The sequence below is a fragment of the Callorhinchus milii genome, unplaced genomic scaffold (genome assembly GCF_018977255.1).
Source record: "Callorhinchus milii isolate IMCB2004 unplaced genomic scaffold, IMCB_Cmil_1.0 Scaffold13, whole genome shotgun sequence".
Lineage (NCBI taxonomy): Eukaryota > Metazoa > Chordata > Chondrichthyes > Chimaeriformes > Callorhinchidae > Callorhinchus > Callorhinchus milii.
The window spans coordinates 7,245,313-7,385,531 of record NW_024704754.1 but is presented as its reverse complement, the minus strand read 5'-3'; the positions used below and the strand labels follow the sequence as shown (position 1 = coordinate 7,385,531).

Sequence of the window (140,219 nt, the reverse complement as noted above, 5' to 3'; positions counted from 1 at the left end):
TTGAGAGGGCGTCTCAAAGCGCTTCATACAGCTGGCTGGGCACTCGAGTTGTAGAAGTGGGGGATGGGAAGGGAAAGGTGACTGAAAGCTCAGTCAAAGAGATAAGTTGTCACAAGCTCTGTCTCCTGAGTCCGGGTAAGTTCTACCTGACTTAAAAACAGAAGTCGTTGGGAACACGCAGCAGGTCAGGCAGCATCTATAGAGAGAGGAAAAGGAGTTAACGTTTCAGCTCAAGCACCTGCTTGGTCGATATTAATGCTACAGGTTTAAGTACTTTCTCACAGAGAAGTTACAATTCCGGTCTAATTCCAAGGCTGTTGTTATTATGAAGACAGAATCAGTATTTTTTCCTGGATTCTAATTAACAGAGTCCACAGAGATGGTAGGTTTTACAGTGCATCTTTGATATAAGTCTTTAATATTAATGCAGTGTTTCTCTGTGAAGCTCTTACAACTAAACTCGGTTACAGAGTGCTGCTTGCGAAGCCTATTTGTGCCTGGCTGCCCTCGTGTGGAGAGCAAGGAAGCACCAAGATGAGCCCGATATTATCAGGGCATAGCATATGTTCAGAGGCTATACTATACTGGTCTTACTCTGCGACATGACTGACCTTGTATAAATGATAATAATCTTTGCATTTGATATAGTGCCTCATTGGGTCTTCTAGAAGTTTCAAAGCGCTTCACAGAATATACTATAAAGTGAATTGACTGTATATTTGTTGGCGAAACTAAGAAGCCAATTGCGCACAGCAGTGTCCCATAAACAGTCGTGGATTGAGTGATCAAATTATTATTTTTTCTAAAAAGCATTTTTGAGGGTTTATAAAAGCCACCTGTCAATCGACTAACAACCGGGTACCTACTTACTGCTATGTAAACAGAGGTATATGGAGTAAGGAAACTTGCCCAACATTTTGCCTTGCCGGGAATAGAACCCAGATCTCTTGCTTGTGAGGCGAGTGCTCTAACCACTGAGCTACAGGACTACAGGATATTACACCTATCACATCATTGAGACATCTCTTTTGAGAATATACTATAAAGTGTATAGTTTGTGGGTGAAATGCACACAGTAAAAGATAGTGTGCATATAGTGGACCCACGTACCTCTTTGTCACTCTGGACATCACTGAACATTGCTTACATTGGGAAATTCCTGCATTGCAAGGCAAAAAACAGCTAAAATAAAACAACCTCCCTTGAAATAATAGAATCGGTCACAAATCATCCCAACAGTAGCCAGTCCACAAGGTTGGCATAACATGTATGCATGGTGTGTTGTACTGCTCAGGTAGCAAAAAGGGAATAATCCCGGTCAGTGCTGATCACAAAAATGTTTTGTTTGCTGCCTTCCTGAAGGACACATGGCAATTTTGAGGATCATAAACTCAGTAAACAAGGCCCTTTGGCACTCATGAAACCAGGTGTTCTTCTGGCATAATCGAGGGGACGGTGAGGGCCTGCCTCAGGCTCGTGCACGCTAGGATCAGGGATTATATACTGAGGGTCAAGCTGACCTCGGCTCAACCGCGGCAAAGGCCCAATGGGGCCTGACCCCGGCAGAGCTGCTCCTGCGCAAAATGCTCAGGGTGCACTCACCGGGTAATACACAACGTACCCAAAACTAAGACTAAAATAAACGTGAGAGTAAGCATATATATGTAAAGGAGGCGGCTCGAAATGTAAACAAAGCGCGCCCTGAAGATGTATGTACAGTGCACATAGAGGCGACTCCCGACTGTTTTAAAGGGAGCATCCCAAAAAACATAACCTGTGTGCGGTGAAGGAATGTACTGTAAACAACAGAATGTTTTTATAGCGGGAGAAAGGGGAAAAATTGTAACAGAAGATGTTGTGTTTGTTTTGGATTTCAGTTGTACCAAATATTTTATTTATAAATAAATATATATTTAAAAAATACATTGCAATTTTACATGGGAATAATTCACACCCGTTGATCTGTACGTTTGCCGAGTATTCTCCTCTCTTGCATTGCGTTCCTATCTGAAGGAGTTTCGGGAGGTGTCTTTCTTTGTCCTCTTATGCTATCTTCTGAGTAATGGAGTTGCCCAAAAAACTCCCCTTACCTAAAGCCCACAATAAACTGCCAAGGTTCTGGCCCTGATGTTCACACTTGCCAGTGAAATCCATTCTGCTGTAAAATAAGAAGCAGGGTTTTAGTAAGAGCAATGTCAAGACTGATAAGCACATTTTGGTGGATCCTTTGTGTATGTGACACAAAGCATGCGACTTCTCTGTAAAAATCATTAACCAGACTGTAAAGTCAATTTCTTCATAAATCATTTTGAGCACAGACCATATTCACAACTGTACAACCCCTTAGATATGTACAGTGTTTCATTAACTTGCATTAGCACTTATGAAACCCAGAGGTTAATGATGGATCTCTAACAGTTGATGGCAAAGTAATGACTGAATCAGTAGCGGTTCCATTGCCCAGCTCTGCCTCTGTCCATGAGGAGTTCAATAGTTTTATGAAAGGGAAGGAAACGTTATATTTGTTAAGATGTCATCTCCCTTTCACCATTCACTACACTTTACTGTGTTTCCCTTCCATTCAAAATTCTTGTGTTGAAACACGGAGAAAGATTTTAACCGTCACCAAATCCATTTAATAATAATTGTGGCATTTGATATAATGCTTTTTCACGTGGCCAGACATCTCAAAACATTCAACACGATTTTACTGTGAAGTGGAGTAATTGTATTTTGTAGACAAAGTCAGCAGCCAATTTGCATGTCGCAATGTCCCACAAACAGACCAACCAAAGTGTATGACCAATTCTTCATTCGTTGGTCAGGACACAAGGAGAGAGAAACTCTTTTCTCTTTTCGAATAGCGCCACAGGATGTTTGACATTCATCTGAACAGGCAGACAGAACTTCAGTCTAATGTTTCATTTGACAGATGCCACTTCTGACAATTCAGCACTCCCCCAGGCACTGAATTTAAGCATCAATATAGACTAAATGGGTTTGCCCTCTGTGGGGTTTGAACCCACAACCTTCTGACTCAGAGGTGAGAGTGATAATTACCACAAGGAATGGGTACTAATGGTGCACCATTAGTCAGTGTGTTCCCTCCCTCCCTTCGTTCAAGGCCCATCTGAAAATATAATAATAATAATAATAATAATCCTTGCATTTGATATAGCGCTTTTCACATCTTCTCAACATCTGAAAGCGCTTCACAGCATAGACTATAAAGTGAATTGACTGTATCTTTGTGGGCGAAACGCGGCAGCCAGTTGCGCACAGCAGTGTCCCACAAACAGTCGTGGATTCAAAATGACCAATTTATTATTGTTTTTTGTTTTGGAGGGATCATTATATGTTGAAAGAAACGAGGTGTGTGTGCACATCATAATAAAAAGGAAATTCCCACTGAAGTCATACTTTAAATTGTTGTGGTAGTATGATTTATGTACGTATAACCTTGCTAGCATTTAGTTAAATTGAAATTATTAAATATAATTAATGTAATATTAAATATTAAATAATATTATTAATGATGATTTGCTGTTGCTATCATTGTTGGATCAAGAAACCTGATATGAAGTAATAATAATAATCCTTGCATTTGATATAGCGCTTTTCACGTCGGGAGGACGTCCCAAAGCGCTTCACAGAACACACTGTAATTGACTGTATATTTGTGGGCGAACGCGGCAGCCAATTGCGCACAGCAATTTCCCACAAACAATCGTAGATTCAAAATGACCAATTTATTATTGTTTTTTGTTTTGGAGGGATCATTATATGTTGAAAGAAACGAGGTGTGTGTGCACATCATAATAAAAAGGAAATTCCCACTGAAGTCATACTTTAAATTGTTGTGGTAGTATGATTTATGTACGTATAACCTTGCTAGCATTTAGTTAAATTGAAATTATTAAATATAATTAATGTAATATTAAATATTAAATAATATTATTAATGATGATTTGCTGTTGCTATCATTGTTGGATCAAGAAACCTGATATGAAGTATGAACATTTCTACAATGTTTAAACAGAATGCTAAAATGAATCGAAAAGATTAATGTGGGGGCTGAAGTGAAAGGGAGTGGTGAAGATCTTGATGGTGATAGTGGGCCGATGCTGTTAGCTTGTCCTACTAGAGGACAATTCTGGATTGCTCGAATTGACTAAAGAGAAATCTCGAAGACTCATCGACTTGTTTTACTTCTGGAAAGTGACATTAAAGCCACTATACTGACCCGATCAACCCATTGCATATACCTGTTTGTCCCTCTTTGGAGGGATTATTAAGTGATCCGCCAACTGACTAACAACAGGGTTCCTACTTACTGCTAGGTAAACAGAGGCATGTGGAGTAAGGAAATTTGCCTAAGGTTTCGCCTCACCCCGGGTTGTGTCGCTTGTGAGGCGAGCACGCTAACCAATACACTGCACGACTCCACTCGTGAACACATCACTTTCTCAGCTAGATATACAGTTCGATTGAGGGTTTGTTCCAAAGTAAGACAAGGCTTCCAAGGAACTTTTCCATGAAAAATTCTTAAATGTCCACTGAGAATGATAAATTTCACGAACTACTGTAACAAATGTTTCGTAATTTAACTTGTGCTGCAGTAATGGTTGCCTGTAAGGCTCTACATGAAGTCTGTCTCTGCAACTACAGGGAGCATATGAATTGTTCTGTATAGAAGATTCTGGAACTGCAAAAGCTGTGAGACACAGAGCTTTGTGACAGACCATATAATAATAATAATCCTTGCATTTGATATAGCGCTTTTCACGTCTTCTCGACGTCTTAAAGCGCTTCACAGAATATGCTGTAAAGTGTATTGACTGTATATTTGTGGGCGAAGGCGGCAGCCAATTGCGCACAGCAGTGTCCCACAAACAGTCGTGGATTGAAAATGACCAATTTATTATTATTTTTGGTTTTGGAGGGATTATTATTAGGATGTGGAGTAAGAAAACTTGCCCAAGGTTTCGTCCTGCCTGGAATTGAAACCAGGTGTCTTCCTTGCAAAGCGAGTGCTCTAACCACTAAGCTACAGGACTCCAGCAATCTGACTGCGTATTTCTCTGTGTTTCCGTCTGTGAATCATTTACTAATCTGGCCTTGAGGCCTCCCGTTTACAAACCTTATGATGGATCAGTCAGCAGAACTGTAAGGTTTATATACATATATACAGTATATATCCATACTAATAAAACAACAGTCTGTCTGTCTGTGTATCAGCGAATCTGACAATCACCGACAACCGATAAACGTAGAGACATGATTTGTACCTCATCGGAAAGATCTTGCATCTGGCAGTGTCATGGGCATATTTTTTGGGGGGATCTCCTATCGTTGATGAGCTATATTAAAAAATGCTTTAATCAAGCCCCAAAATATGAGGTATGCATCATACTTCTGCAACTACGTAGTAACAGAGAAAAGCACACAGCGTTCAGAGAGATACATCTATATCCTGCAACAAATGTATGGCACTTTTTTCTGGTTGTCATGGGAGTTAGTCCTCCCATGTGGGACAGACAGAGAGAGAGACTGAAGGAGACAATGAGAGCAACTGAGAGCGACTGAGATAGTGAGAGAGACTGAGAGTCTGAGAGAGAGACTGAGATAGTGAGAGAGACAGAGAAAGGGAGACTGGGAGAGAGACTGAGAGAATCTGTGAGAGAATATATTAAACAGTGTAGAGACTGTGTGTTTTGTGGGAGAGACAGAGAAAGACTGAGAGGGAGAAAGAGCCTGAGAGAGGGAGAGACTGGGAGAGAGAGATTGAGATATTGAGAGAAAGGGAGACCGAGAGAGAGAAAGAGATTGAGAGAGAGACTGAGAGAGAGAGAGAGAGAGACACACACACTGAGTGAAATAGAGAGAGAGAGAGAGACACTGAGGGAGAGAGACAGAGAGAATGACAGAGAGAGAGAGAGACTGATAGAGAGACTAGGAGAGAGGTACTGAGAGAGAGAGCGAGATTGAGAGAGAGAGACTGAGAGAAAATATATTAAAGGAGTCCTCCCACAGGTGTCCTCCCAGCTGATTATAGATAAAGACGAAAAGTCTGTCTGTGTGTCAATCTACATTCCATATTGGATCTTTTGGTTGCAAGCGAAGCTACAACAGGTACAGCTAGTATTATATGTGCCAGGTTTTCTTACTCCGCACGCCCCTGTTTGCCTAGCAGTAAGTAGGAACCCAGTTGTTAGTTGATTGGCAAATCAGGTAATAATCCCTCAAAAACAATTTGATTACTCAATCCAAGACTGTTTGCAGGACACTGCTGTGCTCAATTGGTTGCTGCGTTTCGCCCCAAAATACACAATCAATGCACTTTACAATATATTCTGTGAAGCGCTTTGAGACAACTTAATGCAAAGATTATTATTTATAGAAAATTAATAATTTTGTCCATTCAAGCTCACAATCTAGGCTGACACTCCAATACACAGCTGAGAGAGAGAGAGAGAACCTTTAAATAAATTGCCAACACTCAAGACTTAACAAGGGAAACATAAATGTCATGGTAACCTAGGCTTACAGCAGATGGGATTCATCTGTCAGGAGATTTATGAACGGCTGTTTTTTACAGAAGTTACGCGCTTCCTTCGAGATCAAACCGTTTGAAAAACTACAAATAGCCATGAAATGAATGCGTTTGGAGGATTGTCGATCAGGACATTGTGAGAGAGAAACTCGCTTCTCTGTTCAGATGGCACTGTAGGATCTTTAACTTTCCCCATGCAACTCGAACATTTTTAGTCGTTTGCCTGTGATAGACAGCTTACTTTAAATTGACTCTATAACTATGAGAATTATGAGCAATTTACTATTTCTGGGTCCAAGGTCAGTCAGTAAATTATTACTTTACGTGGCTGCCGTGTTTCGCCCACAAAATGCACAATCAATCCAGTTTACAATATATTCAGTGAAGCCCTTTGAGACATCTCAACAACGTGATAAGGCGCTGTATCAGATACAAGGATTATTATTATAATATTAAGCATCAAACTTTTTTTTAAAAAAGGAGCAATTTGTTAACCTTGAACAGTTCTGAGGTGTGAGCATCCCACGGAGGGACACCAGAATGATGGAACAACTTGAATCTTCAAATATCACCCAGCAAGCGAGTGATTCAAAACCTTGGTACTTTGTAGTGAAGCCATTACATTCTATTGCTTTATTGCCATCCAATCCAGTGGGCGATAAAACTCACTTGGCAATTAAACCTAAGTTCATTGCAGACCTGCTGAGAAACCCAGCCAACCTCTTCCAAAACCGGCTCATCATCCTTTTTTTAAACCCTTTTTACATGCGAGGCAAGTGCTCCAACCAATACATTACAGGACCGTACAATAATATGCAGTCAATTTCACAACATCGTCCAGCTCTGCCACTGTCTCACACTGCAGGCCACCAGACCCTCATACATGCCTTCATGACAACCAGGCTCGATTACGCAAACTCCCTGCTTGTCCGCCTCCCAACTCCTCCCTCCATAAAATGGATCCCAAGCTTTCATGAACTCACAGACCTGGCTTTTTTTAAATATCACCCAGAGCTGAGTCAGTAGAGAGAGCGAGAGGGAGAGAGTGAGGGAAATGGAGAGAAAAAAAATAAAAGAGAAAAAACAAGCGATCGAAAGAGAGCAAGAGAAAACTCTGAAACACTCTTCCTATATCCCTCCGCATTGCCCCTTCCTTCCCCATCTTCAGGTTGCACATGAAGACCTTCCTCTTTGACTGTGCCTACGGTCACCTCTGCCACTGTCAAGTGCTCTGTGACGGTACCCTCTGTGAGGGGCATTGTATAAATCCAAGTTGTTGTTTTTGTTGTTGAGAAAGAGAGAAAAAAATGCACCAGAATTTTAGTGACCTGGCATATTCACACAATGAATAGAACTTCATACATTGACATAACATTGACAGGCTGCACATTTCCAAATGGGAAGTTGATAAGAGAGCCTTGCCTCTGAGCTGTTACTGAAATGCTCTCACTCATTCCCAACCACCGTCTCCAAGGATCAGTGCTTGTTGCTTTGTGATGGCAGCAACAGAATGAACTGCAGGGAAGTGAAGTATGTGCCCTGTTCTGGCTGCTGCAGAAAGAAGAACTTTTCCCTTGAGCATTGATGCTTGCAATGGCATTGGCTGAAACTGGAAGCTAGCTGTGTAGTAGACAAGACTGATGATGTGTATATGTATATATATCAGGAGGCAGCGTTTGGTTTCAAATTTCAGTTAAAAGAGCAGCTATGCTTTCATTTCATTTTGCTGCTTAGTTATCATTTCCTCTCCTTGCTCCTCCCTCCCACCTCCTCTCCAATTTTCTCTCCTCCCCCTTCCCCCAGCTCTATACACCCAGGTGGTGGACCAATCTGCTCCTAGATTTCTGTTAAGGTGAATTAGAAGATAGGTTCAGATGAAGAATCCCCTTCAGACTATTTGATCTTCACTGATTCAGAATGTTCATCCCACCGTCTTCCCATTCACAGTATCAAATCTGTTTCTTAAATCATTTTGAATGTGAATGCTGTGTTTAGAGTACATCTTAGAAGAGGACCACAAGTTAAATCAATCGCGATCAAAGTAGTGTCTTAGCTAAACTGTATCTAAACCTAAATCTTCTCCTGTCCCTCCCCCCACCTGACAGCCTCCCACTCGGGCCTTGTAAAGCATTTTGAACTGTTCCCTAGTATAGAAGTGCAAATTGATGCTGCACTGTAGCCTGTTATATTCAGTGTATTGTTTCATCACACGTCAGGTGCAATACCCTGACCTTACCATATCACCCTTAGCTGTAAATAAGGAGGGGTTTCTGCTGGATTGGTTTCTGTCGAAGATGGAAATGGTTTCTGTCGAAGTCAGGCCTAATGGAATTTACTATGTACTTGTGTGCCCTCTACAGCTTCAATAGGAGCCCAACAGTTCATGAGTTCAGTCTGAAGACTATGAGGTGCAAGGAGCATTGTTATCAAACGTATAGGTACTCTAGTACAAAAATAGACAAAGAGGCTTTGCAAAAATGAATAGGTAGCTGGCCAGATTACAACAAATATATATAAAAAAACTAATAGGAATATAATAATTATCTTTGCATTTGATATAGTGCCTTATCATGTCTTTGAGATGTCTTGAAGCTCTTTCACAGAATATATTGTAAAGTGTAGGAAAAACATGGCAGTTAATTGCATACATCAATGTTCTACAAATAGTCATTAATTGACTCACCAAATTTTTTTACCCTGGAAAGAGATCAATAAATTGACTAACAACCAAGTTCCTTTACTGCTAGGTGATTAAATTAAAATAACTGAATAAACAATTTTAAAATACCAGGAGAATATTAGCCTCTTACACTAGAGGTGTAACTTAGTGCTGGAATAGAGAGGCTAGTCATGAAGACACAGTTTAACGAGTATCTTACATGATAGGAATAGCGTTAGTGACATCACAGTCTGCAGTTCATGGCCATCACTTCAGTGGAAGATATTTCTGTTCATGTGCACTATTTTTAATTTTTCAAACAATCCTAAATAAAACAGGCGCGGTTCCACATGGTGTGAACCTGGGCTGGAGTTTCACAACCACTTATTTTTTGCAGTGGAGTGTACTGGGGACCTCTGCAGAGACTAGGATTAACTGTGCGGCTGAGCAAGGCAGGCTGTAATCAAATGGTGCATTTCCATTGATCGCCATTGGAGGACAGAGAGCTGTTGTCAAACTTCGTTGAAGCTAGGAGTTGAAATGCTAATCATGATAATCAATAATTATTATAATAATACCAGTAAAAATTTGGTGATGTGCTATTATTGAAACGTCCCAAAGTAAATCACAGGTTGTTGTTGGAAAGTGTAGCGAATATTTTTAGGTGCACAGAGCCAATCTCCGCAAATTGCTTGAGGCAAAGGGCTGTTGCCCAGGTCATTGTCATGGTTCCTCATGGTGTTGTGGTCAGTAACAACATTAATAATAATATCATTGCATTTGATATAGTGCCTCACCACGTTGAGAGGACATCTCAAAACACGGGATTCACTGTATTTCAAAGACAAATGTTAACATTGAGACAAAAGGGACAAGAGAAGACGACAACAACAACAACAACAACATTACATTTGTAAAGCGCCTTTCACATCGGGAAGGCGTCCCAAGGCACTGGACAAACAGAGTTACGGATCCAAGACAAGATATATCTCGCTCACTCGCTGTTTTAAACTTCCAGAGAATCGAGAAATGAAAGCTTTTTGCGTGTCTGCCAGGGTGTTAACTATAAAAGATATCATTTCATTTCATGTTAAGATCTTTATCAGACACCTGCATTCAGGAAATATTTACATGTGGTATGAATTTGCTTCAGATTTCAGACTTTGGTGCTGTGTAGTTATTGAGTGTCTTTGTTACAGAACACCAAAGGGCCTGGGTTTGACCCCACATCACTGGATGTCAACCCATCAGCTTAAAGTTACCCATAACTCAATACTAATTGGGCAATTTTCACCCAGAGAGCTCATAAAGAGAGTGGAGAAGACATGGAGATGTGATGGTGGTGTGATAAAAACAGGATAGGAAGAAGGAGAGAGAGGGGGGAGGAGAGAAAGAGAGAGACAGTGAGAAGGAGAGAGAGCAATTGGCTGTTGTGTTTTGCCCACAAAATATACAGCCAATTCATTTAATAGTATATTCTGTGAAGCGCTCTGAGATATCTCAAACAAGTGATAAGGCGCTATATCAAATGCAAGGATTATTATTATAGAGAGAGTGGAGAAGAAAGAAATGGGAGAAAAGAGAAAGAAAGAGAAGGGGAGTGGTGAGTGTGTTGAGAAGAGGGGGAGGGGAGAATGGAAGAAGGAGGCGGAGGGGAGAGGGGGAAAGAATCTGAAAGGAAAAAAGGGAAGAAGTAATGGTAGCAAAAGGGGAGGGGAAGAGGGAGAGAGAGGGAGGGAGAACAAGAGAAAGAGAGAGAAGGGGGAGAAGGAGAGGAGAGTTTGAAGTTTTAGTGAGAGAATGGTCAGGGGGGCGTTCTGGAGGGATAAGATTGGATGGGTCGAACACCTTGTGATATTCTGGGTGGGATGAAGAGTCTTCACAGTTCATATTTTAGGGCATATTAAAGTCTTTCTCAGTGAAGTGCTGAACTGCCTCTATCGTAATCCGTGCTGTGTTTCCTGTGTTTAATGCTTTCCTCATTATTGTTCCACTTTCTCACCCAATCTCTGAAGCATTTCTGTTAGGTTTATGCGTGTGAGTGTGTGTGTGAGAGTGTGTCTGTGTGTGTGTGGGGTGGGGGAGGAGGGAATAGGATGAACAGAGGTGTCAGGGTCACTGATATCAAAGATCAGGAAGCCAGGAATCCTGATTGCCTGGAAAGGATCGGTTTATAGTTTTCCCCTATTCTGTTGGAAGCAAACTGTTTTGAGAGATAGCTGAGCACCACCCCCTGACAAAGGAAACGTTCCTGCAGTAACACAGTGAGGATTCATATTGCATCCTTAAAGCTGCCTTCAACACCAGCCTGGGGAGGTGGGGGGAATGCAAACGGGACAGGACCTCGGCTTAACATCTCATCTGAAGGACAGCACCATCGACAATGCAATACACTACCCCCAGCACTGCATTGGGGTATCTTCTTACATTACAATTATAATTGTAATTCCAAGTCCTGACGCAAAGCTTGAACCCACAGCCTTCTGACTCAATGGCGAGAGTGCTACCACTGCTCCAGGCTGACACACAGGACTCACGTAAAATATTCAAATGTGCAGGAGATAAAGGAAATCTTTACTCTGTGACACACACGGCTCATGAGAGCTGAGATGCATTTCTTTCCTCTCATCATTGAGGACATTCCTCAGGGACGAGCTGTCCATGTGCAGACAGTTAACTCTTTGCCACGGTTTCTTTTTCAGACACAGTTTTTGGATTCTGTGCTGCACAGTAATGAGCACGAGTACTGAGCGTCACGTGGATTAAAGTCTTTACTGAAAAAGTAGCCAACATTTTTTATTATAATAATATTTGCATTTGATATAGCGCCTTAACATGTCGTGAGGACATCTCAAAGTGCTTCACAGAGTCTCCAAACTAAACTGAGAATTCCACACATCCCACTGGCACATGGAAATCCCAGAGATAGATTGTGGAATGGAATGCACACGTTCTCTTACTGGATGGACACATTCTGCTCACCTAATTCCAGAAAGTATTAGGCGTAGGTTGACAAGAGCCAAGGCTTGAGGACCCCACAGTGTGTGTTGGGATAACTCCTGGATTCTAACCAACTAGAAACGCATAGTTTGCCATTGATATTTTACTGTAAAGTATGCATTTTGCAGGAAAATGCCGATTTGCACACAGCAGTCTCCCACCAACAGCCGTGAAGTAAATAATTTTATTTGGGGGATTGATGGCCAGGACATTGGGAGAGAGAAACTCTTTTCTTTTTCAACAGTGCGATGTCACCTCCAATAATTCAGCACTCCTCCCAGTACTGTAATGATAATAATAATCTTTGCTTTTGATATAGAGACTTAACACATCTCAAAGAGCTTCACAGAATTATACTGTTAAGTGAATTGACTATATATTTTGTGGACGAAACTCGGCAGCCAATTGCGCACAGCAGTGTCCCACAAACAGTCATGGATTGAAGTGACCGATTTATTATTATCTTTTTTAAGGTATTATTACCCCAAGAAAAATGATCTGCCAATTGACTAACAACTGGTTTCATACTTACAGCTAAACAGAGGCGCGTGGAGTAAGGAAACTTGCCCAACGTTTTGCCCTGCCGGGAATCGAACCCAGGTCTCTCGATTGCGAGGCAAGTGCTCTAACTACTGAGTGTTGGTACTGTATTGGAGTGTTATCACTTAGTTGTGACATATTCACAAACAACACAGCCTCTGCTGCCCTCCAGACACCAAATGTTAAAAAAAAAGCATTTGCCAAACACTTTTACATGAAGGCATCTGAGTTTAAGGACGGATATCGTCATTTTTCGATTATTCTATCGTTTCAAGGTTAACTGAAAGATAGGAGGGAACATAAACTGTGCATGTGTCTGCCCACAAAAATTGGAATAAATTTCACATTTGTACATAGAGTATCTTAGATCAGCTTCTAGAGCTAAAGGTTTAATGTCATAACAAACAAAAAAAGCCTCCAACAGCTCGTAGGAGTCAGATACCAAACTTTAAACAAAGTCATAATCCTTAACAGCCACATGGACGGGCCTTCCACAATGCAGTGCTTCCTCTGCACTGCACCACTAGAGGTGGAGTTAGTGAAAAAACACATTCACACACGTAATGCACACACACGTGTGCGTGAGCACACACATGCACGCACACATAGTTTCAAAGTAGGCTTTGCCTTTTAGCACTCTGGGGCGCTACCTTGCGTGCGGGGCGTTTTATAAATGCAAGTTGTTGTTGTTTAACAGATGAACCATCCGCACACCTCCTTTTCCAGTCCCAATCTATGCCAGGAAAACGTAACAGAACAATCACTGCTTTATCGATGGGTACCTTATAGACTGCATGACCTAGACCTACATGTGAACTCTGGTATTATCTGGCACAGAGCGGTGCAGTGCAGTTGGATCCTGTGATTATGTGTCAGCCTGGCGCAGTGCCTCAGACACAGAGGCACTCAGTGGCACTTCTGACTCAGAGGCACTCTTGCCTCTGAGTTAGAAGGTTGTGGATTCAAGCCTCATGTCGGGACCTTACATAGTCTGCGCTGATAATCCATTGCATTACCTCAAGGCTGGACTATGGGAACTCTCTCCTCGCCGGCCTTCCCGGCACCTCCCTCCACAAGCTGCTGGTCATTCAGAACTCTGCAGCTCGTGTACTGTCCCGCACCAGGCTTCGCGACCACATCACTCCCACCCTCGCTCGCCTCCACTGGCTCCCCATCCCCCAGAGGATTGATTTCAAGATCCTCACCCTCACCTACAAGGCCATTCACGGCCTTGCTCCCTCCTACCTCTCCGACCTACTATCCCCCTACCTACCTGCCCGTACCCTCCGTTCCTCTGGCTCCGGTCTGCTCCACATCCCCCGCCCTACCATCGGTGGCCGGGCCTTCAGTCTCTCAGCCCCGAAGCTCTGGAACTCCATCCCCCAGTGCCTTCGCCGCTTCCTCCCTTTCCTCCTTCAAGGCTGGTCTCAAGACCTTTCTCTTCGACCGTGTCTTCAGCTCCCCTCTCGACTCTCTACCCCCTCCTCGCTCCCTCCCTTCCCTCCCCTCACCCTGACCATTTCCTCCCGGCTCGGGTCCCGACCCAACTGTCCAGCGCCTTGGGATGTCCTCCTGACGTGAAAGGCGCTCTATAAATGAAATCTTGTTGTTGTTGTTGTTGCATTGCTGGGAGGACTGTTGCTTTGTGAGAGGTGCTGTCTTTCAGATGAGATGTTAAACTGAGATCCCCTCTGTCTGTTCAGGTAGACTTTAAAGATCCCATTGCACTATTTGAACAGAGAAGCAGGTTTTTCTCTCTTTCAGTGTCCTGTCCAACAACCCCCCAAATAAAATTGGTCACTCATTTCATGGTGATTTGTGGGACATTGCTGTACCCAACTGGCTGACATGTTTTGCCCACAAAATATAATCAATCCACTTTACAGTATATCCTGTGAAGCACTTTGAGACGTCTCAACAATGTGATAAGGCGCTATATCAAACGCAAGGATTACTATTATTATTATTACCAGTGATCTTTGTGGTAGGACACTTGGAGCTTTGGCTAATGACAAGATCCATTTGGAATTGACCCCAAATGACATGCCCCTTACTCCTGGCACTCACCTGATCCTGACAGGAGAGAATGTTTGCCTCTTTCTTGACCGGAATAATCTACTTACAGCGTTCATGCCTGACCAGTTTTCAAGAGGAATTTGCAATAATTCATCGACCCACAGGAAGTGTACTTCTTGTGTGTATAGTTTCTCAGAATTCAGTGCAGAGTTACTGGGCTTTGTAACTTCTGACCCTTGCTGTTCTCTCTTTCTCTTTTCAACCAGCGCCGTGGGATCTTTAACATTCACCCAAACAGACAGACTGGGACCTTGGTTTAATGTCTCATCTGAAAGAACGGCATCTCCAACAATGTGATGCTTCCCCTCCAACCCCCCTCCCCCAAGGCGAAACCTTTGTTCCTTTACTCCACTAGCAGTAAGTAGGAACCCGGATGCTGGTCGATTGGTGAATCGCTCATTTTTTTAAAAAAATGGTCACTCAATCCATGACTGTTTGTGGGACACTACTGTGTTCAATTGGCTGCTGTGTTGTGCCCACAAAATACACAGTCAATTCACTTTACAATATACTCTGTGAAGTGCTTTGAGACATCTCAACGACGTGATAAGGTGCTGCATCAAATGCAAGGATTGTTATTACTACTATAGGAGGTGAGAGTGCTATGGCTGGACTGAGCTAGATGGACACTTGTTACAGTTGATACACTGAGATGAATATAAATCGGAATCGAACAGCAAAGTGTTTGGGTTTGGCTCAGACGCTTCCTGTTCTCTTGTCTTACTGCTCTCTTGCCTTCTCTTCTAATGTCAATAAATTGACTAGTCTTGCACAGCATCTCTGTTCCGATGGGCTATTGATTGATAACGTGGTTTGTGAGCTAACGTCAGTGACAATGCCAGTGATTCCTGCGGAAGGCAATCATTGATTTTCCTGTGTAACAGTTGATGGATTTATGCCTCAGTAAAAGCAACAGACGGCTATTGTTGTATTGTGCAAAGTGGTTGCGGCTGCATCTGTCCAATTGGACAGGCGCAGCACTGTCAGCAAAAGCCCTTATCTCTTCTCTTTTACAAGATTTAATAAAAAGATTAGATTTTACACAAAATATATATAGAAATTACTGGTTTTATGGTTCTCCTACAACGTACACAGTCACTGCACTTCATAGTAAATCCCTTTGAAGCGCTTTGAGCCATCACCCAGCTCCGCCACTGTCTCACACCGCAGGCTGCCAAGACCCTCATACATGCATTCATAACATTCAGTCTTGACTGCGCAAACTCCCTGTTTGTCGGTCTCCCCAACTCGTCCCTCCATAAGCTGCAGATCATCCAGAACTCTGCAGCCCATGTCCTCTCCCGTACCAGGCTCCGTGACCCTATCACCCCCATCCTCGCCTGAATTCACTGGTTGCCCATCACACAGAGGATACAGTTCAAGATCATGGTCCTCACCTTCAATGCCCTCCATGGTCTTGCTCCCCCCTACCTCTCCGACATCCTAACCCTCCTACCAACCTGCCTGCTCCATCCGCTCAGCAGGCTCTGGCCTGCTTCATGTCCCCCGCCTCACCCGCCCCACCATTAGTGGGTTGGAGTCCTGCCACTCTGCCCCCACCCTCTGGAACTCCATCCCACAGTTCCTCCGCCTCGCCCCCTCCCTTGCCTCCTTCAAGACCCAGCTCGACTCCGAAACATTGATTGTCTCGTGCCTTGGGACATCCTCCCAACATGAAAGATGCTATACAAATGTAATTTTGTTGTTGTTGAGACATCTCGGCAATTTGTATCAAATGCAAGCGTTATTATTAGTCATGCAAATTGTGCCTGTGTGGAAGGGGCTATATAAGCGCAAATTGTTGTTGCTGTTGGTGGTGTTGTATGTCAACAACCCAAGTTACGCTCAATCAAGTGCAAGGATTATTTTATACACCAAGCAAGACACGGTACTACAATATAATAATAATAATAAACCTTGTATTGATATAGTGCCTTATCACATCTTTGAGACTTTTCAAAGCGCTTCAGAGAATATACTGTAAGGTGAATTGACTGAATATTTTGTGGGCAAAATAAACAAAAAACTTGCATATAGATCAGGTAATTTTCAAACCCCTACATTTATTTTATGCCTCTTGGAGAGGGGATATATAAAAATTGCTAGTTTTATGGTTCACCTACAACATACAGTCTATGAATTAATTGCTTCTGGTTCATTTTCTTCTGGTAAAATCCAGGGAAATATTAAGTTGAGGAATAGGAGACTGTGCTAGTTTACGACATGCTGTGAGATGTGGATCTATATCGAGTTGGAATCTTAAGCACTGCTCTTTATGTATTATAATTATTTTAAAAATAGACAGTTTATATGCTTCAGACTTCCTTGCAGGCAACCTCAGAAAATATTTGAAAATCATTGTTTCTTTTTCAATTACAGCTTCTGAATCTGAAAGGGCAACTGTTTCCAATGCACTGGGGGGTATTTTACGATGAATTCATTTTTAAATGGGTGGAGTCCTGTCGCTCAGTAGTTAGAGCACTCGCTTTGCAAGTGAGAGACTTGAGTTCAATTCCAGGCAGAGGGCGAAACCTTGGGCAAGTTTCCTTACTCCACACAGAGCCTAATAATAATCCCTCCAAAAAAACAAAACAATAATAAAATTGGTCATTTTCAATCCACGACTGTTTGTGGGACATTGCTGTGCGCAATTGGCTGCCGCGTTCGCCCACAAATATACAGTAAATTCACTTTACAGTCTATTCTGTGAAGCGCTTTGGGACATCTAGAAGATGTGAAAAGCGCTATATCAAATGCAAAGATTATTATTAAATAAAGTAATAATAATGCATTTGATAATCCCTTCAAAAATAAATAAATTAATTAAAATATAATAATTTGGTCACTTGATCTTCAAGCACTCTGGGATGCTACCCTGCATGAGGGGCACTAAATAAATGCAAATTGTTGTTGCTGACTGTTTGTGGGACAGTGCTGTGCGCAATTGGCGTGCGAAGTAAGGAAGCTTGCCTAAGTATTCACCCCACCTGGGAATCAAACCTGGATCCTCTTGCTTGAGAGGTGAGCGCTCCAACCAATACGCTATATCACTTGGAGCTGCTACTCTCGAGCACACCAGAGAAAACATGTAAAGCGCCAGAGCAAGTCGAGTGGTTACGCAAATGAAATTAATAAAAGAATGTTCCGAAACGTCCCAATTGGCAGTCCCCATTGAAAGGAAATGTCTTCAGTATTCACATCCATGCTAATGTACTGAACTGCTATCTAGTCTTTATCCTTTTAGGCTCTGTATCTACTGAATGCATTCCAGGTCATTGGATTCTCGAGAGTATTTTTTTCTCCAGTTTCAGTGTCATTACTGCAAGGCATCACCAAAGCCAGGCTCCATAGTGAATCACTTTGCAATCGTGCAACAACAACAACAACAACTTGCATTTATACAGCATCACTCACGAAGGACAATGCTTCACAATGGCGGAGTTGTTGGACAAGGTTTCTCATAGCGGTGAGTGATCATGGACAAAATCAAAGAAGAAGGTTTTCAGGTGGGATTTAAAGATAATATATAATAATAATAATAATCCTTGCATTTGATATAGCGCTTTTCACGTCTTCTCGACGTCTCAAAGCGCTTCACAGAATAGACTGTAAAGTGAATTGACCATATATTTATGGGCGAAATAAATAAATAAATAAAAGTAGTCACTCACTCCATGACTGTTTGTGTGACACTGCTGTGTGCAATTGGCTGCGCGTTTCACTCACAAAAGACATAGTCGGTGTACTTTACAGTATATCCTATGAAAAGCTTTGAGACATCTCAACATTGTGATTAGGCGCTATATCAAATGCAAGAATTATTATAAAGAGATTCCAGAGATTAGCGGCACAGTGTTTGAGGACACGACTATCGATAGTTGCCTGGAGGGGTCAGGGATGCTGTGTTGAGGGTGGGTGAGCAGACGAGTGGGGTCCGAGCAGACCAGAGGGGTGAGAACCTAAGCTCGATAACAAAATTATTATTTTTTGCAGTGGAAAGCAGTGTGAGTTGGGCATAAGTTGACCTAGTTCTGTGTTCACTGCTGTCAAACACAGCTTCCTGCTAAATCATGGGGAAGGAGGGAATTCCTACTGTGATTCTGCTAAGCCAACTCTGACTACATGTAAAGTGATTGTATAACTGAAATCACATGTTGCAATGTCCATTAAAAATGAGGAGATAACTATTTGATTTGAGGTCAGTAGCCCAGCCTCAACTAGTCACTTCCCAGCAGGGTGAAATGTTGAGCAACTTGAGCAAGTTTCCTTACTCCACACGCCTCCATTTACCTAGCAGTAAGTAGGAACCCAGTTGTTAGTCGATTGGTGGATCGCTTTTCCGGGGTTAATAATTCCTTCAAAAAATATAATAACAAATTGGTCACTCAATCCATGACTGTTTGTGGGACACTATTGTGTTCAATTGGCTGCTGTGTTGTGCCCACAAGGATATACAGTCAATTCACTTTACAGTATATTCTGTGAAGCGCTTTGAGACGTCTCAAAGACGTGATAAAGTGCTATATCAAATGCAAGGATTATTATTATTATTATCATTTTGAGGGGACATCTCAAAGTACTTCACAAGAATTACTATAAAATGACGGTGTGCTTTGTAGGCCAAAGTGGCAGCCAATTTACAGTGAAGTGAATGACCGATTTTATCTGTCGGCCAGCAGACTGGGAGATTAACTCCCTTCTCTTTTCAAATAAGTGGCGCGTGATTTTTAACATCCACCTGAACAGACATTTCATCCGAAGGATAGCACCTCAGACAATGCAGCACTCCCCCCAGCACTGCACTGGAGCATTAGCCTAGACTGTGAGCTCAATGCTCCCGACCTGGATGGACAAGACACGAAGCAATCATAACATGAAAACACATAGCACTTCTTGTTAGATGTTTAATGTTTACATTGGGCTGCAGAAAGTCACCAAACATATTCTGATTCATTTCAGGGGGATGTATTCTATTTATAAGCATACTGATTTTTTTTATGGAAAAAAGATCTCTGTTTCTCTCTCGCATGCTATCGTTCAACAAGGGTTGCCATGGAGACAAATTCTCTCTGGTTGTGAGCGAATGTATGTTCCAGGCATTTCTCTTTCCTTGAGAGGGGTTTTGGAGGTCAGGATACAAAGTTCTCCATTGATCGAAAGTGATGATTTATAAAGTTTGCAATCATCACTTGCCTGTCCTCTACACCCCATCCCTTTGTCCGGTCTTTGGAACTCTCTTCCAAATTTCCTCCGCCTCACTTCCCACTTCTCTGCTTTTAAAATCCATCACAAAACCTATCTCCTTGAATGCATCTTCAACCCTCTCCACCCAAGCCCCTTATATCCTTTCTCTCTCCCAAGTCCCAGCATGTTTAGGCTCCCTTTCGATCTCTATGAAGTTTTGAGATGTTCTCCGATGTGAAAGGCGATATGTTTGAGTGCAAGGTTTTGCTACTCTGCAGCTTTTGGAGAGTGATCAGAAAAGGTAATAACATTCCTTGCATTTGATATAGCACCTTATCACGTTGTTGAGACATCTCAAAGTGCCTGTCAGGATAAACTGTAAAGTGAATTGACTGTATATTTTGGGTGCAAAATGCAACAGCCAATTGTGCACAGCAGTTTCACCAACAACAGCAATTTGCATTTATATAGCGCCCTTCATGCAGAGTAGTGTCCCAGAGCACTTGAGGATTGAAAGACCAAATTATTATATTTTTATTTACTTATTTTTGAAGGGATTATTACCCCCGGAAATGCGAGTCGCTAATCGACTATCACCTGGGTTCCTACTTGTAAGACAAAATAATATCTTGAGATACGATATATAGTTTGGGTCATGTGACTGCCAGGATGGTGGATGGCGAATTGGATGGAACTTGGTCTTCATTCGCCTCACAAATTCTTATGTTTTTAAGTGGACCTCTGCCAATGCAGCTGTCTGATGCTTGAATCTCGGTGTGATCCAGGGCACACATTATTAGAAGTGCAAGTCTCAGCACTGAGAATGGAATCGGAAATTGAAACATTGGTTGCGGTTGTTTCCTTTCCGATACTGACACATCAGTTCAGAAAGCCTTTTGTTCTCATTGGCTTCTTTCAGAGCAGTGAGTGGCACAGTTGAAATTGAAGAATCATAATATCATAGAATTATACTGTAAAGTGAATTGGCTGTATATTTTGTGGGCGAAACACGGCAGCCAATTGTGCTCAGCAGTGTCCCACAAACTGTCGTAGATTGAGTGACCAAGTTATTATTTTTTAAAAGGAATAATTACCCCTGGAAAAGCAATCCCCAATCGACTAACAACCCGGTTTCTACTTACTGCTAGGTAAACAGAGGAGTGGGGAGTAAGGAAATTTGCCTAAGGTTTTGCCCTGCCAGGAATCACCTTATTATGTTGTTGAAATGCTTTGACGCTTCACAGTATTTTGATGCAAAGTGTAGTGACTATGTAATTTTGTGGGCAAACGTGGCAGCCAGGTTGCACTCAGCAATGTCTCACAAACAGCCGTGAAATGAATGACCGATTTTATCTGGGGAGAGAAACTCCCTTTCAAATATCTCTGCACTTTATCTTCTCTGTAATCTAACAAACTGAATTATTCTGCACCTTTTAACCCTAATTTTTGGTTCCATCTTTTGTCTACCCTCGCGATCTCACAGATGTGGGGCTTGAAATTCCACACTCTATGTTTTTGGGATCATTTTGTCAGGTCACGTAGAATTGTGGACAATTTTTTGATGCAGCGATCATTTGGGAGCTGGGATCCTTTAAGAACTGCCGAAAACTGGCTTCCAAATGCAGACTTTTTCACACGAAGGCTCATGGAAATCTGGAAATCTCTCCAAAAGGCTGTGGATGCTGGATCAATTAAAATTTTCAAGACTGAGGTTGATAGATTTTTGTTAGGTCAGGGTATCAGGGTCATGGAGCAAAGGCGGATAAATGAAGTAGAGGTAACAGACTAGTAGGTATCAGGTACATGATCTACTAGAATGGTGGAACAGGCTAGAGGGGATGAATGGCCTACTCCTGTTCCTATGTAGACTGAATTTAAGAATTTTCTGCAATTCTGCACAATGTTGTATTTTGTATTCTATATTCAATCTCAAAGTGAAATTCTGGGTCTTCCATCTTTTCTATTAGTTTGTTTATGTATTGGATTGCGATGCTGTGTCCCTTTCATTCCAGGCTCGGTTGATCTCTTTCTCTCCAGGCTCGGTTGTCATAGCCTCTGAGTCAGCTGCTGAGCAGACACGTGGAATCTCTGCTACTTAACATCACAGGAATAGATTAAAGCAGCATCGATTTTAAACTCGCTTACTTTTAACCATAACTGTATGCCATCGGGTTGATATCTCCTAGTCCTTTTTTGACGATCACCACTGTGTTTGAGTCAATTCTTTGCTTCATCCGCTAGTTATTTAACATCTTTGCATGGCCAAGGTTGTAGGTTAAGACTCAGATCCTTTAGTTAGATACTCATTGAAAAACAGGATGCATTGGCTTTCAGGTTTTTTTTCCCCATTAATCTTTACAGGAAACCAATAACTCTATCATTGACCACCAGTCTTCGGCAAAAGAAGCCAGAGTGTACTGTGCTGTTACTTTCCTTGACAGGGTCCCAAAACAGACAGTAATATCTCACAACTTCCAAATAGCAGGTCTATTGCACCGACAAGAATATAGCTGGCAAAAATACATTGGGGGAATTAAAATCTAATTTTCGTGTGCGTAACCTTAGGAACACAGGAACAAGAGTAGGCCATTCAGCCCCTCGAGCCTGTTCCCCTATTCTATTAGATCATGGCTGATCTGTATCTCAACTCCAATTACCTGCCTTTGCCCCATATCCCCTGATACCCTGACCTAACAAAAATCTAACCACCTCAATCTTGAAAATGTGAATACCATTTGGGGGAGAGAGTTCCAGATTTCCACTACGACAACAACAATAAAATTACATTTGTATAGCGCCTTTCAAATCGGGACGATGTCCCAAGGTGCTGGACAGACAGAGTTATGGACCCGAGCTGAGGATCGGGGTGGGGGAGGGGTGAGGGCAGGGGACGGAAGCAGGGAGATCGAAAGCACGGTCGAAGAGGAGGGTCTTGAGGTGGATCTTTAAGATGGCGAAGGAGGGGGGGAGACGGAGTGACTGCCGGATGGAGTTTCAGAGGGTGGGTGCAGAGTGGCGGAAGGCCCGCCCACTGATAGTGGGGTGAGCAAGGCAGGGGATGTGAAGCAGGCTGAAGCCCGCTGAGCAGAGGGAGCGAACAGGATAGTAGGGGATTAGGAGGTAGGAAAGGTAGGGGGGAGCAAGACCCTTTGGGTGAAAAAATGCCTTAAGATTTCACTCCTAGGTTTAATTTTAAGATTATGCCCTCTTGTTCTGGATTTCCCCACCAGAGGAAATAGTTTATCTGTAGCTACCCAATCAAATCCCTTTATTGTTTTAAACATTTCAATCAAATCACCCCTCAACCTTCTAAACTCAAGGGAACCTTCAATGCTTTAAAATGATTTTGATGATTAAAAAATAATTTCTAAATCCTTAAAAGACAACTAAAAGTTGGGCCGGTTGAGAACGGGCAAACTGCATTCATATCAACCTCAGAAATGTACAACTTCAATGAAACTCAGACACCAATTTATTCTTTTGGTCGGGCGAGTGTCTCAGACTTCCAGAAACCCATCACCGTGCTGAACAACAACAAGATTACATTTGTATAGTGCCGTAAGAACCAAACCAGACTGAAAGTTACACATATGGAGGAAATTTATAATAATAATCCTTGCATTTGATAAAGCACTATTACATCATTGAGATGTCTCAAAGCGCTTCACAGAATATGTTATAAAGTGGATTCACTGTGTATTCTGTGGGTGAATTTTCTTGTGTTTGGAATAGAATTGCACACTGGAGGAACAGACTCTTCCTTACCTAATCCAGGAGAACAGATTGGAGGGAGCCAACGTTTGGGGGTGCTCAGGTGTGTGATCTGGGATAACTGCTGGAATATAACCAGTTAAAACTGCACAGCTTGCTAAATACTACAGTAAACTTCACATAAATCATATCAGTTGGGACCATACATTTAATATGATGTACGCAAAGTATGAGTTATGCCAAGCTTGCATAGAATATAAACTCTTAAACTGGATTTGGGCATATGTATGACTTAGGCGGTTATACGATTTATACTTATGTGAATTTTACTGTACCAGTAGCTGTTTTAAATTCAGAAAACTGGAGTGAGGAGATCTGTCAGGGAGTATTTACTGGTGCATGCTGCTGACAACATTACTGAGGCAGCAATAGTTCCACAGCTAAACTGTGCTGGCAGCCCAGAAAAGAACTGGCAGAAATGAGTCAACTAAAGAGTCCTGGTTAGATTCTGCTGACAGACGAGTAAAGGCCGTGAATATAGTCATGTGGTGGGCAAGTGAGGAATGACGGCTTGCTCCCAGGAATAAAATTAAGCAACAAAAGTTAATTAAAGGTAAACCCACAAAATTTCAGTGGAGTTAAGTCCCTCGACTTTCATCTTTACACCGCTCTAGGTTTGTACCTGATATCAATGGCTAGCTATACGGTTTTAGCTGGTTAGACTCCAACAATCTATCTCTTGAATTTCCATGTGTAGAATGTGTAGAATTCCAAAATTCTCAGTTTGTTTGGATACTCTTAAACACAATTGGAAACGAAAAGGGTGTTTCCCCCAGTGTCATAAGAACATAAGAAATGCTAGACGGTAAAAGAACAAGGTTCATCTAGTTCACCTTCCACCTTCCTGGCGGTCGCATGTCCCTAACTACCTATGTCCTGGCCAACAATCCCCCAGATTAAATTGCTTCACGGCTATTTGTGGGACATCATCCGCTGCCTCCTTCCGGGAATCCTTCGCCGGGCTCATTGTGGCACTCGGCGTTGGCTGTCCAGCAGCAGCCACATCGACTGCCCCATTGCCTACTACCGCCGCAAGCCATCCCAGACCCTGACCCCGGGGCTAACCTCTCCTCCCTCATCCGCATCCCCACCCTCCCTGCCAACCAATCCTCCCATCCCCACATTCCCCTGCTAACTGTCCACTCCGCATTGGCCTTCGAAACATCTGATCCATCTGCAACAAGACCCTGGCCGTCAACGATCTCATCCTCGATGAGAACATTGACATTATGGCCCTCACTGAAACCTGGATCACCCCAGGTGACACCTTCCCCCTCACTGAGGCCACACCACCTGGCTACATCTATCACCATGCCCCACACCCCAACCGCCATGGCGGCGGGGTGGCCCTCATATCTATCCCCCTACTCCACCGGCTCATTCCCCTCTTTCGAACACCTTACCCTCTTCCATGCCTCCCACCTCTCTCTAAAAATCCTCCTACTTTACCGCCTCACAAAATCCTCCCCCATCTTCATCTCTGACATCTCCACCCTCCTAGCTTGCCTCTGCTCTGACCGTCTCATCATCCTAGGCGACTTCAACCTCCACTTCACCCCCTCCTGCTCCACCTCCTCAGACTTCTCCTTTCTCCTCTGTTCTCTCAACCTCTCCCTCCACATCCATTCTGTTACCCACATTCACAGTCACCCGTTCGACCTGGTGATCACCCAGGGCCTCAGCGTCTCGGATGTCACCATTACTGACAAGATCATCTCTGAACACCATTTCATTTCCCTCAACTCCCCACTGCCTCCAAACCTACCACCATCTTCTACCGCCCGTGGAAGAAGATCTCCCCCCAATCCCTCTCCGCTGACCTGGAGTCCTCTGAACTCCTCCAAACTCCTCCCTTTCTGGCCCACCTCTCGCACCAATCCACTCACTGCACTCACTCTTCTCCACAGCACCCTCTCCACCACACTCGACATCCTTGCCCCTCTCACCTCCCGAACTGCCTCCTATTCCCGATCCTCACCCTGGTTCACCAGCCACCTCGGCTCGCTTAAGTGCCAGGTGCGGGTTGCCGGACGCACTTCGCTCAAATCCGGGCTAACGGTCCATCGCCACATCTGGCTGGACCTCAGCAAAACCTGCCACTCCACTCTCGCCTTAGCCAAATCATCCATCTATTCCAGGTTAATCCTGGAGGCGAAGGGAAATCCCAGGCTTCTATTTTCCATGACCAACCGGCTCCTCCGCCCTCCATGCCACGCCTCGCAGATTCTTTCCTCTGACTCCCACTGCGAGAAAATGCTGAAGTTCGAGTCCAAAATCGAGGGAATCCGCTCAGCTGCCACTGCCCTCCCAACTTTCACCCCCTCCCTACTCCCCCGCCCCCTCACACTCCGACTACTACCCATCCCTCCTTCCACACCTTTGAACCTGTCAGCACCTCCTCTGTCTTCACCACCATATCCTCCATGAAGCCCAGAGGGACAACTTTCTCCAACTCAACGTCAGCAAGACCGAGGCCCTCCTGATTGGCTCGCTGCAGCGCCTCCGCACCTCGGGCACTGGCAACATCAGCCTCCACGGCTGCACAATCAACCTCACAAGCCAGTCAGGAACCTGGGTTTCTTATTTGACCCTGAACTGTCCTTTCTCCCCCACATCTACTCCATGACCGGCACTGCCTAACGCCACCTCCGCAACATTGCCAGACTCCGCCACTGCCTCACCCCTCAGGCTGCCGAGACCCTCACCCACACATTCGTTACATCAAGGCTCGATTACGGAAACTCCCTCCTCATCGGCTTTCCCAACTCTTCCCTTCACAAGCTGCAGATCATCCAAAACTCCGCAGCTCGTGTACTCTCGCCCACCAGGCTCCAGAACCCCATCACTCCCGCCTTCGCCCAACTCCACTGGCTCCCCATCCCCCAGATTCTTGTCCTCACTTCCAAGGCTATCCATGGCCTTGCCCCCTCCTACTTCTCTGACCTGCTGACTCCCTACCAACCTACCTGCTCCCATCGTTCAGCGGGCTCCGGTCTGCTCCATGTCTCCCGCCCGACCATCGGTGGCTAGGGTTTCAGCCTCTCTGCCCCCACACTTTGGAACTCTATCCCAAGATCCCTTTGCCTCTCTTCCTCCCTTGCCTCCTTCAAGGCCGGTCTCAAGACCCTTCTCTTCGATCGTGCCTTTGGTTGCCCTCCCACCTCTTTGTCTTCCCTCATCTCTTCACCACCCCTCCCCCATGCTCGCGTCCCGACCCCTGACTGTTCAGCACTTTGGGACGTCCTCCTGACATGAAAGGCGCTCTATAAATGTAATTTTGTTGTTGTTGTTGTCACCCTGCCTACAAAAACACACAGTCACTGCACTTCACAGTAAATCCTGTAGGCGCTTTGCGATGCCCTCCTGACGTCAACTACAAAGATAATAATAATCTTCAATGTTTGAGTCTCATAAATTAGTTGACTTCCCACTTAATTATGGAGAAACTCCAAAGCAGTGAGGTACCATGTGGATGTGAATAATTCATCCCAGTACTGTACCAGCAGTCATTTTGTATCAAAATAGATTGCAAGAGACAAGTGATGGTTATCAGAAATTCTCAATTATTTTTGGGGCCATTATGTGGATATTTGCAACCAAATTTTAAAAAATTGCAAATTTCTTGCTTGCAAGCCAATATCACCTGAACGTTTATCTTAGTTCCCAAACTCCATGGACGACTAAGGTTTTTTGCAAGATAAATAATTTAACCACTTAGCAAGTGATAATGTTACCAGGGACAAGAGCAGTGTGCTGTCTGTCACAAACACTGTAATGCTGGCAATATGATTCGATCTTTACCCTCAAAACCAGTGTGCACAGCAGATTCCTGCACTGTGGGGAGAAATTGAAGCCAGTCTTTCCGCCTAGAACAGAAAGTACTTCAGAATTAGATAATATCATACTCGCAGCAGTAGCATTTTCAAAAAATGTGACTTAGAGGACCAATGTCTTACATTATTCAGTCTGTTAACCTCTGGTGTGTCATATCTAGCTTTTTTCAAAAAGTGGTCCTTGATGCTATAGAATCCAACAAGCTTGACATTTAATAGGCTGAGATGTAATCTCTCTCACAGGTTGCATACCTACACTGTGCTGAGTTAGCCAATTGACTAACAACCACGTTCCTACCTACTGCTGGATAAACAGAGGCGTGTGAGGTAAGTAAACTTGCCTGCCGTGGAATGAAACCCGGCTCCTCTCGCTTACGCAGCGAGTGCGGTAACCACTATGGTGCGGGACTACGCTCTCTTGCCCCTTGCTGCCTATTGAATGGTCAAATAGTACATCACCAATTACTGCTTAGACAAACACTCTTAGCTGCCACTTGGTATTGATGACTGGACGAGTTATTGATGGACAGAGAAGCGCATTAATCACTTATCACCCACATCACAAGGTGAATGAGTTCTTTGAGGAGAAGAGGGAATAGAATTGGATGGGGAAAATAATTCCTGGGTGTAATTATTGGACCTAAACGATTGGACCTGAACCTTCATCTCCTTTAATGGATCAATTCAACTTAAACGAATATTAATCTTTTGTATGCATTTTTGTACGAGAGCTATTGGCTTTAAGCATCCTGCATGAATCAACCATGAAACTGAAATTATAATGAAGGACAGTGGTAATAACAATATAAGAATTTAGAATGGAGAACTGATTAACACGAACTTGCTGTCTCCCAAGCACTGAACAAGCTGTACTGGATGTTCGCAACTGTATAAATAACTAACGCTCATGCTACTGGATGCACGTCACTTTGCCTTATTATAAATTAAAACAAATCAAAACAATAAGAGTCCTTCATGTGAGACATTTAAACCAAGTTCCCGTCTGTCTGTTCAGGTAGATGTTAAAGAACCCATGGCACAATTCGAAAAGAAAAGGGAGTTTCTCTCTCCCGATGTCCTGGCCAACAAATCCCTCAAATAAAATCAGTCACTCGGTCCTTGGCTGTTTATGGGACAATGCTGCGTGCAAATTGGCTGGTGCGTTTGCCTATAAAACACAGTCATTACACTTTACAGTGTAACTTTTGAAGCACTTTGAAATGTCTCGATAACATGATAAGGCATCAAATGCAAGGATTATTATTATTATTATTGTATTTGTGGTGATTTTCCTATGGAGGCAGCGAGAGTCCTCAACTATTCTGATGTTATATCAACTATTCTAATTAGCAGACCAATGACACAGAAAATAAACAGTTAAGGTTTCTTAAAATAACTTCAGCAATTTGCTCCAGTTTAATTCTACCAAGCATTACTCTAACATATACACCATAATCACTGGTAAGGGAATTAGTGCTGATTTATTTGATGATTAACTATTAAGAAAATGATTATAAGAGCATTTTGACTATCCATTTTACAGGTATAATAAGTGGGATATAATTCATGGCTACACATTACAGAAATCAATGGAATATGAAAATTGTAATGGATACATATCAGAGAATATTTTGTCAATAAATGGCAACAGAAGACATATATTGCTTGACAAACAGAGCTTAAATTATATAGAATTACATAGAATATACAGCACAGAAACAGGCCATTTGGCCCAACTGGTCTATGCTGTTGTTTATGCTCCAAATGAGCCTCCTCCTGCCCTTCGTCAACTCAGCCTTCAAGCATAACCTTCTATTCCTTTCTCTCTCATGTACTTATCTAGCTTTGTTTAAATGCATCTATGCTATTTGCCTCATCTATCCTTGTGGTAGCAAGTTCCACATTCCCACCACTCTCTGGGTAAAGAAGTTTCTTCTGACTTTCCTATTTGATCTATTTATGACTATTGCATAATGATGGCCCCTGGTTTTGGTCTCCCCCACAAGTGGAAACATCTTCTCTATGTCTACCCTATCAAAACCTTTCATAATTTTAAAGACCTCTATTAGGTCACCCCTCATTCTTCTCTTTTCAAGAGAAAAGAGTCATAACATAACATAATATGTAAGAGCAGGAGTAGGCCATTTGGCCCTTCGAGCCTGCCCCGCCATTTAATCATGGCTGATCTTCTAATCTAACTTCAAGCTTGTTCAGCCTTTCCTGATATATATACTTAAATAATAATAATAATAATCCTTGCATTTGATATAGCGCTTTTCACGTCGGGAGGACATCCCAAAGCGCTTCACAGAATATACTGTAAAGTGAATTGACTGTATATTTGTGGGCGAACGCGGCAGCCAATTGCGCATAGCAATGTCCCACAAACAGTCGTAGATTGAAAATGACAAATTTATTATTGTTTGGGGTTTTGGAGGGATTATTATTAGGCTCTGTGTGGAGTAAGGAAACTTGCCCAAGGTTTCGCCCTCTGCCTGGAATTGAACTCAGGTCTCCCACTTGCAAAGCGAGTGCTCTAACCACTGAGCTACAGGACTCACATGTTCACATTTGGAGTGTTCATTCAGCAGATAACCAGGAATTGGACATCTAACAAGTTATTTTATGAATGAAGCAAAGAGTAGGGTACTGCCTTTTGTCTTGCTCAGCTTGTAACCGAATATTCACTGAATTAATATCTTTTGGAATTTAACTCATAATAATAATAATCTCTGCATTTGATATGGAGACTCATCACGTCTTTGAGACGTCTCAAGCACTTCACAAGATATACTATAAAGTTAATTGACATTATATTTTGTGGGTGAAACACAGCAGTGTCCCACAAACAGTCGTGGATTGAATGACTAAATTATTATTATTATTTATAAATTTATTTTGGAGGGATTATTACCCCCAGAAAAACGTTTCGCCAATCGACTAACAACCAGGTTCCTACTTACTGCTAGGTAAACCAAGGCATGTCTGTGGAGTAAGGAAACTTTCCCAGTGCCTTCGCCTTGCTTCCTCCCTCTCCTCCTTCAAGGCCGGTCTCAAAACCTTTCTCTTTGACCGAGCCTTCAGCTCCCTTCTCGACTCTCTTCCCCCTCCTCGCTCCCTCCCTTCCCTCCCCTCACCCTGACCATTTCCCCCCTCCTCGCTCCCTCCCTTCCCTTCCCTCACCCTGACCATTTCCCCCCTCCTCGCTCCCTCCCTTCCCTCCCCTCACCCTGACCATTTCCCCCCTGCTCGGGTCCTGACCCAACTGTGCAGCGCCTTGGGACGTCCTCCTGACGTGAAAGGCGCTTTATAAATGGAATCTTGTTGTTGTTGTTGGGAATCAAACCCAGGTCCTCTTGCTTGCGAGGCAAGTGCTCTAACCATTAAGCTATATAACTCCACGCCTCCCTGGGACACTCATAACTAAATAGTTCCATGAATGTTATTCTTGTTTTACAGTGGATCTATACAATTGGTAGTAAGAAATACAACAACAATAATAACAACAACAGAGATATTTGACTTGAACAGCATTAGTTGCAAAAACTTTTGAATTCCTAGGATACCCAATGTTCGGAGTCAAAGACTTAATTTTCACGCTGCTGGAATGCATATTTTCTCCCACCTTGCTATCAGACCGAATAACATTTCCTTTTGTTACTCGTCTGACAATAACTGAGCTGGCATCATGAACCTATGCATCAGCTTGTGACTCAGCCGGGCTCAGTTGTTAACACTCTTTTCTCTGAGTCAGAAGGTTGTTAGTTCAAGCCCCATGCCAGAACTTTGGACTTGCATGCTCTAGGCCAGGGTGGTCCAGGAATTTGGCTGCTGGGGGCCAAATTCCTTATTTAAGAAAGCAATATTTTGGGTTTCCCTTCCAGAAACATAACAACATATACACGGTACCTTTTTCATGTTGGAAGGACATTTTGGCACTGTTGGCTGGACACCTAAGCTGGGCGCCGAGAGAGGTGGGATGGGGAGGGAAAAAGATGACCAAAAGCATTGAAAGAGGTGAGGGAGGGAGTGCGTCAGAGGGATCCAGGAATGGAACTCCAGAGAGCAGGGTCAAAATAGGATGGCAAATGGATTGGGGGGGATATGAAGCAAGCTGCTGTTTGCTGGGCAAAGGGAACGGCCAGGTTGGGAGGTTGCAGAGATAGGGTGTGGAGAGAGATGGAATGAAGGACATAGAGGAGGTTTTCACTATGGAAAGAGGGAGCTTTCTGTGAGGAAACTGCACGTCACTCAGTGTCTGTCCTCGGTCCCCACCACAGTGGTTGAGGGAATCTCCAATCATCTGTCTTGACAGTGAACCATGAAACACTGCCCTCAATTCTCCTCTCTCTCTCTCTGCTCTCTCACTCTTTTTGTTTCTCTCTCCCTCAATCACTCTCTCTCTACCCCCTCTCCTCTCACACACTGTCTCTCAATTACTCTTTCACTTCCCTTCTCACACCATCTCACTTCCCTCTCACACTCCACCCCCACTCTTAATCATTCTCTTCACCCTCTCCTCCTCTCTTCCAGACACTCTCTCTATCCGCTCTCAAACTATCTGTCAATCACTCTGTGTCAATCACTCTCTCTCAAGTTCCCCCCCTCTCTCTGTTTCTTTCTTTTCCTCTCTCCCTCACATTCACTCCCTCCACCCTCACTCTCTCTCACACTGTCCCCCTCTCACACGCACTCTCTGCTCTCTCACAGTCTCTTTCTCACTCCCCTTTCTTACACCTCACCCCCTCTCAATCCCTCTCTCTCCCAATCAGCCACACAGCAATCACTATCTGCAGTGGCAGGGGCCGGCGGTTGCCAAAGACATGGTTGGTAAGAGATGTGCTTGCCTTCCTGACAGACTGAGGTAACGACTGATATTAATTCCACTCGCCGCGCTGCGTCCTCCCAACCACCGGCTCCTGCTGCTGCCCTGGGAAGACGTTCACCAGGGAAGGAGGGAGAGGAAGTTGGGATGTTGGAAATGGTCTCGGGGATAAAATCACCCGCTGGGCCAGATGCGGCCCATGGGCCGCCTGTTGGACAACGCTGGTCTAGGCTGACACTCCCAATACAGTGCTGGGGAGAGCTGCATAGTCTGATGGTGCCATCCTTTAGATGAGATTTTAAACTGTCAGCCTGTTCGGGTGGATGTTAACTGTCTCATGGCACAATTTTAAAAGAGAAGGCAATAAGTCACAGACACACACTTCGTCAATAATTCCTCAAGCTGTTTGTGGGATATTGCTGTGTGCAAATAAGCTGCTGCATTTGCCTACACAATACAGAGTTAGTGCACTTTACTGTACAACTTTGAGATTGTGAAAGGTGTTGTACTAAATGTAAGATATTATCATAGAATTATACAGCACAGAAAGAGGCCATTTGGACAGAGCTATCCAGAACAATCCCACTCCCCCAGCTTTATTCAACCACGTGGACAAGTAACTTAATAACCAGTTTGCAGTATTGCTATAACTATTAGCAGAAATCTCTGTATAGATTGTGTTTTTGAAACAATGCGTCTTGCAATGATTTATGCTGCACCTTCTAATTGCAAGATGCACTCAATCTCCAGTCAACTTGCAAAGCAGCCCACCCACTGATCCATGAGCAGCGAACATCTAGTGATGGACAGCTCGGCGGGTCCTCTGAGCTGCGGCCTGGATATGGATGATTGACAGCTCAGGGTCCAATCAGAACCCGGCGCAGGGGGGAGTAATAATAACAACGATCCCGCCCCTATGGCGTGACAGACAGCTATTCTGACAAATCGAGCGGCGCAGCCGTCCGCGCGTCATGTGATCGACACCCGGCTCGGCCAATCATGGGGCGCGGAAGCGGGGTTGCGCGCCTGCGCCAATAAGGCGGCGGAAGGGGATTGAGCGATAGGTAGAGCCGGCGAATGAAGAGTGTGTGAACGCCCCTTTTTTCTCCCCTCCCCCAAACCAGGGCCAGGCCGGAGAGCGGCGGCGCGGAGCGTGGCGGCTCTCGGGCGGGGAGAGGGAGAGAGAAGGAGGCAAAATGGCGGCGGCGGCGGTTGACGTCGCCGCGGTGAAACTGCGAGTGGGCTCCGAAGTGAGGGTCACAGTGGATCACATCATCGAGGACGCGCTGGTGGTCTCCCTGCGCTTCGAGGAGAAACTCTTCTCAGGGGTTTTAATGGACGTTTCTAGAAGGTAACGAGCGGGCGATAGAGGGAGAGAAGGAGGAAAAAAAATAGGTTTAAAATATATATTTCCGCGCGTTAAAAAAGGGGCGCTATATATATATATATATATATATATATGGAGGAGGGTGTGAGATCGCTGTTGGGACGCTGGGTGGTTGCGCAGAGGGCGAGGCAGGACAGGGCGCCTTGACGGCCCACGGGAAGACAGCAGGCAGACAGGCTCGGCGCCCTGCCTGCCTGCCTGCCTGCCTGCCTCTCACTGCCTCCCTCCCTCCTCCCTCCCTCCCTCCCTGCCGCCTCCCCCCACCCCCACCCCAGCCTCCAACATCGCCCAGAACATCGCCGGGCTGCTGTTAGACAAGTTTTTCTGTTTAGAGAGAGACACAGACACACACTCACAGAGGGGAAAGCGAATGGAACACTGATTTTCTAAAAAAAAATTAAAATATTCAATTTATTTGTTTTTTTGGGGGGGACATAAATTTCTATTCTTGTTGCTTGTTGGCTGGTGCTTCACTTTATCTCTTCCACCCCCCACCACCACAAAAAAAATTGGATCCAGTAAAAGTAACTACAGTGCTTTTTCTTCCACCCCACCCACCTTCCTTCCCTAAAAATCTTTTATTCGCAGGCACTACTAAAATTTTTGAACATTTTTGTTGCTCACTGTTGCTAACTTTTATATTGGGTGTCATATGTATATTTGTATAACTTATTTTAAATTTAAAAGTATTTTGTGTTCTGAAATGCTTGATGTTCATTCAAATTCATGGATTTGTTCATCCTGTTTAGTATGAGCTTACATTTTCCTGTTTGCAGATTTTAAGGAGCAGTTATTGATGTATGTGGATGTAATGAACAGAATGTATCAAAATAAAAACCATAAACATGTGTTTTCAGTGATGTGTATTTAGCACTCCACATATATGTTTACTAGTTAGGTTAAATGACAAATTTCTACCCACTTCAGATGTATTATAATATACATCTGCAAAAATGTTTCAGTGGTATAGAATATACTGTTTTCTCAAAAACAAACCTCTAACCATGTGCCTATGTGCACAATATGCACTAAAGGTCTCCTGTGCTTTTTCTAGGGTGTATTCTGGCCTCCCATCGAAGTCCACCTTTATCCTGGCTTGACCATGTGCTTTTGAGTTCTCTCCTTTTGACTTCTTGATGAGCCTCCGAGTCACTCCACATGTGACCTCCTGATGTTTACTGCTCTTGCAGAGAGAGTTGGGAAATGGTTCTGTCCATGGGGCAGTCCCAGCTGGTGTGAAATGGGCAAAACAAACTAGTTTTGCATTGCAGAGGACCCTGGGTTGGCCTTGTCTCCCAAGTTATGTTCCCTGACATTTTTTTTTCTACAGGAGTGGTGCTCATGCTTGCATGCCAGGAGACCTGGGAGGGAGACAAAAGATTGAAGCTAACCCCATTATTATACCCTTGGTTGACTGTCAAATCGTTATAAAACACTTTTGTAAAATAGATAGATAGTTATCTGCCATATTGTTGATCTGCCACATATGGCTACAAAAAGTAGAGGGCAGGTAAAACTCCAGTGAAAGGCATCTATATTATGTTTATGAAAAGCGGATTGTGTTCAGGGGTGAATTGAAGCACTGTCATAGTTTGGACAATATAAAGCTCCCAAGTTTAGTTACAACATTGTATTGACTTCACAATAGCATTACTCATTTAAAACATAAGCAGCCATTATTTTGTCACCATATTAATCATGCTTCATAGGACTTGCTTTCCTGATGAAATCTCATTTTAAAACCTCTCTACTTATCATTTGGATTGGTTTCATCGGCCAATGGAGTGAGAAGGGTAGCCAAAGTGTGTGGTTTACAGCACTTGCTGCCACTTCTGGAGGACAGTTAAGTCAGAAAGGCCATAATGTGCCGGATACATAGGATTCTGAAAAGATACTCAATATTGATTTATGCAACTTGTATAATAAATGTGAGCCGATTAATGTATTCATAGACCTCTGCTTTTTTACTTCTATGAATGGGTATGAATACAGGTTTGCAATGAAGCACGGGGCAGTACCTGAAGGAAATTGTTTCAAAGATGTAATAAAAAAAATAGATTTTTCGCATGGGAGGTTGGAGGTTTGTAAAGAATTGTAATGAGCAAGAACCTTCTTATTTGAGAGTGTAGGTCAATCAATGTGTTGTCGGTCCAATCTGTGTTAATGTAAACCTAATTAACCCTCCATTAATTTATATTAAAAATGAAAAATGAGTATTCGTGTAATAAACCTTGCATTTGCTATTGTGATTTTCATGTCACATGGTGGGGAATCTCAGTGCTTCACAGAACTTACTGGCAAATGCATATATAAATGTAGTGATTATTTTGTAGGCCCAATAATACCTATACAAATAATATGTGTGCGTGCCCATCACACACATGATGCTTATATTCGGTTTAACAACTGTTGAGTAGGAGTTCTAGCTTTTATCATTACATTTCTATTTGTAACTAAAGTTTACCAGCTATACTTTGTGAAGTTCAATTCATTTTAAAATTGAGTACTAAGGACAGTGAGCAAGTTTTAAACTGAAACTTTCCAATGTAAATTTCATTGGTAGTTTAGTGTAGGTGGGGGAATTTATTGCAGAGAAAATATTTCCCCGAGTGGAACTCAAAATTGTGTTACTTGTACTTAATGTACATTAGCTGGTATGTTTCAACTGTGGAATGATATATGAAAGAGAAGACTAGTGGAATATTTTTAAACCAAACTAATGTTATGTAGGTTCTCATTAGATAAGATTAAATTGGCTGCCCTATTTGCCTACAAATAGTCACTTCACAGTAAACATCTGTGAAGGGTTGAGATGTCTCAACAACACGATAAGGCACTATACGGAATGCAAGGATTGTTAAGTATAATTCCAATCAGTGATTGGTACACTTATTCCTTTGAAGCAGAACAATAAAATGTGCTTAAATTAACCCCTCACAGAGCAATGCACACATTCTTGATGTTTAGAGTCGAAACATGGATCAGTTATACAGCTGGGAATTGGGAAGGAATAAGCAATGATAATAATAATAAATAATAATAATGCTTGCATTTAATATAGCTACTTATCACGTCTTTGAGACGTCTCAAATGCTTCACAGAATATACTGTAAAGTGAATTGACCGCATATTTTAAGGGCAAATTTGAGGTTGTTAAATACTCAGCAGCATACTATCTTTTGAGAACTTCATGCAGAGAATGGGGAAGAAAGATCAGAATCCAACTTTCATGACCTCAGTATAGTTTAACAAAATTAGAGAAAACATTTTAAAATTGAGAAACTGCGGTGATGAGGCATGGTGCATATTGTAATACATGACTAAGATTGAAAACAGAAAAGGCCCAGAAGAAATGTTAAGGTGTTATCCTGTTTGGCTTTCAAACGGTGTATGAGGAAGAACAGATTGAAGGATGTAAGTAGTTCCACACTGGTGAAGACCATGCAATAAGCTTCAATTTCATCACAGGATGCGTGAATGATTCGTAAAGGTGTATTTTGAATTGCTAGAGTAAGAGCGAGGTTGAGAAAAGCAATAATCATACACAGACCAGAGCTGAGAGAAGGATCAAGCGCTCTCTTGCATTCTGCCCAGAAAAATATATGAAAGATGCTAGAAGGGAGTCCGGTAGATAAAAGCAATATTCAACTTTTGGATACATTTCGGTTTTGTAATGAGTTATGTAATTGAGAGAAGAGTGAGCCAAACTTCCTGGAATCTATTTTGGCAATGGAGAGACTGGCACATCATGAGGTAATGAGACCCAAGATTTTTTTTGTTAGGTGAGACATTGATTGAAGTAAACCACAAGTAGATGTGATAGTTGTCGGTTTAATGTCTATTAGCTGTATCTAAGGAATTAAAATTCAGATTTTCATTATCTCATCAATAGGCATTGATGCCATTAAAGAGTAGTAATTCAGTTATTGCGCTGGGAGAAAAATGAAAGCTGTTTCCACCGAAAGGAAGTGATTTGAAATAAATTAATGCATATGGAGTGGATTTTGTTGGAGGTTTATAGGTACTTATACTTATGGGACTAACCATGACCATATTTGTCCTTCAATTATGCAGTTGGTCAGACTTGTTGAGATATCTATCACACCTTGTTTAGTGGATGTGTCATTGAATATGGAGAAAAAACTAATTTGAAGAGGATAGATTGGTGGACAACCTCTTAATCGATGGAGAATAGTCTGAAAGTGAACAATCAAATACAGCACATTCTGATTTGAGATGATACTAGATAGCCATGTGCATAACTTCATAGGAAGATCACAAGATCATAATCTGTGTAGATTATGAAGTGCACAGTGCCATTCCCTGTGGAAGGCTTTGGAAATACCCAAAGAGAATGATAAATGAATGCCCATGTGTTTAAAGAGCTCGGGTTTAGATGTTACTTTGGCAGGAAAATGGACTCCCTGTGCAGAGTCATGCCAAAGAAGATTACTGGCAATTGTGGATTAAACTCGAATGTTTGAAGTAAAGGATAATTTGACAATTTTAGTGATAGAGGAACACTACACTTATCCAAGAAGGAAAGGTAGTGTAATTGAAGAAGCTGAAGAAAGTGCATAAAGGACAGGGACAAGTTCAGAGGCACATTGTTTGAGAATAGGAATACTATCAGGATCAGAGGACCTGTTTTCAATCCAGAGGGTGGAGGAATCTGATACACCAGGTTTATAAGTACTAATACTTATGTATTATGAAGACTTATATACTTATGAAGATCCATAATCTCATGATGTTCGCTCTACAATAATGCAGTTGGTCTGACTTGTTGAGATATTAATCACTTGTTGATTTTATTCATGATTCTACAGAGAGGTTGCTGTTTCCCCAAACATCAGTGATATTTCAGATGGATTTGTAAAGCCAGATTATTAAAGAAATAGAAAACTTTTATAGCACATTATGTCTTAAGTATTTTATAGATAATTACTATCAAATGCTTCAGAGGTAATTGATGAGAAGTATAGGGACTGCTTTTGTAGGCCATCACTGGAGCCATATATGACAAAGTGACACAAGCAACCATGGAGTGTACGGAGGATTGTTGACCAGAAAATCAGGAGAAATTCCATTCTGTTTGAATAGATTCGTTGGATCTTTATGTCCATACTTCCAAGAGATGGGACTACAGTTGAATGTCTTATCCAAAAGATGACTTCTGTGATAATGTTGCAACCCCCCATTACTGCACTGTAGTATTAGCTTTGACTTGAGTTTGTCTGGAGGTGCAGCTTGAATTTGTAACCTTCTGACCTGGAGACAAGAATGTTGCGCACTGAGCCAAGCTGATGTCTGTGCACTGATTCAGCCCAGTTGGGCATCTTGACATTGGAAACGATGCAGTGTAGGGCATTACAATCGTTAGCTGGAATTAGGCACATGAATAACAAGGAAGCTGTGAATAATAACACTGGAGAAGAGATGGCTCAGGGAAGCACTTATTGAAGTATTAGAGATCCTATAGGGTTTACAAGATGGAAGGTGAGAAGACCATTTTGGTTTAATTTCAGAGAATGGCATGTCTGGAATGAACTATCCCAAGGAGATAATGGAGGCATATTGCTTCAGCAAATTCAATAGATAGCTATTTGGTGAAGAAATCGGTTAGAGTATGAAAGGTATAATAGTGTTCCCCCCGCCCCCCCCCCCTTAGGGTCTTCCCAGAAGTCATTGTCTGGTATTGCACAATCTTGTTTTCCGCTGTTGGAAAAATTAGATGCCCACATTTTTCTAAACCAATTGCATACTCTTAAATCTGGATTTCCGAGATAAATAAATTTCTTCCTTGATGCTCTATTTTAAACTATTATTAGTTTCCAAAGTGTTCAGTGAAATTAATGTATGGACACCTTGAATTGAGCTAACTGTCTTGCAAAATCACTTCTGTAAATGTGTAATTACTTAAGCATTGCCACAATTACTGATATGTTCATTGATGCCGCTCAACTTTGGATATGTAATTGCCAATCATAGTTCAATATAAAGGCTTACCTGAATGGAAGTCTAGATTACCTGTGTAAATGAAGGCAATGGTTTTGTACATCTTATGATAGGTAGTAATCACAGTGTGCCAGAGTCACATGTGCTTTATAAATTATAAAGAACCAATTTTTTCAGAAGTGAGTCATTGATTTGCATCACTCATTTTATACTCGAAAAATCGGTTACCTTTTGCAAAGGCAAATAAATTTACACACCCTTTCTTGATAGAAACCGATCATCAACCAATGATGGATTAAGTACCTGGCTTCGTTGGGTGTAAATTGCAGACAACTACAGGATATCAACTTGTGTAGAGTTGACTTTTTTTCCCATTTCTTCCTCTTGTCCAGCATAGATGATTATGTCCCTGGAGTGAGCAGTGTTAGTGTTCATAGATCTAGGGATTTTTATTTGCATTGAAATTATTCTGGATTGACCCCAGATCACTATAAATGCTATTGGGGAATACGGGTTATTGAGGAGTAATGAGCATGGTTTACTGTTGCAAGGTCAGAGCAAAAAAAAAATTAAACCTTGCTTAAGAACGAAGGAACACAAATTTGTGCTATATCTTTTCAGGTTTGGTCCATATGGAATTCCTGTGACTGTGCTGCCAAAAAGGGAATACAAGAATAAAGCTGACTGGCTGCATCTTCAGCATGATCCATTCCAGCAGAGTTCTAAACCTCCAGGTACTTGCTGTGAAGAGCCATCTCAGGTACCCACCACAGAAGCTAGTGTGGCTGAAAGCCTGTGGACTACACCTGCACCATTATTTTATGACGGGGTGCCCTATCCTCCTCCTCTGTTTATCAGAGATACATATAACCAGTCTATACCTCAACCCCCTCCAAGAAAGATTAAGCGACCTAAGCGGAAAATGTATCGAGAAGAGTCTACTTCCATAATGAACTCTATTAAACTTAGACCAAGGCAGGTGCTATGTGACCGCTGCAAAAATAGCATTGCTACAGACAAAAAAGAAATGAAAAGGGGTGGCAGCACAAACGACTCTACTCGAAATGAAGATAACAAGAAACGGAAAAATGATAGTATGCCCACCGTGTCCAAAAGACTGAAAACAGACCAGAAAGTGGAAGGGAAAACCTTGTGTGATAGCCACAAGCGAAATGCTATTATCAAAATTCCAAATCTGCCTCCTGGCAAGGGCAAAGTAGTTAAAATGTCTCAAGGACACAATTCTAAAGTGCAGTTGAATCCTAAAAAAGTACTGCATAATAAGAATGCAGAACACATGAAAGCCAGGGAAGTGTTGAAAATGGCCAAAGAGAAAGTCCAAAGGAAACGGCAGCGGGAAGTTACCTCTTCCGGTAATACCATTCCAAAAGTTCATTTCACACGGCGCTTTCAAACCACAAATTCTGGCTCTCTTCCTCCGCGGATTCGCTTAAAGCCGCAACGATACAGGAATGAAGAAAATGATGCTGCTTACAAGGCTGAACTTGAGAGAGTACGCAACTACAAGACAGCCTCCAAATCACCGCCTAGCTGCACCTCCTCCCGTTCAGCAGGTGAGCAGCCTTCTGAAAAAGATAGTCCCACAAAAGGGTTGGAACAGTCCACCACTGATGAGAATAAAGACACCAGGGAAATAAAATGGCCTTGTGAGCAGGATGAAAAGCAGTTGGGGAAAAGGGGCAGCAGAGGCAATATAACTGTTTATATGACCTACAGTCAAAATAAATCTGACTCTTCCACCTTTTCAGTTTGTAGTAGTGATAGCGCAGATGATCTAAAATCCTCCAACTCAGAATGTAGTTCTACTGAAACGTTTGACTTTCCTCCAGGCAGCATGCATGTACCTTCCTCCTCTTCTTCCTCCTCAAAAGAAGAGAAAAAACTCAATAATTCCTTGAAAGTGAAAATCTTTACCAAAAATGTCTCTAAATGTGTGACTGCAGATGGCAAGACCATATGTGTAGGGGACATTGTTTGGGCCAAGATTTACGGCTTCCCCTGGTGGCCGGCCCGCATCCTTACTATAACTGTTAGCCGGAAAGATAATGGCCTTTTAGTAAGGCAGGAGGCCAGAATTTCATGGTTTGGGTCCCCAACAACTTCTTTCCTGGCTCTTTCTCAAGTCTCCCCATTTTTAGAAAACTTCCAGTCACGGTTTAACAAGAAGAGAAAAGGTCTTTACCGTAAGGCCATCACAGAGGCAGCCAAGGCTGCAAAGCAGCTGACACCTGAGGTGCGGTCCCTGCTGACACAGTTTGAAACATGAAAACATCAAAGAAGGTAGGCAAGTCAACTGCCCGGGGTTCCACTAAATTGATGCCCAGCTTTAAACATGTATGACTATTTCCAAAACCTCTAATTAGGCTGATTGGCCTACTAATTGGACATCAGAAGACAGTATTAGTATAAAATGAGGTTGACTACTGGCTTTCATTAAGCCACTATCAAAATAATTTGTAATATTTCATTTTATCATACTTCATTAGTCCTGGATTTAGGGAAGGAATTTGACCAAGACAGTCAAAGTACGCCAAATGAAGTACCTAATTTTATAGAACCAGGTGTCCTACATACTTTCACCATAACTGTCTGTGTAGGGGAGGTAACCCTTTGGGAATGGGGTACTTGCCACTGGTTAACCCATTTGTTTGGCATGGGAAGTGTGTAGATTAGAAATCCATTTCTAAATTCCTGGCATCTGTATCTTTAGTAGGAGTGTTTGAAAGGACCAAGTTGGATTTTCTGTTCCTTAGTGCCCACCAGAGGAAAGCAGGTTAAATTCTGGCTACCAAGCTGCCAACATGTTGAAACCATGATTTTATTTATTGCAGTTTATATTTTTTTAAATATTTTTTATTGAAACTTTTCTGCTAATAAAAAGGAAGACCAATTGGAACATAGAACTGTTGGAAAGACTTGATACAAAGAAATATTATGCAGCTGATATCCAGTTTGATTATTTCCAATGTGGTCTTGTACTGAAGAAAGCTATTTTGGCATTCAGAGTATGGTTATGTAATGCCATCTGCACCCTCCTATCCTTCCTTTCCCTCTGCTCTGAATAGCTCCTCATCCTTGGCAATTTCAACCTCTACTTCACCCCCTCCTGCTCTCTTCCCCTCCCTCCTCTTACAACCTCTCCCTGCACATCACCTCTGCCACCCATGTTTACCCGGGGCATCACCGTCTTGTCTATTGTGTGACTTCAGCATAATAATTTCTGCGGCCTATAGCTACACAAGCATTAGTCTGCCTAAAACTGATGACAAATATTTTAAAAGCAACTAAATCTGTCTTTAATCAATTTAGTTGTGTAAACAGAACATGGTTTGGGAACCAGTGGTTTACAGGAAATAAACCATTGGTGCCTTGAACCCTAGAGTGTTTTTTTGTGGTTTGTTTCTGTAAATTACTGATTCTTAATGTGAATCCTCTATAGAATATTATTATGGCAGAATATTATTTCACAGAAAGTTCATACTGAGATTTGTAAAATAATTGTTTAAGGGGCTGAAAAAACAGAAATGCTTGTATGTTAACAGACCACCAGCCATCATGGTGGAATTACAGTATGAGATTGAAACAGATATAAAAATAAATGTTGACTGTTAAAATATTCACATCTTTTGTATTTCCAAAGGCTCTTTATTCTAAATATTGCAGGAAATTTGCATTTTGCCACAATCCTTGTGAGTTATGTAGTTTGTTTCTGCACTGTTTGTAATTTTTTTTCTCTTGCAAGTTAAATTCCCGCATCTTCTAAAAAAAAGCACACCAAACGTTCACGATGCTGAAATATTCGACCTCTTCTAACAAAGTTCTTTTTTGTTTGGATCTACTTGATGATGAATTCCTGAATTTAATAAAAACAGGTGTTCCCTGAATGGACCAGAGTTAATGTTTTTTTATTAGCGATGCAGTGGTAAATGTCATCTCTTTGATTTTTCTTGTAAAATACTATGAAAATTACCTGATTAAACTTGGTGAACCTGTGAAATATGTGCAGTGTCAGAACTTTTTCAGAATCTGTATTTTTATAAATAATTTATATATTTGAAGTCGCCCAAATTTGATAACTCAAAAGAATACAAGCCAGCACTGTGAAGGAGCTGTACACTTTTATTCATTTTAATATTTTAAAAATTCCTATGAAAGTTTTAAATGTTTCCTACTGACATAATTGGGAGGGAAAATCCTTTATCTAGTTCTCACTAATCTAATCTCTAAGATGAGCTGGCAAATGTGAGAGTCAGCCTATCCCATCTGCCACTGTATATGATGCTGGGAAATGAGGTCAGGCTGCAGTTGGGTGGGAATGAGTGTATTGACGTTGCAGGCTTGCTAACTCTGCTTCCAATAGATTTAAAATATCTCCCTTCTAATAACTGCAATGATTTTAATTGGACACTAATTGATGGCAAACTAGATTTATTGCGGCTTTTAAAAGATTGTCAAACTCATTACTGGGGCTGAAGAAATTTCATTGCACTGATGCCAATTCCAGCAATCTTACCATCACCTGTAACTCAGTGCAGATATGACTTGTCTGTTTGCTTCAGTGCTGCATTACACCAAAGCGGTGCTTTTACCCATTTGGCAATTGGGGAAACTCAACAAATTGATTAATATCAGGGATATCAACAATGAGTTTTAAACTTAATAAATAATAAATACTTGCATTTGATATATAACTTAAGGGCGAAGCTGAGTAGTAAAGAGTTAAGAAGTCGAATAGATTATCTGCTTCCCTGGTAATGGTGCATTCAAAGCTCTGCCCATCTGCCCTCATACATGCATGACGTTGCATCATCTTTTAAATACAAATCGGTGAAGCATCAAATCCAATAAAACTCAGCTCTTGAGTTGAGATACCTGGATACCATGATTGAGGCAGAAAAGTGCCTAAATCTGGAAGTTTGAATGTTGAGTGCCAACTTGTGTGGTGTCAGCTACTAAAAATGTGAAATCGGGACAGAAAGGCAGATCGATCAGCATCTGAAGGTGATGCTAGAGCTTCAACAACAACAACTTGCATTTGTATAGTGCCTTTCACATTGGGAGATCTTCTCAAGGCGCTGGACAGTCAGGGATTTGGACCTGAGCAGGGGGTTGGGATCAGGGAGAGTACGGGTAGGAGGATACTCTTTAAGTGCAGTACTCTTATAGGTATGACTCTTCATTAGAATAGGCCATCACTTCAGAAAAGGGCATGTCTGAAATGCTGGCTGTGCAATTCCAGTGTTTATGCAGGTTTAATGATTTTTTCAACTCACCAATCCTGAAGGCATTCCATACTTTCTTCCCCACCCCTTCCAATGGGGTATAGTTCTCTGGATGGAAGTCACCCTCCTGTACTTTGCCCAGTTGTCACTGTGAAGTGTTACGGTGAGTGTTAGCTGGCTATCTGACCACTTGCAGCTGAATACAATCCTACTGCTGCCTGATGTCTATGTCCATGTGCACGTACACGCCTCCGGTTATGGTTGCTTGATTGCAACAGAATGGGGAAACCTGGTTGACTTTCCTGCTCCCTTATCAAGGCTGTGGAAGCTATGTGCAGTATTCTTATTGCCACAGATCTGTTCAATGCAGATCTTGACAGTCTACATAGTTCAGTTAGTCCTGGATAAACTTGCTGAGTTACTGGGGTAGCTTCAGCTGAGATTGTGTTTAATATGTTTAGGTCAGAGAATTTCAACTGAAGTTTCACTCAGCACATATTTTTTAAACAGGCTAGAACTGGGACATTGCTTTATAAATCCTAGATTAATCTGTTATATAGCCCATTGCAATTGTTAAAAACTAAATGTCACATGTTGCTGAATCAGTGAGGTGAATGGATTTAGTCACATTCTTTGCTACAGTGGTTAGTGAATACTCCATTGCAGAACTCCCCATAGCTTCCTTGGGCTTTTAAATGTGAGTGAGCAGTACAATTAGTAAATTGCTAACAGATCACAAGCATTTGAGGTATTTAAAACCTATTTCAATCAATTTATGAAATTTACAATTGGGACTATTTAGAAAATATTTGGAGGATCTGGCTTCATATAACCAAGTATTGCAATAGTTGGGACATCATTCTGCATAAGATAAATACACCATGTGATGAGCTGTACAGAGCAGGAAGGCCCTAGGCTCAATCAGGATGGTGGTGAACATGAATTTGCATCCTCAGCCTGGAACTGGGAAGAAGGCTGTAATTAACCAAGCTTCCTGCTTTAAGTCTCCTTCCAGTGATTCCTGCCAGAAATCCATATTTGTGGAAGCCAGTATCAGGTGTAGCTGTAATCTATAGCTGCTTGCCCCCCCCAACGTTTTTTGGTTGTAGATTGTCCTATGAACTGGAACAACCAGTGAAGCTACTATTTTGTACTCTTGGTGCAGGTTTCTTCCCGTGCAATCTTTACCCCTGCAGTTTTGACCAACGATCCAGCACGTAGAAAATATGCAGTCAGTGTTGCACTATTAATGGGATTAATGCTGTTTACAAATGTGGCTTCTTGCTGTCTTGGAAGCAAGATGCTTTCTGTGGTAGGACTAGAAAATAAGCTTTCACTGATTAGTGTTGGGTGGGTAGCCTTTGGCATTTAAAAAATAGAATTTTGTTATTCTTGGATGGGACAAAGTAGGAGATTTATGTTGCAGACTCAGAATCTTGTCCTACAGGTAAAATTATTTCTGCAGTTTCTAATGTGGCTAGCAGAAGCTCTATATATTTTCTGAAGTTGAAATGCTTTTCATTTTAACTTCCCTCTGTGTGTATGTGCAAGAGAGGGAGAGAATGATTGGGTGTGTCAAATGTGTACATGACATTTTCACTGAAGATTACATTGGCATTCCTTAAAAACAGTAGTTGTGATTTCATCCTCCTTGGAAAATGCCAATTCCAATGCCAAATGGTTATTTATTTGGGGAGATGTGGCTGGGTCAAGTTTCAAACAGCAGAAATCTGAAATAATAATAATAATGCTTGCATTTGATATCGCGCCTTCTCACATCTTCGAGACATCTCAAATAACTTTGAATGTACTTGGATGTCCATTGCAACAGATTTACAAAATCCTACCGGTTGGGGATTTAAAATCTCTACAATATGATAATGTTAGACAATTAGATTGTAAGTTAGAACAATTTTACCCTCCCTAGAAAACTACATTATTAATGTTTCTGACATTCTAACTTTTGTTTTTTCCTTTACTTTTTAGCCCGACGACACTAAGGTACTGGCTGCTGTTTCCCCCTGAAATCCACTACACTGTCACTTGTTGGACTGCAACATAAGGCAACCAAACACAAAAGACACTTGATGCGTCATTCTTGTCCTGAATTGAAAATACTTTTTTTTGGTGGGGGTGGGGGGCGGGGAATGAATGGGTGAGAAAGTAGATTATCTGCCATGTTAAAAATTCATTCATAAAATAACCTCAAATAACACCTGTACATTGTTTACTCAGTGTGGAGAAATGAAAGATATTTTTTTTTAAAAAGTTGCGATTCTTAATGCATGTTCTGAACCTTTTTTGATGTGTAGATATATTGGATCCACTTGAAATTGTGATTTTTTTAAGAAAAAGGAAAAAAAAGTCTTTCCGTGTAATGTGCCCTGTTAAAATGTGGTCACTGGATGAGTCCACAGTTAATGAACCCAGACATTTCTTATAAGTACTGTAGCCCTTTTCTATTTTTTTATATAAATCCTGAGTATTGGATTTTAATTATGAATTCAGTTTTAGGAATGAAACCATTTGTGTCAGGGATTTTTTTAATGTAGTACTGTATTTGTTCTCCACTGGTTTTTGCTTAGTTGCTTAATATTTAAGCTATGGTTCACATTTTAAGTTTTGTCTTGTCTTCATATCAAAGAGAAATGGGGAGGACAAATTTGCAAGGCTATGGGGAGAGAGCGGGGGAGTGGGATTAATTTGGATAGCTCAAGAGCTAGCACAGGCACGATGGCCGATTGGCCTCCTTCTGTGCAGTATAATTCTATGATTTGTTTTGTGGACTTGAGGATACATTTTAATTATGTGGTTCAGCTTTAAGGTTTGCATAAAATTGAATGTTTTAAGAATGTGGTGTATAACAATTCTGGAAAGAAATTAAAATCCTAGATTGTATTCCCATGATCGTTTCCTTTACATTATAGTAGATCTTCATCTTCATTAGATTTGCTTTAAGTTGCCTTTGGAAACCATACAATACCACATTATGCAATTATGACTATGTTTTGTAATAGTACAATGTAGGAGGAAACCTTTGTTTTTTTCTTGGATGAAGGTTAGGTATTTGAAGACCAGAAACAATAGCCTAAAGGTCATGTCATCTTCCAAGTTTCACCAATGTAGAATTTTAAAACCAGTATATGAATAATACTTGCATTTGATTCAGCGCCTTATGACGTCTTTGTGACGTCTCAAAGCACTTCACTGAATATACTGTAAAGTAAATTGACTGTATATTTTGTGTCGAAACACGGCAGCCATTTGCGGACAGCAGGGGATTGAGTGACCAATTTTTTTTTAAGGAATTATTACCCCTGAAAAAGCAATCCACCAAGCAACTAACACCCGGGTTCCTACTTACTGCTAGATAAACAGGCATGTGGAGTATGGAAACCTGCCCAACATTTCGCCCTGCCTGGCAATTGAACCCAGGTTCTCTCGCTTGCGAGGCAACAGGACTCCACATTTATAGAAATACATTTACAGTAACTTAAATTCCCTAATGTTGTGCAACAGTTAAATTATTCAATTTAAATTTAAATTTTGTAAGATCATTGTTTGGACCTTCCATTTTGTTGCAGTGAGTTTGGTTTGAAGCAATATTTTCTCCCCTCAACTCACAAACGGCATCTGCAGAATCCCATTTGTTGCTTGCATACTAAACTCTGATCTGGTATTTTGAGGATTTTGTAGATTGGAGTCTGATCATATTGCTCAGCAGCAACTGATTGACTTGGTTCCCTATGGAGTTATGCTGTGAGTTTTCCTGCTCAATGAGGATTGGCAACGGCAATTTCCTCTCTTTCTCGGGAAGAAATCTAGTTGTAAGTTATAAAGTAAACTTTGGAAAAGCAACTTCCATTGTTGTCCATAGAGGTTACAATCAATCTACAAACCTACACTAACCACTGTAAGTATGAAGTGATTTCTCCAGTGTCTTCACACCTCAATTGGGACTGCAATACCTCAGCATAAGATAGCTCTCTTCAAGTTTCATATCACTCAGAAATAGGGCAAACCTTGCACATTAAAAGGTTTGTCAGATGGTATCAATGAGAATGGTTGCTCCACAAAGTTAGAAGTTAGTTTGGTCAGATTGTGTGAAGATTGATGCACAACTAATTCAGTGTCTCGTTGCTCAACCCACCAAAGGACAAGCATTATTTAAGATGTTTAACACTAACTAAAATTCAAATGAACCAAAAAAACTGCACCATAAATTAGCTCAAATTATAATAATGAATCTTGTTTCAAAATAATTGTAAATAGCAGATCTTGTGGATATACAGATGTCTCGGGCTAACCCTTTGTAACTCCACTCAAACTCTCGTTGGATAAGCCTTCTTTCAGTACAATCCAGTCTCACAAAAATCAAAGCTGAGATCAGACCCTTTTCTGTGGTGAGAATGGGCTTCACCTCAATGCTCTGAGTGGTGATGAAAGACAAGCGAGGTAGGTACTGTAAGAGGCAGTTTCTCCTCAGAATATGTCACTCAACACACAAAAAAACAAGGTGTGATAATAGAGCAGCAGATTCTGAAGCAGTCAACTGGGACTGGTCTGATTAGGGCAAGCCTCAACTCAAGTTGGCACGGTTGGAAGCACTGCAAGAACTTGTTGCAAACTATCTTTTTTTAAATCTTTGGGATAGGCCAGACAGACCACATTAGTCTCAATCTTTACATTCCAATGTTCCTATGTAATCCAAACAACGTCGACAAGATTTCCTCTCTGAGCCAGGATGTTGGGTGAGTGGAATGAAGCAGTTTTGTAACAAAATGGGTAAATAGCTAGAATCTATGGGGGAGAAGAGAGATTAATGGTATGGGGAGGAGAGAATTGGAAGTGTGGCAAGACAACAGTAGGTGTGTTTTTCTCTTTAAAAGGCCATAAGTCTAAATTCATGTCCCTAATTGGACAGCAGCCAACAATGATCAAGGAGAAATTACATGTTTTTGGTTAACTGAATATTTCAATCAGTGTTACTTTGTCTCCTCATCTGTTTCAACCATACACGGTTCTATGGGAGGGGGGTTTCATAGAATTTCTCCTAGATTGTAGCAATGAAGTGCTATTGTTTTTTATCTTTGTTTAATGTTAATGGGGGGTGGGGGGGTGGTGATGGAGGTAGTGACTGTAAGCACGGGCGAAAAGAAAGGTGGGACTTCAAAAAGGGGAGCGAGGGGGCTTGACAGAAGGATTGAGGGAGAGTGATCCAGAGTTTCGGGGCACAGTGGCTGAAAGTGCGACCTCCAATGGTGGAGTGGAGGGTGTGAGGGACAAGCAGGAGGCCGGTGCGACCGTGGAGCGGAGGTGCCGGGTGATGGACTGGGGAGTGAGGAGGTTGGAGAGGTAGGGAGGTGCCAAAGAGTGAAGGGATTTGAACACGAGTGTGAGGATCTTGAAGTCGATCCCTTCAGTGATGGGGAGCCAGTGCAGCCTGGCTAGAACTGGTGAGATGTGGGTATGGAGTTTGGTCCGGGTCAGTATGTGGACGGCAAGAGTTCTGAATGAGCTGGATTTTGTGAATAGTGGAGCTGGGGAAGAGTGGCGAGGAGTGCGTTTTAGAGTAATCCAGGCGGGAGGTGACAAACACATGCACGAGGGTTTCAGCTGCATTTGGAGTAAGGTTTAATTGGAGGAAGGTAATGTGGAGGTGGAGAAAGGTGGTCCTGGTTAGGGACTGAATGAGAGGAAGGAAGGACAGCTGGGGGTCGAACCGGACGCCTAGATTGAGTTCAGATCTGCAGGAGTGAAGGCGTTGACGGGAGCCAAGAAGTATGGCTTCCGTCTTGTCCACATTCAGCTGCAGGAAATTTGCACTCATTCAGGCCCTGATAATAATAATAATCCTTGCATTTGATGTAGCACTTTTCACGTCTTCTAGATGTCTCAAAGCGCTTCACAGAATATACTGTAAACTGCATATTTGTGGGCGATCTGCAGCAGCCAATTGCCCACAGCAGTGTCCCACAAACAGTCATGGATTGAGTGACCAAATTATTATTTTTTTTCTTGAGGGATTATTATCAGGCGTGTGCATTAAGGAAACTTGCCCAAGGTTTCGCCTAGGTGTCTCGCTTCCGAGGTGAGTACTCTAACCACTGAGCTACAGGACTCCACGTCTGCCAGACACGTTGATGTCCGCCAGACAAGCTAATAGAACATCAGCGGACCTGGAGCTACAGCTGGAGGAGGCAAAGTAGATTTGTGTGACATCTGCATACATGTGGAAGTTTACCCTGTGTTTGCGGACGACATCGCCCAGAGGGAGCATATAGTAAGGAAAAGAAGAGGGCCAAGGATGGAGCCCTAGGGTACCCAACAGGTGACCGGGTGGGGGCAGGAGGAGAAACCATTTGCTGAGATGAAGTGCAGGCGGTTGGGAGAGGTGTGACCAAAGTTGACCTGGAACAAAGCGTTCCAGGACTTTGGCAAGGAAGGGTAGGTTGGAAATGGGACGGTAGTGTGAGAGATTAGAGGGATTGAAGGTGGGTTTTTTGAGTAGGGCTATAATAACAGCGGTTTTAAGGTGGTGTAGAACAGAGCCTGAGAGAAACTGCTTGACCGTGTCGGCGAACAGGGGGAAAGAGGAGGGGGTGTTGGATTACCAGCAGCTGGGTGGGAGGGGGTTGAGGCAGCAGGTAGTGAACTTCATGCGGGTGATTGTGTTGAGAGGGAGGGAGGAGGGGCAAGGACGATACAGCCAAGTATATGTTTTCAATCGTTGATGTGAAGAAGTCTAGGACCTCTTCAGACTTGGCGTTTGATGTGAGGTCAGAGGGAGCTTGAGGGGGTGCACGGAGGAGGTGATGGATGGTGGAGAACAGTAACTGTGTGTTGTTTTTGGCCTCTAGGGGGGGTGTGGTGAAATGTGTAGGCAGGTGGGGAGGCTTCGACGAGGGGGACAGGATCACCGGGGAAGAGCCAGGTTTCTGTAAGCCAAAGAATATCAATGTGCTCATCCAGTATGAAGTCATGGTAAGAAGAGCTTTATTGGAGAGGGAGCAAACATTTTGGAGGGAAATGCGGATGGGTTTGCTGGTGGGGGGGGGGATAAAGGAGGGACTGGCATACAGAGAATTTGGGGTCGTGGGGGAGAGATGACTGTGGAGTTTGAGGGTGGGGGAGTGTTGGACAGGGCATGGAATTAGGGAGGGGGAAGAGGTGTTTGCCTTTCGGAGGCAGTTGGGCGATGGGACAGTTGCGGTGGCTGCTCTGGGACAACCAACGCCGGCAGCTACGATGGGCCTGGCAGAGGAAGCCAGTCTGGAGCAGAGGGAGGTAATGGCGGGATTCAGAAGACCGAGAAGGCGAGGAGGGTGATGGGAGAGAAGGACAGAGTGGGAGTATCATAGTGTGGGGGAACATTTTCAGAGGGAGGGGGTCGGGGCTGCAGCCAAAATGCGTTCGCAGAGACCAGGAGTGAGTAATCAGCTGGGCAACAACAGTAATTAACAGAAGGAATTACAATTACATTTTTATTTCCAGAATGCTCTTACTTATTCATATATTCTCATTTTAGCTTTGTTTTTTTTACTCAGAGAGAGTAAGGCATTGGTATTAATGATAACCCAGCATGATTAATATTACACAGGTAAACAAACAGCAGTATTTGCAGATATCAAAAAATCACAGCAAACAATATATATATACAATGGTCACACGGCACCTTTTAACTGCTGTTTGTGAGATCAATGTCGTAACATATCTGCTTCTAAGCATGGAAGTGTTATGTTTGCTTTAGTACTTATTCAGGTGTAGTCACAAAATAAATGTAATGGCTTCATTACTGGTCATTGGACACAACAATGGCAGTTTAAGTGCGGTAAAACAAGTGCAGCTTCTAACTGTAAATGAACATCTTATTGAAACATAGCCACTCTGAATTTCTTACCAGCCTGCAAAATAAAAACACTTTTTCTCCAGGAAACTCTTGGGTTGGGCCTGTTACGAGACAAACCCGTTACCTATCATTATTGTTTGGATTTTGAACAAAATTGACAGAGTAAGAGCCAGAGTTGGGATCCTTATTTAACTGGAAGTTGTCACTTGACAGACCAAATGGTCGAAGAATCATGTTGCCGAGATCTTTCAGTTTTCCTACAAGAAAAAAAGAGCTCGTAAGTGACAAAAAATTTAAACTTTGGACACTTTTCAAAACGCCAGCCTGTGCGTGCAAAGTCAAAATGGCTGCATTCAGGTTATCAGGTCAGCCCTGAGGTCAGTTTCTACACAGCAAACTGATAACCAAGACGGCAGCCATTACTTACTGTGTAGGCAGGCAAAATAGCCAATTTCCAAGCCATTAAGTCATCGGCAAAATCAGTTCTTGCTCTTCACATCACATTTTGTGGGGGAAAGCAAATAATTGGGTTCACATCCCAATCTTCCTATAAGCAGACCCATAATGCAACATGTTATAACTGTGATCTACTATATAACTTGTGTCTCAGATAAAGAAAGCGACCTGCATAAATGATCATCAGATCTGATAATAATGACACACAAGCAAACAGCAAGTCATGCCTTCTCACCAAACCAAACTCAAGTTCAATCTAAATGCATCGTTTAACAAGTCAAATATTAACGAGAAGCCTTGGTTTTCAGCTTCTTGAGTGAGGTAGAACAGAGCTCTGAGGAAGTCTCTTGGAATGATAAAATTTAAAAGCACAGTATATATTTCAGGGTCTTGGATTTTCATATGTAGAATGTGTAGAGAATTTGATATTACATCAATTGAAAAGAATACTGCTCATCAACCCACCAGGCTAATTACTTCCTTAGCTGACTAAATCTCAATTATCTTGCCATTGAAACACTACCTAAGCTGTGAAATGGAAATGCACACACAATTATGAATCGTCGAAGACAGGAATAACAAAGTAACTTAATTGAGGGGTTCAAAATTAGCTAAACGCAAGATAAAATTACAGATTTTTACTCATTCCATCATCTTATTATTTTGAATAATATACACATTAATCCAATAAAGCACAAATAAAGGATAAAATAACCATCGACAGATAACGGTCAAGTCAGAACCACATTGCAAGCTGTGAGAGAGGGTATAAAGTCATCACAAAATAACGTTGCATTTTCATGGTTGGGAACCAATTGTAGCGTAGATCAAAGAATTTCAGCCATTCTAACAGAGTTTGCATTACACATTTACTTTACTTTATTACTAGTTCTGTAATGACCTAAGCAAAAGATTCTATTTAATAATAGTTACATTTGATATAGAATATACTGTAAAGTGAATTGACTGTATATTTTATGCGCAAAATGCTGCAGCGAATTGCGCACAGCAGCGCCCCACAAACAGTTATGGATTGAAGTGACCAATTTATTATTATTATTCTTTGAAGGTATTATCATCCCCAGAAAAGTGATCCACCAATCGACTAACAACCGGGTTCCCATTTACTGCTGGATAAACAGAGGTGTGTGGAGTAAGGAAACTTGCCCAACATTTACTGGTATACTGAGTTATCTGACCTCACCTGGAGGGTCTCAAGTAAAATTAACTTTAACAGTCGGCCAAGTTATTGTTGGATTTAGGTTGGGTAAAGCAAAATTAGCAATATCAGAAAGGCTGTATAACAATGAGTAGGAAGTGCATTCCTGCTGCAACAATGGATTATCGTATTTGATGTTAAGAGTTGAGACACAGGTAGCTTTAGACTATATTTAGGTAGTGCTATATATCACACATTAGGTGCCAGAAGTAGAAAATTGCATTGATATTTTCTCTCCCTAATTGCTCCTCTTAATCTCTGCCTTATCTTATTTTAAATACAAACTTCATTGCTGACCGTTTACACCAGACACAAAAAAATGCTTACCCATCATTTCCTCCTTCATTTTCTCATTTCTCTCTTCAATCTGTTGTGGCAATCGCTACAGAGGAAAAGAGTTAGTAAATGACAAAATAAACTTTACAACATTCAGTAAATAACCTGAGAATCACTTAAGTTGACCACACGCAGTCTGATTTCATCTATCAGAGAGTTTAATAGTATCTAATGACATAATTACCTACTAAATCTCCTTCCAAATCCTGTGACTTTAAGCAACCTTGCTGGCCAAGTTATATTTGGGTACAGGTTGGGTACAGCACAGAACTGGTCATAATTAGCAATATCAGAAATTAAAGCAATATAACAAGTAGTCAACACATAACATTGGTGGTATTCTCTCCTCTAAATCTAAAGTCTTATTGTGGAGAATGAAATAATAACCATGCATGCAACAAAACTCAGCTTGACATCCTCATTCACTAGCACAGTGATTGTGTTTATTTTACTTTGTCCGGTTGATTTGATTCCAAAAAATGTTTCTGCTTTTGGATTATGTTCTGTCTGATAAAGACCAATATTTTTCTTCCAAATCATATCTAGATCAGCAAATCTACGAATGAGCTCTTCTTCTTTAATAATAATAATCCTTGCATTTGATATAGTGCCTCATCACGTCTTCGAGACGTCTCAAAGCACTTCACAGAATATACTGTAAAGTGAATTGACTGTATATTTTGTGGGCGAAACACGGCAGCCAATTGCACACAGCAGTGTCCCACAAACAGTCGTGAATTGAAGTGACCAATTTATTATTTTTTTGTAGTTGGGTTCTGGTAACAATGTTATCAGGACACAACTACACACGGTACAGTTCAGCAGTGAACGGTGTTCAACAAATGGCTAGAAATTTAGATTCTTCCTCTTTGGATCATTTTAAATTTGTACGTCTTCACCTAAATTCTACTGCAAATTTTTTTTAAAAAAAGATACCCACAAATCTTGTACTTTCCCCTCTGCAGTTTGTTCAAAAGCAAAAAAATAATAATTCTAGGACTAGGACCAGCTGAGTAATTAACGGCAATAGTTTAGCCCCTTTATTGGCACACAATGTGCTGTAGATCAGCCCTGTGGATAGCAATATAATCTGTTTGCAGTGTCACGGTCTATGGAATAAGATGACTGTCATTCAGCAAAATATTTGTACCCTTTGATTTGGTGTTATACGTCCTGATATCAGGACACCTAATAATCCAATTCTACATTCTGCCAAATAAAAAGTAACACACCACCCCATTTTGCATTGGGAGTCAATTGATGCAGTACATTTCCACCCATTTACAGCCTGATTTGTTTCTGAAATGGCATGTGGTAAATCAACTACATCAACATATATAATAGACTCATTATTGTATCCATCATTCCAGGCAGCCTACAGACAATTGTGGAGAAATAATGCAGCACATCCCAATATTGTATTGAGGGTCAGCCTAGATTAGGAGCTCAGGACATGATGGGCTTTAAGAAAGGACATACTCGCCTTAGAGGGGGTGCAGCGTAGATTCACTAGGTTGGTTCCTGGGATGAGGGGGTTGACTTATGAGGAGAGGTTGAGTAAACTAGGCCTATATTCTCTAGAATATAGAAGAATTAAAGGTAATCTTATAGAAACTTACAAGATTCTTAAAGGTCTTGACAGGGTAGATGCTGTAAGACTGTTTCCCCTGGTTGGAGAATCTAAAACTAGGAGTCATAGTCTCAAGATTAAGGGTCAGCCTTTTCAAACTGAGTTGAGGAAACATTTCTTCACTCAGAGGGTAGTGAATTTGTGGAATTCTCTACCCCAGAAGGCTGCGGATGTTCATATGAACATATTCAAGACTGAGGTTGATAGATTTCTAAAGAATAGAGGGATTAAGGGATATGGGGATATGGCTGGTAAATGGAATTAGGTTAGAAGATCAGCCGTGATCTTATTAAATGGCGGGGCAGGCTCGAGGGGCTGAATGGTCTACTCCTGCTCCTTTATCTTATGGAATATTAGACGTTCTGATATCCATTAACTCACAATTAATGGATTGTCAGTCGCTTTGTTTTCTGGTGTGTGATCAGATTTTAGTAAAGTAGATCTATATGGTTAGATATGTGGAGGAAGCTTACTGCACTTGCATACTGGGGACCAATGGTATATCCACGTTCGAAAGGGGCCAAAGCGTCCTGTAAAAGGGGTTTGACTGTATCTTGGAACACGGCAATCAATCAATTTGGATGGACATGTGCTTGTAACCATGGTATTGTATCTAGGACACTGCAAGTGCAAACATCTTCATCTTAAGTAAGACGCTTTCATTCAAACTGGCTCTCTACAGGCAGCTAAGTGCTTTTAGCCGCAATACCTAATAAAACTTGCATGGCCCTCCTCTGGAATGAGCAGCAATTTTAATTCTGTTGCAAAATGAATGCGGCCTTACTTCTGGTTACCTAATCTGAGCACACCCATGAATGCATGAAAGTAAGTTGTGTCAAGTAAATTCCCTCGTCGAAGCTCAGAAGTTAGTTTTGGTTTGAAACAAGGTTAGTGAACGAAACTGACAGTCAGAATTACGATTACTATTAAAGAAATTAAATCTGCCAGAAAAAGCTATGCATCAAATGTCTCAAGTCCACAGCAATGCTTCTAGTTTGTATTAACCACCTGACTTGCTAAGTAAATGTTATTCACCCCTTCCGGTGAACAAAAAGGTACTCAATTATCAACGCTGCATTTGCTTGCCACCCCAACACGTGTTTTGAGAAATTCCAATGTCAGGTTAAGTCATACAGGTTTTGCTGGTAATTCCCCTTTCCCTGCAAACACACACTTTACTAAGGTACTCCTGGCTCGGAGACCTTCTCCACCACTGTCAAGCGCTCTGGGTTGCTACCCTGCATGAGCGGTGCTATATAAATGCAAAGTTGTTGTTGTCAGCCATCCGGCCTGGCGTGTGATTTTTCCAACGAGATCATTTCCAACATTCCAACTTCTGCTCCCTTCCTCCCTAGTGAACATCCTCCCATGGCAGCAACAGGAGCCGCAGTGCGGAGAGCGGAAATAATACAGGCCATTACTACAGTCTGTCAGGAAGGCAAACGCATCTCTTAACTACCGCGTCCTTAGCAACCACTGTGCAGATAATGAACCACGCAGCTGATTGGAAGAGAGGGATTGAGAAATCCTTCATGCTTTATGCTAAATTTAGAGCATTAGGAAGGAAGCTAAAGGGAAAGACTTCAAGTGTAGTATTTTCTGAAATACTACCTGTACCACTTGCTAGTGAGGAAAGACAAGAGGGTAATTAGGCAGACCAATGCGTGGCTAAGGCATTGGTCTAGAGACAAAAACAGAAGTTGCTGGGAACACTCAGCAGGTCAAGCAGCATCTATAGAGAAAGGAAAGTAAGTCAACGTTTCGGGTCCACGACCCTCCGTCATTCTGACATGAATCCAATCAATGGGATACTCATCTGGAAGGTTATAAACTGTTTAGGAGGGACTGTATCAGAAGAGAAGGTGGTGTGGCACTATATACAAGCTCCATTATTGAAACACAAGTGAGAGAAGATATGGAAAAGGAAAGGGCAGACACAAAATCACTTTGGGTAGAATTAAAAGATGGTAACAGAGATAAGCTATTACAGGGGGTTTGCTATAGACCCCCAAGCCAGGGTGAAAGCCTTGATCTGGAACTGTAGGGTGAGATAAGGAATGCAACTAGCAAGGGACCAATCATAGTATTTGGAAATTTTAACTTACTCGAAATTGATTGGGATAATAATGTGTCTACTGGTTAAGAGTTAAACGACGACTGTTTTATGAATCAGTTTGTAAAATAGACAACAAGGGGAGATAACATCTTGGATTTGATAATGAATGACAGAGATGACCAAATCTCCAACATAAAGGTTGGAAAAGCAATAGGCAACAGCGATCACAATGCAATCACAAGAATTGATGAGGTTATAAAAAAAATCCCAAACTGCCAAATTTCAAGAGAACTGACTTTGTGTGCTTGAGAAGTCTAGTTGGAGTGGGCCTGACAGGCTTAAATATGGCAATGAGAGTGGACGAACCTATGGAGTTCCTTCAAGGAGGTGATAATGAAGGCAATGGAACAAAGGTACCAAGCTTAAAGGCGCTCCTGCCTGGTTGGACAGGGCTACAAAGCAAATCTTAAAAGAGGAAAAAAAGACATTTAAGGCCATGAAGGAAAATGGCACAGAATTAAGTCAGATTCAATACCAGTAGGCATGCCAGGACTACAAAAAAGGCATCAGAATGGCAAAGAAAGCTTTGAATTGAACATGGCAAGAGATGTGAAGGATAATAACAGAAAGATTTATTTAGTTACATTAAGTAAAAGAAAAACAAGTAATGGAATAGGGCCACTGAAGATGGGTTCAGGAGAGAACATGACAAATAATGCTGCACAGGCTTGTCATGGTCACCCCTTTTGTTTTCTATGCCTGTCTGTTGTTTAAATATATTGAGTAGAACTTTAAATACATTTTTTAAATGCATTTTTAAATGTATTTAACATTTTTGATATTTATGGTGCCAATAAGTTTGACTTAAGTGTCGATTGCAACAATTTGGCGGTAATTACCATTCTAATATGCAAATGAGGGATTGGAAGTGTAATTTGTTTCCTATTGGGCAACTGAGGGGAAGAGCTGATTGACCCTAAGGCACCAATTACTTCATTCCGGTAGGGGCTCAACGCCCATGACAGAACGAGCGCCATGTGCCCGGGGTCACTATTTTGTACATACTCTGACTATTGATGAGCAATAGTCAGACATTGGTTCTTTTACATTCACAACTTTATTACAAGTGGCTGCTGGCGTGTGTAATTTAAGGTTGATTAATGTTTGTTATCTCAGAGTTGTGTTTGTTGATATTTATTGTGTCGTTTAAGATTTAATGCTGAGGGTTGTGGATTCCATTGAAGCAACAATAAAATTCTGTTGAGCTAACTTAACTGCTTTCTTGAGCTTTCTGTGTGAACCAAAGGAGGGAATACACAAACAGGTTCAGCCTAGGTCACAGAAGTGTAAAATAAACTTCTGATTGTCTGAAGCTTCCCAATTTGCTTTAATTTAAATAGTAATTGGTAGTACCTATCAACGTTGAAGAATTCATTAGTCAAGTTACACCTAGTTATAGGAACTTGCATTCATTAGTGAGGATTCAACACAGAGGCCACCCAGTACATTGCGAGGGGGAGAGAGCCATATCATAAGTGTACATATAAGGGTGATAGAACCGTCTCAGGTTGCTAAATAAGTTTTTTTGTATCAGTCTTTACCAAGGAGGAGATAGGTAGCCTATCTAATCTGGAAAGAGAATGCAAGGATGTCACAGAGGAAAGTTGCGACACCATTCATGTCTCTCACAGCATGGTCACCAAACAGCTGTGCAAACTTAAGGTAAATAAATCTCAGCAGCCGGATAAATGTCATCCGAGATGCCTTTAAATAGATCCTTAAGGAACTAAGGGAAAAAGAAAAACTGGCACAAATCTTTCAAAAATCACTGAAAACTGGAGAGGGACTGGAGAAAGGAGATGTTACTCCTATTTTTAAGAAACGTAACAAAAGTGAAGTAAACTACAGACCAGTAAATTTGACGTCCATTGTGGGTAAAATTATGGAGACTTATTATAAAATCATGGAGCACCTGGACAGAAATAAAATCATAAATGATAGCCAATATGGGTTCATGAAGGGAAGGTCTTGCCAATCTAATTTACTGGGTTTCTTTGATGGTGTGACAAGGGAGCTTGATAAGGGTAAGGCTGTGGATGTTGTACATCTGGATTTCAATAAGGTCATTGATACAGTTCTTGAGAGACTGGTACTGAAAGTAAAGAAAGTGGGAATCAGTGGAAGTATATTACAATGGATACGTATCTGGTTGCCAGGAAGAACCCAGAGGGTGGTGGTACAGGGAATGTCATCAGATTGGGAAAATGTTACCAGTGGAGTCCTACAAGAGTCTGTTTTGGGACCTCTTTTGTTTGATATTTTTATAAATGATCTGGAACTAGGAGTCGCAAGCACACTGGCTAAGATTGCAGGTGACACTAAGCTAATGAAGGTGGTAGATTGTGAAGCTGAACAAGATAGGTTACAGGAGGATTTGAACATACTTGGGAATTGGAATTGGGCAAATTGGTGGCAGATGAAATTCAATGTGGAGAAATGTAAAGTACTTTACATGGGGACAGAAAATCCTGCAAGGGACTATTATTTGAACGGAAGGAAAATAATATGTAGGGAAAGTGAAAAGGACCTGGGGGTCCTGATTGACAATAAATTGAAGCTCTCCCAACAATGTTCTGTGGCAGTGAGTATAGCAAACCAGATGTTGGGATGTATCAAAAGATCAATAGCAGCCGAAATAGTGGGGTAATCCTGCCACTTATAAATCATTAGTGAGACCGTACTTGTGTACAGTTCTGGTCATCGCAGTGCAAAAAGGATTTTTGGAGAAATCGAGAAGATACAGAGGAGGGTAACGAAAACGACTGAGGGAATGGACTATGAGGAATGACTAAGTATATTGGGCACGTTTACGCTGGGGGAAAAAAATGTAAGAGGCAACATGATTGCTGTTTTTTAAGATTCTAAAGGGAGCTAGACAATGTAGAAATCATGACAGTCTGTTTCAACTTGTCCAGAATAGTAAAACCAGAGGACTCGGCCTGCGATTGAAGTGGGGTAAATTCAGAACAATCTACGCAAACAGTAATTTAGTGAGCGACTAGTGATCCCGTGGAACAGACTCCCTAGGGAGACGGTAGGTTTCTTTTACAAAATAACATTATGGGATATAGAACATGGGTAGTTTGAGACATATGTGCATGTGACTGTCAGGAAGTTGGAAGGCAAACTAGACAGACCTCGGTCTTTTTTCATCTAGCATTTTTTAATGTTCTTATGAGAGGGGAGAGGGGGGAGGAAGCAAAAGATGGGGGGTGGGAGGAGGAGAGAGTTTGTGTTTGAGGGAGAGATAAGGGGGAATGAGAGAGAGAGACTGTGTGAGACAGTGATTGAGAAGGGAGACAGAGAAAATGTGAGAGGGCGGAGGGGAGAGAGAGAGAGAGTGTGAGAGAGGTGCAGAACTGGCTGCTGCATTTCAACCACAAAATATACAGTCACTACACTTTACAGCATATTCTATGAAGCGCTTTGAGACATCTCAACGACTTGATAAGGCGCTATATCAAATGCAAGGATTATTATTACCATCAAAAATCAAACTACTGAGACATTAATTTCAGCAACTTTGAAAAAAAACAAAAATCACTGAAAAAATTAATGTTTTTCTGTTAATTAAACATCTGGAAAGGTGGGTTCTGACGAAAGGCCGTGGACCTGAAACATTGACTCACTTCCCACCTGCTCCCAGCAATTTCTGTTTTTGATCCGGAAAGGTTTATTGGCCTCGCTAACACCTCCTGATACTTTTTTTTAAAAAATGAGCCTTGACAACAATTATTTAATAATAATCCGTGCAGTTGATTTAGAGCCTTATCACATCTTTGAGAAGTCTCAAAGTGCTTCACAATAAAGTGAATTGACTGTATGTTTTGTGGCCGAAACACAAAATTTAGTCAGTAAAATAAATCTAATAAAAATACTGTATAGAAATAACGAGTATGGCAAAGGACACCACACAGAATAGAAAGCTAACATTCAAAATTAAATTTTGTTTCATGACCAAAACATTAGAAAAAGATCAGGTAACAGCTTTAAATCACGATTGCAGTGAAACACATGGTCACTGTTTAATTTCAAAATCTGATGTACAGCATAACTTGGCTAAAAATAGCCTAAAAAAGGAATGTACTGGCATGAACTGTGCTCCTTATTTGTGTCCTTGCATAGGCAACATTTTGATATACAAAGATTATGACATTTGTGTTTTCATTGTTTAATACAAATGTGCAGTGGCATATCAGTTATTGGAGCAAAACAGCTTTTTATGAATAAACCTTTAGGTAGAAGCTTTAACACAAAATATATATACCAAAAGCTTCAACAGGAACAGTGCACAGAGACCAGGGAGAAATTTAGAAGCCTTGCATTTAATATTGCACCTTATCAAATTGTCATCTCAAAGTCCTTCACAGAATATAGTGTAAAGTAGATTGACTTGTACATTTAGTGGGCGAAACACAGCAGCCAATTGCCCACAGCAGTGTCCCAAAGTGGGCGGAGGCATGGTCAAGAAACGTCTCTTTAGGTTTTTGAAAGAAATATGGGAGGGAGAAAGCCTAAGCAGCTTTGCAAAAGAGTTCCAGATAAGCAACTTTCCCAAACAGGGAATGTTGAATAAGGCAGTGTAATGCAATTGTTTCAAACAAAGCTGGGCTGAGAGCTAGAGGATCAAAAGTTCATCAACATTTGAGTATTCTGACTTCTTGTATGTAAAATTAGTAGAATGTTTAATGTGACTGTAACTGAGTTGAATGCAGAGGTCACAATGAATTTGTGATCAAAGCTAATTTGATGTGTGTGCTCCATCTCAAGTTCTCAAAATAATGAAAATGTGTCCCCAAATTATTTGAGCCTCAATAAACTGGTTAAATGAACCCATACAAGCCTAGCTTGCTGTCTCAATTTTTCAGGTATGAAACCCTGAACTGACCAAGTCAAACTGGTCTTAGCAGGAAGCATTAGCACAGACATAATGGGCCAAACATGCAGAACATTTCTATGCTGCTATGTCACATGTCTGCATTGAATTGGAAACAAGGTCCCAAGGCTGAAAGAGTGTGTTACCTGCAACACCAGCCTGCATTCAGAAAAGGGTTCATCTTCCCAACATATACAATGGAACCCCTCAACACTTCAACTGCCAAAACAAAATGAGTGTGCCAGCTGATAAGATGTTTGCCAAATTACTTAAGCAGATGGACAGCAAGATATTGAAAACTGTCGAGTAAAAATTCTGATGATTGCTTGCCTGTTAATGATTTTTCAATTTGAGCCAAAAATCTGAGTTATATGTAATAATGCGATGGCAGTACTGTTGAGGGGAAAAGGTATTTTAAAGGAAATCTGCCTTCTGAAACTGTTGTGCTGGAGAATATAGCAAAGAAATGTTGTCTCAGTGACAGTCTGGCAAATATACAGAATATTCCAAAATCCACTCTAAAAGCTCAAACTGACTAGAGTCTCAGCGAAAGATAAAATGCCTGTGCAGGATCGGAGTGTACATATCTTGATGCTAAAGAAAACCAACACTTAGACAAAGAAGTCAACAGGGAAAAATTAACTCAGCACTTTGTACCTAGAAAATGAAATCAAAGTAAAGAAATGCAGGAGAGAATTACACCCACATCGGTTTCATGTAACAATAATAATGATCCTTGCATTTCATATAGTGCTTTTTACGTCTTATAGACTTCTCAAACCGCTTCATAGAATATACTGTAAAGTGTAGTGTCTGTGTATTTTGTGGGCGAAACTTGGCAGCCTATTGTGCACATGTAGGAACTGAAGGCCCCAAAAGATAGAACTGGCAAAGTTTTAACACAGACTGTCAATCCTAATTGAGCACATACTTACCATACAGGCTTCTCTAGCTTGTACCACTGAAGGATCTTTCTCTACAACCATTTTGTAGTCTTCCAGCGCTTCATCAAGCTTTTCTGTTTGCTGATACAGCTCAGCCCGCCTCAGTATAGCACGAATGTAATTGGGATTTAATTGAATAGCTATGAAATGGAAGAGATATATTATAACAGCACTGACTTTGATTTAACTGCTCAGTTTCATCTTCACAGTGACTTACATGGTAGGAAATGTAAAAGATTTGCAACAAACAACTAAACCCACAAATGCCGAATGCCTCCTAGTGGCTCCTGATACAATGACATTTTCTTCCATTTAAATAGTGAAAAACTAGTTAGTTACTGAATTTTAAATAAACTGTAAACTCTAGTCATCAAATATTCAATATTCCTGATAACACCAGTAAGAAGTACTGCACTTTTAAATGTAAAACTTTACATTCTGAGAATAATCTAATGGAATGTGATTTTTCTTTCTTACAAACACAAAGCGTACCTTCGGTACAATCAGAGATGGCATCTTCCTTCTTTTCCTGAAACAGAAAACCACACGAATAAGGTAAAAACATTGAGAACAACACAGAAATGTTAGTCAAACAAAAAGTCTAACACAAGATAGAACACTTGCTCAGCCTATTTTTTAGTCTGTCCCTTACAATTCCAATTTTCTTCTCGACTCACGCTGGTCCTGATACTCCTCTCTCTCTCTCTCGCTCTCTAAGAGCTCAATGTGTACAAGTGGTCATGGGGATAATATGCATTCTATCGCACAAAATATTGAGTTCAAATAGTTGCTGGAAGACTCAGTTTGGTTGGTTCACAAAGAAACACTGACACGTATTGTATTACTACAGTCTGCAGGATATATTCAGGATTGCATTAACCTTTCCTGTACAGTACAGCCCTCTGGAACTCTACACTAAAATACTTTAATTATTTGTTAGGATGTTTACTTCTCCTTTCCTAATACCTGAAATGTATCAAAACTATTGTACAGAATCTACATGGCATGTCCTCAAGAGCAATCCAGCCTCATCAACCCAGAAAACAACACACTGTTGATGATTCTGCTTTGTGGAACTCTGCACACTCTGCACATGTGTAGAACTCTCCCAATTCCCGAGAGAGTGATTGAGATCAGAAAAGCTAAATCTGACTTGCCACATTCAATAGTTCTGCGCCTAAAAGCGATGTGAAAATTTCCAGCAGTATGCATTTGCCATCGTAATTTTATTTTAATTATTAATCATCCCTGCCTTTGCTTTGCAGTCGATATAACACAATTGCAGTCAAATTGCTGAATTAATCCAGTTTGCAGACTTGGACACACAACAGTAAGATTGTATTTTTTTTAGGTCAATGTGACCCAACTAAGAATATGTGGTTCCACAACCTGTTTCTTGACTTTTATTAGTAGACAACAGTAAAATGGTCAATGTATTGGTGGCACTATTTTCACATAATAAAAGATCGGGAAGGATCTGCAAAGATTTTACAGACTTTTTCATAAATCCTTCTGTGAAGGAATTGAAAACTTATTTTATTTTCTCCTAGCATCAAGATTCTTTCGGAACTATTGCCGTTTTTTTCCCTTGTGGTCATTTAAATAATAATCCCTCCAAAAAAACAAAACAATAATAAATTGGTCATTTTCAATCCATGACTGTTTGTGGGACATTGCTGTGCGCAATTGGCTGCCGCGTTCGCCCACAAATATACAGTCAATTCACTTTACAGTATATTCTGTGAAGTGCTTTGGGACGTCTAGAAGACGTGAAAAACGCTATATCAAATGCAAGGATTATTATTATTATTATTAAAACTAGCACAAGGGTTTTCTGGGCAAACAAATGCTTTTAGGAATCCTTGTGGAATAGAGACTGGGCACCTGACAGTTACAGTGAGCTGCAGAATTAAATGCCTGTAGAGACAGCACATTAATCTGCAGCAGATTGTAAAGAAAAGGAATACTGCATAAACAATTTAAAAAAACAGATTTAGCCGCTCCCACTAATTTTTGACTTCAATTTGCAAACATTGCACACCAAACACATGAACTGCTTCACTATTGTTAATAAAACTCTTAACAGCAAAGAAGTTGTCCAAAAAATCTACTTGTAAAGCGCAGTTCAATTCTTTTATAAGAGTATGTAAAAATACTTTACCTAGACCCTTTATCCTTTACTTAAGATAATTGGCAAAAGAACCAGAGGGGAGATGAGAATTTATTTTACCCAGGGCTATGGTCTGGAATACACTGCCTGAATAGGTGGAAGCACATTCGATAGTAGCTTTCAAAAGGGAATTGAATAGTTACTTAAAAAGGAAAAAAATGCAGGGCTATAGAGTAAGAGCGGGGGAATGGGACTAGTTGGATAGCTCTTTCAAAGAGCTGGCACAGGCAAATGGCCTCCTTCTATGCTGCAAGATTCTATGATTCTAGACAATCCTGAAAAAAAACATGCTATGGAAATGCATGAAATGCTTTACCAGTTTCATTCTAGCAGCAGCTCTATTGGAATACAAAATGGATCTGTCCTTCTGGTAGCAAGCGGGGCAAACCTCAAGAGCCTTGGTGTACGAAGTCTCTGCTTCTGTGTACTCTGAAAATAAAACAACACAAGAGATAGGTGGATTTCCAAATTGCCAATTGCCAATCTCGGGACACTTCGTTTTCATAAAATAAGCACAGGATAAATGAATGAAAAGGTCAAGCTCTGCTGTGGGTTTTGTATCTAACAAAACTGCTGCCTTGGCTGTTGCCACAGGATTTGTTTGCCATGTTAAAGATTCACTTACGATAATTCCTCTCATCCATTAATTTCCAAAATATTCAGAAACAATAAGAACAATGTCATCATAATTTTCAAAGCAAAGAATGTTTTCAGGATTTTTTAAATTCAAAACGTTTGAGCAGAAGCTCGCAGAATCAGAATTGGGTATCGGAAATATTTCCAACAACACTTACCATCAACCTGAATTTAGTTGCGTCTCATAAATCCACATAATATTAGGAGGGCAACAATGTGCGTGAAATAGAAGGGTTACGAAAACAGAAGGAGTAATGATGGACAAGGCATGATGGGCTGAAAGGCCTCCTCCTATTACCCAGATGTACCCAGAGGGTGGTGGCACAGGGAATGTCGTCAGATTGGGAACATATTACCAATGGAGTTCCACAAGGGTCTGTTTTGGGACCTCTTTTGTTTAATATTTTTATAACTGATCTGGAACTAGGAGTCGCAAGCACAGTGGCTAATTTGCAGATGACACTAAGCTAATGAAGACGGTAGATTGCGAAGCTGAACAAGATAGATTACAGGAGGATTTGAACATACTTGGAAATTGGGCAGATCGGCGGCAGATGAAATTGAATGTAGAGAAATGTGAAGTACTTCACATGGAGACAAAAACTTCTGGAATTAACTATTATTTGAACAGAAGGAAAATAATATGTATGGAAAATGAAAAAGACCTGGGCAATCCGATTGACAATAAATTGAAGCTCTCCCAACAATGCTCTGTGGCAGTGAGTATAGCAAACCAGATGTTGGGATGTATCAAAAGATCAATAGCAGCCGAAATAGTGGGGTAATCCTGTCACTGTACAGTTCTGGTCGCTGAAGTACAAAAAGGATATTGGAGACATCGAGAAGATACAGTGGAGGGCAACCAAAATGATTAAGGGAATGGAAGGACTGGACTATGAGGAGCAACTAAGTAAATTGGGCATGATCATGCTGGAAAAGAGAAAATTCTGAGGCAATATGATTGCTGTCTTTAGGATTCTAAAGGGGCTACACAATATAGATCAGGACAGGCTGTTCCAACTTATCCAGAATAGTAGAACCAGAGGACATGGCCTGTGATTGAAGGGAGTAAATTCAGAACAAATCTACGTAAACACTATTTCAGTGAGCGAAGAGTGAACCTGTGGACCAGGAGATGGTTGAAACAGTGTTGATTCTTTCAAACACAGGATTTGTTTGCCATGATATCATTCTATGATAGTTTTCTTTTAGGAAATATCATTATGGGATATAGTATATAGGTAGTTCGGGATATATAGGCATGCGACTGCCAGGAAGGTAGAAGGTGAACTCGATGAACCTTGGCCTTTTTTTAATCTAGCATTTCTTCTGTTCTTATATTCTATCACAAAGATTCTATACTCTGGTTCTACAAGCTTTTCCTAATTATACATTCCTTACATGGGGTTTCTCGGGTCAATACCTCTCTCCTTCCTAAGCAATGCCAAATTCTTCAGTCAATTACTCACTAAATGAATGTCCCGTTTGGGTAGGACAAGTTTGCAGGGCTATGGGGAGAGAGCGGGGGTGTGGAATTGAATTGGATAGCTCTCTTCAAAGAGCTGGCACGGACACAATGGGCTGAATGGCCTCCTTCTTTGCTGTATGAGTCTGTGATAAGAGATGCGTATTCTTATATTGTCAAATGTGCAAAAATATACATGATGTAAGCCTGGAGCCTGGAATGAACAATTAAACACCCACAGTCAGTGTGTGAAGACATGGTGTGAACATAATAATCCTTGTATTTGATATTGCTCCTTATCACGTATTCGAGACGTCTCAAAGCGCTTCACAGAATATACCGTAAAGTGAATTGACTGTATATTTTGTGGGCGAAATGTGGTAGCCAATTGCGCACAGCAGTGTCCCACAAACAGTCGGGAATTGAAGTGACCAATTTATTATTATTTTTGAAGGAATTATTACCCCTGGAAAAGCGATCCGCCAATCAACTAACAACCGGGTTGCTACTTATTGTTAGGTAAACAGAGGCGTGTGGAGTAAGGAAACTTGCCCAACATTTCGCCCTTCCATAAATCAAACTCAAGGATCTGCTCGCTTGCGAGGCAAGTGCTCTAACCACTGAGCTACACGACTCCACATATGCAAGACTCTGTATCAAATGTAAGGATTATTAATATTTTTACATCAGAACTGTTTGGTGAACCCCAAGCACTTATTGAGATGTAAAAATCCAACAAAATGCTCCAAACACAAAGGAAAGAGCATACAAGCAATAACAACACTGAATTACATTTGTATAGTGCCTTTCACGTCGGGAGGACGTTCCAAGGCACTGAATAAACAGGCGCATGGAGTAAGGAAACTTGGCTAAGGATCCCTGCCCAGGAATCAAACCCAGGTACTCTCGCTTGCAAGGTGAGTGCTCTAACCAATACACTACAGGACTTCACTGCACATACCCAGCAAATACAATAACAACAAGATTACATTTGTATAGCGCCTTTCACGTCGGGAGAACGTCAAATAAGTGATTAGTTGAAGCTGGACTATGTATCTCCTCATTTTAATGGACATTGCAACATGTGATTTCAGTTATACAATCACTTTACACGTAGTCAGAGTTGGCTTAGTAGAATCACAGTAGGAATTCCCTCCTTCCCTGTGTTTGACAGCAGTGAACACAGAACTAGGTCAACTTATGCCCAACTCACACTGCTTTCCACTGCAAAAAAGAATAATTTTGTTATCGAGCTTAGGTTCTCACCCCTCTGGTCTGCTCAGACCCCACTCGTCTGCTCACCCACCCTCAACACAGCATCCTTGACCCCTCCAGGCAATTATCGATAGTCGTGTCCTCAAACACTGTGCCGCTAATCTCTGGAATCTCTTTATAATAATTCTTGCATTTGATATAGCGCCTAATCACAATGTTGAGATATCTCAAAGCTTTTCATAGAATATACTGTAAAGTACACTATGTCTTTTATGGGTGAAATGCGCAGCCAGTTGTGCACAGCAGTGTCACATAAACAGTCATGGAGTGAGTGACTACTTTTATTTATCTATCTTTAAATCCCACCTAACATTTTGCCCTGCTGAGAATCGAACAAGGTCTCTCCTTGCGAGGCGAACAGAAGCAAGAAGCATCTTTGATTCCACAGGTTGCTCTCTAGTTGCCTGCACAAGTACCCCCAAGGCAATGGGAGAATTTGATACTTTGATTACTGGCCACGAGCAAGTGAAAAGGTACAATTTAATCCTGGAGCAATTACGCTCTGTTTGCCATCAATTGATTGTAAAATAAATGTCAATTCTTGTAACAAGCAAATTTATAAGAGTATTTGATTACATCACAAGTTGGCAGTTTCAACATTTGAGATTCAAGAAGGATATAAACATATGTAGAGGCCTGAGGAGGTCGAAAAAAGAACTAGAATTATATCTTCTAAATAGAGGTGAATTTCAGAAGAGAGAAACACTTGTGAAATCCACTAGATTATCACAGAGGATCAGAAAACATAATGTATTCAAATAAAACCACTGCCAGTGACACAGAAGAAAACTAAGCTTTAAAGACTGGTTAGAAATGATCTGGCAAACAAGATGGTGGAAGCTAAAATCTGCATGGTGTTCATCCGGAGAACACAAACTCACTTTATTCAAAACAAGATCCAACCTCAACTTGGCAGAGCGTGATGGTTTCAGTTAATTCTTGCTTAAATCTAGAACACAATTTTCAGTAACCATTCTCTGATCCAAATTGCTGTTTCTTATAAGTGGTACTTTCACCATTTGATCTCAATCCTTTATCAAAAAAAGCTATCCATATTTATGCTTCAATAAAAACCTGCACCTTTCAGTTTGTACTTTAAGAAACCACTGCAGTTTTTGAAAGACTTCAGAGCATTCCCATCATTAATACGGTATCATAAGCACTAATTGGCAAAATACACAGTTTACTTGCCGTCTATCACACAATGTGTACAATGGAAATGAATGCAAACCTAAATTGAACAGCCAGAGATCCTTGCCAAACTCCACTGGCTCCCTGTCACAGAGTGGCTTCAAAGGGATCAAAAACAGAGCCCTGAGTGACGCCACACGTAATGGTGCGGCGGCTGGAGGAGGAGCCGTTAGTGGAGACAAACATTCGTGGATTGAGTGACCAAATTATTATTTATTTATTTTAATTTATTTTTTTGAAGGGACAATTCCACCTGGAAAACCGATCTACCAATTTACTAACGAATGGGTTCCTACTTACTTCTGGTTTCCTACTTAAACCTTCCTAGGTAAATAGAGGCATGTGGAGTAAGAAAACTTGCCTAACCAGGAATTGAATCAGGTCCTCTTGCTTGCCAAGCGACTGCTCTATTAAAAGCAGTTGTTGTGTTCTCTGGAAGAAAGCCATTTTAACTTTCGCAATGGTGTTATTGAATTGGGAAGTAATGAGATAGCCAATATAAAAAGGGAACCATGTGACAGGATAGTGTGGGTTTCTTGTGTCTGTTCTGATATTGTTTGTGTTTAAACTTTGCAATACATTTAAAAAAATATTATGGGTATACACAATTGAACCACTCAAAAAACAACACAGATTTGCTGATTCCACAAGTTGATTCCCTAATCTTTAGCTCTTGTGTGTTGCCTGTGAAACCTTCCTACCAGATGACACACACCGGATTAATATAGAAATAGATCCTCAAATTGAAAAGTACCTCAACTGCAAATTGAAGGGGGGGGGGGGGGGGGTTGGAGAGGAGGAAGAGAATGGAAAGAAGGAACAGCAAACTACAACCTATTTGAAAATAATTCTTAAACTCTAAGTAAAGCGATCAATTTAATAGATACATATTGGCAAAGCTGTTTTTAAACTACCCACTGGGTATGATGGACACCTTCAAAGTAATTGATCCCATTACACGAATCTCGGAGAAAACACCTACCTCCTCCTTTAAACTGTTCATTTCCATTTCCTTTTAACTTCAGACTTTCATCTTGTCTTTTCTGTAATGTAAATTTTGTCAAAGAGCAAAAATCATCAGCAGTGCATTACAGACCAGGGCAAAAACATAAAGGTATAACTCTTTATGTACGCATTCAGCTGTTACCTTTATTTTTAATACCTTTTCACCAATAACCAATAACCCTGCAACGAATAATAATAATCCTTGCATTTGATATAGAGTCTTATCACTTTGTTGAGACGTCTCAAAGCGCTTCAAAGAATATACTGTTAAGTGATTAAACTAGAATCATAGAATCCGGCAGCACAGAAGGAGGCCATTTGGCCCATCGTGCCTGTGCCAGCTCTTTGAAAGTCTCACTCTCCCGCTCTTTCCCCAAAGCCTTGCAATTATTTTCTTTTTAAGTATCTATCCAATTCCCTTTTGAAAGTTATTATTGAATCTGCTTCCACCACCCTTTCAGGCAGTGCATTCCAGATCATAACAATTCACTACTTAATTTTTTTCTCCTCTTCTCCTGTCCGGTTCTTTGCTAAGTGAATACTGTAAAGTGAACTGACTAGGTATTTTGTGTATTATAATTAACTAATGCAGTTTAGGATGAGATTCTAATTTCATTATATATAATAATAATCCTTGCATTTAATATAGCGCTTTTCACGTGTCTAAGACGTCTCAAATCACTTCACAGAATATACTGTAAAGTGAATTGACTGTATATTTTGTGGGCGAAATGCAGCAGCCAGTTGTGCACCTCTCTCTCACACTCTCTCTCCTCCCCTGTCTCCCCCTCTCACATTCTCTCTGTCTCCCCCTCTCACTCTCCCACAGCTCTCCCCCTCTCTCAATCACTCTCTCAGAATACACTGTAAAGTGAGTTTACTGTATATTAGTGAGCAAAATGTGGCAGGCAATTGAATATAGCAGTGTCCCACAAACAGTCATAGATTGATTGACCAAATTATTATTGTTTTTTTGAAGGATTATTATCCCCAGAAAAGTGATCCACCAATCGACTAACAACTGGGTTCCTACTTACTGCTAAATTTCATGATTTCATGTGGTCAGGACTTGCTTGTCCATCAATGGGGACAGGAAACAACGCTGCTGAGTGGACTTTTTATGATAAAGTCTAACAGCCCATAGTTGAAACTTGTAACAAGATTGCTGTTCCCACCAATTAATTACCTTTTTCTCTTCCTCTGGTAGATCTTTTTCCAGCTCTCGCAAATATTCTTCATCAAATTCAAGCTTTTTAGTTTTCATTACTTCAATGTCATCCTCAGGCGACAGACTTGCCGCACCCTCCACACACTCAGCAGTTCCACAGTCATCAGACTCCAGTGATTCTCTGCACTCATAGAAGTGTTCTTCTACTGTTTCTTGATCACAACTGACGTGAGCAATTTGTGGCTTCTCTGTATCCCCGCAGGCTCCCAAAGTGCTATTCTCCACAGGCACCTGTCTGCTGTCAGCTGATTCACCGCAACTCAACTTCTTAGATGTTACATCCTGCCCTTTTGTTTCACTCTCTGAAATGTTTAGAATAGTTCCCAATTTTTCCGAAAGGTCCACGTTTTTCGAATCAGGATCCATTTACAGAAGTAATCTATTGAATGTGAAAGAAAGAATAATGATAATAATCGTTGCATTTGATGTAGTGCCTTATCCCATCATTGAGATGTTTCAAAGAGCTCTACAGAATATACTATAAAGTGAATTGACTGTATATTTTGTGGGCGAAATTTAGCACAAAAAGCAAGAGGTAACACTCTCTCTTCCGTCCTGCCATATCCTGATAGAGAATGAGAGGGAATTCAATTCAAATAGCTGAAAATGGACAAGTTAGACATTCTAAACATGAGGCGGACATCATAAACTTTATGTCACCATACAATCTGAGTCAGGCAGACACTTTCTCTGTAAATTATGTATTAAATAAATTGTAGATGGGAGATAAATTACAAATTAGAAATGTTACCCACATCTCTGATCAGCCAGAAAGCAACTGCAAGGTACTGACAATCTCATCTCAGAGGAGACAAGTAATTGTAGACGTAGTATGACACCCATCACAAACATGATTGACATATGATAAAACAATTGGGGGTGGGGTGTGTGAAACAGATATAAATATATAGGGATCTGCACAAGCTACTTTGTTGTTATAATTTTGAGTTTGTTGAAATTCACCAGTGCCTAAGATCAATATATTTGAAAGCTTTTTTAAAACAAATAACATTGCTTATTTTTTCTATTTAAAATTAATTCATGGGTTTCTCCAAATAAGACAGCAGGCATTTGAGGGATGACAAGCATAGTATGCTAATACATATAGATACGAGAGTAGACACAGCTTCTATAAGATCCACAGATATGTAGCTGCCATTATTTGCCTTTCTTCAACCAGGAAACTGCGTTAATTTGCCATTCCGACTTCCTCATAAACCACTGTGAACTACCTAAAAGGTGCACTGTGCATTTCAATTCTGCTTTGCAGTCCTTCTTCCCTCATCCAGGAGTTTGAATCTAGCTAATAATCTGAAAATAGTTTAGAACTGCATCCCCATGAGCAGTTTGCTTTTGCCCTCCTCTGATTAGAATCCACTTAAATAATAATAATCCTTGCATTTGATACAGCACCTTATCACATCTTTGACAACTCAATCAAAGCGCTTCATTGCAATAGATTTACAGCACCAAATATCTCAAAGCGCTTCATATCCAATTATTGTCAATTGCGGTGACTGTATTTGTGGACAATGGTGGCAGCCATTTGACACAAAGCGAGAACCCACAAAGAGCGACTTGGAGCGACTAACACTGATCGGGAGAAACGCACTGGGATCTTTCACGTCCCGGCCTGGGTGCCCCGACCTCGATCCGTTTATTCATGCTTCATCTTTGAGACGCCAATGACATAAGGCTCTACATTGAATGAAAGATTATTGTTATCTGAAGGACCGCAACTCCAACAACGCCGCTGCGCTCCCCAGCGCCGGGCAGAGAGGGGCAAGTTCTACACGAGGCTCCAACACACAGCCTTCTGACTGAGAGAGAGAGAGAGAGAGAGAGAGAGAATGAGAGCCTCACCCGCCCTTTTTCTTTCTCTTTCACTCTCTACCTTCCTTCTCTATCCCCCTCTTCTCTTTCCCTTTCCCTCTCTATCTGTCTCTCATCTCTGTTTTTCATTCCTCCCCTCGCTCTCTCCTTCTTTCTCTCTCTATCTCCTTTTCTCTATTCCTTCCTTTCTTTCATTCCCCCTCTCTACCTCTGTCTATCCCTCTTTCTTTCGCTCCTTCTATCTCTTTTTTCTCGCCCTCTTTCTTTTCTTTCCCGAACATTCCGCGGCGCCGTCTCCGTCTTCTCTCACCTTTTTTTTTTCTGTGTGACACGGAAGTGATCCCGGTTCACTTCCGCTCAACTCAGCCAATCAGAGGAGGATGCCGGCCGCGGGGCATGGCGGGAGTTGTAGTGGACAGGGGCGGGCGTTGGCGCATGCGCCCTGAGGGTGTTTCTCTCCTGGACAGAGCACCTAATAAATCAATGCTCCACTTCAGCACAAACTGAGAGTCGTGGATTCTGAACTGCACACCTTTACCTCCTGATTTTCTCTGAAAATGAGCATATGGTCAGATTGATACTTTTATCGCTTAAAATATTAATAATAATCCTTGCATTTGATACAGCGCCTTATCACATCGTCGAGACGTCTCAAAGCGCTTCACAAAGCATTCCGTAAGGTAAATTGACTGTGCATTTTGCGGGTGAAACCCGGCAGCTGATTCTCCCACAGCAGTGTCCCCACAAATAGCTATGAAGTGAGTGACCGATGCTACCGGAGGGATTATTGGCCACGACACTAAGAGAAATTCCCTTCTCTTTTCGAATGGTGCCGCGGGATCTTTAACATCCACCCGGACAGGCAGACGAGACCTCAATTTTTAACGTCTCATCTGAAGGACGGCGCCTCTTGACAATGGAGCGAGTGTCAACTTGGACTACGTGCAGACAAGAAATCAACATTCAAACCGGTCTGGGTGGTTTAGTGCTAAACCAGTTTAGATGGAAAAAGGACACAAAGCCCCTAGGGCTGTTTTTTTAAAAAAAATCTTTAAATCTTATTTAGATGCCAAAACAGAACAATTTGAAATCTGTTCAATAGAAAAACTAGTATTAGTCCTGACATTAGGTTCTTCCTCTATTTTTCCATTTGCCTTCTGAAGTCACCACTAACTTTGCCAGTCTGTGGTTACTGAGTTCATTGCTGCTTCCTTCCTCAGTGTTATTGCTGCCATATCTCCAACGAGCACTCCCCTTCTGTATACATATACTCACAATTAGACTCAGCAACCAACAGCAGCAAAATTGCACAGTCAACAACAAGGGCATGTAAATTGCTTGCCAAACACATTTAACCTGAAGCACCATCGTATACAGTGTTCACAAAGTCCAATTACCTCCATGTTTTTTTTCTACAGCGCACTGCCCAACAACTGAAACGTGGAAAAAATATGATAGTTGTATTTAGAAGTATTTAATCGTATTCAGTACAAGTGTGATTGTATTTAGACGTCCAGAGGATCGGTGTATGAGTGCATCATTTTCATGGTAGATAATGATACGTCGACATGTTCAGTGTCATCTTCCGTGACATGGATGGAGTGAGGATGAAGTTACTAGTATCGATTCATCTTCATCAGAAAATAAAAATGCATTGCAAGAAAAAATAACAAGGTGTGAGGGTGGGAGAACAGGACTTTGTGAACACCCTGGTGAAAATTAACTTTATTTTGTAAATTCTAATCCACCTTCCTTCCATATCCACTAGATGGCACTGCCAAATGATCATTTATTTAAACAGTTGACTTTCTTTGTTGAATTAATGTGTTCAGTTTTCACTTGTTTGGTTAGATAGTTATAATATAATTCTTGCGGTTATTATTATAAATAATAATAGCCCACACATCACTACACTTTGCAGTTTATCCCGCGTTTGCCTACAAAATATACAGTCAATTCACTTTACAGTATATTCTATGAAGCATTTTGGAGACGTCTCAACGACCTGATAAGGCACTATATCAAATGTAAGGATTATTATAAATGCTTTGAGGCATCCTCCCAATATGAAAGGTGCTGTTCCAAATGTAAGGATTATTATTAGTAATATTGAGCTATGAATGGGACAAGCAGAACTCATTTTCTCTCAATTCGTATAAGTTTCTAGCTTTCCTGTATTTGTGACCAGATATTCCCTTCCCTTAGCACTCCTGTTGTGTTGTGTACTTTCCAGTACATAGAATGACGTATTTCACGTTGATAACTTTTCGGTGCTTCAAACACACTAAACAATTGAAATGTGGAGGAGCAAAGAGATTTGGATGTCCATATCCACAAATCACTAAAAACTAGTTCCCAGGTGCAAAAAGTAATCAAAAGGCGAATGGAATGTTGGCCTTTATCTGAAGGGGTCTGGAATACAAAAGGGAAGAAATGATGCTTCAGAGGGTTAGTCGGACCCCATCTGGAGACTGCGTTCAGTTTTGGGCACCACACCTCAGGAAAGATATATTGGTCCTGGAGGGGGTGCAACGCAGGTTCACCAGAATGTTTCCAGTTCTAAAAGAGTTAAGTTACGAAGAAAGGCTGAGTAAACTTGGATTGTATTCCCTTGAGTTTAGAAGGTTGAGGGGTGATTTGATTGAGTATTTAAGATGATAAAGGAATTTGATAGGGTAGATACAGAGAAGCTATTTCCTCTTGTGGGGGAATCCAAAGCAAGGGGGAATAGTCTTAACATTAGAACCAGGCCATTTGAGAGTGAAATCAGGAAGCATTTTTTCACTCAAAGAGTGGTAGAAATCTGGAATTCTCTCTCCCAAAAGGCCGTGGATGCTGGATCCATCCACACCTTTGAGAGTGAGGTGATAGATTTTTGGTAGGTCAGGATATTACGGGATATGGGGAGAAAACGGAAATTGGAATTGGAAGGATTAGTTGAGATACGGAGCAGCCATGATCTAGTTAAATGGCGGAACAGGCTCGAAGGGCTGAATGGCCTCCTCCAGTTCCTATGTTCCTATGTTTCTATCAAACAATAAGTTACGATTTATCGTGGGCAATGTTCAGATCCACATCACAAAATATGATTGTTTCCGTGTTAGGTTTCAAAGATCTGTTTGGGTCTTTCTCTTTATTAACTTCATTGCTTGTGCTGACCAAATATTGCCTTGGAGATGTTGCTGTAACAGCAGCAACATGTGAAGTGCATAAAACAGGCAGTACACTAAGTGACATCTAAACAGAAATGTTAACTAGGTTCTTGCAGAAATCTATAGTTACAAAGTTTTATGTTTTAAAATTGTTAGTCTGGCTCAGTCAATTGCCTCCAGGGTAAAGGTTTTGCAAGTGCAATGTAGCAGCAGGTTTTATGTGCTCGCCTTGCAATCTGGTCCGATTTCTAGGTGGGGCAAAGCTTCAGACACATTTCCTTACTTTACACACCTCTGTTTACCTAGCAGTAAGTCAGAACCCAGTTGTTAGTCGATTAGCAGATCGCTTTCCGGGAGTAGTAATCCTTCAAAAAAAGATTTGGTCAATCAATCCGTGCGCAATTGGCTGCCGCATTTCGCCCACAAAATATAGTCAATCCACTTTACAATATATTCTGTGAAGTGCTTTGAGACATCTCAACGATGTGATAAGGCGTTATATAAAATGCAAGTAATTGGCTCCCCTCTCGACTCTCTACGCCCTCCTCGCTCCCTCCCTTCCCTCCCCTCACCCTGACCATTTCCCCCCTCCTCGCTCCCTCCCTTCCCTCCCCTCACCCTGACCATTTCCCCCCTGCTCGGTTCCTGACCCAAATGTACAGCGCCTTGGGACGTCCTCCTGACGTGAAAGGCGCTCTATAAATGGAATCTTGTTGTAGTTGTTGTTATTTGTGCTGAGTTTTGTTGACCTCAGCCAGTGTAGTAATACAGGGCAGTGTGATCAGCATGAATGTCTCTGAGCTAGAGAGTGAAATGTATGAATCATGCTGCCTGATCCCAGTTGGTGTACAGTGACCCGGATAAGGACAGGGTTAGACTCAATTGTGATGTTGTCTGCAATCAGTTATCCTGCTGACGCTCACGGTTTGATGCTCACAAGTGAACGTTGGCTGTCAGAACAAAGTACACAAAGTTGCCAAGATTCAAAGTTCAACAAGAAGAATATCCAGAGAAGAGAAGATATAAATAGACAGACGGAAACAGTAGTTTGACCCAACTAGTCTGTGCCTGTCTTTATACTCCACACAGGCCTCAATCCCTCCTATTCCCCTCTCTTACACTCTATTCCCTCCATCATGTATAAATCAGAGGTTATTTCTTAGTTCAGTCAATTACACAGTGCTCCTGTTACAATGAAGTTCTGGTTCCTTCCACCTCTTCCTACACCTCAGTGGGTCTTGGTCAAGGTGCCCCACGTTATAATTTCCTATTGACTTTTCTTTTAATCTATCGCCTTCCTTCACAGTGCTTTGCTTACAACAAAAACATCAACAATTGTATAGCCCTTCACACAGGATCACGTCGCTTTCACACCCCCTATTTCTTCCTGCCCATGCATTGCATCTGCGAACGTTATGCTAGGAGTGGATGCTAAGTGGAGAACTTCACCTGAGTCAGCCCACTGTTACTCCATGTCTTTGCCTCTTTGCCATCTGAACAGGTATCTCATACCTCTGACATTGCAGCACACTCCCAGCACTAAATTGGAGCGTCAGCCTAGCTATAAGTTTCAAGTCCCGACGTGAGCTTGAACCCACAACATCTGAGTCAGAGGTGAGAACATGACAAACTGGGCCAGGCTGACACCCAAAATGGATATAAAAGTTTTGTAATGTTCTTGCATTTGGGTGTTTCCACATTGAAATGATAAAGGAGCAAAGCCATCATGGGTTGTCCCACCTTTTGTGACAATACCAGAGCACTGATATCCCCTTCTCAGTGCATAAAATAGGCCTGAATACGTGACCCCGAATCTTAAATATACACTTTAAAAAATCACGCTGCTAAACTGGTTTCCAAATCTGTCGTTGAAACTGCTCTAACAAAAGCTAATTAACAAAAATAATATTTGCGTTTGATGAAGCGCCTTTCAAGCAGGAAGAACATCTCAAAGCGCTTCACAGGATTTACTATAAAGTGAATTGACTCTATATTTTGTGGGCAAAACGACTTAAACAGTCGTGGATTTAAGTGATTTTTTTTTGAAGGAATCATTCCCGGAAAAGCAATCCGCCAATTGACTAACAACCAGGGTTCTACCTACTGCTAGGTAAACAGAGGCATGTGGAGTAAGGAAACTTGTCCAACATTTCGCCGGCCGGGAATACATTCACGTCCCATTCAGTTCATACATTGATCATCTGTGCAATGTATTTATTCTTCTTCATCAAACAATTCACTGGTAAGAGTGAATTGACGTGAAATGGTCTTAAGTCGTGTGTTGAGTTTAGTAGAGCCAGCCAAGCTGTTATAATGACAATCTTTGGTAATTATTTTGCAACTGATTATCATCGAAAAAGCTCTTCGGAACGATTTGTTGAAGAAAGCATATAAAAAAGGATTAAGCCCCGAATTGAGGTAGCCCAGCCACAGAAAGACCTCAATAAGAATTGAGTCTGCCTGGTAACCGAGTAAGGGATCGATTATGTTTAAAGTGAAGAAAGGCACCCAACAGAGCAGGAAACATCCAATAATGATCCCCAGAGTTTTAGCTGCTTTCCTTTCTTTCCTTATGGATGAATTTTGCTGGATCATTTCCAAGTTCATTCCTTGCTGCCTTGCGGCTATCTCTCTCACTTGGTTTGTGGCCACAAGGAAGATTTTGGCATATGCAACCAATATGACTGGCATGGGGAGGTAGAAGGCAATAATGGAAGCAGTCACAGAGTAAGGGATGTTGACTACAAACACGCAATCTTGTGAATCTAACTGCTCAAAGGAGTCTTCCAAACCTATGACGTGGAGGTCCAACACCAAGGGCACAATGGACACCAAAGCGGGCAGAATCCAGCAGATCAGCAGAAGAAATGTTACCCTTTTCCGAGACATCGTGAAGCGATATTTCAATGGGTAGCACACGGCAAAATAGCGGTCAAAGGCGATGCAGCTGAGGTTGACGATTGAAGAGGTACAGAGCATCACGTCCATGATGGAATGGATTTTGCAAAATATTCGCCCGAAATACCAGCCAAAGACAGCTTTGACCATGCTGAAGGGCATCACGACCAGACCCACAAGGATGTCTGCCGTGGCCAGAGACAGAATAAAGGCATTGGTGGGAGTTTGCAATTTGGTGAAGTAGGCGATTGAAGCAATCACGAGGACGTTGCCGAGGACAGTAAGGAGTGTGATGATGGTGAGAACACTGAGGGTAGTCACGCATTGAATCACTTGCCTTGCTGTGTAGGGCACGCTTTCTGAAGAGTTGCAAGATAGAGTATAATTGAAAGGAGGACTATGGCTTGTATCCATCCCCTGTGATTGTCTCCCAGTCACAGTGAGTCCCACACATCCAATTCAGTCAATATCAGAATCTACAATGGCCCGTGGCTATTCCAGTGCATGCTGTTATTCAAAAATACCTCTGAAACATCAGCTTCTTAAACGTCTGTCCCTCTATCTCGTGCTCGTGGTCTTCCTTGCTTAGTTTCACCAAAGCTCTTGAAAGGTCCGAGACTGATTCCCAAACGGTAAGGCTGGAGGTTCATTTGCTGGATAAATACAAAACCTTGCATTTATATAGCGGCTTTCATGTGGGGCAGCGTCTCGGAGCGCTTAATAGTGGCAGAGCCTGAAATACCTTCACTAGAAGCTACCATTTGCTCTTTGCACTGGCTGATACCTTTCTCTCTGCTTCGCTGCTTGTAGCTCCTGATAATCCGAGCTGCAAATCATTAACCTCTATCCGTCATGAGTCAACATCACATGATTTACACTGTCTTCTGTGAAACTGGTACTGTGTTGGAGGTGGATAAACTACAGCAGATTTTTAACCTTATTAAACAAATAATGCATCTTCTGCTAATTGCACAAAGCAAATCAATACTGGTATCCAAGACACACCACAGAACTCATTAAAAATCAATGGGACTGTGTAACTATAAACAAGTTTCTTAAACGTGACAGCTTGGGAGCTCAACGCAATCTCTCTGGCAGTACTTAAACATTTATTATTCATCTAATTTCCTACACCTATTGGATGTCAATCACAATTTGAGAACTGGGAAGGTCCATTCACAATGTCTTTATACGCGGTGGAGGTGAGGTGGTGTGTTTGTGCTTTACAAGTCCTGGGTTCCATTGTGTTTGCAACTCTATCATGGAAACCAAATGTCATGCTCCCCTTTTAACCCACAAGTTGCACACCTCCCTTGCTGGTGGTTTCGCTCCTACACATGCAGGTTTTTGTTTGTCTTTTTCCGCTGTGTTCCACCTTGTTTCTCTCAATTCCAGTTCCTATAGAGCTACAGGAAGTGACCTGGGGTGGGATGGGACATGAGGCCAGGCTGCTCTGGACTCATTTCAGAAATGTCTTTAATGTCATAATGGGAGATGAGTTCTAAAGTAGTCATAGAACTAAACAAATTCATCAGTGATGCTTTGTTTATGGGCCAAACATATGTTAATGTAGAAATGCTGTACACTGTCCAGTGCCTTGGGATGTCCTCCTGACGTGAAAGGCGCTATACAAATGTAATCTTGTTATTGTTGGTGTTAATTATTTGGTCACTCAATCCACGAATGTTTGTCTGTGCGCAATTGGCTACATCATTTCACCCTCAAAATATAGATTCAATTCTTGTCTTTAATCTATATCTTGTGAAGTTCTTTGAGATGTCTTGACGACGTGCCAAGATGTTATATGAAATGCAAGGATTATTATAAAACACGTAGTTCCTCAAGTCATTGTCTGAAGCATTCAAGGTGTTCCATAGGCCAGACAGGGAAGATGTCTAAAGGTGTAAGTGGTCCAACTAATGACGGCAATAATGTCTGAGTAATACACGATTTATAATATCTTTGTCTCCCAGCCTTTTGTTCTTGTGAGTTGTTCAACCACCTATCACTCAGTGTATTGTTTTAATAATGGCAATCTCCATGTGTAAGTGGCAGACAAGTGGGACTCTCAATCTGGTTCGGATGCTCTTTAAGTGAGGTACTAGGTTTCTGCATGTGTCAGACCCCCGGCTGACCAAAAAAACATTTTTTCGTGCCTACAGCATTGAAACTTCTCAAAGCACTCCACAGGGAGTGACTGCGTTTTGCAGAGTGGTTGAGTCCAGGACACTGGGACTCATTTAAAAAGCAGCTTGATGCAGTGATGGAGGGACAAATAGGGTGGGAATACAATATACAAAATACTATTTCAGGCTTCCGATGCCTTTGGATGTCTGAATGAGTCAAACATACATACATCGGCTTGGGATGTCCTCCTGACGTGAAAGGCGCTGTACAAATGTCATTTTGTATTGTAAACACACCAACAGTAGCTAACAGAGCTCAGATGTAAATTGATGACAAATAATTTGAACTCATTCCAATCAGATAAATTTAGTTGTTGATTAATTAACTTGTAAATCCATTGCACCATAGCATGTTCAAGAATGTGAAAAGGGAATTATATCTTTACTCCAGAGCAAAAAGCGGCACATCTGAACATTGGCATTGACACCAAGCTGAGTTCCATGTATGTGTGGACATGTTCCTGTATCTGGAATGGAATGTACACTCTCTTCCTGCTTGTCTAATTCCAGAGTGTATTAGGCACAGGTTGGCATGAGCTAAGGCTTGGGGATCTCCAGATTATGTGGTGGGATAACTGCTTGAATTTAACCAACTGAAACCACACAACCTCCCTTTAAAAGTACTGTCCAAAAAGCTTCCCGCTGCTTGTCCAGCTAGCACCATCTTTGTTAAGCGGAATTTTAGATTATTTTATTTAGTTAGTTTATTTGAGATATGAAAGCAGTCATGGTTTATGGCTTTCTTAATACTTTATTTTGCTTCTTCAAGACTATGTGGAGCAAGTTCATCCCTCATTGAATGGTTGTATCCATTATACAATATAATGTACAATTACACAGCGCCTTTCATGTCAAGGGAAGATCTCAAAAAGCGTTTAACACTGTTGTCTGGGCCTCCCAGATGGAAGTGCGGTGGGGAGGGGAGAGGTGACCGAAAGTGCGGTTAAAAAGATTAATCTCGAAACGGGCCTTGCTTTTAAGAACACAACTGCCTTAGGTGCGATATCCTTTTATTTAACACTGGCCAAAAGCAGTTCTCAAAATCACAGCCCCACTTGTGCATACAGGTTTCAGATGAAGTAGGGGCCATGCGTATAGGTAAGCAGACACTTTCCTGAGGATATGATGGTTTTCATAGCAACATATATACATATATACTGTATCCAAAACAATAAATTATAATAACATATAGAAAGGAGAGTGAAACATTTATATAGCATTTATAATTATATGTGTGTTTATACTCTTGTAAACAATGGAGCAAACAACAGCAATTTCACAACCAGGTCTGTACAAGTGGTAAAGGTGCCGAGCCCCTTTAAATATCTGTTTCGAGGACGTTTCGAGTCACTTTGTTACTGACGTTTGCTGGTAACCACCCCTCGGGCTTGGCTTGACATGCAAACTGATCGCTCTTCTCCTCCGACCCTGTGCAGATCCCGTACTGTCCGTTGATGATCTTGCCGGGAAACTCGCACATTTCCTTGGTCCCCTTGCCTCGGAGCGGGTTGTGGTGAAAGGACGGGAGCAGCCGCCAGTCTCGGCAAGCACACATCTCCACGTTCTCCCGCTGACTCTTGCCCACGAAGTTGGGGCTGCCGGTGACCATGACCTTCCGGGCGCTACCGTTGAAAATAACGGAGCCGTCCTCTGCGGAATCTTTATGGTGATGCTCCAGTGAGCTCATTTTCCAGTTGTAATTGTGCATGCGCCAGGCAGGTCGCTTTCTGCGGCGACACTGGCATTTCAGAATCCGGATGAACGCTCGCTTGAACTCTTTGCTGGAACAAGAGTAAATGATGGGGTTCAAACAGCTGTTGGAGTAGCCCAGCCAAAACACCACTTTAAAGACAGTGTCTGTTGGTCTCAAAGAAGGGAAGAACGAACCTGTTGGAAGAGACAATAAAGTTCGAGGTTACTTTCCTGGGTCTCAACACGTTTCTTACGTTTCTTTTTGTTCACAAGCAAATACCAAATTCAGAGATTCAGAGGGTTGTGGGTTCAAGACTTGAACTCACGTAGTCTCATTTAACACTCCAAAGCTGTGCTGTGGATGTGTTGCATTGTCAGAGGTGCTGTCCTTCAGGTGAGACGTTAAACCAAGTCTGTTCAGGTGGATGTTAAAAGTTAAAAGTTAAAAGTTCCCATGGTGCTATTGGTGATCCTGGCCAACAAACCCCCAGATAAAATTGGTCACTCATATGGCTGTTTGTGAGATATTGTTGTGCAAACAAAATACACAATCAATCCACTTTACAGTACATTTTGTGAAGCACTTTGAGATGTCTCACAGACTACATTGTCAGTGTACTGCATAACAGTGTTATAAGCGGACCTACCTTACACGGGGGTGGGTTATAACGTTGTTGACCTGTATTAATGCCGTACAGTACTTAGGTTTTGGTGGAAGGTAATGCCTTGTGTGAGAAGCACATTAAATTGTCCTAGAGGGACATTAATGTATATTAAAGCTCGCAAATCATTCTGACAGCTAGTTGGAGGTGTTTTTTGGTGTTGTTGCTTAAAGCAGCTGTTGGCTGATTTATTTAAATGGCGTCATACACACTTACCAACTCAATGCACATTGTAGGATTGCCTCGCCGTGAGAGAAATGGAACTGATTTGAAACCGTTGGTTTGGATCCAATCTAAATGCTAACAGAACCCCACAGCAACATGCATAATATTAGGATCTCCATATGGAAGGAGAAAGAAAGAAATCAAACCTCAATCATAGTGAGTAGCAATTTGACAACCATAACTCTCACTGCCTATGCGGATGTGTGACCGGGTGCACAATGTTGTGGAAAGCTTAGGTACGCAATAATATTGTCCCAGCAATTTAAAAAAATACATTGTAATGATCACCTGGAGATGCATGACAGAAGGACAGATCAATTCATATTAATATGGGAGTTATGGCTATCTTGGACTGTTAGCTAATTAATGGTAAAAAAATAAAAGTCAGGTTTGAGTAAATATCAGGTAAATATCAGTTGGGGCCATACATTTAATATGACTTATTCAAAATGTGAGTTATGTCAAACCTGCATAAAATATAAATTCTTGAACAGGACTTAGGCAGATGTATGCCTTGGGCGATTATATGATTTATATAGATCAGACTTATACGAGTTTTACTGCAGTTTTACAATAGCGCAAATAACCCTGACTTCCCCTGGGAGGCGTTATTATACGAGAGCTGAGCTGCAACTCAAAATGCCATTGTGACTTACCCTGCGAGTCTTAACATGTAAGATTATGCAGGGGATATTGGAAAATTCTTAAACTCAGCCCTAGAAACTGCTTCTTTTTAAGAACTGCGGGAAAATCACCTTCCATTTCACAGTTCACCGCGAGCTTAACTTTTAAGACAAAGGAGTTCCTCTCGGCTAAAAGTGAGGTCTCGACAGCTCAGTTCAGGGGGTTGTTAACGACCTGATGCACTATCCGAAAAGAGAATTGAGTGTCTTGTCTCCCCCAGTGTCCTGGCCAACAACCCCCAAAATAAAATTGGTCACTCACTCCATGGCTGTTGATAGAATCTTTCTGTGTGCAAATCGGCTCATGTGCTTTACCGACAAATGCACAGTTACTATGCCAAATTTATAATGTTTCCAATGATTTATGTATTGAGCGCCAATAATGGGGAAAGATAGGCAAGTGCTGACTGACTGTCTAGAGCAGGAAAGGAGTGAGTGGAGTTACCACTGGGAGCAGTCAGAGAGAGGAAAAAAAGAACGTTAATTGTTACTGAGTGGGGGAGGCAGATGTTGACTGGAGCTGGGAGACAGATTCAATTTCCTAAACTAGATTCAATACAATACAATACAAATAGGATCTGTGGACATCACAGTCTTAATGCCATCTCCCCAGGCAAAACCACAGTCTTTGTTTCTATGTTTTATGCTAGTGCTTGGAGAATTTAAGGATAAACATCAAATACAGATACAATACAGTTACTTACAATTCATGAAAGGCGCTATATAACTGCAAACTGATCTGTTTGGTTTCTAGCTCAGCTTGAGTTCTGTATGTCAACCACTAGGGAGCAGCATGAGAATGCAGATGGCTATAGAAATAGCCCTGCATCGCAATGTTATTATTTGAAATTCATTGTAATTATTCTAATATCACAATAATATTATATGTAATTCAACTATAGTTGTTCTGTAAAAGTACTCTGGGCCATTATCCAGATGGGAGGCGCACAGCATCAATGTAAATATATTGTATTTAACAGATTTAATGGCAGTTCACCCACGAAGAATAGAGTCAATCCACTTTACAATATATTCTGTGAAGCTCTTTGAGACTTCTCAATTATGTGATAAACAACAATAACTTGGATATAGCGCTCTCCATGCCGGACAGCATCTCAGAGCGCTTAGGGTCTAGTGATAAGGCACTATATCAAATGCAAGAATTAATATTATTATATTATAGCTTTTTTAATTGCTTTGCACATCAGATCGCAAACCAGATTCTACCCCTCTCTCTCTCATCTCCGATGTCTTTGTTGTCACCAAGCAGAAAATGCCCAGACAAACAGTATTAAAAAGGGCTTGCTGTAATACAAAGGATAATTTCTGTGTTTAGCTTTTTTCTAAAATATATCTCTGAAAACAAATGGGGGTGCAAAATATCTTGCCAGTAAAAGTGGCTGTCATATTTCCATATTTTGGGAATATGATGTTTCATGCTGCAAAGTACAAATAATTCTACTCTACTAATTAAGATTTAATCACGGAGGAACATTCTTTAGCAACTATCGAATTGTAGCCTTTTCTGGTCTCTTCGACGATTAATAAGAACAAGGTTCTTAAGGTTCGTAAGGTTCCATATCGAACCTTACGAAAGAAGTCTCACATCAGCAAGTTATCTTCAAATGCAGTTACTGATATTTGCCAAAATGTGACAGTGACTGTGCACATCTCACAAACATTAACAAGATTAATGGCCCTTAATTTGTTTTTGGCAAATTCGGATGCGGGAGGAATGTTGGCCAAAACACTGAGAGACTCCCTAGGAGAAGGGAGATTTTCAGAAAAATGCCAAAAGCATCTGATTTCTGTACTTATTTAACTGATGCTTCAATTATCTTTTTTCTCAATCAGGAAAACCAAAGTTTCCTTTGGACATTAATCTACTCTGGACGCAATCACTGAGGAACATGGACAATCATGTTTATTGCACAATATGTTGGTAGTGGGAAATGGGGAGTGTTGTGGAGTGATAATTAACATCTGTGATAATTATCACATGACACAACCTCGATTTGCCTTTTAGAGAAAAAGGCAAAGGCAAAAAAAAGGCAAAAAAGGCAAAGACAAGAGTGTTCCTTGTGGGACTGTGGATGGGTATAAAGTGGATCAACAACAACAACAACAAGAACATCAGCAGCAACTAGTATTTATACCTTCATGCGGGGTAGTGTCTCAGAGTCTGAAAATGCTATTATATGGAAAGTAACATCTCGAGGTGCTTCACAGAGATGGTGCGCTGAGCAGGGAGTGTGAGAGACGGGGGAGGAGGGAGCTGATTGTGGGTAGAGAGATAGGTTTATCAGGAGGTTTTTAAAGACAGAGAGAGAGAGGGGTTGAGACAAAGGGATTTTTTGTGGAGAGAATTACTTCCCTAAATGGCAAAAGGGAACGAAAAGGTAGTTGTAAATAATACTACTTCAACCACAAAATGCACGGTCACTACGTGTCACAGCAATACCCGCAAAGTGCTTTGAGACATCCTCCTGATGTGAAAGGCGCTGTATCAAATAATATAAGAACATAAGAAATGCTAGACGAAAAAAGGCCAATGTCCATCTAGTTCGCCTTCACCTTTCTGGCACATAATAGAGAGATAAATATTAGCCCTTCAAGACACTAGCCCGCATGAAGGGCGCTATATAAAAGCAAGTTGTTGCTGTTGTTTTAGTCCTCTATTACAAGCAGAAGTCCCCAGTGGAGTTCCGTAGCATAGTGGTTAGAGCACTCGCTCGCACGCGAGAAAACTCGGGTTCGATTCCTGTGCGGGTTGAAACCTTAGGTAAGTTTCCTTACTCCACACGCCTCTGTTTACCTAGCAGTAAAAATAGGAACCAGATTGTTGTTCGATTAATGAATCGCTTTCAAGGGCTAATGATCCCTCAAAAAAATGTGGTCACTCAATCCATGACTATTTGTGGGACACTGCTGTGCGCAATTGACTGCCATGTTTCGCCCACAAAATACACAGTCAATCCACTCTGCAATATATTCTGTGAAGTGCTGTGATACGTCTCAACGACGTGATAAGGCGCTATATCAAATGCAATAATTATTATCATTATTTTTGCATGAAATGCACCTCGCACACAACCATCTGTTTTACAGCCTGATTGTCTCCTTGGTTTGAAATATGACTGTGATTCACTCCTCTTGTTAATAAAGACTGTGGTATTTGGACATGCTGTACCAGGCCTCTTCTTCATGGCTTTAATACAGGCCACTGCTAACAGCTGTTTGCTATTTCAGTACTAGTAAAAAGAATAAAACTATATCCCTTCAAACATTTATTGCCATTACGCCAGGGCAGTTCCATAGCAAATCACTCTCTGAATGAAATGCATCATGCTTCCCAGAACAACACTCATTTATAGAATCATAGAATATTACAGCACAGAAGTAAGCCATTCGGCCCATCGTGCCTGTGCTGGCTCTTTGGAAGAGCTAAGAAATCAGTCCCACTCGCCTGCTCTTTCCCCTTGCAAATTTTCAATCCTATGTACTTATCCAATTCCCTTTTGAAAATTGTTATTGAATCTGTTTCCACCACCCTTTCAGGCAGTACATTCCAGACTGTAACAACTTTCTGTGTAAAAAAAATTCTCATCTCCCCTCAGGTTCTTTTGCCAATTATTTTGAATCTATGTCCCCTGCTTACCTGCCAGTGGAAACAGTTTCTCTATCAAACCTATTTACTCTATCAAACCTCATTATTTTGAACACCTCTTTTAAATCTCCCCTTAACCTCTGCTCTAAGAAAAATAACCCCAGCTTGTTTAGTCTAGCCTCTCCACATAACTAAAGTTCCTTATCCCTGCTAAATCTTCTCTGCACCCTCTCCAAGTTCTTGATATCCTTCCCAGTGTGGTGCCCAGAATGGGACACCATCTTCCAACCAATCTTCTATACTAAAAAAACGACAATGTCTGTCTGTGCTTCAAGAAGTATCTGAATAACCGATTGACGTAGAGACATGATTTGTACCTCATCGGAAAGGTCTTGCATCTGGGAATGACATGGGTATATTTGTTTTTGGATATCTCCTATTGTTCATGAGTTAAGACCTAAAATATATTGCGTTTTTCACTGCAGTTACACCTGGTGGCCGCCAAGTCAAAGTGGCGCTGTGGCAACGTGTGTCACAGAGACGTACGTAGCCAAGTGGCTGCTGCAACAAAATAAAGAACACAGAAGGAGCTAAGCCTCGGCAACAACAACAAAATTATATTTTAAAAGTGCCTTTCAGGTCGGGAGGACGTCCCTGTGATTATAAATTATACATTTATATTTATCAGTATAAAAATGCCTAAGCGAAAATCACACCTTTCAAGGACAAGTAAAAATCCTAGACAAAAGAGTGAAGCCCATACAATGAAACTGAAGAACAAAGAACAGCGCGACTGCATTTCAATGCTGAAAGAACTGCAACAGCACGCAAAATGAGTTGCCCACTCAAAGAACAGCACGGCCAAAATGAGTCCTCCCACAGGATCCTCCCAGATGGGTATAGATAAAGATGAAATGTCTGTCTGTGTGTCAATCTGCATTCCATATTAGATCCTTTGGTTGCAAGCGAAGCTACAACGGGTACAGCTAGTGACTTATAAAGGTTTAGCAGAACTTCCTTGCTTTTGTACTCTATGCCTCTGTTTATAAAGCTAAGGATCCCATCTGCTTTCTTAACAGCTCTATCAACCTGTCCTGCTACCTTCCAAGACCTGTGTATGTGAACCTCCAGGTCTCTCTTCTCCTGAACCCCCTTTAAAGCTGCACCATTTGCTGTATATTGTCTCTCCTCATTCTTCCTCCCAAAATACATCACCTCACATTTCACTGTGTTAAACTTCATCTGCCATGTGTCTGCCCATTTCACCAGACACATAGCAGATGAAGTCCCCCTTTTAGTCTGCTACCATCCTCCTTACTGTTTTCTACGTTCCCAAGTTTTGTGGCATCTGCAAACTATGAAATCTTGCTCTCTATACCAAAGTCCAAGTCAGTTATGTATATAAAGGCTAAAAATAACTAATATTGTCTTCAGTCAGACCCGTGCTTCAGAGAGACTGTAAAAAACTTAGGTGATATAGTTTTGTTTTGCTGTGTTTTATGGAGTGAGCTTCAGTGCATAAAACTTTTAAATTTGCCTGTTTTCAATACGTGCACCAAACTTCAGATGGGTTAAAGAGTTTACTCAGGGTCTGGCTGAGTCATACAGAGAAGGACTGAATTCACTGCTCACATCCAGAGTGGTTGGTTCCAGGGGCTTTTGGAGTCCTGTAGCGTAGTGATTAGAACTCGCCATACAAGTGAGAGGATCTGGGTTCGATTCCTGGGCAGAGTGAAATCTTAGGCAAGTTTCCTTACTCTACATGCCTCTGTTTACCTAGCAGTAACCAGGAACCTGGTTGTTGGTCGATTGGTAGATTGCTTTCCAGGGTAATAAATAAAAAAATGGTGACTCAATCCATGACTGTTTGGTGGACTCTGTTGTGTGCAATTGGCTGCTGCATTTTGCCCACAAACTATCAATTCACTTTACAATATATTCTGTAAAGCACTTTGAGATTTCTCAATAACATGATAAGGCGCTATATCAAATGTAAGACAAAATGGCCTTTGCAGGACAAGACTCAATGGAATTTCAGGCCTTAAAGTGTTCGCTTCACTGCTTTTAATTCATTCCTTGGGACCATCTTGCTGTGTGATCTTCACTATCCATTGTCTGGATGTTTGATGCTTCTTGATGTAATAATTAGTGAAAACATTCTGATTTTCAGCCTGTAACCAAAGCTCATGGAGATGATCCTACATCTTCAGGGTGATTTCTCACCTGAGTCTGGCTGTCGTCCACACAGAGACTTGCTGGGAAAGGACTTCCTCATGCTCTTGTTTGTGATAAAGAACGGCAGATTACATCCAAACAATCTGCCACTATAACTTAGCCAAATGACACTGATCCACAAGGAAAGCCTAAAAGACGGCATGAATACATGAATGTTACAGAACAATGGTCTGGCTGGTGCTGCATTAATTCAGCATGTTCTTACTCTCCATCTGAGCTTTCAAAATTCCCATGGAACTCACATCGAGGGACCCTCAGCTTGTTTCTCCCCCCAAACCCTTTCATTTCTGACTTTAAAACCTACTTCTTTGACCATGCCTATGCCCATGCCCCAATCATTCTCATCAATGGTCAAGATGTTTCATGGTGGAGCCAATTTCTACAGCATCTTTAATCACATAATAAATCATTGTATTTGATATGGCATCTCATTACGTCATCAAAATAGTTCCATCAAACGGATTTTATCGCAAAGACTGTGCAATTGAATATAGCAGATTTACTAGGAACCTTACAGCCCTCTGGCCTCAATATTGATTTCAACAATTTCAGACCATAACAGCTCACCTTCCCCCTACCCTTTTTTTGTGACCATTACCACATCATCTTGGTCCCAGACACACCTTTTCTCTCTCTGGTCTGCCTATTTTGTTGCAATTTCCCCCATCCATTTTGTTCTGCATTATTAAAATTTCTTTCCCGTTTTGTTGCAACCCCCTTTGTTTTGCATCATTAACACCTCTTTAACCCATCTTCCCTTGTCCTCTACCTCATTTTCTCCTTTGTCTTCCTTGCCCTGCCTCCCCCATCTCTGTTAGCCCTTAAAAGCCTCTCCCTCCCAAACATGCCCCAGTTCTGATGAAGGGTCGTAGACCCGAAATGTTGAATCACTTTCCTTTCTCCATAGATGCTGCCTGACCTGCTGAGTGTTCCCAGCGACTTTTGTTTCTGTTTCTACTTTGCAGTATAATAATAATAATCCTTGCATTTGATATAGCGCTTTTCACGTCGGGAGGATGTCCCAAAGCGCTTCACAGAACACACTGTAAAGTGAATTGACTGTATATTTGTGGGCGAACGCGGCAGCCAATTGCACACAGCAATGTCCCACAAACAGTCGTAGATTGAAAATGACCAATTTATTATTGTTTTTGGTTTCGGAGGGATTATTATTAGGTGTGTGGAGTAAGGAAACTTGCCCAAGGTTTCGCCCTCTGCCTGGAATTGAACTCAGGTCTCTCGATTGCAAAGCGAGTGCTCTAATCACTGAGCTACAGGACTCCACGAAAAAAAGGGATTATTACCTCCGGAAAGCGATCTGCCAATCGCGTCCTACTTACTGCTAGGTAAACAGAGACGGTGGAGTAAGGAAACTTGCATAAGATTTTGCCCTGCCTCGGAATCAAACTCAGATCCTTTCGCTTGTGAGGCGAGTGTGATAACCACTAACCGTGGTTTAGTGGTTACAGCAATGGCCATATTTCTTTGGAAGTATGGTCAGAAGTTCAATTTTATGATCATTTGCAAGATACTGCAGTTCATTCTAAAGATACATAGCTCCCTGTAGAACATTAATACGTTTTAAACAGAACATAACCAAAGGTAAATCGTTCACCTCAAGAACCTGACATTTCTGTTACATTATAATAAGTCAACAAAATTGTGTTAATTACCGTATCCACTATTACCACTAAACCACGGTTAGTGGTTATCACACTCGCCTCACAAGCGAAAGGATCTGAGTTTGATTCACTGTCAATCACTGTCTGTGATTCACGGAGATTCACATGTTGGGGGAAAAAACATCAATTGAGCTCCTAGGGCTACACTCTACTGTTTCCAATATTATTTTGGCGACAAGACACTGCTCGTGACCGAAAGCGAAAGAAATCTATCACTGGGTTCGAGATAGTTTCATGATGGCTGCATCATTGCATTAAAATACTTTATGGATTGTATGATTGATGCTGGGCTTACTGCAGACCTGATAATTTATCATAAGAATACAGAGAGATTGACAGAAAGGCTTGAGGTCACAATGCAGGGCAGAGTGGGATTTCCAGCTGCCTTCGCTTTATGATATGTATCTTGAACTGGAGCGAAGGTAGGAATCGAGTGAAAGATCCCCTGCAGCTGGGTTGAGTTTCCCTCTGGAAGGGCATCAAAATCACTTCCGCTGCACACACAGCAGGGATCAGGTTTGGCAGGAGCTGGGTAGTTAGGAAGGCAAAATATTATTTTTCACAGCAACAGAGGAGCCTACCAGTGGATCCAATAGAGTTCTTTAACATTTGGAAAGATTTTGAGAAGAATAAACAGTGAGAGCTCACTCAGTGAATCGGCAACACGTTTAAGGATTGTCACTGGAAAGGGTTAAGGGAGAGGCGAACAAAAAATGGTGTTTCTGCAGAGGGTGATTACAACAACAATATAATAATAATCATAAACATAATAATCATAATAATAACAATAATTTGTGTTTGTTTCACGTAGAAAAATAAATGTCTTGTAGAGTTTTATAAAATGGCAATTGACTCGAAATGTAAGTGAATGTTGTTCTATAAGCAAAAGCATGACCACAGCTACTTCAAATAAACAGAAGGGTCATGTTACAAGTTGTGACTGTAGCTAACACTATGTAAAAATATTTTTTTAAAAAGTAATTGGGTGAATATTTGACGAGAAAAACAAGAACAACATCTGCGAAGTGCTTTGGGACATCCTCCCGACGTGAAAAGCGCTATATCAAATGCAAGGATTATTATTATTATTATTATAATTTGCACTTTTATAGCACCCTTCTTGTAGGATGATGTCTTCAATATTTGTTGACGGGAATCAGTTTGTAGCCTGAAATTACCACTGCAAAGATCTAAACATTGAAAACAATTTCAAGAGCAGCAGGAGCTGCCTCGTCAAGATCAATCCGTTCTAAATAACCTTTATCACACTTTTGTTTCATATTTGTTTTTAATTTGAGCATTGACATAAGCAAATTTTAGATTAATTCAGCAATTAATTCTGATAGTTTTGCCATGTCAGAATAATATAATAATATTATTATAAGTGATAGTCTCAGGAACCATCTCTTGAACAAAAATAATCATAATAATTCTTACTTTTGTTACAGCGCCTTTCAAGTCAGAAGGATGTCTCAAAGTGTTTCACAGGATATACTGCAAAGTGGAGTGACTGTATTTTGTAATGATAATAATAATTCTTGCATTTGATATAGCGCCTTATCACGTCTTTGACACATCTCAAAGTGTGTTTTTTGTCGGATTGTGTACAGTCTTTTGATTGTACACAATCTTTAGTAGGCGAACAACTAACTTTTTATAACAAAACACAGACTAAAATGGACAAAAGAAAACAAATCTGAATTCCTGGTTTGGCTTTTCAAAGGACTTCAGTCGAGACTATCTCTTCAAATCATGGTACTTTTACAACAGCCTGCATTGATTATACCTCGCTCCAGAATGCTTGACTATCTTTAATACATATTGTTTGAAAATAAAGTTTCATGAACCATAAGCAGAAGCTATATTCCTGATGGGAATGGGGTGGATTTCCAGGAAACTGCAAAACCGCATATCCATCAAATAACAATATAATTCTACCCTTTGTGCTCCTGAACATGGGAATGGCAGTGTAGCTAAATGTTGCCTCTGGAACAAACACATTCCCTGTCATTCATTCATTTGATGTGTCTAATTTCAGCGTAGGTGTAAGTTTCATGGAAATAAAAATTGCCTTTCAAAACACACGTTGCTTTTTTATTCTTAAACAACCCCCACCCATCCACCCGCGTGATGATGGGTGACCTTAGCCTTTCTTTAATGTGAATGATTTACGTTAACTGCTGATGTTTGATTTGCGCCTGGAAACATTGCTTTTGATTGCCAAGTGTTCAGTAACAATGCCACTGGCCCCGGGCACAGAATCCCTCTACCCCTGTCAAATCCCTCCTAAAAAAAAACTACCTCTTTGACCGCACCTATAGTCACCCCTCCTCTTTTCCCTTTTTTACAGCATCCGATCCCATCACTGAGATGGGCTCCGAGACATTATCTCACGTGAAGGGCGCTATATAACGCAAACTGGTTAATTTGCAAAATCAAACTAAAAATCTGATTAAAGGAGAGGACAGGAGTTTGCTTTGTGTGAAACACGGATAAGAAAAAACACCTTGCAAATAGCCACAAAATAAGGCTGATAATGTTTATTTTGCAATGACTGCTGCAAAGGTTTTAATTGCTTTATGTGATTCCTGGGCATCTCCAAATGACTAAGGAAACAGGAAATATATGAAGTAAGATGTTCAATGTAGCAATTCAGAAATATCTGCGTCAAAAACAGTCGTAAAAACAAAAACGTAAATGGCAGACTGGCTGCAAAATAGCCATTAACAATGTTGCAAAAAATATATAATTGTAAAGGAAGCAAAACAGAGTCTTTTTTGAAAAACTCACTAAAATTCTTGCATTCTCATTTTCTTATGTTTTCGTTTGCAATAGCTGCTTAAGTTATAAGTTTGACAAATTCCCTTTAGAGTGAATAAGTGACCCAGCAGTGAGCAGCTGGACTGAAATGTTTCACTAGCATCTAATAAGGTTTCATTCATAACTGCCTGCTTCCAAAGTACTGTACATACAACTGAATCTAACTCAGGTCCAAAGAGAGAGAGGAATGCTAATATGTTGAATCGGTACAAACACCCTTTTGTAAGTGCCATAAAAACGTGGGTTTAGCTCAAAATGCTAAGAAAGCACAAGGCTTTCCTCCCCTACTGAAGGGGGGAGATGTGTCAAAGACGTGATAAGGCGCTATATCAAATGCAAGGATTACTATTATTATTACCCCCTCTGAGATGAAGTACTGCACTTAGACAACATGGGCAAAATATTCCCATGAAAAAGATAAGACATAGAATGACCTCAATTTATGCAGAATTCACTAACAATAATCATTCTTGCATTTGATTTAACGCCTTATCACATTATTAAACTGTCTCAAAGCACTTCACAGAATATACTGTAAAGTGGATTGGAGTGTATTTTGTGGGCGAAATGCAAATAGTTATGGGCAACACTGAATAGTTAAGGGTTGAAAGGGGATGGAGCCCCGGTTCAGATGTGAAGGAAGCTAGATCTATTGACAGGTTGCACTTACCAAGGGGGAGAGCAAGGAAAAATGGGAACCAGCAAAGGACAAACATGCCAACTACGATGCCGAGAGTCTTGGCGGCTTTCTTCTCTCTGGAGAACTTGAGGAGGCGCACGGACAACGAGCTTCTGATATGGTTCCCTTTGGACTTGGACACTCCAAGAGAGTCCTCCTGAATGTTCCTGCAGTGGATACGCAGGGTTAACTCGCTGGAATCTGATCTCTCCCTCATGATCCCAGCCTCCAGGTTCCTTGTGGTCCTCTTGGCCACTATGTAAACTCTGCAGTACATGACCAGGATGACAGCCAGGGGAATGTAGAAGGAGCCCAGGGAGGAGAAGAGAGCGTAGCCTGGGTCTTCAGTGATTTGGCAGTCTCTTTCATCCGGTGGTGCTGGCTGTTTCCAACCCAAGAGAGGTCCTATGGAGATGACAATGGATAGGACCCAGACTCCCACCACCACCAACACTGCTTTCTTCTCGGTGACGATGGAGGGGTAGCGAAGGGAGTAGCGCACACCGATGTAGCGGTCTATGGAGATGGCACACAGGCTCATGATGGAAGCTGTGCAACACAGCACGTCCACAGCTGCCCAGATGTCGCAAAATATCCTCCCAAAGGTCCAGTAGCCCAGGATCTCCAGTGTGGCAGAAAAGGGCAGAACTGTGGTGCTCAGGAGGAGATCAGCGATGGCCAGGTTGATGATGAAGTAGTTGGTGGTGGTCTGCAAGTGCCGGTTGAAAGCCACCGACAGAATGACCAAGATGTTGCCTACCAGAGCGAACAGGAAGAAGAGTCCCAACACCAGCCCCAATGTGGCTGCTCGGCCGGGGTCCAGTGCTGGAGATGAGGTCCTATTTTGGAAAGTCCCGTTTGAGATGTTGCCAGTCAGGTTCCCATTGAACAAGACAGAATAATAGGAGAGGTTCTGGATCAAGCCCGGATCTCCATCATATTGCCCCGGATCCATACCGGCTCTCATTCCTCATAGCAGCTCAAAGCAATCTCCATCTCAGCGCCAGAGAGCAAGTGAGAAGCTTTAGAAAGCGGGACTCCCCCCACCAATCCTCTCTCCCCTTCTTGCCAAGAGTTGACCAAGGTTTTTTTTCCTCTCTCTCTTCCCCCAGTTAGTAACACACTCAAGCTCTAATCACTGAAGCCTCCAGTTGCTCTGCACAAGCGATCTCCAGGACTGAAGAGTTTTAAAAGACTGAAGAGTAAAAAGTTACAGATGCTCAGATCAGAAGTGATTCACTCCTCTTCCTCCCTGGTGTCTGGTTGTTCTGCTCTAGTTCTGGTTGAACACAGTAACTCCCTGAAGCTGCAATCGTCTTGATGGTTGAGTTCTGTCTGACTGGTGCTCTCTCTCTCTATATATATATACACATGTGATTCACATACAAGATCTTCAGCAATACAAAAAAGGAGCATTTAAAGCTGACTGGATCTCTCTCTCTCTGAGACTGTGAGAGCCTGAGAGCCACAGGGTATCCCAGCCTGGGGTGGGGGTGAGTGAGTGTGTGTTTGGGGAGGGGGCAATGAATTAAAGAGCCTCCCAACTCAGCTCAGCTCAGCCCCTCACACACTAATGTAACAAGTCTTAAAGGGACATCGCCCCTCACTGAGGTTAAGGTAAGACCACACTCGCTTTTTTAGGGACAAAACACCGTATTTCGATGTTTGATTTCCTCGACAGTTTTTTTTTCACATTTCAATATCAAATTTCCTAAAAAAAAGCACTTTTAAGGAAATAGTGGTATGGGATTGCAAATAACTGGTTTGTTCAGATAGCTATTATTATTATAATATTATTATTATATTATTATTATAATATTATTATAATATTATTATTATTGCTAGAAACAGATCTGAAAGCAGATTTGACTTGGGAGCTTTTATTTTTTAAGAAAATAGAAGAAAATTACTTACAAACAATCGACTGTGAAAAAATGCAAACCGAGATGTTTCACAAAGGGGAATGGACCCAGACTTGAGCTGTGTGCAGGACTGAAACTTTTCCTCTCTGGTTTTTCGTTGCAATTTAATGTGTTAAAATTAACCCAAAAGGAATTGATGTTTTCTCTCCCCCACAACACACACACACACACACACACACCTGCGCTGTTTCTTTTAAGTCGGTTGTTTTCTCTCTCTCTGACTCTCTCTCTTGTGTTAAAAACATTTGCTTGGCACCAAAATGCAGTCCATACAGAGGGTCTGTGTGTGTATCAGGCGATCAGATAGAGACTGAAACAGCTGACAAACAGCAACAGCAGAGAGTAACTGCACAACACGACCTCTCCTCAGCAGAACTGCAGAGATAAACTGGGGAGATGCAGGTGGTGACTGCCAAAGACATCAAAACGATGAATATTAATTGAGAAATGACTCATATTAAATGTGATTAATATTAAGCAATGATTGATGCATTACTGCCCAATTGGGATTGATTTCAAACCGGTTGGAGAATCCTGACCTGTCTCTGTTTGCAATAATAATAGTAATATTCCTTGCATTTCATATATAATATGTATATGTGTATATTTATAGCAACGACCTGTTGCAGCAATAACAGCTATAAAAATAGCCCCGGAAAACTGGTTTGAATTCATTCAAAAAATTCTCCTGTTGTAAGTTAGGGCTTGAAAAAGAGGTGGTGTTCAGCAGCATTGCCTCCATGGCATTAGACGGCGCTCTTATAGCACTAACAGGACTCAAACTCTCAGACAGGGGAACAATTCTTACAAAACTGCTGCCTTCTTTTGCTTTGCAAACAGCCTCTTTTTTTTTCAGTTCTCCAACCACTTCTTACCACAAGTCACTGTCAGAAAGCAGCCTTTGCAATATGTGATTTATTAAAGAAGAAAGGAAAAAATACAGCAAAATGCCACTGATAATAATAATAATAATCATCCTTGCATTTAATAACTGCACTCTGGGGATTGGTGTTGAGCAGGTGAATTGAAGAGGGATGAAGAGCAGGGATAATAAGAGGGAGATGGAGTTCCTGAGTGGAAAGAGACACAGGGAAAAGAAGCTGGGTTATTATCATAGCCATTTACTAGGCACATTGACCCTCTATCCATGCCGGCCCCTTCCTCTATACTCAGCTCCTATGTTAAATCCCTTTGCCTCACCACCCGCCCCGCCCCCCCACCTCCTTACTGCCAAGGCCTGTCTCAACACCCACCTCTTCAACCCCATCTTTGGTCACCCTCCTACCATCACCCACCCTCCCTGCCTTCAACCCTCCTAATCCTAACTCCCACCTCGGGTGCAAATCATTGACTGTCCAGCAGCTTGGGATATCCTCCTGACATGAAAGTTGTTGTATGTTCCCCGGGCGACCTGTCTCTACATTAGCACATCGTTAGCAAACGGTGTTCAACAAATTTCAAGGCTGTTCAAGCTTATTACTGTGTAAGGAGTCACATTATTACACAGTAACTGGGAATTCTGTCTCATGCTGTAATAGCTCAGAAACACAATACCAAACCCGCCTCTTCAGAGAGATGTTGAAGATCCCAAGGCCCTATTTTGAAAAGAGAAGGGAGCTTCTCTCTCCTGGTGTCCTGGCTGACAAACCCCCAGATAAAAAAAAGTCACTCAATCCAAGTTTATTTGAGTGACCAAGTTTATTTTATATATTTTTAGGGAAGGAGTTATTATCCCTGGAAATTGATCCCCCAATTAACTAACAACTGGGTTCCTGTTTACTGCTAGGTAAACACAAGCGTGTAGCGTAAGGAAACTTGCCTAATACTACTACTACTACTGTTAATAATAATAATAATAATAATAATGCTTGCATTTGATATAGCACCTTATCATGTCTTCGAGACATCTCAAAGCTCTTCACAGAATAAACTGTAAAGTGAACTGTCGGCGAAACACAGCAGTCAATTGTGCACAGCAGTGTCCCACAAACAGCCGTGAATTGCGTGACCAAATTATAATTTTTACATTTTTTTAAAGGAATATTATCTTTGGAAAAGAGATCTGCCAATCGACTAACAACTAGCTTCCTACTTCTGCTAGGTAAACAGGTGTGTGGAGTAAGGAAACTTGCCTAAGGTTTTACCCTGTTCAGGAATCGAACCCAGGTCCTCTCGCTTGCGAGGCGAGTGCTAAGCTACAGGACTCCACATTAAGGTTTAAATTGGTTTAAATCCTCAATGGGTGCTTCACATCCAGAAGCCTGGAATTTCATGATGATTGCCTTTTCTTTGAAAAAATAAGCATCTGCCTCACTTTGTACTGCACAAATCAACTGTAGCTCACTTATGCTCCAATCTAAGTATATTACAGCAGAGATTACATGGGATAAAATGAAACAATCTTTGAAACATATGATTGAGGCTTTAAAAGCTATATTTCACACCCTGGCACTTTGTAATTACTCTCAATGTTGATGGAGCGGAAAATAAACATAGGAAGCAGCATCCACCTGTGGTTAAGATTGTCTACTTAATGCAACAGGACGAATTTAGAAAGCTATAGAGTTGGAATTCTCCTTTCCGCAGTTTCAAATGCTGGTAATGAAAGTCTTTTTGAAGTAGGTGTAATAACTTGATGCCAGTGATAAGCAATTGTTGCATTACCAGTTGGCGGAGACTTCTGACTGGCTCTTTATGTGTTGCCTGCGATGTTGGGCACAGCTGGAGTTCCACAGATTCTGGAACATGCTGTTTGGTTCTTGTTCTCATTTTCACCCTGAAAAATACATCGCTTCTTTTACAAAATGATAAGGGTCCTAAAAAAAAGGCCTTTCACGGCAGTGATAATTGTGAAATGTATGCAAAAATATCTACCAAATACACCTATATTATCCAGCAAAATGCATCATATAAAGTTCACCTATATTATGTCTGCAAAAAGAAAAAAAAATCGGTAATTCAATGCACAACTGTTTGTGGGACACTGCTGTGCGCAATTGGCTGTCGTGTTTTGCCCACAAAATATAAATAACAACAACAACAACATGATTCCATTTATAGAGCGCCTTTCACGTCAGGTGGACGTCCCAAGGAGCTGTACAGTTGGGTCAGGACCCGAGCAGGGGGGAGATGGTCAGGGTGAGGGGAGGGAAGGGAGGGAGCGAGGAGGGGGTAGAGAGTCGAGAGGGGAGCTGAAGGCTCGGTCAAAGAGAAAGGTCTTGGGACTGGCCTTGAAGGAGGAAAGGGAGGAAGTGGCGAAGGCACTGGGGATGGAGTTCCAGAGCCTCGGGGCTGAAGGCCCGGCCACCGATGGTAGGGCGGTTGGGGCGGGGGATGTGGAGCAGACCGGAGCCAGAGGAACAGAGGGTACGGGTGGGTAGGTAGGGGGATAATAGGTCGGAGAGGTAGGAGGGAGCGAGGCCGTGAATGGCCTTGTAGGTGAGGATGAGGATCTTGAAATTGATCCCCTGGGGGATGGGGAGCCAGTGGAGGCGAGCGAGGGTGGGGGTGATGTGGTCCCGAAGCCTGGTGCGGGACAGTACACGAGCTGCAGAGTTCTGAGGGGATGTGGAGCAGACAATAAATAACAACAAAATTACATTTTTATAGCGCCTTTCCCGTCGGGAGAATGTCCCAAGGCGCTGGAATATAAGCAGTCAATCCACTTTACGATATGTTCTGTGAAGTGCTTTGAGATGTCTCAACGATGAGATAAGGTGCTAATCAAATACAAGGATTATTATGTCTTGTATTTGCATTTATTTGCATTGCTGTCTGTTACATGAAACTTTAATGAATGAAACACTGTATTGATAATTTTTTTCCTTCCGGGACTGCTTTTTCCCCAATTTTGTGGTAGTCAGGATTTAAACTGGATTTGTAGGAATTGCTAATGCTGGACTAATAATAATAATGATCCTCGCATTTGATATAGCACCTTATCACATCGCTGAGATGTCTCAAAGTGATTTACAGCATATATTGTAAATTGTAAGCAATAGTACAAAGATGAAGTTCCTCACCCCCGCAACATTGGAGTCCTGTAGCTCAGCGGTTAGAGCACTCACCTCGCAAGCGAGAGACCTGGGTTTGATATCTGGCAGGGCGAAACCTTGGACAAGTTTCCTTACTCCACATGCCTGATAATAATCCCTCAAAAAAACCCAATAATAATTTGGTCACTCAATCCATGGCTGTTTGTAGGACACCTCTGTGCGCAATTGGCTGCCGTGTTTCACCCGCAAACGTACAGTCAATTCACTTTACAGTATATTTTGTGAAGCGCTTTGAGATGTTTAGAAGACGTGAAAAGCACTATATCAAAATGCAAGGATCATTATATTATTATTACTCAGCTCCGCCACTATCTCTCACTGTGGGCTGCTGAGACCCTTATCCATGTGTTCAATATATCCAGGCTCGACTATGCAAACTCCCTGCTTGTCGGCCTGCCCAACTCCTCCCTCCGCAGACTGCAGATCATCCAGAACTCTACAGCCCGTGTCCTCTCCCGCACCAGGCTTCGCGACCCTATCACCCCTATCTTTGCCCAACTCCACTAGCTCCCCAACACTCAGAAGACACAGTTCAAGATCCTGGTCATCACCTTCAAAGCCCTCCATAGCCTTGCTCCTATAGAATCATAGAATTATACAGCACAGAAGGAGGACATTCGGCCCATTGTGTCTGTTCCGGCTCTTTGTAAAGATCTACCCAAATCAATCCCACTCCCCTGTTCTCTCCGCATAGCCCTGCAAACTCGTCCTCCCCAAATAATGATCAACTTCTTTTTTAAAAGTTGTTATTGAATCGGCTTCCACCACCCTTTCAGGTAATGTATTCCAGATCAGAACAACTCGCTGTGTGAAAACATTTCTCCTCACCTCCCCTCTGTTTCTTTTAACAACTATTTTAAATTGGGGTCCTCGGGTTACTGACCCACCCGCCAGTGGAAATAGTTTCTCCTTGTTCACCCTATCGAATCGCCTCCTAATTTTGAAAACTTCTATTAAGTCTCTTCTTAATCTTCTCTACTCCAAGGAGAACAATCTGAGCTTCTCTACCCTCTCCTGATAACTGAAGTCCCTCATTCCTGGTACCATCCTGTAAACCTCATTTGCACCCTCTCCAATGCCTTGACATCCTTCCTAATGTGTGGTACCCAGACCTGAACACAGTCTCTCGCTGAGGCAAAACCAGTGTTTTATAAAATTTCATCATAACTTTCTGACTTTTGTATTCTATGCCCCTTTTTATAAAGCCTCGTATCCCATTTTTTTAAACAGCTTTATCTACCTGTCCTGCCACCTTCAAGGTTTACTTATATGAACCCCCAGGTCTCTCTGTTCCAGTCGGGGAGCGGCAGCAGGACAGCGCGGGGAGGAGCCTGGGCCTACTGACCCAGGTACTTAAACTCGACGCCGGAGCGAGTGCAGCTAGGGGGAGGGGACGGAGCGGGGGAACTGCGACGTCATAGATTAGTTTTCAGGTGAGTGCGCGCGCACAAAAAAAAAAACAAAAAAAAAACCCTGCGCCCCCCCCCCCCCGGGGCTCACATCAGAGCCCACTATGGTCCTGTTGGGTTCGATGCCCCAATCTACGGGATAATGCCATCCACCTGACCGCTCGCTCCCGGTCCCCGCGTGCGCACTATGGCTGCCGCTTTGACCCGAGCCCCCTCACCCCCTCCCTCCCTCCCCCCTCCTCTCTCCCCCCAAACCCTCCCCCCTCTCCATCTCTCCCGCTCTCTCCTCCTCTCTCTCCGTCCCTCTCGTCTTCTATCCCCACTTGACCCTCCCACAACCTCCCTCTGCTCCAGCCTGGGAATCCTCCGCCGGGCTCACCGTGGCACTCGGCGTTGGCTGTCCAGTAGCAGCCACACCGACTGCCCCATTCCCCACCACTCTCGCCACCCACACCCCGGGCACAGACCCGGGGAGTCAACCTCTCCTCCCTCATCCCCATTCCCCCCACCCCTGCCTCACAACCTGGACCCCCCTCCCCTCCCACACACCCTTCTGTCAACCGCTCCCTCCACATCGGACTGCAAAATGTCCGCTCCCTCTGCAACAAGGCCCTGGTCATCAACGATCTCATCCTTGATGAGAACGTTGATATCATGGCCTTGACAGAAACCTGGCTCACCCCAGGCGACACCTTCCCCCTCACGGAGGCCACGCCACCCGGCTACACCTCCCACCACATCCCCCGCCCCAACCGCCGTGGCGGTGGTGTTGCCCTTATCTCAAGGACACCACTTGCCCTATCCCCCTACTCCTCTGGCTCTTTCCCCTCCTTCGAGCACCTCACCCTCTCCCACCCCTCATTCCTCTCCCTTAAAATCCTCCTCCTCTACCGGCCCCCTAAAACCTCTCCCACCTTCATCTCTGACATTTCAACACTCCTCACATCTCTTTGCCTCTCCTCTGATCGCCTCATCATCCTGGGCGACTTTAACCTACACTTCACCCCCTCCTGCTCCATCTCCACAGACTTCTCTTCCCTGCTCTCCTCACTCAACCTTTCCCTACACATAAACTCCCCCACTCACAGTCACGGCCACCCACTCGATTTGGTGATCACCCGGGGCCTCAGTGTCTCGGATGTCACTATTACCGACAAGGCCATCTCCGACCACTACTTCATCTCCTTCACCACCTCCACCCCCCTCCCCACCTCCACCAGACCCACCACCATCTTCTACCGCCCTTGGAAGAAGTTACCCCCACAATCCCTAACCGATGCCTTGGAGTCCTCTGAACTCCTCTCCCTCTGGCCTTCAACCCTCACCGACCCCTCTTCTCCTCTCTCCCTCCTCCACAATATCCTCTCCTCCACACTCGATACTCTTGCCCCCATCACTTCCCGCACTGTCTCCTACTCCCGCTCCTCCCCCTGGTACACCACCCACCTCCGCTCACTGAAATGCCAGGTGCGGGCTGCTGAGCGCACCTTTGTCAAATCTGGCCTAACGGTCCACCGACAAATCTGGCTGGACCTCCTCAAAATTTACCGCTCCACTCTAGCCTCGGCCAAGTCGTCCTTCTACTCCAGGATAATCCTGGAGGCGAAGAACAACCCCAGGCTACTGTTTTCCACCACATCCCGACTCCTCCGTCCCCCCCGCCACCCCGCGCAGGTCATCTCCTCCAACCTTCACTGCGAGGAGATGCTGGATTTCCTTGAATCCAAGATCAAGGGAATCCGCTCCGCGGTCACTTCCCCTCCAACTTCCACCCACCACCCACCCCTTCCCTCCCACACTCCGACTCCTACCCATCCTCCCCTACACACCTTCGTACCCGTTTCCCCACCCTCTGTCACTGAACTCATCCTATCCCTAAAACCAACCACCTGCTCCCTTGACCCCATCCCCACTCCACTCCTTATCTCCCAGCTCCATTTTCTTGCCCCACACATCACTGACATCATAAACCTGTCCCTCTCCTCTGGCTCTGTCCCCATTCCATTAAAAACTGCCATCATCACGCCCACCCTGAAAAAACCCTCCCTTGATGCGTCGCAGCTATCAAGCTACCGGCCCATCTCCAACCTCCCCTTTCTCTCCAAGGTCTTGGAAAGAGTTGTCGCCTCCCAACTGCGCTCTTTCCTCTCCACCCATTCTCTTTTCGAACCCCTTCAGTCAGGTTTCCGTGCTGCTCATAGCACAGAAACTGCCCTGGTCAAGGTCACCAATGATATCCTGACCATCTGTGACCAGGGCTCCCTCTGTCTCCTCGTCCTCCTCGACCTATCGGCAGCATTCGATACGGTCGACCACGCTATCCTACTCCACCGCTTGTCCTCCCACCTCAACCTTCAAGGCACTGTCCTTGAATGGTTTAGCTCTTACCTTTCCCACCGTCTTCACTTCGTCTCAACGAATGGCTTCTCCTCCACCCCCCGTACTGTCTCATGTGGTGTCCCTCAGGGCTCTGTCCTCGGTCCCCTCCTCTTCACCCTCTATATGCTCCCCCTTGGTGACATCATCCGCAAACATGGGGTTAACTTCCACATGTATGCGGATGACACCCAACTCTACCTTTCCTCCTCTACTCTCAACTCCACGACCACCGATGTCCTGACAGCCTGCCTGTCCGACATCGAGTCCTGGACGAGAGACAACTTTCTTCAGCTCAACGTGCGAAAAACCGAGGCCCTCCTGATTGGCTCACGTCAGCGCCTCCGCACCTCAGGCGCTGACACCATCAGCATCCAAGGCTGCACTCTCCACCTCTCAAAGCCAGTCAGGAACCTCGGCGTTTTGTTCGACCCTGAGCTGTCCTTTCTCCCTCACATCCGCACCACAACTGGCACCGCCTTCCATCACCTCCGGAATATCGCCAGATTACGGCACTACCTCACCCCTCACGCTGCTGAAACCCTGGTTCACGCCTTTGTCACCTCAAGGCTGGACTATGGGAACTCTCTCCTCGCCGGCCTTCCCGCCACCTCCCTCCACAAGCTGCAGGTCATTCAGAACTCTGCAGCTCGTGTACTGTCCCGCACCAGGCTTCGGGACCACATCACTCCCACCCTCGCTCGCCTCCACTGGCTCCCCATCCCCCAGAGGATTGATTTCAAGATCCTCATCCTCACCTACAAGGCCATTCACGGCCTTGCTCCCTCCTACCTCTCCAACCTACTATCCCCCTACCTACCTGCCCGTACCCTCCGTTCCTCTGGCTCCGGTCTGCTCCACGTCCCCCGCCCCAACCGCCCTACTATCGGTGGTCGGGCCTTCAGCCTCTCAGCCCCAGGCTCTGGAACTCCATCCCCCAGTGCCTTCGCCGCTTCCTCCCTTTCCTCCTTCAAGGCCGGTCTCAAAACCTTTCTCTTTGACCGTGCCTTCAGCTCCCCTCTCGACTCTCTTCCTCCTCCTCTCTCCCTCCCTTCCCTCCCCTCACCCTGACCATTTCCCCCCTGCTCGGGTCATGACCCAACTGTGCAGCGCCTTGGGACGTCCTCCTGATGTGAAAGGCGCTCTATAAATGGAATCTTGTTGTTGTTGTTCCCCCCCTTTAAGATTGTACCATCAGCGTATATGGCCTCTCCTCATTCCTCCTCCCAAAATGCATCACTTTGCATTTCTCCACATTAAACTTCATCTGCCCCGTGTCTGCCCATGTTACCAGTCTGTCTATGTCCCCTTACCGTCTGCTACTATCCTCCTCACTGTTTACTACTTTTTCTAGCTTAGTATCAGCTGCAAATGTGGAAATTGTACTCCCTATACCAAGTCCAGATCACTTATATAGCAGTGGTCCCAACACTGACCCCTGGGGAACATCACTGCTCACTTTCCTCCAGTCAGAAAAACAACCATTCACCACCACTCTCTGCTTTCTGTCTCCCTGTATCCATGCTGCCACTGTCCCTTTAATACTGTGGGCTTCTGTTTTGTTTACACGTCTCTTATGCGGCACTTTATCAAACGCCTTTTGAAAATCCATATAAACTACATCGACTGCACTACCTTCATCCACCCTCTCTGTTACTCCTTCCTACCTCTGCGACCTCCTAACCCCCTACCAATCTGTCCGCTCCCTCTGCTCAGCAGATTCTGGCCTGCTTCACGGCCCCCAACTTGCCCGCCCCACCATTGGCTGGCGGACCTTCAGCCTCTGCCCCCACCCACTTAAACTCCATCCCACAATCCCTCCACCTCACACCCTCCCCTGCCTCCTTCAAAACTCATTTTAAGCAGCTTTTTGACTGTGCCTTCGGTCACTCGCCTACCCCTACCCTCCCCGCCCTCCACCCCTCCTGATTCCAAAAACCAGCTCGGGTGCAGATCCCTGACAGTCCAGCATCTTGGATAGTCCTCCTGACTTGAAAGGCGCTATACAAATGTAATTTGTTGTTGTTCGAATGCACTATGATAGCATATGGGTTCAAACCCTGAACTCCCCATGTTATCCGTTTGAGATCTTAACTACAACATCAGTGGTAATGTTAAAAAGGAGGGCTAATACCTTAGCACAGAGTAAGTCACTGTAATCTGGTTACAGAGCAGCAGTGGCAGAGACCTGAAAAAAAAGGTTGCTTTTTTGCTGCCCTATTAATAGCAAAGAAAGGTGATTTAACAGAAAGGGCGAGGGAGTTATTATTGTCTTTAGATGTGAAAAAGATAAGATTAAACAGTATATGTAGCCATGTAAACAAATCATGACATTAAAGAGATTCTGGAGAGATTGTTGTTTATCCAACGCCAATGTTTGCAATGGATGTGCCCGTTGACATGTGTCTTCAGCCTCCCCGTGTCCATTGTTCAGGTTCCTCCTAATCCTTTGAAAAGCGTTCATTTCATTCTACAAATATTTATTGCTTTTATGTTCTAAAGTTATGACATCTCTTAAATTTACCAATTACTGTGAAAATTCTGGCCTACGGTTTTCAGAATGTCTTGCTTTGCATTGAACTCTACTCTTGCAAATGTCTGGGATTCATTTGCTATTGCCTTGGACATTTCTAAATCCTTTTACAGAATTTGGCACCGGGCACTTTGATAGTCCTCCACCAAGGTTCTGCTTATATCTGTCTAGTTCCTCTTAAATCACTGTGCTGTAGTTAATGATTCATCTTGGGTTGCTTTTCCCATTGAATCCAGGCTTCCCTAAGGACACATTCTCTCTCCCACTTGGTTCTTTTCCACTACAGTGACCTCCTCCACTATTCATCCAACACTTCTATTCTGTACTTATATCATTCATCAACTTCCTTCATTTTGGGTCTTGACCCTTCACCTAGGTTCTCAATAAGAAGTAAACAGTTCTCAGAGTGAAGTTAACTTAAGCAACAGTGGAAAGGGAGTTAAATGGGAGTTATTCTATAATTATTGCTATGTTTATAAATTAGACCACATTTATCTCTCTTAATATAGTCTTCAGTAGATTCCTCAATTATACTTACATATTTATTCCAAAAATATAAAAATAAGTTGGAAAAATAGAGATAAAAACATTAATAGTAATAATAATCCTTGCGTGATATAGTGACGTCTCAAAGTGCTTCACAGAATATAACATAAAGAGAATCAACTGTGTATTTATATTTCTATTACTGGTTACTAAACACACCAAAGCATTTTCCATTTTTGTACCAAAACAATTGCTTTTAATCAATGGTTCAGCAAACCCTCATATCACTCAGCGCATATCACAACCAAACTTGGCCTGTAATTGCATGGAAATGGTGCGCAAATTATAAGTTTATTCTGCCACAATCTGGCTGCTCAAAACCGTTTGTTGTGAGTTGAATTTCCAAGCAAATACACTTGATATTTCGAGATGATTAGGAGTCTACAAAGTCACCAGGAAAAAGAAATCAAATGAAACACGCAGTCCATCCACTTTACATTACGTGAAGTCCTGTAGTGTAGTGGTTAAAGCAATCGCCTCGCAAGTGAGAGGACCCGGGTTCAATTCAGGGCCAAAATTAAGTTTTCTTAATCCACATGCCTCTGCTTACTTAGCAGTAAGTAGGAACCCGGATGTTAGTTGATTGACAGATCGCTTTCTGGGGTTAATAATCCCTCCAAATAAACGAATAAATAAATAAAAGAATGAATGAATGAATAATGTGGTCACTCAATCCACAACTGCTTGTGGGACACTGCTGTGTGCAATTGACTGCCGCGTTTCGCCCACAAAATACACAGTCAATTCACTTTACAGTATACGGTATTCTGTGAAGCGCTTTAGACATCTCAATGATGTGATAAGGCATTTTATTATTATTATTATGTTCCCAGTAATGTTGCTCCTGCTTTTAATCAGTGTCACTCAATTTTTTCAAAAATAAAACAAAGCTCATGATGTCTAATACCTCGGTCTATATTTAGACAGAACTTTGACCTGCAACGTTTATGCAATAAAACAGTTTGGATTTATAACGTGTTAACCTCCTCTGAGAAAACATTTTGCAGTAAAGTACTGCACGTGGCTTTGAGACAAGAAAGTGGATCTTGAATGGAACTTTGAATGGAAGCAAATGTCATTTGATATAGTCGGTGATAATCCTACAGCAATGAATAAAGCTTATTTCATCTACATCATGTCTTTCCAGAAAACATACCTTGGCATCAGCTGACAGTTAATTCCATGAGTCATTCTCATTTATCATCCACACACAGTGCAGGGACATGCTTCCCATCCTTTAACTTTCACTCATGTCTTTTTTTTAAGCTTTTGACTTGAGCTGTGTTGTGAAACACAGAACGGGAGCGAGCCATTTGTTACTGGCACAATATCAAACCCCAATGCATAATGACTAAATTCACATCAAGGTGCGCTTTTATAATAATAATAAACATTATTTTTCTTACTATTATTATCCGTACATTTGGTACAGCTACTTTCACACTTGGGAGGGGTTCTCAAAGCGTTTCACAGGATATACTGTAAAATGTAGTGACTGTGTTTTTGGGACGAATTGGTGCACAGCAATTGTAGGATAGCATGTTTAGGAGGCACATAATCTGAGTATTTAACCTTTTAAGTCTGACTTGCTTCATGGCACAATCAAGTGACAATGGCATTTTAGCTCAGAGAGGGTAGTTTCATAATAATGCTAAGTTTATTTACATGGTTACAAAAAAGTTAGGAATGGGTCTCTTGTAAAAATAATAATAATAAAAATCATTAATTTCATATCATGTCTTATCGCATGATTTCAAAGTGCTTCACATGATTTTACTGTGAAATGTAGTGACTGGGTATTTATAAACAAATGCACCACAGCTAATTTGGGCACAGCAATGTCCCGCAAACAGCCATGATATGAATGACCACTTTTATCTGGGGGGATTGTTGGCCAGGACACCGGGAGAGAGAAACTCCCTTCTCTTTCCCAATTAGTGCCTCAGCAGTTTTACATCCACCCGAACAGGGAGACAAGATCTCGTTTTAATATCTTGTTTGAAGGACATCTCCGACAATGCAGTGCCCTCACCACCCGCCCCCCCCCCCTCCCCCCCCACCTAGTACTGCACTGTGTCAGCCCCACAGTGTCAGCCTAGACTGTGAAATTGTAATAAAACTCTAGAGCAATTTGTTGATCTTATTTCAAATATCCGTTCTCACAGGCTGCGGGCATTTATATCTCTGGAGAGTTTTGTTCCAAAGTTGTGGTTATTGCTTCTTCCAAGCTGTATTTACTTTGATAGAGCTATTAATCTCTGCTTTCTATCCGCTTTTTAAGTTTGCTTCAGTGATGGCCGTTTCAATGAGCATCTAACAAATAAGTTAATTTTAATTGTTTCATTTTTCTGAAGATTCACTTTCCATCTCCTACCCCCAACCCCACTCCCCACTGATTTCTATCAATGATGCCACCTAAAGTTTCACATTGAACTTTGGAGTCAAAATATAATGGTGAACAAAAGGCACAGAGACTGGAAATGATATTACAACAACAACAACTTGGATTTATATAGCGCCCTCCACGCCGGACGGCGTCTCAGAGCGCTTTACAGTAACGAATCCCGGGACTGAACCAGGGGGAGGGGGGGGGGATGGTGACCAAAGGTGTGGTCGAAAAGAAAGGTCTTCAGCAGATATCTGAAAATTGGAAGGGAGGGAGCGAGACGGAGGGAGCGAGATGAAGGGAGTGAGGAAGGCAGTTCCAGAGCCTCGGGGTATAGTGGCTAAAGGTACGGCCGCCGAGGGTGGAGCGGAGGATTCAGGGGACGAGGAGGAGGCCAGACTCGGAGGAACGGAGGCAACAGGTGCTGTTTTGAGGAGAAAGGAGGTCAGAGAGGTCGGTGGCTGCAGAGGAGTGCAGGGACTTGAATACAAGGGTGAGGATCTTGAAGTCAATCCTCTCTGGGATAGGCAGCCAGTGCAGTCTGGCAAGGACTCGGGTGATTGGGGAACGGAGTTTGGTGCGGGTGAGAATGCGGGCGGCAGAGTTTTGAATGATTTTAATTTTATGGATGGTAGTGGATGGGAGACCGGCGAGGAGGGCATTAGAGTAGTCCATCCGAGAAGTGACAAAGGCATGGACTAGGGTTTCAGCGGCTTTTGGGGAGAGATATTGGTGGAGACAGGCAATGCATCGGAGGGGAAGAAAGTGGCGTTGGTGAGGGACCGGATGTAGGGGAGGAAGGATAATTGGGGGTCGAACCTGACGCCTAGGTTGCGTACGGGTTCAGAGAATTTTAAGGGGAGGTGAAGTAGGTGGAGGAGGTGAGAGCCATGAGATTTTAGACATTGACGAGAGCCAAAGAGTATGGCTTCCGTCTTGTCAACGTTTAGCTGAAGGAAGTTTGCGCTCATCCAGCCCCTGAGATCTGACAGGCAGCTGACAGAACATCAGGGGACTGGTGGTCGCAAAGAGAGGTGGAAAAATAGAATTGGGTGTCGTCCGCATACATGTGGAAATGTACCCCATGTCTGCGGATGACATCCCCAAGAGGGAGCATGTAGATCAGAAAGAGGAGGGGACCAAGGAAGGATCCTTGGGGATACCCCGCAGGTGACCGGGTGAGAGCAGGAGGAGAAGCCGTTTGTGCAGATGTATTGCTGGTGGTTTGTGAGGTAGGACTCGAACCAGGCGAGTGTGGTCCCACTGAGGTGGATGACGGAGGAAAGGCGGTGGAGGAGGATGGCCTGATCGACTGTGTCGAATGCCGCAGAGAGGTCCAGGAGGACAAGGAGGCAGAGGGAGCCTTGGTCACAGATAGAGAGGATGTCGTTTGTGACTTTCACAAGCGCAGTCTCTGTACTGTGGGCGGAAACCGGATTGGAGGGGTTCGAAGAGGGAGTGGGAGGAGAAGTGTACGCGAAGTTGATTGGCAACAACGCGTTCTAGAACTTTTGAGAGGAAGGACAGGTTAGAAATAGGGCGGCAATGGCTGGGGTTTGAGGGATCTAGGGAGAGTTTTTTCAGGAGGGGGGTGATGACAGCAATTTTGAGGAAGGCAGGGACTGATCCAGAGGAGAGGAACTGGTGGATGATGTCAGCCAGTAGTGGGCAGAGGAGGGGGAGCTGGTGGGGAGGGAGTCGAGGCAGCAGGTGGTGGGTTTCATGGAGGTGATGGTGGGTGAGAGGGAGGAGGGAGAGATGGGGAGGAAACAATGTAGAATGGGGCGGTGGTAGGAGCAGATGATGAGAAAGGTGAGGGGGACAGAGATGGTGTGGTGGTGGGTGACAAGGGGCAGGTGGATGAGGCTGCCTGGCGGATGTTAAGTATTTTAGATGAAAAGAAGTCCATGACTTCCTCGCACTTGGCATTTGATACGAAGATTGAGGAGGCCTGAGGGGACACACAGAGGAGGTAGTGGATGTTAGAAAAAAGGATTTTAGGGTTGTGTTTAGCTTCCAAGATAATGTTGGAGTAGAAGGCCATTTTTGCGCTTGTCAAAGAATGGCGGTAGCTGTGGAGATGCTTGAGCCACAGTTGTTGGTGAACTTTCAGGCCAGTTTTCCGCCATCGGCGCTCGAGCAGATGGGTTTGAGTTTTTTGGCAGCGGAGATGGTTGTTGTACCAGGGGGATCGGGTGGGATTGGAGATGGTCCTGGATTTTAGGGGGACGAGGGAGTTGAAGGTGGAGGGGAGGCGATCATGGAGCAGCTGGACGGCTGCTTCAGGATCTCCGTGGGTGGAAGGCCAGACAGATAGGATGTTTGATGATGAGAGGGCCTTTGTGAGGGTCTCAGGGGGTAGCCTTTTCCAAGGGCGGTAGAGGATGGTTGAGGGCTTGGTGGAGGAGAGATGGATGTGAGAAGAGAAGGAGATGAGGAAGTGGTCCGAGATGGCCTTGTCCACAATGCTGAGGTCGGAAAGATCAAGGCCATGGGTGATGATGAGGTCAAGGGCATAACCGCGGTTGTGGGTAGGTGAATTTATATGGAGGGTAAGGTTTAGGGAGGAGAGGAGGGCAGTGAAATCGGCAGAAGTGGTGCAGGGGGAGTCTAGGTGGAGGTTGAAATCGCCCATTATGAGTAGGCGCTCGGAGCAGAGGGACAGGGAAAAGAGGAGGGTAGAGATGTCTGTATGGAAGGAGCCGGGAGGCGTAGGGGGACGGTAGACAAGGAGGATTTTCAAAGGAAGAGAGTGGTAGAAGAGGGTGAGGTGCTCGAAGGAGGGGAAGCAGCCAGAGGAGTAGGGGGTGAGACCAAGGGAGGCTTGGTTGGTTTGGACTGGAGGTGTGGTGGAAGGTGTAGCCTGGAGGGGAGGCTTCCACTAGGGGATGGGGTGGTTTGGGGAGAGCCAGGTTTCGGTGCACCCAAGAATGTCAAGGTGCTTGTCCAGGATGAGGTCGTGGATGGTGAGCGTTTTATTTGAGAGGGAACGGACATTTTAGAGGGAAATGCGGGTGAGTTTGCAGGGAGGGGAGGGAGGAGAGAGTGGTGCGGAGAGGATTTTGGGTTGTATAGGAGAGATGGTTGTGCAGAGTGGTGTGAGTGGAGAGTTGGAGAAGGTACGTATGAAGGAAGGGGGAGTTGGGTTTGCCTTAAGGAGGCGGTTTGAGCGGAAGGAGTGACTGATTGGACACGCGGGGTTGCTGCTCAGTGGTCCGAGATGGCCTTGTCCACAATGCTGAGGTTGGAAATATCAAGGCCGTGGGTGATGATGATGTCAAGGGCATGACCACGGTTGTGGGTAGGTGAATTTATATCCAGTGAAGACAGCCAGTGCCGGGAGCCACGATGGGCCCGGCGGAGGATGCCCAGGCTGGAGCAGAGGGAAGTGGTGATGGGGTCGAGGAGAGCGAGAAGGCGGGGAGGGCGGTGGGAGAGAAGGGAGAAGGACAGAGGGGGAGTAGTGGATAGAGAGGAGTGGGAGGAGAAACATTTGGAGTGGAGGGGGAGGCTCGGGACAGGGCGGCAGCCAAAATGCGCACACAGAGACCGGGAGCGAGCGATCAGCGGGACGGCATCAGCCCTCAGGCTCAGCCTCCCAGGTCATAGCCGGGATGGCAGTGCCAGGGGACAGGCCATTGTTGTTGTTGTTGCTGGTTTTAAAAAAAAAGTTTTTTTTAACTGTGACGTCACGCCGACATCACTTTGTGAATCGCGCTGCCCCGTCACTTCCCACCCCCCCTCCTACATCCGCTCCCGACTGAGTGGCTCCTCACTTGGCTGTGCTTTTATACACAGTCAGGCCTCGGCTCCGCCCCGCGCTCTCCTACCTCCGCTATTACTCAGAGGAGTTAGTTGGCTCATCGCTCACTGTGACAAAACAGTGTGAGGCAGCAATGAATAAGACAAACAGGGTACCGGGTTATATTGCTAAATTGCTTGAGTTCAGATCCCAGAAATCTTACTCAAGTCGGGCTGCACATTCAACACTGCACACACAGTTCCGGTCTCCACGACACAAGTGGCCCCTAGAGGCAATGCAGAGGAAAGCAGCGAGAATGATCCCAGCGTTAGAGGAATGAGCTGTCAGCAATGATTGGACAAGCTAGGGAGGGCTCTTCAGTCTTGAAAAGAGATGTCTCAGAGTACCAGAGTGCACGTTATAAGATCAGATTTTAAATCGGATTAAAAAAGTAAACGCTGAACAAAAACTTTCAACTATGCCACAAAAGCAGAACAAGAGGATTGCAAAGGACAATTTCAGGACAGACAGTCTTTTTTAACATAAAGTCCCCTTAGATAATAATAATAATAATAATCCTTGCATTTGATATAGCACCTTATCACGTCTTCGAGATATCTCAAAGCGCTTCACAGAATACAGTGCAAAGTGAATTGGTTGTATTTTGTGGGCGAAACTCAGCAGCCAATTGCACACAGCATGTCCCACGTGGATTAAGTGACCAAATTATTATAATTTTTAAATATTAATTTTTTTTTGAAGGAATTATGACCCGTGGAAAACCAATCTGCCAATTGACTAACGGCTGGGTTCCTGCTTACTGTTAGGTCAACAGAGGCGTGTGGAGTAAGGAAACTTGCCCATTGTTTCACCTGCCTGGGAATCGAACCCAGGTCTCTCACTTGAAAGGTGAGCGATAAATCTCTTTTCAAGACTGAAGTGTACTAGCTTGTCTAATCGTTACCTCATTCCTCCAACACTGGAGATCACATTACATTAGGAGGAAGAGGTGCTGGTTTTTCCTCCCTCTATTACTGCAACATCAAAATGTCCCATCAAAGCAATGCCCACTCCAAGTATTCTTAGGTTTGCTTAGATAAGGTGCAAACCCATAATCACCTGGTTGGTTTGACATCCTACCATTATGTTGTTGGTCAATTATACAATAATGCTTCTTAATGGCAAAGTTAAGCTATGCCATTAAGCCATAACACAGCATTGAAAGAAAGACACAAAATGTTCTGTAAAGGTTTTTTAATCCCAGTTGTATGTCAGTGACAGGCTATTATTTACAGTGTCTGTAAAACTCTACCAAAGTCTATTAACATCAGTTAACTAGTGCACATCAAATACCAGTCTGTATTCTAAACCTTCACAGTAGTTGGTAGTTCATTGAGATGTTAAAATAACACGCAATAAAAACAACTCATAAAAGACTGCAGCAAGGTTTATGTTCCAGAGAAAATATCACTTCAATAAAATCAGGTTTTACTAACAACTGTTCATAAGAAGTGAGAGACAGCCTTCTGGAATGAGTACTAAATGTAATGTGTTGGATCTCCACTTGCAAGAATAATTTTTCACCACATTGAGATGTAACAAGTGGCACATAATTTGGCATCAGAAAATTGCATGATTGTGATTTCCTCCAAGAACCATTGGATAATGGCAATTGCATAACAATAACAACAAGATTACATTTGTATAGCAGTTCAGTTAACCTTTTCACATTATACATGGGGTTGCTAAGCACATAGAACAGAAGAGTATGAAAGGGCACAGAGAAAAAGCAGAGAATTTGCATTAGGATCCATGGTTTCATTACAGAATAAAATAATTCTTTTGATACGATACCTTTCACGTTGAGAGAACGTCTCAAAGCACCACAGAATATCATAAAATCATATCTTACAGCACAGAAGGAGGCCATTCGACCCATGTGCCTGTACCGGGTATTTGAAAGAGCTATCTAATTAATCCCACTCCTCTGTTCTTTCCCCATAACTCTGCAAATTGTTGTTAATATAATATACCAAGAAATGGATTGACTCTGCATTTTCTAGGTGAACATGGCAGCCAGTTTGCACAGAACAATGTCCCACAAACAGCCGAGATGTGAATGACTAAATCTCTGATACATCCTCCTGACATTAAGGATGCTTTATACAACAACAAAATTACATTTGTAAAGCGCCTTTCACAATGGGAGGATGTCCCAAGGCACTGAATAGTCGGGAGACATGAAGCAGGCCGGAGCCTGCTGAACAGAGGGAGCGACAGGTTGATAGGAGGTTAGCAGGTCAGAGAGGTAGGAGGGGGCAAGGCTGTGGAGGACCTTGGAAGTGAGGACGAGGATTTTGAATTCTATTCTCTGAAGGATGGGGAGCCAGTGGAGCCAGACGAGGGTGGGGTGATGGGGTCACAGAGCCTGATGCGGGAGAGGACATGAGCTGCAGATTTCTGGATGATCTGCAATTTGTGGAGGGGAGAGTTGGGGAGGCCGACAAGCAGGGAATTTCCATAGTTGAGCCTGATAATAATAATAATAATAATCCTTGCATTTGATATAGTGCATTTCACGTCTTCTTGTTTAGATAGCCTTGAGGTGACGAATGCGTGTATGAGGGTTTCGGCGGTCAGAGGGGTGAGGCAGTGCCGGAATCGGGCAATGTTGCGAAGGTGGGGGAAGGCAGACCAGGTCATGGCATGGATATGGGGGAGAAAGAACAGCTGAGCGCCCTCCACGCAGAGAGACATATAAATAAATATAAATATATAAATGTAAATAGACATATAAATGTAAACTGTAGTTTTCAAGCACTTGCCAGTTGAAGTCCTGATTTAAGAATTTCCCCCAATTCTTCCCAATGATAAAATGGTTTTACAGGACTGGGTGAATTTTGGGCTGGTTTCTCAAGCAAACATCGAGCTGCATACAATTATTTTGAAAGTTTGAATATTCAACATTGCCACGTGCAAATTGGCTGCTGTGCTTGGCCTACAGGGAAGACAGTCAATACACTTTACAGTAAGAGTCCTGTGGAGTCCTGTCGTTTAGTGGTTAGATCACTCATCTCACAAGCAAGAGGACCTGGGTTCGATTCCTGGCAGGGTGAAATGTTGGGCAAGTTTCCTTACTCCACATGCATCTGTATACCTAGCAATAAGTAGGTGGTTAGACGATTGGCGGATCGCTTTTCCGGGGGGTAATAATTCCTTCAAAATAAATTTTAAAATAATTTGGTTACTCAATCCATGACTGTTTGTGGGACACTGTTGTGCGCAATTGGCTGCCGCGTTTCGCCCACAAAATATACAGTCAATTCACTTTACAGTATATTCTGTGAAGCGCTTTGAGACATCTCGAAAATGTGATAAGGTGCTATATCAAATGCAAGGATTATTATTATTATTAAAAAGTTCTTTGAGATAATGCTCCTGACATGAAAGGCACTGTATCAAATGCAAGGATTATTTATTTACCTACATGAGCAATTCATACATAGTACATGTATCAAGTGCAAAAAAAATTACAAGATTTAAATTTGTCTGTTAATTTATGTTTCAAATGTAGTCCTGAACTGAGAAGCGGGAGTGGAGGGGGATCAGAGGTTAAGAATCCTGGACATTTGATCAGGCAATAAATCTCAGAGTTGGGCGCTTTGCAAGGATTAATAACAATTTGGCTAAACCCTTTGAGAAACCAGAATCAGTTAGCTCTATTTTCCAGGCTCCTTTCCATCTGATTAAACATTTGGAGACCAGTTGTGTTTACTATAGCCTCCATTAAAACTAAAATAAAAATATAACTTTTGGCCAGAGACACAGTCACTATCACTGACCTCACTGTCACACTCTCCTCTTTGTATAAGAGTTATTACATTATGTCTTGCAAAATACGTCCCTCATCTCTGGCACTCCCTTCTTTAATCCCTCCACCTCATCCTCTCTTTATCTATCTTTAAATCTTTAAAATAGTTCAAACGGTTGGTCCTATGCTCACCTCCCCTTCCTCCTTTTCTCTTGCTTGGTATCCAACCCCGTACTGTGCAACACTATCAGACACTATCCTGAGAAGGGCGCTGATGACACTGCCTGTTTAAGAAAATCCATATCCTGCAACGTGCAAAGAATATTTTCAATTATGTTTTAAAATCTGAATTCATGCCGATCTGGTAATGAAGCAAATAATGGTTTGTTCTTTGCTGACGCAGTGGAGGTAGCAAAACATGACCATGGTTTGATTGTTACAGTTAAAAGCCAAGAACCTTGGATATGTTTCAGAAACAGCATCCGAGCTGATAATTGCAATCATTAAACAGCTATTACAATGCTGCAACCCAATTCCAAAACCTGCTGCTGAACCGTATGGATGTAAATCTATTGTGTTTGTGGGCAGCTTGATTATTAGCAATGGCAACCATTGTTTTACTCAGTTTATATAGCAGACTGCTGACTTCAACAGTTCCACTGAAGCAAGCGTAAGCTGGAATAGACAGTAAAACGATTAATAATAATAATAACCCTTGCATTTGATATAGTGCCATTTCATGTTATTGAGACATCAGAATATACTGTGAAGTGAATTGTCTGTATATTTTATGGGCGAAATGCAGCATCCAATTGCGCACAGCAGTGTCCCAAAAACAGTTGGGGTTTGAGTGAACAAACTTTTTTTTAAAAAAGGGATTATTACGGAGAAAAAGCGATTCGACAATCAACTAACAACCAGCTTCCCACTTGCTGAGAGACATCAGATTCGTGTGGAGTAAGGAAACTTAAAGTTTCACCCCGCCCAGGAATCAAACTCGGGTCCTCTCACTTGTGAGGTGAACCTGACTCCACATAGCACCATCAATGGAACTATGGAAGAAGTAATGACCACCAATTTGGAATGCTTCAGCGATGGATGTGCCTCCAACCCTTGAGAACTGAGATTTGAAATAATGTCAGTGTATTGCACTTGTACTCTATTACAATTGTAAAAGCTTATAACTTTTGACTAAATAGATTGGACTGCCACAGCTAATTTGAAACATAAAGCAATATAATTTTTTTTGGTGTGTTATCTCTCAGGCTTGGAAGCATTAATACGCTGTCTCAATCTTGACTGTCAGTGCATAAACATCTTGTTGAGTAACTTGTATACAGCAAATAATGAATGGCTTCAAAGTTTACTTAGTCAGAGACTTACAAAAGTCCTTTTTCTCTGTGAATTAGACCTCCTGCAAACTTCACCCTTTATTGTCCTTTATTAGACACATCATAAAGCCATTGAATGCCCTCAGCATGCACACCCATGGAAGAAGTCCCATAGTGCAGTGGTAGCGCGCTCATCGTGCAAGTGAGAGGACCCAGGTTTGATTCCCGGATGGATCGGAACCTTCGGCAAGTTTCCTTAGTCCACACACCTCTGTTTACCTAGCACTAAGTAGGGACCCAATTGTTAGTCGATTGGCGCATCGCTTTCTGGGGTTAATAATCACTCAAAAAAAATAGACTCTATCCACTACTGTTTGTGTGACACTACAGTACACAATTGGCTGCTGCGTTTCCTCCACAAAATACACAGTCAATCCACTTTACAACACATTCCGTGAAGTGCTTTGAGACATCTCAATGGTGTGATTAGGCGCTATTTCAAATGCAAGGATTATTATTACTATTATTACTAAACTTTTTTCCGGGGACAACCAGTAAGTAACATCTTTCTGCAGGTACAATGCATTATACATTTACACTTAATTAGCACCTGTCATGTCGGGAGGATATCCCAAGGCACTTAATACTGGCCTGGCACCCAAGGTAAGTGGTGCACTCCATTCAGGATTTGAGCATCGCCATTGATTTTTACCCAAAGGCGAGCAATCCTATTGTGCAAACTTTAAAGCTAATAATACATCACAAGTTGCTAATTCTGAAATATAGAGTCATTCATTTGCTTTCTGTGGCCAAGACAATTCTGAATCATCCAGATAACTTTTCCATTAATCTTCTGTGTCTTTGCCTTCTCTCAAAAGCATCATACGCAAAATTTTGAAATAGGTTTGCTGGATTCACTGGACATCCCTCATTTACCAATGTAATAATTTGAGCTGGGTCAATCGTATCATAACTAAAACAATCAGGCTAATTAGCAACTGGGAAGTGTTTATCAGGAAAGATATTTGAGGACAGGATGCTAGAACACATGAAAGAAATGACTTGATGTTGTATTCAGGATTCCATGTCACCCACAACACAGAAACAGCCCCGGTCAAAGTGACAAATGACATTCTGTCCATCAGCGACCAGGGCTCCCTCTGCCTCCTCGTCCTTCTTGACCGCTCTGCTGCCTCAATACCGTTGACCACTCCATCCTCATCCACCGCCTCTCCTCTTACCTCAACCTTCACGGTTCTGTCCTTGAATGGTTCAGATCGTACCTCTCACACTGCCTCTACTTCATCTCCACAAACAGTTTCTCCTCTAGCCCCCGCACCGTCTCGTGCAGCATTCCTCAGAGCCCTGTCCTTGATCCTTTCCTTTTCATCATCTACACTGCTCCCACTTGGTGACATCGTCCGCAGACATGGGGTCAACTTCCACATATATGCAGATGACACCCAACTGTACCTCTCTGCCTCCACCCTTAACTCCAGGACCCCTGCTATCCCGACAGAACTCCATCTCGCAGTCCCTCCGCCTTGCCCCCTCCCTTGCCTCATTCACGACCTATCTCAAGACCCTCCTCTTTGACTGTGCTTTTGATCACCCTGCTTTCCCCCTGCTCTCCATCATCCCCAATCCCGATCCCCAGCTGGGGTCCAAAACACTGATTGTCCAGCGTCTTCGGACGTCCTCCCGACGTAAAAGGCGCTACACAAATATAATTTTGTTGTTGTTGTTGTATTGGAAGAATAGAAGAGTGGGCATTCTGCGAGGGTGAGTTCAAGTGGGTCAAAGGATGTTGTTGATCCAAACCAATCTTGGGATCTTGTGAATAAATACTCTTTCGCTGTATAGTTGAACTTTGGTTGGGTCTCGTAAAATGATCTTCAACATTTGCTGCTTTTTGATGTAATCCTACTGGAATTTGCTTAAATTATCATGTCTGTTTCCTTGTGAAGATTAGATTATAAAAGTGGTTCTTTCTTCAGCCCTCAGGTATGACTCTGGTATTTCCAAAATGTAAACCAATTATGTCCAGACTCGGTGACTTGATAATTCTTAAGGCAGGTCCCATCTGGTTCAAATTTACTTCAGTCATTCGTACTTGCCTCTCTCTCCTCCTAAGGCATTGTTTATTGACCTCAACATATGCTACAGTTTCTAGACCCGACTCAACTGAATGTGGAATGTGGAATGTATCCTCAGGGAATGTGCCGAAGAGGAACCAAGTTGCAAGAAGATCAATCCGAAATATGCACAAGGTGAGGGCAAGACAGAGAAGGACAGGACGTTCTGGCCTCAACCACCCTTCCTGATAACTCCTAAACAGGAATAGCTGGGAAAGGCAAGAGAACAAGTCTTTGCGGCTGCAGTAATGAAAGTGGATGCAATTTAGGGAGAATCTATTAAAACCTATATCTTTTGGGTCAGAATTAAGAACTTTTGAGAGTGCTCCTAAAACAGTTTGATTTATGGCACTGGGGCAGAGAGGACCTTCTGTGGTGTTTAGCCATGGATTCTATAACATTATTCTGAAGTTTGATCCATCTTCCAGCCAAATCCCTCCGTATCATCAAATTCAACCTCTGTCCCATCCCAGAATTGAATATTCACCTCATTTCTGTTTGTGGAACACACCTGGACATGGCCTGTGAACATTAGCTTCCGTGGGTCCCTGCAAATAATATTCGCTGCTGCAATTTTAAAGTGATTCATTAATAATAATAATAATCCTTGTATTTGATACAGCACTTTTCACATCTTCGAGACGTCTCAAAGAGCTTCACAGATTATATTGTAAAGTGAATTAACTGTATATTTTGGGCAAAACATGGCAGCCAATTGTGCACAGCAGTGGCCTACAAACAGTCTTGGATTTAGTGTCCAAATTTTTTTTTAAGGATTATTATCCCCGGAAACGTGATCTGCCAATCGACGAACAACTGGGTTTCTACTTACTGCTAGGTAAACAGAGGCATGTGGAGAAAGGAAACTTGGCCAACATTTCACCCTGCAGGAAGTAAGATCTATTTTAGCCCATGCGCTAATAATAGAGATCTTTTGGCTATAATGGGAGCAATAAGTGTGAATTGAACCCTGTAGTATGAAGCACTTTGAGACACTTCAGGGTGATCAGATGATCTATCACGTATTATTGCAGAAAAAAGTTTTGTTTTGCTGCACAGTGACTGTAAAAGCCATATAGATAGGAAAGATAAAGAGAGAATGTTACATAGATTCATTACACTAAAAATCTTTACATTTGGCACGTTATTTCCATTGGGAAAACGTCTCAAAGTGCTTCACATGAAATACATGCAATCCCATTCAAGCAACCACCTTCATTTAAACAGATATCAAGTCCTGGATGAGAACTAATTTCCTTCAGTTGAACATCAACAAGACCAAGGCTCCCCTGATTGGCTCCCATCAGCGCCTCCACACATTAGGCGCTGACAGCATCACCATCCATGGTTGTATACTCCACCTTACTAAGCCAGTCCAGAACTTTGGGGTCTTGTTTGACCCTCAACTATCCTTTCTATCCCACATCTGTGCCATGACCCGCTCTGCCTTCTCCCACCTCCGCAACATTGCCTGGCTCTGCCACTGTCTTACTCCGCAGGCTCCTGAGACCCACATACACGCCTTCATTATATCGAGGCTTGACTATGCAAACTCCTTGCTTGTTGGCCTCCCCAACTCCTCCCTCCATAGGCTGCAGATCATCCAGAATTCTGCAGCCCGTGTCCTCTCCCGCACCAGGCTCTGTGACCCTATCACCCCCATCCTCGCTTGACTCCACTGATTTCCCATCACACAGAGGATACAGTTCAAGATTCTGGTCCGTACTTTCACAGTGTTCCATGGTCTTGCTCTACCTCTGCGACCTCCTAACCCCTTACCATCCTCCTCGCTCCCTCCACTCAGGAGGCTCCGGCCTGCTTCACTACTGTTATTGGCGGGCTGGCCTTCTACCACTCTGCCCCCACCCTCTGGAACTCCATCCCGCAGTTCCTCTGCTTCGCCCCCTCCCTTGCCACCTTCAAGACCCATCTCAAAACCCTCCTCTTTGACCATGCTTTTGATCTCCCTGCTTCCTCCACTGCTCTCCACCCTCCTTGATCCCGACCCCCAGCTCAGGTCTGAAACTCTGTCTGTCCAGCACCTCGGGACGTTCCCCCGAAGTGAAAGGTGCTATACAAATGTAATTTTGTTGTTGTTGTTGTTGTAGTGTCAAAGTTATAGTTTTTACATTGTTATAGGGTTTTTCTATTTCTTAAAGTTGCGACTGTTTATCTTGTTCTGGGCAGTGTAAGTGAAGCGTAGGGTTTTACGGACCAATAAAACACTATTGAATGTTCCATAGAGTGCATCTTGAGGCTCTGCTAAATTCATGGAGGGAGGGAGATACACAAACAGGTTACTGTGGAAGTCAACTATCTGGTGGTGCGAAGGGCATTGATTGAAGCATCCCATTGTTGCAATACAAGGCATTGGGATAACCTATCGTTGTGTTAATAAATGCTCCAGAACACTACCGCACGTGAAGGGCGCTGTATAAATAGAAGTTGCTGTTGTTAATTCTCATTTAGTGGAGTTTCACTCTGAGAGGGAACTTGCATGACACAGAGAAGGATCAACACAGAAGCCACCTAGTACACCACACACTTTGTCATTACCTGGGTATACATTAAGGCTCGAGAACCATCGCATAACCAATCGTATAGACAAATGTTATACAATAATCATTGTGTACTGTGTTACTGTTGAATTAATTTTGCACAGCGTCTGAACTTTATTGGCTGTGTTATTTATTAATCCCATCTCCTGACCTCCATTTTACCTCTCTTGAGACACACTGACTAATCCGCTTCCCCATTTCGTTTCCAGACCTCACATGTTCGCTTGCCCCTCTGTGTTTTACTGAACAATTTATTTTAAATTATGAAAGATCTCTAATGGGCCTGTACTGAATTATTCAGCTGTGTGGTCTGTTTGGGAGATTCCTCTCAAATCAATGTTTTTTTTATCAGGAAAGAACAAGCAGAAAGTCTTTCTCTTGATCTGCGAAAGGATTGGTATCTGTTCTGGCTGATTTAGTGAGCTAAAGTTTCCAAAAATGCAGAGCTAGAAGAGACATTTTATATTGTAATGAAAGAAAGCCCTTCATCTTGTAAGAAGTTACATTACTTCTTAATAAAATTAATTCATAAAATTCTGTTCGCCGGGTTAGCCCAATCTGTTTATTCAAAGTAAGGACTCATATCTTCAAATCTAATTGCTATCAACAGTGCAATAAAAGGAGAAAGATGAATGTAAACAAAATGTTATGTTAAAGTACATTTGGGTTGAAAGTGATCTATGTCACTCACTTTGTGGCTACACGTGGGCTATTTGCAATACAATACAAAATTACATTTGTATAGCGCCTTTCACATCGGGAGGACGTCCCAAGGCGTTGGAATATAATAAGCAGTCAATCCACTTTACAATATGTTCTGTGAAGTGCTTTGAGATGTCTCAACAAGGGAGGGTGAGTTCCAGGGAATGTGGGATGGAGTTCCATAGGGTGGGGGCAGAAAGGCTGAAGGCCCGGTTGCTGACGGTTGGGTGGGCTGGGCGGGGGATGTGGAGCAGGCCAAACTCTGCTGAGCAGAAGGAGCGGACGGGTTGATATGCGGGATGGGGAGCCAGTGGAGCCGGGCGAGGATGGGGATGATAGGGATTGTGCTGTGTGCATTTTGGCTACACTTTACAATATATCCTGTGATGGCCTTTGAGACATCCTCTCGAAGTAAAAAGTGCTTTATTAAATGTAAGGATTAATATTATCGTTTTTATGATATGCTTTTGGGAAAATTGCACAGGCTTTGTGAACTTTTCCTCCTCACAAACTGAGCTCTGAAAATTCTGTTATGTGGGCCAAATACATTTGTTTGGCAACTGAAATTTTATGGAATTTGCCTCGGAAAGTGATACTCAACATGGAGTGGATTTTTAACTGGAATACATTGGTTATGCTCTCTCTCTGTCTCTCCCTCTCTCTTAACAGTGAACACCTATCAGCTCAGTAATTTATCTTTCAAGAAAGGGTGAAGCTCCCTTTCATTGGCTTCCTTCACTGTTGAGTGATGATATCACCAAATAGGTCAGGGCGGGGGAGGGGAAGAGGGGGTGTCATGGAACGTTATATTCTAATAGTGTTTATACAAAAAAAACTTGCATTACAGAACTTTTCAGTAACAAGGGAGACAGCAGTTTTGAATCAATTTAATTGCAGTAACATAGTTGGAAATGACTTGTATCCATGTCCAGTTTCAATAACAATAACAACAAGATTACATTTGTATAGCGTCTTTCACGTCGGGAGGACGTCCCAAGGCCTGGACAGTGTACAGCATTTCAGACGCGACTGGAGTCAGGGAGGGGAACGGAGGGGAGGGGAAGGGGGGTGACCAATGGCATGGTCGAAAAGGTGGGTTTTGAGGCGGGACCTGAAGGAGGCTAAGGAGGGGGCAAAGCGGAGTGATTGGGGGATAGAATTCCAGAGGCAGAGTGGCTAAAGGCTCTCCCGCCAATGGTGGGGCGGATGGGTCGGGGGATGTGGAGCAGGCCAGAGCCGGCTGAGCGGAGGGAGCAGGTGGGTTGGTCAGGTTTAGGAGGTCGGAGAGGTAGGGTGGGGCGAGGCCATGGAGGGCTTTGTAGGTGGGGACCAGGATCTTGAACTGGATCCCCTGAAGGATAGGGAGCCAATGAAGTCGGGCGAGAATGGGGGAGATGGGGTCACGGAATTTGGTGCGGGAGAGGACACGGGCTGCAGAGTTCTGGATTATCTGCAGCCTGTGGAGGGAGGAGTTGGGAAGGCCGACCAGCAGAGCGTTTGCATAGTCGAGCCTGGAGGTGATGAAGGCATGAACAAGAGTTTCAGCGGCCTGAGGGGTGAGGTAATGGTGGAGTCGGATGATGTTACGGAGGTGAGGGAAGGCAGAGCAGGTCATGGCTTGGATTTGGGGAAGAAAAGACAGTTGAGAGTCAAACAAGATACCTAGGGTTCCTGACTGGCTGGTGAGTTGAAGTGTGCAACCATGGAGGTTGATGCTGCCAGAGCCTGAGGTGCAGAGGCGCTGGCGTGAGCCAATCAGGAGGGCCTCAGACTTGTTCACGTTCAACTGTAGGAAGTTTGCCCTCATCCAGAATTTGATGTCCGACAGGCAGTCTGTCAGGACAGCAGTGGCCCTGGAGTTGAGGGTGGAGGCAGAAAGATAGAGTTGGGTTTCATCCCCATACGTATGGAAGTTGACCCCATGTCTGCGGATGATGTCACCAAGGGGGAGCATGTAAATATTAAAGAGGAGAGGGCCAAGAACAGAGCCCTGGGGGACACCAGATGTGATGGTGTGGGGGCTGGAGGAGAAACCGTTTGAGGTAACAAAGTGGAGACGGTGAGAGAGATAGGATTCAATCCAGGCAAGGACAGATCCGCGAAGATTAAGTAAAGAGGAGAGGCAGTGTATGAGGATGGAGTGGTCAATGGTATCGAAGGTGGCAGAGAGGTCGAGGAGAACAAGGAGGCAGAGGGAGCCCTGATCACAGATGTTCAGAAAATCATCAGTGACTTTGATCAGGGCTGTTTCCGTGCTGTGGGCAGTGCGGAAGCCGGATTGGAGAGGTTCAAAGAGGGAATGGCGAGAAAGAAAGGAGCGGAGCTGGGACGTGATGACTCGTTCCAGGACCTTGGAGAGGAATGGGAGGTTAGAGATGGGGCGGGAGCTGGAGAGGAGGGATGGATCCAGGGAAGGTTTTTTCAGGATGGGGTTGATGATGGCTGTTTTTAGGGGGGTGGGAACTGAACTGATGGACAAGGAGAGGTTGATGACATCGGACAGGAGAGGGGCCAGAAGGTAGAGCTGGGAGATGAGGAAAGAGGTGGGGATGGGATCGAGGGAGCAGGTGGTGGCTTTGAGTTTGCATTTCAGTGTAAAGCCCTCATCCAAAATCAAAATATTTAACTCACTCCGAAGGCTGACTGGTGCAACATGCAACATGCATCCAGCACAACACCCAGCCAACAAAATAATCTCATTAATAAAGGGGTTTATTCCCCTCCCCCCAGGTCGGAGTCAGGCTCTGCTACTGTTAAGCACTCTGAGACGCTACCTTGCATGGAGGGCACTATATAAGTGCAAGTTGTTGTTGTTGGGTTATTGCAAACAAAGGACGGAGACCAGGCTTTCTTGAGCAGTTATATATTTTCAGATGCAATGAGACAGATGAACCATGACAAAACAAAATTTGCCCACAAAATACACAGTCAATCCACTTCAAGATATATTCTGTGAAGCACTTTGAATCGTCTCAACAACGCGATAAAGTGCTATATCAAATGCAAGGATTATTATTAAAATAGTATAAGGCGCAAACAGTAGTTACCATACAATATACAGGACATCAGTAGAATAGCACAACATAGCAGCACTTCATAAAAACCCTTAATAAAAAATAAGATACAAGTGGGAGCAATGTAACTCTGGGTTGATGATTCTGAGGAGAAGTTAACCTCTCAATTGTATCCCTATTCGGGAAACAACAACAACAACAAGATTCCATTTATAGAGCGCCTTTCACGTCGGGAGGACGTTCCAAAGCGCTGGACAGTTGGGTCAGGACCCGAGCAGGGGGGAAATGGTCAGGGTGAGGGGAGGGAAGGGAGGGAGCGAGGAGGGGAGAAATGGTCAGGTTGAGGGGAGGGAAGGGAGGGGGTGAGGAAGGGGTAGAGAGTTGAGAGGGGAGCTGAAGGCACGGTCAAAGAGAAAGGTCTTGAGACCGGCCTTGAAGGAGGAAAGGGAGGAGGCGGCGAAGGCACTGGGGGATAGAGTTCCAGAGCCTCGGGGCTGAGAGGCTGAAGGCCCGGCCACCGATGGTAGGGCGGTTGGGGCAGGGGATGTGGAGTAGACAGGAGCCAGAGGAACGGAGGGTACGGGCAGGTAGATAGGGGGATAGTAGGTTGGAGAGAGCGAGGCCATGAATGGCCTTGTAGGTGAGGATGAGGATCTTGAATTCGAACAATCGACGATCTATTGGCCTACAGTGATTTTGTGTTTTCTGTTTTAATCCTCTGGTAACTAATTTGTCGTAATTGTACTTTCAGCTGTGTATGGAACAGCCTTACTGTGTGTACTTAATCAGCTATTAAAATATTATTTGCTGAAAAGCCAATAGTTAATTAAGTTTTAATTTATCGTTTAGAGCAATTATGAGCAACCGAAGGGATGAATTTGAATGCGCCAATGCCCCTTATAAACAACAACAATAATGAATTACATTTACACAGTGTCTTTCACTTCTGGAGGATGTCCCAAGGTGCTGGACAGTCAGGGATTTGGACCGAACTGGTGGCTGGAATCAGGAGGGAGGGTGGGGGTAGAAGCATGAGTGAAGGTGCAGGCGAAGAGAAGGGACTTGAGATGAGCCTTGAAGGAGGCAAGGGAGGGAGCGAGGTGAGGGACTGTGGGAACGAATTCCAAAATGTGGGGCCAGAGAGGCTGAAGGCTGGTCCGCCAATGGAGGGGTGGCTGGGAATGGGACATGGAGCAGGCTGGAACCTGCTGAGCAGAGGGAACAGACAGGTCCATATGGAGTTAGAAGATCAACTCCATAAAAGACTGCAATGGGGTGGAGCAGTAACATTTGTCAGTAACACACATCAGCAGATTGAGTGTTTATATGCTAGTAATACATTGAGTGCGCTCAATGTCAAGCTTTGGGGTATTAGCTGGTTAGATTCCAGCAGTTATCTCAATGCATACTCTGGCTAAAGGCAGAGGGATTGAGGGAGAGAGTTCGAGAGTTTCGGGGTGTAGTGGCTGAAGGCACAGCCACCGATGGTGAAACGAGGGCACAAGGGACAAACAGGAGGCCGGAGCCAACCGAGCAGAGGCAGTGGCTTATTGAGTGGGGAGGAAAGCAGATCGGATAGGTAACAAGGTGCGAGGGAATAATAATAATTCTTGCATTTCATATAGCGCCTTATCATGTCTTCAAGACATCTCAAAGTGCTTCACAGAATATATTGTAAAGTGAATTGACTGGATATTTTGTGGGCGAAACTAAATGATTTGAAATCGATCCATTCAGTGATTGGAGCCAGTATAGCCTGGCAAGGACTGATGTGATGGGGGTAGGGAGTTTTGTGCGGATGGCGGAGTTTTTAATTAATTGGATTTTGTGTGTGTTGGAGCTGGGGAGACCAGCGAGGAGGTAATTGGAATAGTCCAGCTGGGAAGTGACGAAGGAGTGGACGAGGGTTTCGGCTGAGTTGGTTGTGAAGTACAGATGGTGGCGGGCAATGTGGCAGAGGTGGAAAAAGGGGGCCTTGGTCAGGGAACGGAAAAGCTGGGGATCAAACCTGATGCCTAGAGTTGTGCACGGGTTCGGGGAGTCTGAAAGAGAGCCCGGGAGGTTGAGGAATTCAGACCTGCAGGAGGGAAGACGTTGACGGGAGCCAAAGAGTAAGGCTTCTGTCTTGCCAACATTCAGCTATAGGAAATTTGCGCTCATCCAGGCTTTGATGTCTGTCAAACAAGCTGACAGGACATCAGCAGACTGGGAGTCACTGCTGGAGGAGAAGTAGATTTGGGTGTCATCTGCATACATGTGGAAGTTGACCCTATGGTGACATTGCTGAGAGGGAGCATATACATGAGGAAAAGAGGGAGGTCAAGGATGGAGCCTTGGGGTACCCTGCAGATGACTGGGTGGGAGCAAGAGGGAAAGCCGTTGACCAAGATGAAGTGCTGGCAGTTTGTTAAGTAGATCTCGACAGCTGTGTCGGTCACACAGTTATTTGCTGGGGGTAATATTCGTTTAATTTGGTCACTTCAATCCACTACTGTTTGTGGGACACTGTGTGTGCAATTAGCTGCCACTTTGTGCCCACAAAATGTACAGTCAATTCACTTTACAGTATATTCTGTGAAGCGCTTTGAGACGTCTCAAAGACGTGATAAAGTGCTATATCAAACACAAGAATTATTATTATTGTTATTATTATGGAAGCGGCTATCAGCTGACTCAGGTAATTGCCTTTTGTGGGCAAAGTGAACATGTGAACTTGTTTGTGTCCTCTCCCTGATGCATTAAGTAAATCAAGCTCGTTGTCCACAAATTGATGCGTGGCACAAAGCATTTGCCCAAATTATGTGCAATTTACTGTAGCGTGCAGCGCAACATGGTACTTTCATGACGGAAGATAGTTTCCTTTCCTTTCTGAACTCAAGCCTTTCTGGCTCATTGAAAAACATTCCAATAAAACAGGTCACGGCAACAATCATCTGTGGGTTTTGCACATAATGTTCGTTAAATTCACTCTGGCAATTTTGATCCATCTGACGTCACCTCAACATTTAGTCATCTATCTGGCTAGACAGTACCAACTGAGCTCAATTACTGAATTCTTTCCCCTAAATTCCATCCATCAATGAGAACTTGCTGACCTCTGGTGCCTGATGATGGCATTCTTGCTCAGAAGATGTTATTTTTGCATCAGTGGAGACTGGCATTAGTAGAGAGACGCTGCTCCCATATCATGGGGATTTATTGGGATTCTAGCAAACTGCTTTCTATTTCCTTACACCATACAGTTACAATCTTCCATTTCACCCACAAAATATACAGTCACTCACTTTACAGTATATTCTATGAAGTGCTTTGAGACGTCTCAAAGACGTGATATCAAATGCAAGGATTATTTTTATTATTACGTTAAAACCTTGAAAACAATCCATTTTGCTTTGCCCCAAGCCAACTAAACCAATAATTTAAGAGGTACGAGACGCTATGGATTGTGAAGGACACTGTATAAAAGCATGTTTTTGTCGTTATCTGAAATAAGATGGAAGCAGAAAACACAATTAAGAAAATAAAATTGGTCGTTCATTTCCCGGATGTTTGTGGAACGTTGCTATGTGAAAATTGACTACCATGTTTTGCCTACAAATGCAGTTACTATACTTCACAGCAAAACTGTCTGACTGTTATGATTGCTGAAACCTGCATTTTGATAGCAGCAAATGAAGGAAATGCAAAAACAATTTGTTGAACTCATGTGGACTTTGACCGAGTTTTCAGAGGTGAAAGGATCATATTTCTGAATAATATTTCACCACGCATATCAAGCAGCCCTTAAAATGTAAACATTACCGTCCAACTCAGGAGTTATCAGTCCAGTTGTTCTCTGTACACCCAGCAAAAGGAAAAAAATAGACACATCATCTCTGTAAAAGAGATGATTTTAGAGGATAACATGATCCTTGTATCATTTAGTTTAAAAGAAAATCTGGAAAACGGCAAATGCATGGTGTTGGCAACAACAGGTCAGATCAGGAACATCAGTCATTCATAACAGTACCTGACATTTCATACTACACAATAAAATGACCCCAGAGTCCAGAAAAGCCGGCTTTTCCTATAGGAGAAAGAAATTCTCCACTAGACTGCATTTGACACCAATAGAAATAACACATTTTCTGTAAAGAGCACATGATTTACCTTTATTCCCCACACTCCATTTGCTCTGAAATCCAATCCTTTTGATATCCATGATCACTCTATTTTATGATCTCTTTTTGGAATAAATACTCTCATAGTTACTCTGGTGTAAAATTATTAGATGATGTAAAACCATATGTGAAGGTATATGTACGCATGAAATTTGCATGGGTTTCCATTTGTAAATGAAATTGGTCACTCACTCCATAGCTGTGGGACATTGCAGTCTGCAAATTGGTTGTTGTTAGTTGATTGGCAGATCCCTTTCCGGGGGTAATAATCCCTTCAAAAAAACATTTTGTTCACTCAATCCATGACTGCTTGTGGGAGACTGGTGTGTGCAATTGCCTGCCATGTTTCACCCACAAAATACACTGTCATTCCACTTTACAATATATTCTGTGACGCGTTTTGAGGCGTCCTCCTGAGATTTAAGGCGCTGCATCGAATGTAAGGATTATAACTTTATAGTAGACAGTTTATATAGAACAAAACTAAGTTCTCAATGGGCCTTGTTAGTGCTGCTTTCTCTGACTATTAGCAAGAAACCCATTTTTATAAATAGATAGTTTTCTCCTGGGAGGGTTGATATATTTCACTATTAAGAGACAAAAAATGTTTATGTAGCTTGAGTTGCACAAATCTTTCCATACATAATTAAAACAGGCCTTTACTCAGCACAGTCACAACTCTTGATATTGATCCCAGATGTTTAATAGCATTGCTGCAATTGCAGTTCATTTCATTTTCCCAAAATGAAACCACAGTGTTTTCAGACTACACATCTGGCACTGTATGTCACATCTTGCAGAGCAAGGAATATCAGGGGACAAAATATATTACACTTGTGGGTAAATAATCCAAAAGCTGCCGCAGGAGTTGCCTGGATAATTCCTGGAAATGTAAAGAAAAACAATAATGTGTTCTATGATCAGTTTTTGGACATTGTGTAATAATCTGACTCAAGCATACTCTCTCTCTCACCCTCCCCCATGCTCTCAGGATAATAGCCAAGATGGAATTAAACTAGGGCAAAACCTTAGGCAAGTTTCTATACTCCACATATCCCTGCTTACCTAGTAGTAAGTAAGAACGCAGTTGTTAGTGAATCTAAATAAATAAATGAGTGAGTGAGTGAGTGAGTAATTAATTAATTAATTTGGTCACTCAATCCAGCACTGTTTGTGGGACACTGCTATGCACAATCACTTCGCTTTACAGTATATTCTATAAAGCGATTTCAGATGTTTCAATGACATGATAAGTAGCTATATCAAATGCAAGGATCAAAGTAAAATTACAAAGTGCAGTTTCTAAGTAAGTTGACAGGACGAGAATATTTTACTGAAAGATACAATATGAAACAAACAACCCCATCGAATCATCTTACTGTGGAACATTGCTGTTTAAAAATTAGCTGCTGTGTTTGTCAGCACAACGCAGTCAATCATGTGAAATGCTTTGAGGCATCCTCCTGACATGAAAGGCACTTTATCAAATGTAGGGATCATTATTATTATTATGATGATGATTTACTATTATTAGGTAAATCGAGTTCCATAAGGAAAATAGGCCTTATTCCCCATACTATGAAACAATAATAATACTTGTATTTTAGATGTCTCAATGCATTTCACAGAATGTATTGTAAAGTGGATTGATTGTGTAATTTGTGGGCGAATGACCACAAACTAAATGAAAGTCCATTCACAGAAGTAGGAGTGGGATTACTGCACAGTTATGGCTATTTATCAAATTGAATGCACTTATGGATTCAATATCAGAGTTTATTGGGAGTTGTGTTGTAACTTGACCCGAGTCTGGGTCCTGAGATGTCCTGTTGTAAACCTTGTGAATTAACCCTCGCATTGTGTGGCAACGTCCCAGAATATTACAAGGTCATAAAATTATTGTGAGCGCTGGGGACTGTGCAGACTAGTCCATGGCACTTTTGACAAGATGTTTGGTATCTGTTGCCACTTGAAAAACATGCAAGTTTTCAAGGTTCCTTCTTGCTGTTCCAATAATTGCGTAAAGCTTTTTTTCTCTTTCATACTTTGAACCAACTGTTCTTTACCAAGTGTTCTTGAACATTTCCATGCTGGCTTGCCTCTGCCTCGTCAGTCTGCTACTCTAGCTTTATTTCTCTCTTATGATCAGTTGAACAAGGGAGAGCTCATTTGTGGTGCCTTTGCAGAGATTGTCAAATAAAACTCAGAGCTCTACATTTCAAACTGACCTCTGCACACATTCTATATCGAATTTTCCATTCTGTTGCCCACTGCAAGACAGTACAATAAAACCTTAGAAAAGTTATGACCATTGAACATTCGTGACAACAAATTCCATTTATTTTTACACTGAGTAAATTACATGCCAATGAATACATTAGTATAACAACAACAACAACAAGATTCCATTTATTGAGCGCCTTTCACGTCAGGAGGACGTCCCAATATAAAAAGATATATTAATATAATAATAATAATAATAATCCTTGCATTTGATATAACGCTTTTCACGTCGGGAGGACGTCCCAAAGCGCTTCACAGAACACACTGTAAAGTGAATTGACTGTATATTTGTGGGCGAACGCGGCAGCCAATTGCGCACAGCAATGTCCCACAAACAGTCGTAGATTGAAAATGACCAATTTATTATTGTTTTTTGGGATTTTTGGAGGGATTATTATTAGGCTCTGTGTGGAGTAAGGAAACTTGCCCAAGCTTTCGCCCTCTGCCTGGAATTGAACCCAGGTGTCTTGCTTGCAAAGCGAGTGCTCTAACCACTGAACTACAGGACTCCACAAAGACACTATTACAGCACTATTGATCACAGTAAACTGGGCTGAACTGTTAGTGGGTAAACCTATAGGGAAGGATTCAAACAAGTATTTGTTACAATACAGAACAAGTAAATACCCCTAAAATGCAAAGCTCCAATCATGTAGTAAAGCAACCATAGCGGATAAAAGAGGTTAGAGACTGTATCAAGCTAAAAGAAAAGGCTTACTCAAATGCAAGAAAAAGTGGGAAAGCAAAGGACTGTGAGAATTACAAAAGGCAACAAAGGAATAATAAGAGGAGCAAAAAGGGAGTATGAAAAAAAAACTTGCAAGGGATATTAAAACCAATAGTAAAAGCTTTTATAAATATATTAAAAGAAAGAGAATGGTTAAGGGGAATGTGGGTCCGTTAAAGACAGATGTAGGTGAAACTGTAACGGAAAATAAGGAAATGGTTGACTTGTTAAATAAATACTTCACTACCATTTTTACAGTAGAGGATGAGGACAGAATACCAGCTGAATAGGGGAACCTAAAAATAAGAGAAATGCTTAATAAAATTAAGATAAATAAAAAAATTGTAATGGAGAAAATAATGAGACTCAAGGTAGACAAATTTCCAGGACCTGATACTTTCCATCTTAGGGTGTTAAAGGAAACAGGAGAGGAAATTGCAGATGCATTCTCATAATTTTCCAAAGCTCACTAAATTCGGGAATTTAGATTGGAAAATCGCAAATGTCACTCCTTTATTTAAGAAGGGAGGGCGAAACCAGGAATTACAGACCTGTCAGCTTAACGTCAGTTGTAGGGAAAATACTGGAATCCATCATCAGGACAGAGTGACTGAATACTTGGACAGATATGAAGCTAGTCAAAGAGAGTCAGAATAGATTTATGAAGGGTAGGTCGTGCCTGACTTATCTAGTTGAATTTTTTGAGGACGTCACTAAAATGGGGATAAGAGAGGTTCTATGGATGTCGTTTACATGGACTTTCAGAAGGCATTGATAAGGTTTCACACAAAAGGTTATTAGCGAAAATGGAAGCGCATGGAGTCAGAGGTAACCTTGTGATGTGGCTTGGTAATTGGTTGGGAGGCAGGAAACAGAAAGAATGGATAAAGGGAACATTCTCTGATTGGCGGACATGACAAGCGGTGTTCCCCAGGGGTCTGTACTGGGAACTCAGCTATTCACCATACATATATAAATGACTTGGATGAAGGAATAGAAAGTTTTATATCCAAGTTTGCGGATGACACTAAGCTAGGAGGCTCAGTGAGTTGTAGAGATGGAGTAGGGAGTTACAAAGGGATTTAGGCAGAGGAAAGAGCAAAGTGGAAGAGCAAAGAGATTTGGATGTCTATATCCACAAATCACTAAAAACTAGTTCCCAGGTGCAAAAAGTAATCAAAAAGGCGAATGGAATGTTGGCCTTTATCTGAAGGGGTCTGGAATACAAAGGGGAAGAAATGATGCTTCAGAGGGTTAGTCGAACCCCATCTGGAGACTGCGTTCAGTTTTGGGCACCACACCTCAGGAAAGATATATTGGTCCTGGAGGGGGTGCAGCGCAGGTTCACCAGAAGTTACCAGACCTAAAAGGGTTAAATTACGAGGAAAGGCTGAGTAAACTTGGATTGTATTCCCTTGAATTTAGAAGGCTGAGGGGCGATTTGATTGAGGTATTTAAGATGATAAAGGGATTTGATAGGGTAGATACAGAGAAGCTATTTCCTCTGATGGGGGAATCCAAAACAAGGGGGAATAGTCTTAACATTAGAACCAGGCCATTTAAGAGTGAAATCAGGAATCATTTTTTCACTGAAGTTCTCTCCTCCAAAAGGCTGTGGATGCTGGAACCATCCACACCTACAAGAGTGAGGTTGATAGATTTTTGGTAGGTCAGGGTATTATGGGATATGGGGAGAAAGCGGGAAATTGGAATTGAAAGGATTAGTTGAGGTACAGATCAGCCATGATCTAGTTAAATGGCGGAACATGCTCAAATGGCTGAACAGCCTCCTCCTGTTCCTATGTTCTTATGTTCCTAGTATCTCTCAGTTCCATGCTTTCCCTCTCCAGAGGAGATTCAGTTTGACCCAGTGCAGAAGTGACTTTAGATCAAGAATTATCCATGCAACTTTATATGATATCTTTATGTAACTATTCAATATATTTATTTATTAACTAAAGTATCTATTTGTCCAGTCACTTAGATAAAACCAAATACCGGTGGAAACCTAATATCCCTTGATGATCAGATCATAAGGAGGTGCTTAACACTTTCAGAAGGGTTAATAAGTCCAATGTGAAGCTTGTACTATTTGGTGCTAACAAACAGCCAGATTTGTAATCGTTCCATTAACAATGTTAATGCACAGCCTTTTTTTGGTCTAATATTTGAGATATTAAATTATTATTATTATCCTTGCATTTGATATAGCACTTTTCACGTCTTCTAGACGTCTCAAAGCGCTACATAGAATATACTGTAAAGTTAATTGACTGATATGCAATTGGCTGCCGCATTTTGCCCACAAAATACAGTCAATTTATTTTACAGTATATTTTGTGAAACGTCTCAATGACGCGGTAAGGTCCTTTGAGATGCCTCAATGACGTGATAAAGCGCCATATCAAACGCAAGGATTATTATTATTATGCAAACTGGTCACCGAAATCTTATTTTTTTAAAAAAATTTCAAAAAAGGTTCTGAAGTTGCATTTTCTGTTTTTTCACTTCTGCGTATCATGATTCAGTTAGTTAAAGAGAACCACGTGGAAATGCAAGTCAAAAATGCTTAATCCACAGCTCTCAAACAGATGGTACTATTAACAGTGCTACAAACATAACTAAACGTACAGATTGTCTCGCTCTACTCTCACGTTACCTTAAATTGTAAAAGGACAAACTACGAATTCAATTAATTTCTCTTAACCCCTGCCCTCCTCAATGTTATTCCCTCCTAGAAATCATGTGCT

At 42.4% G+C, this 140,219-nt stretch overlaps 4 protein-coding genes across 5 annotated transcripts; 1 reads left to right on the top strand and 3 right to left on the bottom strand.

Moving 5' to 3' along the window:
• Positions 1–32,414: 32,414 nt before the first annotated feature.
• pwwp2a (PWWP domain containing 2A) lies at positions 32,415–47,099 on the top strand. 2 transcript variants are annotated; one of them, XM_007905562.1, is made up of 4 exons: positions 32,415–32,442; positions 33,566–33,792; positions 40,408–41,360; positions 47,016–47,099. In XM_007905562.1, exons 1-4 carry the CDS (start codon positions 32,440–32,442, stop codon positions 47,027–47,029), a joined length of 1,197 nt encoding a protein of 398 aa, XP_007903753.1. In that variant the 5' UTR covers positions 32,415–32,439; the 3' UTR covers positions 47,030–47,099. The 2 variants fall into 2 exon arrangements, with proteins under 2 accessions (XP_007903753.1, XP_007903752.1); XM_007905561.1 differs by having other exon boundaries at positions 40,408–42,087; positions 47,016–47,077.
• Positions 47,100–52,488: 5,389 nt separating this feature from the next.
• On the bottom strand, positions 52,489–73,804 carry ttc1 (tetratricopeptide repeat domain 1; the record flags this gene model as incomplete). The annotated part of the gene is given in 7 exon segments (NM_001292302.1): positions 52,489–53,135; positions 54,881–54,935; positions 64,447–64,595; positions 64,948–64,984; positions 66,942–67,054; positions 72,175–72,235; positions 73,384–73,804. Coding segments are annotated over 7 exon segments (960 nt in total). The 3' UTR covers positions 52,489–52,998.
• A 6,820-nt stretch (positions 73,805–80,624) lies between these two features.
• LOC103186492 (5-hydroxytryptamine receptor 4-like) lies at positions 80,625–81,722 on the bottom strand. Its single transcript, XM_007905567.1, has one exon. It carries the CDS (start codon positions 81,720–81,722, stop codon positions 80,625–80,627), a length of 1,098 nt encoding a protein of 365 aa, XP_007903758.1.
• Positions 81,723–84,487: 2,765 nt separating this feature from the next.
• Positions 84,488–99,259, bottom strand: LOC103186484 (alpha-1B adrenergic receptor). The gene is made up of 2 exons (XM_007905552.2): positions 97,771–99,259; positions 84,488–85,381 (listed from the first exon to the last, which is right to left on the bottom strand). Exons 1-2 carry the CDS (start codon positions 98,744–98,746, stop codon positions 84,813–84,815), a joined length of 1,545 nt encoding a protein of 514 aa, XP_007903743.2. The 5' UTR covers positions 98,747–99,259; the 3' UTR covers positions 84,488–84,812.
• Between the last annotated feature and the right edge of the window lie 40,960 nt (positions 99,260–140,219).

Coding starts and splice junctions, on each gene's coding strand:
- pwwp2a (XM_007905561.1), top strand. Junction 33,793..40,407: donor TTAATGGACGTTTCTAGAAG/GTAACGAGCGGG, acceptor ATATCTTTTCAG/GTTTGGTCCATATGGAATTC.
- LOC103186492 (XM_007905567.1), bottom strand. CDS start 81,722: ATGGATACAAGCCATAGTCCTCCTTTCAATTATACTCTATCTTGCAAC.
- LOC103186484 (XM_007905552.2), bottom strand. CDS start 98,746: ATGAGAGCCGGTATGGATCCGGGGCAATATGATGGAGATCCGGGCTTG. Junction 85,382..97,770: donor TTTCCTTGCTCTCCCCCTTG/GTAAGTGCAACC, acceptor CTCTTCCAACAG/GTTCGTTCTTCCCTTCTTTG.